This window comes from Bidens hawaiensis, unplaced genomic scaffold (genome assembly GCF_021521415.1).
Source record: "Bidens hawaiensis isolate Kalapana, Puna unplaced genomic scaffold, B.hawaiensis_p1.1 tig00039879_1, whole genome shotgun sequence".
Taxonomy (NCBI): Eukaryota; Viridiplantae; Streptophyta; class Magnoliopsida; order Asterales; family Asteraceae; genus Bidens; species Bidens hawaiensis.
Window position 1 is genome coordinate 38,495 of NW_027497014.1, and position 143,553 is coordinate 182,047.

The 143,553-nt window shown below is 34.7% G+C and overlaps 6 protein-coding genes and 4 pseudogenes across 7 annotated transcripts; 1 reads left to right on the plus strand and 9 right to left on the minus strand.

Moving 5' to 3' along the window:
* Positions 1-2,480: 2,480 nt before the first annotated feature.
* Positions 2,481-5,529, minus strand: LOC143591526 (uncharacterized protein OsI_027940-like). Its single transcript, XM_077071708.1, has 6 exons — positions 5,525-5,529; positions 4,519-4,699; positions 4,178-4,331; positions 3,408-3,445; positions 3,187-3,328; positions 2,481-2,629 (listed from the first exon to the last, which is right to left on the minus strand). The coding sequence occupies exons 1-6, from the start codon at positions 5,527-5,529 to the stop codon at positions 2,553-2,555; spliced, it is 597 nt and encodes a 198-aa protein (XP_076927823.1). The 3' UTR covers positions 2,481-2,552.
* Positions 5,530-7,296: 1,767 nt separating this feature from the next.
* On the minus strand, positions 7,297-10,446 carry LOC143591536 (putative E3 ubiquitin-protein ligase BAH1-like 1; annotated as a pseudogene).
* A 16,979-nt stretch (positions 10,447-27,425) lies between these two features.
* Positions 27,426-30,693, minus strand: LOC143591537 (membrane-anchored ubiquitin-fold protein 3-like). The gene is made up of 3 exons (XM_077071718.1): positions 30,270-30,693; positions 28,653-28,823; positions 27,426-27,828 (listed from the first exon to the last, which is right to left on the minus strand). The coding sequence occupies exons 1-3, from the start codon at positions 30,400-30,402 to the stop codon at positions 27,773-27,775; spliced, it is 360 nt and encodes a 119-aa protein (XP_076927833.1). The 5' UTR covers positions 30,403-30,693; the 3' UTR covers positions 27,426-27,772.
* A 9,794-nt stretch (positions 30,694-40,487) lies between these two features.
* LOC143591538 (glutaredoxin-C13 pseudogene) lies at positions 40,488-40,796 on the minus strand (annotated as a pseudogene).
* Positions 40,797-48,029: 7,233 nt separating this feature from the next.
* Positions 48,030-48,356, minus strand: LOC143591539 (glutaredoxin-C11-like). Its single transcript, XM_077071719.1, has one exon. It carries the CDS (start codon positions 48,327-48,329, stop codon positions 48,030-48,032), a length of 300 nt encoding a protein of 99 aa, XP_076927834.1. The 5' UTR covers positions 48,330-48,356.
* Positions 48,357-65,952: 17,596 nt separating this feature from the next.
* On the minus strand, positions 65,953-71,048 carry LOC143591531 (dihydroorotase, mitochondrial-like). 2 transcript variants are annotated; one of them, XM_077071711.1, is made up of 8 exons: positions 70,950-71,048; positions 70,622-70,773; positions 69,887-70,068; positions 69,397-69,533; positions 69,125-69,290; positions 68,145-68,261; positions 66,921-67,081; positions 65,953-66,389 (listed from the first exon to the last, which is right to left on the minus strand). In XM_077071711.1, exons 1-8 carry the CDS (start codon positions 70,977-70,979, stop codon positions 66,192-66,194), a joined length of 1,143 nt encoding a protein of 380 aa, XP_076927826.1. In that variant the 5' UTR covers positions 70,980-71,048; the 3' UTR covers positions 65,953-66,191. The 2 variants fall into 2 exon arrangements, with proteins under 2 accessions (XP_076927826.1, XP_076927827.1); XM_077071712.1 differs by having other exon boundaries at positions 70,622-70,765; positions 70,950-70,966.
* Positions 71,049-77,383: 6,335 nt separating this feature from the next.
* Positions 77,384-77,956, plus strand: LOC143591527 (nuclear transcription factor Y subunit B-1 pseudogene; annotated as a pseudogene).
* Positions 77,957-79,468: 1,512 nt separating this feature from the next.
* On the minus strand, positions 79,469-83,367 carry LOC143591530 (potassium transporter 5-like; annotated as a pseudogene).
* Positions 83,368-102,110: 18,743 nt separating this feature from the next.
* On the minus strand, positions 102,111-118,313 carry LOC143591528 (uncharacterized). Its single transcript, XM_077071709.1, has 10 exons — positions 118,103-118,313; positions 117,874-117,997; positions 117,206-117,450; positions 116,510-117,160; positions 116,235-116,382; positions 103,857-104,455; positions 103,339-103,752; positions 103,110-103,268; positions 102,712-102,919; positions 102,111-102,660 (listed from the first exon to the last, which is right to left on the minus strand). The coding sequence occupies exons 1-10, from the start codon at positions 118,311-118,313 to the stop codon at positions 102,111-102,113; spliced, it is 3,309 nt and encodes a 1,102-aa protein (XP_076927824.1).
* A 17,178-nt stretch (positions 118,314-135,491) lies between these two features.
* On the minus strand, positions 135,492-139,908 carry LOC143591529 (potassium transporter 5-like). Its single transcript, XM_077071710.1, has 7 exons — positions 139,563-139,908; positions 139,011-139,230; positions 138,447-138,695; positions 138,312-138,362; positions 137,108-137,368; positions 136,615-137,037; positions 135,492-136,401 (listed from the first exon to the last, which is right to left on the minus strand). The coding sequence occupies exons 1-7, from the start codon at positions 139,797-139,799 to the stop codon at positions 135,542-135,544; spliced, it is 2,301 nt and encodes a 766-aa protein (XP_076927825.1). The 5' UTR covers positions 139,800-139,908; the 3' UTR covers positions 135,492-135,541.
* Between the last annotated feature and the right edge of the window lie 3,645 nt (positions 139,909-143,553).

Consider the following 143,553-nt stretch of genomic DNA (forward strand, 5'->3'; position numbering starts at 1 on the left):
CTTAATTGGGAGGGCCCCGCCACGTAACCCGTCTTTCACAATCAAGTTGATGATGTGTGCCATACATCTAACTTGTGCATATCTGCCGTCGCCCAATAAATAGTCTAATCTACCCTTTACGGTCTATTGTAGTATTGTTTGCCGAAGCATTATCCGCTGTAATGGTTAAAACACGTTTAATTTCTCATTCTTTTAGACACTGAATCAGGGCCCGACCGATATCTTCTCCTTTGTGGCTTGTGATATCCTTAAAGTTTATAATCCTCTTATGCAACACCTAGTTGTCATCGATAAAGTGAGCTGTTAGACTCATATAGCTGACATTTTTTATCGAGGTCCATGTATCAGTGGTTAGACACACACTCTTGTTACTTTTTGCAAAAAAGGATTTCAGCTTTGCCTTTTCCTCTAAACACCTGTTCCCGGCATTCCTTCCTACGATGATTCGGCCAGGTACCTTATAATTCGGATTAAATGTTTCTAAAAGCCTTCTAAAACCCACACGCTCCACAAATGAAAATGAGAGTTCATCCCGTATAACCATCTCAGTTACAGCTCTATTAAAAGCTTCAACACAAAATTTCCAACTTTTAACCTCACAAGTGCCACCCTCAACATCATCGTTCTTCTTTATAAATATATACTTTGATTTTTCAAGTAGTCGGGGTGTTTCTCACATCTACTAGCATGTCTATGCAAAGATGATGTGCCGTTTAAATGCGGGTCTGTTGCCAATTCAGCTGAACAGTGCTTGCATCTTGCCTTTTTATTATTGCCCTCGTCGTCAAAATTCTCAAAATCAACCCAAACACTAGCCTTTTTATTAGATGCTCCCGTATGTTTAGAAGTCCCTGTCTTTTTAGAAGTACCCATCTTTTTAGAACCTATCGTGTTCTTGGAACTTGTCGTTTTACTTTTCTTTTTTGCAGATTCCGTTTCAACATGTGGTAATTTCCTCTTCTCTCTTTCGTGAGATTCGTCGCTTGATATATTCTCAACATTCTTTGAATCTATCTACGTTTAATTAACACAACCCCCCCCCCCCCCCACCCAAAAAAAAAACACATCAAACTATTAAACATACTAGATCGTGCAAAATAGAATATGTATATGTGGCATAAAAATAATTACACACACCATATGAATTGATGATTGCATATGCAAACTATAGAGTGTTTATAAAAAATCATTACTGAATTAATGTGTGACATAACTTAATTTGAATTTTTATATATTCATTGGTATTCATGCAGGTATAAAAGCATGTATTGAAAGCATCATGTATATATTAATCGATCATAGCAAATTAGCAGGTATTGTATTCCAAATATATGTGATTTAGTCGATCAAAACTAATCAAATAATTGTTGATAATGATTTACTCAAACCTGATGCAGCAAAGAAACAACAGTAGCAGCTTGATTTTGATATAATGGAGAGCCAAAACCCTAATGATCGAAGAGAAGACAGTCACAGAAGGTTGAATTGATATAATGCAAGTATAAGTTGAATAGAATGCGTGTTTTTTAGAGTTTTATGGCCTAGCGGCCCACGTATCTGCATACTCCTGTTTTTTGGGATTCTAAAATCGGTTATTCGGTTTGTCGGTTTTCAATGGACCCGACCTGAAACCGATTACCCATAATATTAAAGACGGGAAATATTAAGTTTGTAAATAGGTCCGGTCTGGGTTCGGGTTTTTTCGGGGCCGGGCCTAAATGTGCACACCCCTGGTTCATAGCCCAATTTCAACCGCTTTTGAGTAACCCTTTTGTAATATATATATTTTTTTAAATTATTATTAAAAACTGAAACAGACCGTAACTAAAATAACAAGTGATGATCTACAAGTTTTAATTGAACAATTACACTACTCCAAACTCACTTGCAAATGTAGTTAGAATTCTAATATGTTTTAAGAGCAAAAAGGCACTGCTTTGACACACAGTTCAACATGAACTTTATGTAATGCTAAAAACTTGGTTGGTAATCGGCTTTTGTGTAAGTTAAAACACAAATAGAAGCCAACTTGAAACTAAACCAACATCACACTACGTAGTTTATATCATTCCCATCTGCTTCTCTATCTTCAATAATACGACCGTCATATTTGACTAACTTCTTTTAATCTACCACATCGGGTTTTCTCTCTCTCAGAAACACTTCAGTTATTATCTTTTCACCTTTTAAACACTCACAAACATTTATGTAACAATGAATAGTAGATGTTTTATATTTAAGAAATCACTATTCATTAAACTCTAAATTCTAAAGATAGAGATCCTGATGAAGACGCAAAATAGATAAAAGCTCTATACTTTAGGGATAGAGAGGAAACTTGTAGCAGAGGGCAAAGAACCGCTATTGATATTACAACACTCAAAGGTTCAACAATAAAAGGGATAGTAGGATGGCTTTCCTCTCCGAAAGGAGCGGAAAATAAAGTTTTAGTCAAATATCCAAAGTCATGGGGGCACCATAAATCAGGTAAAACTTAAAACCCTAAACCCATTGACCAGGTCAATGCACCGACACCAACACATAGACAAGATTCATGTGCTAGCCGCACCTTCAGTTTTCTCCTCGGAAACCGCATCTACTGCCTTGCTGGTTGCTCCTGATTCTTGACCTACATCGAAAAATTATTTAATCAGCATGACTTATTTCTTAATTCTATGTAGTTATTTTGGCCACATATATTTGTGATCAAAATTAAAATAATTAGTAATTACTTGATTTATCTCAATAATAAGTTTCTTAACTGTATACCCATCCAGATGTAGTTATTCTGGCCCTAAGTACTTGTGATCAAAATTAAAATATTTAGTAATTATAAGATTTATCTCGATAAACAGTTTCTAACTGCATATCCATCCAAATGTAATTCATTTGGCCATGAATATTCGTGATCAAAATTAAGATAATAAGTTATTATTTGATTTACAACAATATTTCTTGATTGTATATCAATCCAAATGCAGTTACTTTGGCCAAGAAAGATTTATCTCATTAATAACTAATTATATGTTCTCAATAAAGATATTTGTGGTGAAAACTAAAATTATAAGTAATTATCTGATTTATCACAATACTCAGTTTCTTAACTGGATATCCCCATCTAAATGCTGTTATTTACTTACTTTCACCATAAAAATATTTCTAGTCAAAATTAAAATAAAAAATTACCTTCATCATCAGTGTCTTCATCATCACCGCCCATAAAATCACCCATATCTGGCATTCCGCCCATGCCACCCATTCCTGGCATGCCCATGCCGCCCATTCCTGGCATACCCATGCCGCCCATACCGCCCATGTCACCAAATTTCTGTAAAAAATCAATTAATATAATAACTAAAGCAGATTAAAGTGAAATTAAGATGATTGTTTAAAAGACAATTTATTACTGAGAAGTCCATTCCTCCCATGTCAAGATCTGCAGGACCTGAAACATTAAATCAAACAAAATCAAATTTTATTAATCTCTAACACGTCAACAAATAAAATCAAAATAACAGGTCTAAAATTGCTCGAAGTTAAATGATAGAAGCTCAAACCATTATTGATATAATATTATTTTCATGATCGTACTTGACTAATGCATACATAAAAATAAAAATAAAAAAAAAGAAAAAAAACCAGAAAAGCATTTTGACCCTTTTTTTTTGTTAAAATAAGCTTTGACCTTTAGCACTTATAAAAGTACACATATCTAAAAGACATCAATCAGGCAACGCCAAATAAAAATGACTGATTAAGAAGACGATTTATCAGCAAACTAAAAAAAACCAACTCCAAAACCGCTTAACAAGAAATAGAAAGGAAGGACAAGTTGGTTTGAGGACCCATTGGTCAAAGGCAACTTCATGTCAGCCGAAAGCTAAAAAACAAAGGCTAAATTTTAGTCGCAGCCTATACACATGTATTAATTTCATTGGTTGGTTTCATGCATCATCAGTACTTTTCAAAATCTTCTGTACCGGCTAAACTTTGCCTCAACCAACAGAGCTTATTTGGTGTTCTCTGATTAAAAGTCGATGCCTATTTTGCAAAATAAGTAGGTCAAAATGACTGATTTCATTTCCCTATAAAAAACATTTTCTAAATGATATTATTTATGCGATGGTGAATCCAGTCACTTATAACTTTTATAAAATACAATATGAACATAGCATACTGGCATCATCATCTTCATCGGCCCATTTATCCCAATCAACTTTCACATAATGTGGTGTTTTGGCATCTCCAGACAAAAGTTTACTCCACCATTTGGCCTCTGCTTTCTCCAAAATACAAAATATACTTCTCTCACCTATATTTATTTTGCTTTCCTACATATCAACACAACAAGCGAATTGTAAAATTTCACTTCCAAAACGTTAAAAGTAACATCTTCAGTTATTCTCCAGCTCCATAGCAAATAAACAAGTTGCTTATAAACATGATATTATTGTGAAACTACAAAGACAATGATATCTATGAAATTAACTTTATATTAAATAATCACTATTAACTTACCTCTACATTAACTTTGTCGAAAAGCTCAAGCTTAAGTTCATACTCATGCTGACCAGCCTTAGCAGAAAATGTAAAAACGCCTTCAGGGGCAAGATTGACTTTTGCATCTTTCGTATCAGCCAATACCACTGTGATAAAAACCTTGTCCTCTCTTTGGGCCCACTTAACCTCAGGATGGCGACTACAAATGTTACACACATGATATTAAAAATATAACAAATAACATATGATAACATATGCATATATTGTGCGTGAAGAAAAGGTTTAAAATAAGATGACCCAAAACCCTAAGAAGTGTAAGAAGTCTATGTAGGCATTGTGTTTTAAATATTAGGCATGGTTTTTGAATTCTTTTGGCATGGTAGTGCATATTGTAGGCATGATTTTTAACGCACCAGTAAATTTAAAACACTACGGTGCTCTAAAATTCATGTCTAAACTCTAAAATGAATTCTCATTATGTTTTATATATATATATATATGATGTTTTTCTATATCATACCCTGCCAAAATAATTGAAAGCATCATTCCTAATAATATCTTGGTATGTTACAAATTTACTGTATGTGTGTTTATCATCAAAGTAAACAGTCATCAATTACTGAAATCACATATTTCCTCGCAACCGCCTAATATTTCGGACGAATATATCACACACATGCTGCTAATCAAGCACCAAGCTTCAAACTTTCTCATCTCAACATACTTACAAAGAATAATGCAAAACTATTAACAATCCAACAAATTAACCATAATATCATGTCCAATTGCTACTAAAATCCCAAATGTTGATCTTTTAAGCGCTCAATAAATTTAAAGACAAATGTCAAATCAATATTGAACCTTTAAAACCTAATTTCAGAGAGCGTATCGTTACTCAAAATCGCAAATTTAAGCTAATTAAAAGGCACCCAAATTAGGGTTTCGAAATCGGGATGGATATAAGACGATACTATAGAGGTAGAAACAGTGAAGATCAAAGACTAATTAGATTAGATTGAATTACCTCATGTTTGATTGATTTGTTTGGTGAAATTGGGAATAACGAAAACCCTAGAAGCTGTTGTTGAGTTGAGTTCAGATTAACCAACCAACCAACCAACCAACCAGCTGCCTCTTATTCTTAAACCCTCCACAAATTGCGGATGTTGGGCCTAATTCTTTTAGCCCAATTGTTTTGGGCCTCTATAGATTGTTCTTCCTGTCCGTATTTTATTACTTTTGGTTGTATTTTAATATGTTATCAAGATTTGATAAAAGTAACAGGAATAATAGGATAATTAACCACTGTTTGAAGTGTTTCACTAAGGGGGTGTTTGTTTTTTCTTCAAACATCTTCAAGGGAGCTAATGTCTGCAGGCGCGCAGACATTACCCTTGAAGACTGTTTGTTTTTTTTCTTAAAACAGATCTGAAGTTATCTTCTTTCATCTTAAAAGAAAAGCAAGGAAATCTTGCTTAAAACATCTTCACAAAAAAACCTTTGCAGCCACCCTCTCATCCACTGCTCCTACCACCGTCCGCCAACACCACCACCCACCGTACGCCGCCACCACCACCCCCGTACCCCGCCGCCACCGTCCACCACCATCCACCGCCACCACCACCGTCCACCACCCACCATCCATCACCACCACCGTCCACCACCCACCATCCATCACCACCACCGTCCGCCACCACCACCACCATCCATCACCGCCACCACCACCATCCATCACCCACCACCACCACCATCCATCACCGCCACCACCACCACCATCCATCACCGCCACCACCACCGTCCACCACCCACCATCCATCACCACCACCGTCCACCACCCACCATCCATCACCACCACCGTCCGCCACCACCACCACCATCCATCACCACCACCGTCCACCACCCACCATCCATCACCACCACCATCCATCACCACCACCACCATCCATCACCGCCACCACCACCATCCATCACCCACCACCACCACCATCCATCACCACCACCGTCCACCACCAACCAAAACCATCCATCACCACCACCCATTGTCCACCACCACCATCCACCGCCACTACCCACCGTCCGCCGCCACTACCACCATCCACCACCACCACCTTCCACCACCCACCAAAACCAAATCGGCATGGCAAGCAAAGACTAAAAACTAGATGTAACTTGAATAAATGACTTCTATCTTGTGAGATAAGTTTGACAGTTATGCAGACAGTATCAGCTTATAAAAACAAACAGTCTTATATTTTCAGCTTGCAGATCTTCAGACCACATCTTCAGTTGCAGACATGAAAACAGATGAAATCAGCTTGCAGACAGTTTATGTCTGCAAAAACAAACAGCACCTAAATTAATTTAAAATTTTTGTTTTTCTGTAAAATGACTCGACTTTCGTTCAATGTTCTGATCTTGTAATTTTTTTAGATAGATGATATATTGCATTCCTCTTATATGTATGTATATTTTTAACAGCAAAAGTCCACCTTTATCTTGTATTTGTAAAGATTTGAACTAACAACCTTACATTTGTAAGGAGAGACACCATATCACTAGACCAATTGATAATTGATAGCGTATTTTAAATATGCTCTTTCATTTTGTTATATCAAAATTATGTTAAAAGATTTTTATTCGTCTTCCATACACAAAAAAGAATGTCATCGGCGCTTTTTATTAGTTAAATATGTAAAATAAAAACATGTTTTTAAGTGCGGTGTATAGTTTTACACACAGAACGAAAAATAAATATGTGAAGTACATTAAGATTACTCGGCATAATAATCTTGTGAATTAACATTTAACTGCCTATTGTCTCAATAGAAATATGTAACACCAAAAGCACATTACAATATGTCCAATCTTTCTACTTGGCTGTTAAATTGCGTTTGCTTGTTTGTCTAGATCCCTAAGAATGATCGTGACTGTGCTTCCCAATGCTCCTTTGCCTATCGAATCCTTTCTACTCTCTCGGTTTTATGTCTTTCCTCCCAATATTCGGGACAATTGCAGAACTTATTAATTTTGTCAAATTTTTGTGACTTTCTTTGTAGATCTGATAAAATGAGTGGGGAACTGGTTAATTTTTAGTGTAGATCAAGCACACCAAGTTATGTTGCACTTTATGACCTATTGGCCGATAATAATCCATATTTATAGTTGACCAATGATAATCTTAACTTTCATTTTTGTTGCCAAGAGCAATACCAGTAGCATACTTATTGTAGATTTTATACCTGATTTCGATTGTGCATTTGTCCATTTGGGTTAGAATCATCATCGTGAGAGATATCAAGTGAAACTGAAGTATAAATCTATAATGATTATGCTACTAGGATTGCTATTTGACAAAAAAAAAGTGAACGTTATAATTATTATCATTGGTCAAAGTGTAAGTATGAGTTATTATCGTCAAAAGGTCATAGTTGGTATTATTAAAATCTCATTTTCCTACAAAAAAAATTTCACAAATAGTTTAAGTTATTACATAAAACACATTAAATAAATAAATAAACAAACAAACAACTAGATGACGGGTTGACACGTACACGATTCGTTTAACTAAATGTCTTCGAGGGTTCGATTCAAAACCGACCCAAACCCATGAATATCATGTCGCATAAAAAATTCACACATCTAATTCGGGTGCCCCCTACACAACTCTTGACTCATGCATTTGAGTTAGATTTATTTATTTATTTATTATTATTATTATTATTATTATTATTATTTTTGTCAAAAAAAAGGTACCTTCTACTCAGTAAAATGTTAAGTTCATCCAAATGAAGAGATTCGTGATAAACCCGTGCCTGTATTATAAAGAAAAAAGATTAACGCAAATGTTTTTGACGATTTTTGAATAATAATAATAATAATAATAATAATAATAATAATAATAATAATAATAATAATAATAATAATAATAATAATAATAATAATAATAATAATATTTACTTCTCTACAAAGAGGACATTTTGCTGTGGATTTTGTTACCTTTAATCCATCCACAATTGTTACCGATCCAGACTTGCAAGCACACATGAAACAGAATATGTGTCCACAAGTCAAACATACAGGGTCAAACACAGTTTCCTGCCAAAACATATATTAAATAAATTCTTTCTATAAAACTTATTTATAAAGATTGACAAAATTACAAGAAAACGTTTTTTTTCCATTTATAGAACATTAAACGTGTCATCTTTTATCTTCAAAAGTCATGTTGAACATCTTTTGTGTTAACCTTTGTAACAAATTATGCCATTTACATCTTTGTGTTAACCTTTATAACAAATTATGTCACTTACACTAATTGTCATATAACTTTAGTTACTATTCAAAACATAACAATTCTGACCTTACCCCTAAATGATCAAATCTACAAGTTTCGTAGTTATTTTCTTTATTTTTTTTCCTCTCTGTTACAATTCTTTGTTTCTTTTGTTCTTTTCATCACTTTTATAAATAAGAGAAAAGACAAAAAAAATAAAAATAAAAATAAAAGTGAAAATTAAAAATTTGGTCCTTTAAGGGGCAAGGATAAAATTGTGATCGAAATTTAAAAAAATAACTAAAGTTTTTACAGACAGGTAAGTAATGTATTAGTTTTAACACAAAGAATGTTAAGTGTAATTTTTGAATATAAATACTGAAACTTGCAATTTTGTATAAACGCTTTATGTAATTTGCCCCCAAAGAGTTATAATTTTTAAAAGATTGGGTTTTGCGATTCAAAAAGGGGTAGCGGCGCAGCTTGTTGCCCGCTTGTCTTCTGTTTCGATGTAATCCAATGAACATGATTGTTTTAACATATATTAACATATATAAAATGAGTAAAAAAAAAAAAGAGTTATCAAATTGAAAAAAAAAAGAGAGAACGTAAGAAGAACTAACCAAACATATGGAGCAAGTCAAGTCGATCTCAAGTTTAACCGCATGAAAAATCTCACAAGAGAGTGACGGTTTTCCGTCATTAAATATGATACCGCAGCTTTCAAACAATTCGGAACGTTTTCCCTCTTTAGTCTTTACCCTTTGCTTCCGTTAAGTTAATATGGAAAGCAATAAGCTCATAAAGCCATGGAGATTGAAGGATTTCCATGTGCATGCTTTGGACTTGTGACCGTAATGCTTCACCTTGATTAGAGCCATGTATCTGCATCATTATAACAGAAAGTGTGTGTTTGTTCAAATGAAAAAAAAAAACATAAAAGCAGGGAGATTGGGTAACTGGTCAAGCGCGTTTGATTAAAAACGGACCGTTTTTAGTACGAGAGACCAATTTCTAGACTATATTTTTTATTTTTTTTTTTATTTTTGAAACACAACCCAAATGAACCCAGTAACTAGCTAATAAAGGGATCAAAATACATATCCACCATTAAAGACAAGACATGACATGACATGATACCTTATCATATTTCTCAAGTATTTTTCGCATAGCAATGGCATTAATAATTGCGTAGCCAACAAGATCATTGCCTTGTTGAATCAAATTAGCACTATGAGTGTGATTCCTCTGCAACTTGTGGGTACACCACACAAAGCACTTGCGAAAGCCACTTGCTAGATGAACATCAACCACCTTTTGTGCACACTCATTAAAGCATCCAACTACCATTGACATCTCCTTTGTAAGCGAAGGAAAGAAGCTTCCATCACAAACTACATACATGATAAATATTAATTATTAGAATTTTACAAAAACATAAACATAATAATAATAACAGTGATTCTTTGTTAAACATATATATATACCGGGGCAAGGATGAGTGCAGCTGTTATCAGAAGAATCATCAGGACCCAATAGATAACTCGGTGAGCGATTAGTAATGTCTGTACGACATCGTTTCAAGATTTTCTTGAGATTTTTAAAACCCACAGCGGGTAGGTTCTTTTGATGGTGGGTTTGCATGTATCTTCGTATTTCTTGCAGAACTTCATCGCTTATTTGATCATCGATCGAACTGGTTGTTATTTTGAAGGAAAAAGGAGATTAAATATATATAAAGTGCGTACGTGTGGGTTCCGTTTGTTTGATGGTGGCTGTCTTTATATTATACACAATAATTTATGTAGAAAAGAAAAGATTAATGGTAGTCTGCGCTTGACTAGAGTACCATAAACGCTCAGTTTTTCCAACTTCCGTTTACTTTACTACATGTTTAACTTAATTAAAATATCAAACAAATTGCAATAATTAAAAATTATAAGGAGTATTTAACACTAAGTTTTTTAAATATATATGTAAAGCTCTATAGAAATACTTCAAATTAACTTACGGGTCGTTATATTCAAACACCACCCTCATGAGGTGTTAACAAATGTATACGGCTCGTATAGAGGCTATACGAGTCATATAGTCCTTGCATAATTGACAAACGTACTTTATGACAGCTTTTTCAGTTTATACGAGTCGTATAGGGTCTATATGACCCGTATAGATTGAGACACACTCCGATACATTATGACATGATTCTACCCTATAGCACCTGGTGTTTGAATAACCTATGTGATGTGTGAATAACCTGTGCCTTAACTTAATTGAGTGGTTCGATATTTTGAAAAGTAAGTATGAGTTACCTTGTTATAATAAAATTAAAACATGATTATAATTTTATAATTTATCTCTTGCTTATATGCTTTATTTTTGTACTTTTTTTACCCATATACTTTTAAAAGTAAATAAGTAATCAATATAACTATATAAGGTTATTTCTGTATACATTTAATATTTAAAGTGAACTACTAGCTTCATTAAGAGTACGTGAGGAAAAAAACAATAATTTGAACATACAAGCCCATTGTACACATATGTTTTGACTACTTGTAATAGAATCTAGTAATCCACACTATAGATCAAGAATAAAGATGAAACATCTAAAGGTACCCTGGATCTTATTATTTTGTTAGGTTTGTGTTGTATAGTTGGTTGATAGGTTATGAAAGCCGGGTAGAAATTGACGAATCCCAACCCGAGCTATATATACAAAAGTTTTTAGGTATATTGGTTTTTAATGATCCTAACTATTGACTTTTGGTCACTGCTGGTCCCAACTAATGAATTGGCTACTAATGGTCCCAACTTTTAAAGTATTTGTTCATAACGGTTCGTGACACAGAATCCTAACATCGTTAGTTTCAAGTCGCCGGAAAAACGGTTTTGGCCGGAAAACTCAATTTTTTTTCCCGAAAACTCAACATTTTTGTCCCAAACATTTTGGTAACTTCGTATCGGACATTTAGGAACTTTTTTCTAGTAAAAGCCCCAATTGTTGAGGCCGCCGGAAACCCTAGAACCATCGTTGAAATCGGTTGATGATGCTCAAGTGGTGGTGGTTGGTTAGCGGTTAGTCAATTGGCGATGATTGCGGTGTTCAGGTGGTGTTTTCCGGCAACAAATTTGAATTTTCCAGCCAAAAAACGTTTTCCCGACCTGAAACTAACGACGTTAGTATTTTGTTAGTCGCGGACCATTAGGAACAAATACTTTAAAAGTTAGGACCATCAGTAGCCAATTCTAATGTTGGGACCAGCAGTAACCAAAAGGCAATAGTTGGGATCATTAAAAACCAATATTAACAAGTTTTTATTATGCTTATCTATTATTGTTTTTCCCTTTTATGCTTATGTTAGGAAAATACACAAAATGTATTTATAGAAAGAAAGGAGTAGTTCACGTGAACTTTAACCAAATTTTAGAAATTGATGCTATGCTTATCCATTAGTCCATTACGCCTTTTTAGTGGATGTCGTTTTCCATTTCAAAAGGTGAGTGAAAAATGAGATAGAAGGGAGATAAAAGATGTAATCTTGATGTTTTTCTACACAATAAAAAGTCATCATAGATCAAACAAATCAAGCATGTATGAATGCAGGTTATTTGTTTCTAGATAATATATAACGCTGTGATTGTTTTCAAATTGAATTATAGTGATGGCTTATTTGAAATCTCAATCGTATAATTATGAAGTATAACTTTGGTTGCCCTAATTCTGTCTTGGCTTATCATTTTCGGACTGAACCTAGGTCTTGGGGTGAGCAAAGAGGTCTTATCCGTAATACCTGACCCAACCTGGATAATTATGCAAGACCTGCGAGCCAACTCTATTGTAAATAAGTGGACTGATCGGTTCGGTCTCACTTGGTTTTTGGTCACCCATATAGGAGTAAACAAGCCTTACCCATCATCCGACCCGGACACGGTTCATGGTCTTCTCAGGACCCAGGAACTAACCATATTGTAATATAATCAAGTCTGACAGGTTCAGGTCTTACGTGTCTTATCTGGTTTATGTTCACCCCTACATAAGACTGTTGTACAATGGTCAACAACCTCAATTTTCATCGGATTCGCATACTCGAAATCAGTTGTCCATGGGCTTACCCGAAGGTTAACTGCGGTGTTGCTGACCAACCCGACGAACCCATTTCCTACTCGATGTTGGGTTCGAATACCCTTATAAAAGAATTGTATGAATCAAGACGTGGGAGAAGTGATTTCACCAGCCCACTTGAGTGACGGTGATAATAAATAAATATTAAAACGATTTCTGATTTATTTTTGCGAAACATAAATAACCTCTTCTTTTATAGTGATGCACTATTGTAGAAGGATTTTTCATTGGCATAAAAAAGTAAGGTTTGGATCAAATACAAATAACATTAACATATCCTTGAAAATTGGGTTCATCAATATTGTTTATTAATAATATTTATGTGTGTTTAAGGGTAAACTTGAAAATAAATTTTGAAAGTGAACATTTGTAATGGGACAACTAAAAAAGAAAATAATGACACTTTTAATGGGACGGAGGGAGTACATAATTACTCTAACTGATTCTCACAATTAGCACATTATTTTATTTGTAACGTTAACTTTCCTTCAAAAAAGTAAACATATAAATATAATAAAAAAAAATAGTGCACACCACCCTGTCTAGGGTATTTAGGGCCTACTAGCCCATTAGATATCTAGGGCTGCATTCTATTATTAAAAGTAGCGGAAGGTGATAGTCGACACAATCCACAATTTGCTCAATTGATAACGAAGCCTTATTCAATGGAAACTAGAAAATAAACGAAACAAAACATAAAATAGAGGTGGGACAGGGGGCGAGCATACAACCCTGTCTAGGGTTTGAACTTGGTGACAAAGGCTTGGGTTGCGTTTATATTTTTTTTATATACATTTTTTGAGAAAGCCGGGGGAAAGTCGTTGACTTGCAGCGCTTCAGGATCACTATGAAGAATATTGATTATTTCTTTTTGGCAAAATCAAGCAACTAATGGACTTTTTAACCGAATTTTGGATCTATAAGTCAAGAATCGAGATTGAGACTAATGTTGTTGTTGTTTCCAACCTAAGCTTCTGATTCTCTACTACTCTGATTGTAGGGGAGTATAGTATTTAGGGTTTTAGTATCGAGCTCACAGGTCTGATTTAGCTCTGTATATTGTATCCTAAAATCTAATACATTGGGCTGAGCTTCCCTCGTTAATTAGTCACAAAACAAACATAGAAATATAAATCATGTTTCCCAAAGTAAATCTAATGGCATCAGAGTTTTTGATCCTCATATCTATACAATAGTTAGTTTATATATTTATACCATTATAGTAAATATAATCATATAAAGCACCATCTATAGCCACCATATAGTTAAAACACTCATACGTGTGCAGTAAAAAAGAAACCAAACATGACAGGTTTACTCGAAATTTGAAATATCCAAAAACAGGCATTTGAGTGTGTGATTAGCTTTTAAAATTTTCACATGTATGGGGCAGACGTTTGAGTAGGTGATACCCCGGGTTACCCGAAACGTATAACCAAAAGTTTTTAGTTTTAGTTTTCATATGCTTTTACCCTTATTTGGTAATATCTCATTCTAGTAGCTTTATTATGTGCAACGATCACTTTTCTTTTGTTGTGTGCTATAATGTATGAAGTTAAGGACCTTTGGAATTTATAGCATGTAATAGCCCCGACCCCTATACCTTGGGAAGGGAAGCCGTGAACATCGAGTGGTTGCATCGGCATTTTATTAAAATGTTTGCAGCGGAATATTTCATCAGGACCGTAGTTAGGAAAAATAATCAGAGTTATAAAAACACCATGATTTTTATTTCAAAAACTGGGATTAAAACCCATTTTTATACAAACATAAGTTTTATAGGGATAAACCCTAATTTACAAAACATATTTCTTTATTCTGGTGACAAGCCACTTATTTAAGCTGAAGGCCTGCAGGCATCATTCATTTGTCTCTAACAAGTCACCTGAAACATATTTAAAAATATTTGATCAGCATGAAATACTTGTAAGTACATTCATTTGTAAATGACACATTTTACAATACAACATTAAGATATTTTTACATCGGCCTGCTTACAAATTACCGAAAGGTACTTGCCACTCGACCGTATCTGTGACTGTGGTCATATTACTTATTGGCTAACACAATAGGTAACGTGTAATAGCCCAGTAGGCAAACCTTGTTACAAAACCCTACAATACCATTAGTAACCATCCTGTAAGCCTACAGAGACTTAATCACTATAATGTAATTAAAATCATTTGAAAATATATTTAAAAACATTTGGACTATCTGTCATGAGTTTAATAGGTTTAGAAAATCATCATGACAATATTGGAAAATCAGTTGTCTCACGCAAATGTGAGTTGCATAAATCTAGAATATCTCCTTGAAAGTTTACAATTAACAAGCCTCCTGATATTAAACACCTAGGTTAAGCACAATGTAGTATATCTAAGTTAGTATAAACCCCATAATCATAAAGATAATCACGAGACTAGAAACTTTACACGATGGCACAATGTCTTACCTTGTTCAGGCAGAGCTTTCGGATTCGCGTATAAAAATTTCTTTCGATCGGAGAGGGTGTCGTTAAGACCACTCGGGTATTGTACTAATACTCCTGTATATGAGAAAATTGAGAGAGATTTGATTTTTGGGATGAGAAAATGAAGTCTGGATCCCAACCTATTTATAGTTGAAACTGGGTCAGTTCGCGTAGCGCGAACCAACTCCAATAAATACTTCGCGTCACGCGAAGTAAACATAGGGTTGCCGAGTCAACACATGGCAGACAACGCGTCACCGTTGCGTGACTATCACGTCGCGTAGCGCCGCGCGAAGGGTTACTTCGCATCGCGTGAAGGAAAAAAGAATTTCAAAAACATTAAGGCGTGCGAAGTGCAAAGTGCGCCATCAAAGCGCCACATTGCATTCATCGCATTTCGCCCGAGCCTGTGCGCGTGTGCATTGGGTGCTTTGCATCCTCTGCTAGGACCACTGGGTGTGATTTATCATATAAGAATGTTATCATATGAGCTCTCTTGCTTATAAAGAGCTTACAAGTTTTATAATCTAGCAATGTGAGACAATAACTTACAATTTTATTTATACCAAGGTGGAAGCATTTCATTTTTTTTCCTCCACCAATGTGGGATGGAATTCACTTCTTTTATTTTCTCCATTCTTCCTTTTGTTTATTTTATTTCTTTACTTTTCATTTTATTATTTTATGGTTTTTTATATATCATCATGAAAATTACAATTTTTAAAAATATTTCAAACATTTTATGGTATGCTAATATGTATGTCGTTTATCATATCTTAAAATTCAAGGGAATTCAAAGGAATTGGAATTAAAATCCCATGACATGGAGCGTTCGCTTCGTTGGAATTGAAATCTTAATTCCATTTTGGTGTGTTAGGTTGCTAAAGAGTTCTTCAAATTACTTTAAATAAAGAAATTCCAGATCCTTCCAGAATGTTGAGGAATTCAAGTAAATTCTTAGGAATCTTTGATAAGTTGTCGTTTCAAGTGTGTTCACGTTCAGTTCAACGCCCTGGGTTGGTTTGCATCTGGTACGATGGCCCGGATTGGTTCGGTCGCCCCGGATCAGTTCGTGTTTGACTCAATTGTTGAATTTTAACGAGGACAACGAATAAAACATTTTTATTTTTCTACTTTTTTTATTTTTGATTTATATTTTGAGCTATGGATTTTTTTATTATTATTTTTGAATGTTTTTTTGGAAGAGTTTTGATCTTAATAGAAAACTCCTAATAAAATTCAAAAAAGGAAAATAAAAAAAAATTATAACATAAAATATAAATAAAAAACAAAAAATTTAAAAAAACAAAAATGTTTCCTCCGTTGTCCTCGTTAAAAAAAAAAGAAATCGAAACCTGTTCTGACCCAAACCAAGACAACTATTTTTTTAATTGACTCGTTCTGACCCAAACCCATTTCGACCCAAACATGTTTCGACCCATGACCCGTTAGAGCCAACCCAACCCATTTGTCGCCCCTGCCTGAAGGTGATGGGTTGGCTGGAGAGACGATGATATTTGTGGTGATTGATTAAAATTCATTTGTCAAACGAACACATAAAAATGGAATTGGATTTTCAATTCCTTCTAATTCCGATTTCTATTGGAATGTTCAGATTTCAAATCCAATTTTTCCAATTCCAAATCCAATGTAAATTCCAATTTTGTTTCATTATGTGAAACGAACGTATCCTAAGTTTTAGTTGTCATAAAACATAAATTATTCAAAAGTTAAAATGGCAAGAGAAAAAATGTACTTGAAAATCACAACAAATATTTTTTTATCAAACTAACAAAATTTTATAATTAAGTATGAGACTGAAATTACCAATACCAACCCCAAGCGCCCTACCATCATATCTGTTCCGGCGCAAGCCTCTCTTCCTTTGATCTTTATTATTTTCTATCGGACTATTGGTTTTTATTTGTCCCAAGTATTTCATTTTTGCCGGCGCTGGTCCCAACTATCACTTTAACTGCCAACGGTCCCAACTTTCACACATGTGTCTGCCACCAGTCCACGACTAACCGAGTACTAACTCCGTTATGTTTTTGCTGACGTGTCCATCCTACGTGTTAAAAAACGTTGACGTGGCTGCCTGCGTGTATATTAATAACAAAAATCCTTCTCCTCCTGTATATTAATAACAAAAAACCCTAAACCCAAATCGATATCTCCAATCGATCGAGAACCCAATCTCACCGGAACCCTCCCGCCGGAGCTTTTTACACACCGGTCGTTGCAACAGCTAACCCTAGCGTACAACCAGTTCCAATGGGTTCAAACTCTGGCGAACTGTGTGACAATCGTCAATTTCAGGTTAACTCCGTTAACTCAACTCCGTCAATTCAAACTTAAGATCATAAAATCTTTAACGCACACTTCATTACATTTAAACTAGGGTTTAAATGACGCTTAACACTTACTACATGTGTAGTCTTTCGGGATTTGCACCGAAACGCAAACAAGTTGACGCAAACGATTGAGGAATAAACGAAAAACGTCAACATAATAATTATGTGATAATTATGTGTTAACATATGTGTTACTTGATTATATTGTGTGTAATGCTAAACAAGAAACAAGAACTAAGTTAGTTAAGTTAGAAAAACAACACTTGAAAGTAGAGGGACTTGAGTGTAACTTGTGTGTCTATAAATATAACCTTAAAAATTAAACCCTAACTATTATTATTATTAATCCCAACCCGATCGGCCCCCCCCCCCCCTTCCCTTTGCTCCTTGCTGCCTTCGACTTCCACACACACATACATCAAGAAATCAAGTGTTTAATCCAAGAACTAGGTGCTAGGAAGGTATAATTGATCATCCTTTACATTCTTGTAGCTTAATTTTGATGTTTGTTGGGTTAACCACAAACCCTAGACCTGCCGATTTTGTGTATGTAGATAGCTAACATGATTGTGGCTGATTGAATGATGATTTGATAAGTAGATTGAATCTTGTTGCATGTTGATTGTTGTGTCTTTGATTTGAGTTCAAACACAAACCCTAATCTTGTATGTAATGTGAAATTGATGTGCATGGATGATGTTTATGGAGTCTAGAGGGTTATATGGATGCATGATAGTTCATAGATTGTTATTATGTTGAGTTTGGATGCAAACAGATTCTGGACAGAATGTGTATATGATGTTTAAGTGACTGTAACGAAGTGTAAACGTGAAAGTTGGTTGAGATTGTGGGTACTGCAGTAAACTAGGTTGAGTCTAGTTTCTATAAAGTATAAGTTTGTAATTTTTGGACAAGTAGAAGTTAACTTTTATGATTTTACAAAAACGTTGTGCAAAGCTGAGCTGTTAGACCTGCTGTTAGGTTATGTTGTAAATGTTATATCTCATGAACTACGAGACCAATTGGGTTGGTTCCACTTCTGGAAGTTGACTTATTGAGTTAGGAACCTAACCCAAGTGGTCTTGCATTTATTGGATTTTTCGTTTAACGGGAATTACAAATAACATTCTGTTGTGCATGAATTTGACTGTCATGAGTTTGCTGTAATGATTTGATGATTGTGAGAAAACTATGAGGAATGAAAATGTAATAAAATATGTTCTGGAAACCTAAGACATATGTGCTTCTGTGATGATTTTTGGTAAATTAATTGAGATGCTATGATCGGTGAAATAGTACAATCTTTCTAGTAGGATTTCTGTCTCGGTGAAAATAGCTGCTGAGTTTTTGTGAAAATGCATGAAATATGATACTTGCTAATTTATTATCGTGTTATGACCAAATTGCCCTTGAGGGGAATGATTGCAAGAAAATTGTCGTGTTTTGACTAAAATGCCCTTGCGGGGAATAACTGCTAATTGATTGTCATAATTTGACCAAAATGCCCTTATGGGGAATAATGGCTAGTTAATTGTTATTTGTTGACCAAAATGCCCTTACGGGAAAAAATGCTAGTAATGTACGTTATGAATACATGACACGTATATGATTGCTTACACATGTGATGTGTCACAAAAACACTTGTTAAAGTCACACACGATTCACAAACGAAACACGAAACATGTTATATGCATAGGTATTACGTGCCGGGTCTAGAGACTCGATAATATTCCGACACTTAGAAAAATCTCTTTATTGTTTTAGAACGCTAGAGAGAGTTTTTCGGTGACGCGCATCTTGGTGATTTATTTTGGGAAATTCTTCGCAAACAGTGAGTTTCACTTTCCCCTCTTTAAACTGTTTTCAAACGTTTTTCACTTGGGGGAGATAACATACTCCACAACGCATTTAAGATTTTGTTATAAATTATATATCACTTGTAAAGGCTAAGTGGCAAACGAAATATTTGAAGTCCTACACATCGAACCGGTTAATATTTAGAATAGCGAGTCACTGTTGAGTAGTACTACTGGGTTTGACAAACCCCACCCAACGCTAAACTCGACTGGAGGTCGAGTGGGTGTAATTTTGGCTAACACGTACCATGGTCTGGAGGACCTGGTGACAAGGCACTTACTAAACGAGTCAGCTTCGGTGTCGAACACTTAGTAATACTTGTTGTATAGACTAGCTACCTATCGATATATAATTTGACATAACACTATCTGGTAACGAAAAACGCCGTAACGTGGTTACGCAAAACGCTTAACGCAAAACGCTGAACGCAAACGCTAAACGATTTATTTTTATATAACTTGTGAACTCACCAACCTTTTGTTGACACTTTTAGTATGTTATTCTCAGGTAGCCGAGGCGGGCGCGCGGTTTAGGAACATGCATTGATTGAAAACGCTTTTGTCCTGCAAACTTATTTTTAACGATTATCTTTGGTTTTAAGTCGTCCTGCGTGACGCAACTTTTGATTAAAGGTTTTTACGCTTCCGCATTTAATTACTCGTAAACGTTTTCATGGTTTTGAAACTTTAATTTTATGGTTTGATTATAACTGATGATTCCGATCCTACTAGTTCACACCCTCTGACGGTAAAACTCCGTTAGTGGATTTTGAGGGTGTGACAAACTGGGGTCGGAACAGTGAGTTAATAGCTGTTGATTTGAGTAACAATGATATCCATGGGTTCTTACCCGAGTTCATGGGTTGGATGCCGGGTCTATCGGCTTTATTTTTGGAGAATAATAAGTTTTCCGGCGTGATTCCGACGCAGTACGCGTTGAAGGTGGTGGCGGACGGTGTGGGTGACGTGGCGGCGTTTGAGAGGCTGCTGTTGGGTGGGAATTACTTGTTTGGGTTGATATCGGGTCCGTTTTTGCAGTTGAAGTCCGGGTCGGGTGTTACGATGGAGTTAGGGAAGAATTGTTTGTATGAGTGTCCGGCGAGTTTTTACTTTTGTGGAGGAGGAGTGCAGAGGAGTCTGGTGGAGTGTAAGGCTTTCGCTCCCGTGATTCCGTGAGATATGTTGGTCACGGGTTGTCTTTGTTTTTTTTTCTTTTTTGTTTATATTTTCCTAGTAAAAGAATTATGGTTTTGTTATTAATATACACGCAGGCAGCCACGTCAACGTTTTTTAACACGTAGGATGGACACGTCAGCTAAAATATAACGGAGTTAGTACTCGGTTAGTCGTGGACTGGTGGCAGACGCATGTGTGAAAGTTGGGACCGTTGGCAGTTAAAGTGATAGTTGGGACCAGCGCCGGCAAAAATGAAATACTTGGGACCAATAAAAACCAATAGTCCTTTTCTATCCAACTATTACACACATACATGTTACATAAATACCATCACACGAACACGCATTATTTATACATACGTTAGCGTCCAAGGAGATTGACCTAACGGTGTGAATAGTCTAATGGCTCCGATCTCGAATTTCCATCTAATAGATTTTTATTTTCACATGATCCAATCCCAAATAAGGTCATTGGGTATACTCTAACTCCTCTTAACTCCACCTAACTGCCACATCGTCCATCCCCCCCCCCCCTCCCAACTTATTTCAAGGAATGGCTTTTTTTTAACCATAAACTTTTGTAAACAAAACGACCAACGCCAAAAGCAACCTCCACAATCCGGAGGCTACCGCCCACCAAACAACACACTACAAGAATTCAAAGTTACACCAACTTGACCAATCTAGAACATTACATTTAGATCAGTTTTTAAGCCAAAGAAAACCAAAAGATTTGATATCTTCTATGATCTCTTCGAACTTCACTTCTTCCCTCATACAATTTCTCTTTTCTTGTTTCCAAATTCTCCAACAAGTTATAATAATTATCTCGTGAAAAACCTTTTTCTTGTGCGCCTGTAAATCCGCCACATGGGAAAGACCAAGCAGGTCTCTAACCGTAAAGCCGTAAACAGGACTAACCTTACACCATCAACTTATACTCCGCCAAATCACCGCAACAACCGCATAACCCGTAAAAATATGATCCGCTGATTCCCAACTTGACTCACAAAGGGTGCATGACTTGCAACCGGGATATTCCTTTTTTATAATTCCAACTTAGTCGGGATCATGTTCATCTCCGCCCTCCAAACATGGATGTCACACTTCGCCAGGACCCATTTACTCCACCTTAGCCTTTGAATATTACTAGTCTCTAGCCTTTGAATAAGCAACCGCTTTACCAAGTTAACCGAGAAATTCCTAGCCTTGCCCTCAGTCCATTCCCATGAGTCCGAACCCTCATACCAAGTTGCAGCGTTGACAAGTTGGAGACATCTTTCCATTCTTCCCTTTCAATCGTCGATGAGAGTTTAGCCCCCTTAACTCCACCTCACCTACATTTTTTATTTTTAAAATTAAACATTTAATTCAAATGCAAGAATAAAGAATGATATTAATATTTTGTAATTTCTCAAGTAAATAATTAGAGAACGGAATCTAGATATGATAAGCTAAGAGTGATAAACAAAGTTCTTTTAAGATCTTAAACATAAACATTGATTTCTTATTTAAAATAAACATTGATAATAATATAAATAACATAAGAAAACATAAAATATATATAAAAAACATAAGATAAATATAAGGGAGCTTGTTTGGTGTGAAGAAAATAGTAAAATGTTGAGTTATTTATGGTAGTGGTTTTTGGTTTAAAAGAAAATAATGAATTAAGAGGGTAAAAAGAGCTTTTGCAATGGCTAACACACTTTTTTACCTCGTTAGCAGCTTAACCCGTCCTAATTTTAAAGCTTCTTAACGCATTACTGGAGTGGGTTAAGACCCATTTGCAGATCCACATCAGCTTTAACGAAGCAGGTGCTAGAGCACAATGAAAGACCTAATAAAGATTGACCTAAACTGACAGCCTATCTAACGGTTCGATGTAGCAGCCAATTAATACATAAATAAATAAACATAAAATCATCACTTAGATATTTTGGTCTGCTTTATTTATGACATTGGTTATTCACACACCCTTGACCTATTCACACACCCTTTAGCATGGGGTTTCATACGATCGTATAGCCCCTATACGATCATATGTAGGGTGTGTGGATAACCAAAGGGTGTATAAATAACGTATCCCTTATTTATTTGGGCTCTAGCTTCTTGCTAGTACCTTTTGGTCAATGCATCTCATTTGGCTTTTCAAAAATCTTTTCTTTTAGATATTTTGGAATTTAGTGGAATTCCTTCTTTTATTTGTTTAAGCATAGTTGTGATTGAAGTCAAAAGTGCTAATAATTTAAGTTTTAGAAAATTCTAAGGTGGAAGCATAACTTTTGTATCGATAGATTGATGGTCGTGAAAGGCCGACCCAAAAAGTATAATATGTCACGTATATCTATCTAAATAATAACTAGTAATCGTACCCGCGCGTTGTTGCGGGCCGAGTTGTTGCCATGTTTTGTTTGTGCTAGACGACCATTCGTGCTATAAAGAAACCTAAATGTCTTTACACACGTATTTATCCATGGTTAATATATTTTTCAAAATTTTTCAAAAAGATGTCGTGTGTTGTTTCTTATTGAGATTTACAGGTTAGGCTGCTGCATTTCATAGTTGAGATGATTCTAGAAAGGGGGTTTGTTCTTCAATCCATATGGGTTAAGAGTATTGGTTTCTTGCTATGCTCTTGTGTTCAGTTTGACATGTTTACTTCATTTATCTAAACAGGTTTGACCTGTCAATGACCTTTTTACATTGCCAGATTTTGATCTCAAATCATGTGTAACAGGCAAGATGGGGTGTTTTCAGGCGTACCTAGAATTTTGTTTGGCCATGCGTTGTGGCAGAACAGATTGCCGTATAAAAAAATGTCTTCTTTGACCCGTTACACTGCCGTCATGTTTGCCTCATGTCGGTCTTTTAGATCGCAGTGTCTAAGAATCAACAGCACATGCAGAAGTACCTGCCAAAATTTTAAAAATAACTAAATAAATAAACGATGATGACAAAGTCGTTAAATGTGTTGCATTTAACGGGTCTAGCTAACAAAAAGATATGGTGAAGAATCTTGACCAGATTTGGCGAAACATAGAATGGATTCCCATATAGAATTGCACCTCCAAAGCCACCTGGATATGCAGGATACTGCTTCAAAAAAGTAGATACAAAGTTGGAAGTGACTTGGTGGCATGAAACTTATTGACGGTAAAGTTTAAAATGATTAGCATCACCAAATTGAATCATATTAGAGTGTTTTATACTAAATTTATAACTATCCAAAACTATTGACATATACTATTATTTAGTAACATTATACGAAAACATACCGATGGGCTCTTAAATGCAACATCAAGACAAATTTCTCGTCTCAATATAACATTAAGAACCCATTTAAAAAGAAGTAGATATGAATAGGAGTGTGCAACGGGTCATACCCGGGGTAGACCAATGAGAAGTTCAGTATCAAACCCGTTACATGGACCGTGAGGAATGGGTCGGGTACATGGGTTTGCGGATATGGCGGGTTCATTTCACAGGTTTGGCGGCTATGCTGCAAATTGATTAAATGATAGGCTAAAAAAGTTTTCAACTTCATATAAACGAAAACTCTGGTTGATTATATCAAAATGTAAAAGAGTTGACAAAAAATCTAACAACTTAATTCAAAAATCAACACAAAACGACGAATAACTTACATTAATTCAAACAATGTAATATGAAAAAAGCCAAACTTAAGAAACTCCAAACAGTGACAAAACTGACTATATTATATGATGAAATGAAACTGTAATTTCAAAGAACAGAGGATTGTTAGGGTTATAAATTGGATAACAACACAACCGACACACCTGAAAGTTACTGACAAACTGAGCAAGTTTTAGACTAAATCTAGGAAGCTCCTCTCATCTTTCATATACGCAGTTTCGTCAAACCCAAAATCTTGAAACCTAGCTAGCTTGTGGTTAATGCACCAAGATCTACATGTCTTTGCGTATTAATCCCCAAATCAACCAACGTATCTTCCTCATTTCAGAATGGCAGCGACAACCTTGTAATGCACAACACCACGTCGGATTAACCCAATCTATTTCCAATATCGAGAAGCTAATCAAAAGATAAAAATGAAGATGATGGTTCTAGAACAACACGCGTTTGAAAAGGAGAAATGGTGGCAGGAGATATATTGATGCTATAACAAGCTTGTACCATATGCAAGAAGACGACGGTAGCGTTTGCTATGCATGAATGATAAAGGAAATGGAATGATTTATTGCGTACGAATGAAAAAAATGGTGTTTGGTTGCTGAATGGAATGAAATGGAATCATCTATTACACATGGAATCCCATTCCATCAAAACCATTCTTTCCTACCCCCTTCTTTTTTTTCATTTCATTCCTACTTCATACTAATTTCTCAACAACACCATCACCACCTAACAACAACTACCGCTACCATTGCTATCACCGACACCTTACCGCCACCATTGCCACCACCACCGCCTCCGCCACCACCACCTTACCACCAATGCAACCATCGCCACCACCGTCGCTACCATCGTCACTGTAACCACCGAAAACATTGTCACTGCCACTGCCTGACCATCACCGCCTACCATCACCATGACTACCAATGCTACCACCACTTGACCACCACCACCCCCACCACCACCGTCGCCACTGCCACCACCATTTTTCGTCGCCGGAGCTAACACCACCACCATCGCCATTGCGGTTTTTTTTTTTTTAAAAGAGTGTTTTTATTATTTCTATTTCATCATACAATTTTTTAGGATACCAAACAAAATAAAGTAATAATTCATTTTATTCCCTTGGGTTAACCAAACAAGACAAAGAAATGAAATGATTCATTTCATTACCTTGTCCATTCCATTCCTTCTTCCATTCCATTTCCCTTTCATTCCATTACCTACAACCAAACATACCCTAATACATTTTTGCTACAGTGAAATTCTTCTCACAGTCAAGACATGCCTTTTAATATATATAAACAAAACCTCTAAAATCCTACGTGTCGCGATGTGGTCGCTCCCCCCTTTTATGGAAGCCATCAAATCGTTTGATTTTTAAATAAAGGCCTCTCATTGATTTAACCCAAATTCATAGGTATGGGTCTTATCAAACCAGATAGCTCTTAAACGGGTTATAACATCTCATTAAATTAAAAATTAATCTTACCAATTATTTGATATGAAAATCCTATAAAATAGGGATATACTAAAATTTAATATCCAATTTAAAAGGAAGAAGATATTATTTATAATTAATAAACAATTTTATAGTAAAAAATATAAACGGATCATGGGTCACCAAATCCAGATAGCTTTTAAATGGGTTATAACATATCATTTATTTATAAAACCCTTTCATCATCAAACTCTAAGTATATTATTAACTTTAGTACAATAAAGAAAATTAAAATCCAAAAAATAAATATTAAAAAACGAAAAATGTAAAACAACCATTCTCTCAAACCATCAGATTGCTTTATTTATAAATGAAGATTTCTCACGCATTTGACCCGAATTCACAGGTAAAGGTCTTACCAAACCCAGATAGCTCTTAAACGAGTTATAACATCTCATTATATTAAAAATTAATCTCATAAAATATTTGATATGAAAATCACTAAAAATTAATATCCTATTTATTTAAAAAAAGATATTATTTATAATTAAGAAACAATTTTATAATAAAGAAAATACACGGGTAATGGGTATCACCAAACCCAGATAGCTTTTAAACCGGATTGTAACATATCATTTATTTGTGAAACCATTTTATCATCAAACCTAAAGTATATTAATTATTAACTTTCTTAAATAAATAAAATTAAAATCCAAATATACATATATAAATATTAAAAACGAATAATATAAAATAACCCCCGTAATATGGGGAATAAAATTTAGTAAATTAATAAAGCCATTGTGTGTCCACAGGTTATTATTATTTCTTTTTGTTGTTGAATTACCGGTTCTATTTTCTATATTATTTTTTGTGTTATATAATAATGCCGTCCAAAAAAAATAAACATTGAAAGAAAACACAAAGCTAGTGGTTGTTTATAAGGCTGTACATCACTGTTTCTCCGGGGTAGGCATAAATTGTGTAATGTCATTATTGTTGAGTGCATTTATTAGTGGAGCTTGGCAAAAATCGGGTAAGACCCGCGAGATCCGTTGCACCCCAACCCGCCAAACTCGTTTCTAGTTAAATAGGGTCGGTTTGCGGGCTTGCTTAATCCCAACCAAATAGTACCGGGTCAGGTCAGGTCACGGGTATGCTTAATTTCAACAAAAGGGTATCGAGCTAATAAGTCAATGTTCTTGCTTGTCTTTCTTCATGTCATGAGATATTCAAGACGCAACACAAGAACATAACACGAAACTACTAGCCTCTGTTTAATCTAAACAATATAAGTCAGTTTGACAAACATGTTTATCAAAACTGGTTCAGATTTTTTTATGACAAGATTCAAAATTTAAACATAAAACTTTTTTAGTTTGAACATATTTATTTTATACGTACTTTTACTTCTCATTGCAAATTGGTGATTTTTTAGTACTAATGTGTCGTGTTCGAGTTCATGTGTTTAACCACTTTTCAAGTTCGACCCATCAACCACGGACACAGCCCGTCTCGTCTAGCACCAATTGTGAAGCTCATTATCCTTCTAACTTACGTCTAGCTATATTGCATACAAAGGATCCAATAAAGTATATTATGCAAAACAAGAATTGGCATAACGTACATTGTTGTAGTCTCTTGATTTAAGCTCAAACATTTTCATCAAAATTATACCCGATCATTTGGTTCGATATGATTTCAAGTCGGCATGTTAAAAACGATATCAATATACAAAAAACAAAAACAAATACAAGGACAAAATAGAAACAAACCTCTCGGGCTCATACACCATTTCAGAACATAAACGACACACCCGAAAGAATATCAATATCAAACAAGAAGACGTCTTTTCAAATATTTGAAGCATCGAAATGCTAACCAAGATTATATGATTGCATATATGGGCCTTTAGCATATCTATAAAATTGTGCATCCACATGTATTCAGTTTTCGCGTCTCGTCTTGCTTTTTGGCTGTATCACATAAAAGAAGGAATACAAGGGATTCAAATTTCTTGTTGTACCCGTTTAGGTTGACAGTCAAACAGGCCGAATTATTTAAAACGCTGTTTAGCATTTCCCTTATTTCTAGTGCAGTAAACTTTGGTCGGCTTTCATTTGTTAAACTCATTTGACAAGTTTCCTTTTTTAGCTATCTTTACTTAAATTACTCGTTTTCACCAATTAAAAATATAAATAACAAAGTAAACAAGCTCAAATTGATGCCATTAAGCATCATAAGTTCAGTGAACCGTTCATGAACTGTCAGCGGGAAGATCGTTTATTTAATAAACGAACGACCATGAACAAAAGTTTTTAAACGAACAGACATGAACACACGCCTCGTTCATTTATTTATGTTTGTGAACGTTTATTTACGTTTGTTCATTTTTTTTTCTTTTATCTTCGTTCATTTGCATTCATTTATGTAATTATTTTACGTTTGTTTAAGTTTGTTATTTTACGTTCATTAATGTATTCATTCTAATTTTTTAGTCTCATTACAATTTAGTCTAGTTTTAATAACTTCTAAGCCCAACACATTGGTGTTTACATTTACCTTAAACTGGTTTTAGCTCAGTCATACTTGTTCATCTATGTTCATTTGTTTACGTTCGTGAAACGTACGTTTATACTTTTATTTTCTTAACAAACAAACAAGAACAAGAAAACATGTTGGCTTGGTTTTTCATGTTCGATTGCTTGTTCAGTTAAAGTTAAACGAACGATCACGGTTCGTTTACAATCCTAATCATCACACAGAAATAAACAAGACAAAGAAATATTATTAAACTAACCTGATTTATTTTTGGCGACAGCGGGTTGAATAACAACATGCATTGTGATTACTCCACCTGCAAACGCGCCATCACGGACCCCACATTCTGATAACGTCTTATTATTTTCCAAAACTTTTCCCAGATGTATCAGTTTCATGTCGTTAATAGTTTTCGGTACTACAGATTTACCTATAAAAAGGCAAAATTTGGTTTCAGAATATATTTTAATCAAGCAAATAGAAGAATTAAGAAATGATCTGTCCACAAATAAACGAACTTTTACACTTATTTTCCTGATTTTATCAGCCAACACTGAAGTATACACGTGTCATTTTTTGCTGATTCTAAAAAAATTGCTGATGTGGCGATTTTTTTATTAAGTCATTTTTGTGTATATGCATATGCCATGTGGCATTTAGTTATTTTTATAAACAAATTTTTCAAAAAATATCATTCTAACAATCTTGTTATTTATTCATTTTTTCATATAAGCATATTATGTATGTTTTAGGACATGCAATTTCAAGGGTTACGGGTAAAATCTGTTAAAATAAGATTGGTTGCTAAAATCGGTTAATAAATTGTAAGTTAATTTTATTTGTACCTAAAAGAAAGGTGTAAAGTACAATTCAATTTCATACCACTTGCCCTAAATGTATAATAAAAGATTCATAAGATCTGTTCACCTTCGCATCCTCATGATGCGATTGCGAATGCTTATTGGAGCACATAAAAGTATATATTTCATTCAATTTTCCCTAAACGTATATATATTCAACTATAACATTCTTTTATCAAAGGAAAATGATCAAGTGAATGCATAGACAAAAATAAAATACAAAATACAACCTACTTTCATCCTTATGTCATTTTATGCGAGTAAAATGTTTCTTCCATTATATGTAAGTAACCTTCTATAGCAGGTAAGATGGTGATGTGGCAGTTGCTGATAGAGATCTTATTCTAGTTTATTACTTAATACTTAATAGTCGTTTTATAATTGTGGGAGGGGGTAAGTGTAATTTCTATTTCTATAAATAAGGATTAATAGTCATTTAGGAAAGGGGAGAGATATTAGGTAAGTTGTTAGGCTCATTGCATTAGCATGAGAGGGGCATAGCCCGGGACCACTTCGGTGGTTAGTTATCCATTGTAGATACTTTGAGATCAGCTTCTTCAATATAATATTTCAATATAATAATATAGTTTAAACATTTGATATCTTCTTATATTTCCTAATTCAATTCCATACTTAGTTCTTATCAGTTGCACACTGCCACATCACCAAAAGCTGGTGACACGCCATCACAAGGTTACATACAGCAGTAAAAAACTTGTACATATACTACATATAGGTGAAAGTAAGTTATATATTTTTTTTCTCATCGTATGTACTCAGCTTCTATAACCGATAAGATGGTGAAGTGGTACATTGCAACAGGCACCACATCACCAAAAAACGGTGACACGTCACCACTTTACCTGCTATAAAAAGTTACTTACATATAACAGTAAAAAATGCGCATATATTACAAAAGGATGCAACTTGAAAGTAAATAACATTTTGGTGTAATTACTAATCAGCCCCCGAAGTAAAAGCAATAAACATATGAGCTAAAAGTAATTATTTCAAACCTTGAGGCCACTCAGAAACAAGCTTCTGCTTAATAGCAGTTACAGTAGTTGAAGATGCATAACTGCCATGACTAATATCTGTTCCATCATATATTCTGAATTTAAGTTCCACATTCTCAATCCCTTCAGCCATTATATGCTTTTTCTTCCGAACCAAGCTTCAGGATCGGTTGTAACTTGTCAACAAAACAATCAGACACAAGAATGTGCCTTGCAATTTACCTACACAAAATTTAATGAAGTTTAATAAACATAAAATGTTATCAAGTAACACGTCATTTTCGTTTAATTCTCTCTCCTCATCCTATAATTGCTTGGATAAGATGGATTTGACAACGGGAGCATTTGGATGTGCATTTTGAAAGTGATATGCGACATTGAATGATTAGAGTCAGATAACTAGATGCAATAAAAAGGCAAATTGGATTTTAATAATCCCACCTTTATGCAGTTGGCCGATAATAATCCCACCTCAAAAAGTTCTTGCCACCAGTCCCACATTTCGCCCAATTTTTTCACATTGGACCCCCGTTAAAGAAATGAACTCCGTTAAGTTTTTTTCGAATTTTAAACTGATGTTTTAGAGGTTTTGATCGGAAGGAGGATATGAGTCGATTGATGTAAAACTTATCACGACACAGAGCTCCAAACGGCTTTATTTTTTTGTTAATTGGAAGTTTAAAAACCTGAATTGAAACATCCTTTTGAGGTGAATTTTACATCAATCGACTCGTATAGTCATTCCAATCAAAAGCTCTAAAACATCAGTTTGAAATTCAGAAAAAACTTAACGGAGTTAAGCTTCCGTTAATTTCTTTTTTTAACAGGTCCAATGAGAAAAAATAGGCCGAAAGGTGGGACTAGTGGCAAGAATTTTTTGAGGTGGGATTATTATCAGCCAACTGCAAAAAGGTGGGATTATTAAGAGCATGTTTGGGATTGAGTTTGAAACATGCTTATTTGCTTATTAGCTTTTTCAAAAAGTCATTTTGAAAAACCAGGATTTGGGGCTTTTGAAAAACTGCTTTTTAACATTTTCAGAAAGCTAAAATAAGAAAGATTTTTATGATTGCCAAACACCTTTTATCTTAGTGGCTTTTTGAAAACCCTAATAAGCCAATAAGCATTTTTCAAACTCAATCCTAAACATGCTCTAAAATCCAATTTGCCTAATAAAACACGGTGCACGAATTACAGTTTCAAGTTCTCTTAGAAGTTATTATAATGACTTTGGCGTATAAGCAATTTAACTTCACTTCATAAGCTAGAATCAAACTGATTGTAGTAACATAACAAGAACTGATGATCCTAAATTAACAAGCCAAATCACAAAATATTGATTTTCTTCTTTTTATAATTATCAAATTAATTATTTGTGTAAGTAAACAGATGAAACAAACATAATGCCAAACCTGTAATTAGTTAATTATACTAACAACACACATCACTTCTTCATCTGCTGCAACACACCAATTTGTTTCACTGCACACACAATAACCTTAAAAAAACGGATCTTGGCCAAATATTATAAAAGGGTGTCAGTTTAATCGTAATCTAATGGTTGTATGTATTAAACAGGGTGATTACTGAAATAGAAACCCAATTGAATTGAAGAATGATTGTACCTGTAAAATGTCAAAGAAAAAAGAAAGATTGACGATTTCAATTCAAGCGAGTTTAAAGAACAAAGGCTTGGCTTTCCGTTTAGATTTATTTCTTATTTGGGGATAATAATTTTATTTTATTTCTTTTCTTTTTTATTTGTCCTTTTTAACCAATTTTTCTTCATTTCTTTTTCTTTTTATAAAATTATTTTAAAGGGGTGTAAAAAATATGCATCCTATCCGTTGTATTCACCCCTCTGAATTATTGTACGACACCGATGGAAATATAAAAATTGTTTAGCAAACGTATATAAATTTAAAGGAGAAGATAATTTGTAATGTAATTTTTGGAACGACAACATGGTATATATTTATTAATAATATTGGTATGAAACCAAATGATTGTCTAACAACAAAAAATTACATTCAATTTACAATGTTTAGAAAGATAATTATAACTTGTAAATGTAAAATTCATAAACTACTAAATACTTTCTTATAAACTAATTTGTTGTTTTATTTATAACTTTACATTCCTTGTTTAATATAAGCATTTTAACACTGTCTATATTCTTCACTCTTGAGCGTGTGTAAACATCGGGTCCCACAGGTATATGCCAACTCTTGCTATAGTGATTGACCTTGACTTTTGTTAATGGTCACTGCAAAACAAATTGCAACTGGAAACTGCAATATTTTCAATTTAAATGGAAGTTTTTTATCTGAAGGGGTTAGACCACTACAAGTTATATAAGTGCGATAACCAATATTAGTACCTGAAATAACCTTTACTTCGATAAAATGCCTACCCAAGTTAATGACTTGCAATCTAGTTCCGTTACACAAACCGTTCTTCTGATCAATATTCCTTGGTAACATTATCGGCATACCAACTTTTAGAACCAATCTATGGTTAGGCATTCCAAACATTTTTTAACCATTTAGAAAATCTGGTGAGTGTAATGCTGGATGAAAGCAGGGCCAACACTATCAGGATGAAAGCAAGGCCAACACTATCAGACTGATCTATACTATTAGAACTGAGTAATTCAACTTCTTCTCAGGGAAATAACACTAAAAATCTGTCATTAATGTCTTGGACAACCTCATTTAAAGGTGCACGTATGACCCTTTCTTGAAAATATGTAATATCATTAAAATTTTCCAATAATGACGGATATACAAAATCAATCAAATCAGAAATTGTTCCAGAAGAATCACCAATCAAAAGATCATATGGTACATCTATAATGCCTTGACTGTCATTTTAACCGCCAAGTTTTCCTTCACCAAATTACAATAGCCATTCTGTAAATCATCTGGTAGCTTCCATATCTGATGATTGATATCCGACAGTTAACCTCATGTTTTTTGTAATAAAAATAATGAAAAAGTCCGGAACGCTTCCTTCCGACTCACGTTCATCAAATAAAGCTCTTTGGTGTCTAAATTGACTTGTGCTCTATTAACCATAAACTTCTTGCAATGTTCGTTTTTCAATTAAGCTGGTTATGAGTATGTTGAATCAAGTTGGTTCCATCTAGGTTTCCATATCTAACAAATCCCTTACGTCCTACATCGGGACGCATACGCTTATGCTGAGCAGTGAGCACTAGACTTGTTCTTTTGACTTCTCTTCATTAAACAGAAAACAATCTTTAATTAGTACTAGGTACAGCAAATATAATAACACATTTAATCCTACCTAAAACTTTTTGGATGAAACTGTTTTCTCGAAATCACCATAATGAGTCCAGTCAACATAATCATAATCCAAGAATGGCTCCTCATCTATATTAATAAATTCGTGTTTAAGAGCAAAACAAAAGTGTTTCATAATAGACTTCCCTTTTTTATGATCGTGGCTTTCGCAACATCATTGGGTATTTTAAACGAATCCTACATAAGGTTTTGAATAAACTGTTTCGAAACCTTTGGTTTATTCAACACGTAGGTTAGATAAACATCATGCGTGCTAGAAAATGAACTCTTTACAAACTCATTTATGGATCCATAATCAACTTTTCTAGCATAGTAGCATGCTCATTAGAAACTACTATTATTTTTTTTTGTTTATGCTTCAATCTAATGAACCATAACCAAAACCCATAAAGTTGAATCAAAGCATCAGTTTTTGTATCATGGTATTCCGATTTAATTATTGTACTCCAATAATTAAATCAGACTCATGTGCTAAATATGAATTTCCCAAAAAAAAAAAGAACCTGCAATATTTTAACAAAAAATCCGAAATAATATCATTCATCTTATCATCTTAGCACCATTTTGGACGTGACTGGCTTCGATGCAATCTTCTCACATAGAAGAACACGAACGTACTTAATAATAAGTATATTAGTAACGAATACCAATAATTATTTGTGTCAAAAGTAAGTGAAAACTTATTTTCACTAAAATTTCCAACATATATTTCTGCTTAGCCCCGTGCATACAAAATGGCAAGACGTGTCAAGCGGAAATTTCATAAATTCATAAGGTGATTCACAAGACGTGTCCCACGGATGGCGCCAATGAAGAAACATGAAATGAATCTGACCTGATCCGAGACGATGTTCCTCGGTGTTCGAGATAAACGAACCACAACTTCATCTTCTTCTCCGGTAGCTTGAGATCTGCAATGGCTTTTTTGGGGGTGTGGAGGTGACTGCTAAGAAATCTCGAGGATCTCTTGTTTACAGACACAAAAATGGTTATGGTGGTGGCTCTTATTGAGAACAACAACAACCCTTCATAAGGAGGTGGAGACCTCCTTATATAGAGAGCCTCATGGCCACCATCATGGTACCCTAATGGGCCTAGCCCAGTTAGGGTTACCTCCACAAAACCCCCTCAGCCCAATAATATTGTATTAGTCCATATAATAAAATAAGCCAAACATAATAAATTAAGGTCGTAAGCCGGGTTTAGTACCATACCCCTACAATGATTCTACAAGAACTTTGCAACTTAGAATGATGGGAACTGATTCCCAAAAAGATCAATATTCACCAATCTTTGATTCCCGGGCCAACCTTTATTGCCTTTTTGCTACTACTCAAGAAAGAATCAAGTGGCAATCATTTAGTATCTGTCTTTCTATCAACTTGGTATGTTGATCTTTGAACACAACATAAATATCGTCATTTTAGTGTGTCAAAACAATGCAACAAAAAGAATGTAACTTCATGGGGCATGCCTCTTGCATTGTTGCAACTCTATGTGCCAATCTGCGTGTTGATTTTGGTTAATTATGTTTAATGTTGGCTCAGTTATGTTATATGTTGGAAATTTTAGTGATAATTATGTTTTTTTTTATTTATTTTGGACACAAACAACTATTTATATTTTTTAGTAATATAACTATGATTAACTACATGTGTGTTTTACTATGTGAGGGGATCACAAAGAACTGAATCGTGTCTATAACAGAGCTAAAATGAATGGAATATCAATGTTCTAAATTGTAGTTGAAACATAACAGTTATAAAAATTGATCTTGTCCTACATTGGTAAAAAGATAATCCTTGGGCGGTTTTATAAGTGAAAGTTTCTTTAGGATTGAATTTCTATAAAAAACAAGAGACACCTAGTGGCAGTCGGAAACGGGAGTTGCTGTATAAGTGGGAGTTTCTACAGTTTCCTAATTAAGTTAAAAAAATTAATGACTTTTTGACGAGTGACAAGTGAGGTGGCAGAGTGATCAGGCGCATGACAACGTTTTGACACCAAGTATACTATTCCTGTTTTCATCAAGTTAGCCTAAGGATAAGCAATGCATATAAATCCCTATCAGATGCAGGATCCGGTTGCTTATTTGGGAGGTTTGGTAAGGGTGTTAGAAACCTATTAGATAAAAACATACCACACCAATCAAACAAGCCTCAAGTGATCAACACAATCATATTAAAGATTACACTCCTTTTTATAACCGAATTCATGGCGATTCATGGTTAAACTCGGTTCTCCTTAGGATTTTATTTGGGTGATTGGTTGGAGTATGAAAATCCACTATGATTCGTGGATACCAACTATCCACTTTCAAAGCTCATTATTTATTTTAATTGAAGTAAGAAAATCCATGGTGATTCATGGATGCTTTAGCTCCTCATTTTGATTGTTAATTGTTTTTAATTAATTATTTTGTTGGAACATAAAAATCCATGGTGATCCATGGACGTTTCAATTTTCAAATACAAATTTTTATTTCTCTATATTTTTTTATAATTTAACACTTTAATCCCCAACCTCAATCGCAACCTCAATTTTGATTCGTTAATGGGTTATTTAAGTTTTCAGAGTTTTTTATTAAATTGTTACATAACCTCAATATATTTACAATTTACCTTCATCTCATACAATTATACATTTTGCCCTTGCAGTATGTCTTCTCTCCATATCAACCGTCATCGTCACACCGACGACCCGGGCCACAGTATTGCTTCACACATTGCCAAAGGGATAGCCGTAGCTCTCCTGAATCTCATTACTCAAATTATTTATTATATTTTGGTGATGTCGGTTCCGAGTCCAATCTTATATCAACATTCGGACCGAACATGATCCATACACTCGCTTAAACGTGAATATTTTGTTTTTCATTTAAAACCCTCAGACTTTTAGTTAATCCTTTATCATATAATCCATATAGTATTATTCTCATTTATTTTATCAAACATGTTAGGATTTTTGCATTAGGTTGGACTTACCGGCTTGCTTATTCTCTACTTATTGTTTATTTTCTTTAAACTCGCTTAATTCAAGGTGAGTAATTCACACCCATTTTTACCTTTTATTATGGGGGTATCATGCGGACCACAACCACATTTTTATATCTTAGTGTCCTCAACCATAATTCATATATATGTGTTTACGTGTAATTGTTTGTTCAATGGTTGTATGATTAATTGATTGTGTTTAATTATTGTTATGTTGGCCTCATCCTTAGGGTGTTAAAAAAATCTGAGTCTGAATTCGTATCCTAAATGCCTGAATCTGAATCCGAATTATCCGAAAATTCAGATATTCGGATTCGGGATATATGAATTTTCGGATTCGGATAGTGATTTTGAAAATTTTTGGTTTTATTATTATTAAATAATAAATATTATTTACAAGTTTCAGATAATTTTCGAATATTTCGGATAATTTTTCGGATATTTCGGATGTTTTTCGGATATCTCGGATAATTTTTCAGATATTTTGAATAATTTTAGGATATTTCGGATGCTTCGAATGATTTTTTAGAAATTTCGGATAATTTTTCTGATATTTCAGATATTTGGATATCCGAAATGTTTTTAAAAGTAGTTCTTTAAATTTTTTTATAATAATAATTTTTTTAGACATTTCAGATATCCGAACTTCGGATAATTGAAATTTCGGATTGGGATTTAGATAGTGAAATCCACCATCCGACTTGAAAACCCCTACTCATCCTCATTAGTATGATCATGCCCTATCATAGTACTTTGACGGTTGTTATATTGAACGGACTTTAATTGTTGCATATTACTTTTAATCTATTAATCTAATATCACATCAATAAACAAGTTTTGAATCATCCGATGTTTGTGTTCAATACTCTACAGATCAATATCTCTTTCAATTTAGCCACTAATCAACATACTATATTTGAATTGTCCTCTGATCTCTGATTCCGGGTCTCTGTTCTCTAATGCTTTATTCTTTTTCACTGGTACCTAATTTATCTAATTAACTGAAATCATACTTGCACACAGTAGGATTCGAACCCAGATGTCCTATTTTGATAAGGGGAATACCCGTTACCACACGGATGTCCCCATGGAGACACTCTAATGTTAAGTTGAAGCATTAATTAACAATCGACACGCGCCTTTGTAAGAAGTTAATATGAGTTTACGAACTGAATTCATAGAATATATACTCGTTGGTCAGCCAATTGGTTTGTGCTTTCTGATCAACCTAATTGTTAATATTCGTTGATCCGCATGCTTAGACAATGTAACATTATGCCTAAACATGCTTAGTTAAAAAAGATCATGATTGCACGCTTGGAAAATCGTTTTTAGACAGATAAGCACATGGATTAGTTGTGTTGCATGCATGAAGTAGTTTATTTATCTGAAAGAGGAATATGCAGATCAGAGACGAAACAAGTTTGAGGCAGAAGCTAATTGTGCAGGCTGATATTCCAAGGCAAACTTCTTTGAAAGAGTGAATGAAAATGAAAGCTTGAAGCATTGAATTCCTTTCTTTATTAGAAAGTGGAGAATATATCTTCTATAAAACGTTCTGCAAACACATGAAGTTGTAACGTCAAGAGGTTCAATATATTCTTCACCAACATATTTTATTCATTTTTCAAATTCAAAATGTGAAACTTGAAGTAACAACAATTATGAAAATTGGCACAGGCATACATTGTTTTATTCAAACAGAGTATCTAACTATTACACCATAAAATCATTTAAGGACCACCAAACATTATAAAAAAATTGGTTGTGTGTGGGTCGGGTCAGCGCCACATGTTAAAATGATAAACCAAATTAACTTCCCTAAAGTTACATTAAAAAACAAACATTCACTATCAAGTAATTATAGCATAATATAATCTATTAATTTATCTACCAATTAACACACATAGTAAAACTTAAATAATCAAGTATTGACAAATCATCCATCAGCTAATCAATAATCTAATCTACTAAACAAATAAGCAATAATCTAGTGGCAATAGCCTAAAGATATATAAAAGAAAACAATAAACATAAAGATGAAATTTCAATCTTTTTGAGAAGATATATATACATTTAGCACCATATTTCACTTGCATATGTAGCAAAAGCCTAACGCCATATTTCGCATTTGGAATCTAGTTAAGGTGAGGGAATTTCCTGAACAGAGACAGAGGGACAAGCCGTAGTCGGCAGAGGCAGTGGCTCCTGGCTCCGGCGTGCGTTTGCTCGTTTTTGAACTGCCACTGTTTCTACTTTATTTTATTTAGGTTTAAACATTCAACTATTAGTAATGTAAATGGGCTTAAAACCTTTAAACAATTTAACTTTCAGGCAATTGGGGTTAAACCACTTAACTATTGGCATTGTAACTTGTAAGATTGTAACATGGACTTATTATTTCTTTTTTGGGTTGTGAGCTTGAAAATTTATACTAGATGTTACAGAACTATAAAAAAATTTAATAACTTTTAAAACATATAATAACCACTTATTTTCTGTTTATGCTTATAATTGATATCATTTGAAGGTATTCAGGTAGATTTATCAATTATTATATGTAACTTTGTGAATTATGATTATATGTATGTATGTATATGTAATCACAAGTTTACATATACGTAATAGTGTATAAACCAATTAAAATATATATAATCATAATACTAAATATAATAAATGACAAAACAACCATTAAGTAATATTAAATATATAAAGAAAAACAAATAAACAAAGAAACTACATATAAATATTTCATCATGAAAAACACATAACCTATTCATATGTTTCAGCATCAACAAAAAACATAGACATATAAATATCCTACACATATGTGCATTAATTATTAATAAAAATATACATGTGGTTTACACTGGTGTGTTTTTCCACTACAACACCAATTATTAGGGGCATGCATTATGCATGGAGTGTGCCATCTCCACTTTGGTGAGATGGTAAAGGCTTTGGCCTTTGGGTGAGAGGTCCAGGGTTCGATTCCTGGCAGTGGTGGTATATTGTAAATAGTAGGAGGAAAGCATTAACATTCAAAAAATAAAAAAAATTATGCATGTAGTGTACATGTTTTCCATGCAGGATGTAGTGATCCCTATAAAAACCAGATAAATTAAATATAAAACATAATCAGCATCTTGCAGGTCCATACTGCATCCTACTTTTCTCATCTTGGGATCCAAGCTAGAGTCCAACTGTCCAAGATTCATGACATTTCCCTTTTACATTTTTCTTTCAGTTTCTGTTTCAAGTTTTAATTTTTAAGTTATATTTGTCACACACATATACATACCTATATATATATATAGGATAAGGTTAAAATGAAAACCCACTTGAGTTGTGAAAACCCGCGAAAACCCTATGTAACATCGTTTTTTTTTTTTTTGTTACATATAATATATGTTGTAACATTTAATACAAAACATAAAAAAAAATATATTTTTCTATTTTTTAACTAATTTTTATATATGTTTTCAGGAGAGAGAAAAAATTATATTTATATTTACATTTTTTATTCACTTTAATTGTAGACCATAAGATTTAAATATTAATTAAAAACATATGGTTGAGAATGAGTTTCTAGAGTTTTCACAACTCAAGTGGGTTTTCATTTTATACTTAGCCTATATATATATATATATATATATATAAAGAGAGAGAGAGAGAGATTATAAATGTCACACCATGTTATACTTAAAGATCAAGCAAAAGTTAACTAATACATAAATCCCTTGGATTTTTTGTCAACATGTAAGGTTGAGTCACCTAGATATTACAAATGACAATAACAATTTATCTAATTAACGTACTTAAAGTACTGATAAAACATAAACAACCTAGTCATGGTCTTGATCCAAACTTATTCTTCAAATTATGAGTAGATAGCCTGCCTAAACCAATGACTGGTATGGCCTGATGAGTGGGATGAGGGCACCCCTAAGGTGGAGTGACATCACCTCATTGGTGGACCCAATAAGTTTGCCCCCTATGAATACAGCTGGTACAGGGGGGGAGTTGCAACCCTGGTTAATAAGGGCCTTCTCAATCTCCCAGCCTTCTGGATCATGGTCAAGCTCGTGAACCAGAGGCTCGACCCCGAGTTCTTTGAACAGGATGGTCACTGCATAACATAAGCAACATGTGCTCTTGCTGAAAACCACAATTGCATTCTCTGATGTGAATGCTTGTATCTTGTCCATCTTATGACACTACCTTAAATAATGCGGCGTGCGACCAAACACTCAGATGATCAAGTTCAATGGAGAGTTTGGGAGAGATGGGATTTGGTGTACTTTGAGGTTTCGCGGGCTACTTCTATTTATATAAATAACGGGCAAGGTTTCGTCTAGTGTTCTTCAAACAAGAAAATTCAATTGAGATGCTTTCTGCTTAGATGCTTGAAAGCTACTGAAGGTACTTTGAAAGATCGATACTTATTTTCCCTTTTCCAAATCTTAAGGAAAAGTGCAACTTAGGTTCTTAAATGCACTTGCATAAACCTTCTTCTAAACCGGTGTTGTAAAAATCGCTAGTTGGACGGTGGGGTGGGGACTAGCGATTAATCGAATTAATCAGAGCGGACTTTAATGTATAATTTTCAGTTTATATATACACGCACACATTTTTATATGTAATTTTCAGTTATATATATACACAAACATATTTTGGCCGGAAATTGGCTAGAATCTTGCTGGAAACCGCTAGTTTTTGCTGGAATCTCATTGAACACCGCTGATTTTGGTCGGAATCTCGCTGGAAACTTCTAATTTTGGTCAGAATCTCGCTGGAAACCGCCGATCTTAGCCGGATTTGACCGTTGACTGATTAATTAGTCGACTAGCACAAAATTAATCAGTGAAGTGGGAACTAGAGATTAATCGGGTATTAATCGGTGCCTAGTCGAGAGTTTTACAACACTGGTCGAAACACAATATAGTAAGTGGCAGGGTGTTGTTCAGGTATCGGTTTATTCGGGTTTTTTGTTATAAGAATCCAACCTAATTAGTAATTACCAACCCAGATGAGATCGAGGTTAATCGATTTCAGGTTTATTCTAGTCGGGTTAATTGGTAATTTGGCTTTTAAGTACAAGCTCCACTGTATACTTTACAATTTAACTTAACATGGTATTATTATTTATAATAAACACAAAATGTCAAATAAAAACACTCCTAATATGATCTTTCAAATTGTTTTAATCAAACCAAATCTTTTAAATTGCTCAAACAACCAACATCACTTTCCACCACAATAAGTAATAGCTTAAGTCAGAACTAGGCTTTTTTGTTGATAATACGAGACGAAGATAAAAGCAACATATGCATGTGTGTATGTGTATATGTATATAAGTTCGGGTTTACTGATTACTAACCTGTTTTTAACCCTATTACCGAACCAAATACTATCTTTGGTTTTCGGGTTCCATCTTAACCGGGTTTAGGTTATTTGTTTCGGGTTTAATCAAGTCAGGTTAAATGTTATTCGGGTTCGGGTAAAAACAACATCCCTAGTAAGTGATGGAAATTCTGACATTTTTGTTGGTGATTTTAGTGTTATCAAGCCAGCCTAGCTTATTGAGATTTGCTATAGGTCAATGAGAAATTAAAATAAACATTAATACGAGCAAGCAGGCGTAAAATACATGATCAACTATTTTTAAACCAGTATATGGATGGATCCTAAGGAAGTCTTAGACCAAAAAACATGCATATGCTGTATTTCTTTTTGAATTGAATTAGGGATCTTATTTTCCAATACATCAAAATATTTCAATTAAAATGTAATCTTAATTCGATTCACGGAAATATATATCCGAATCTTCAATATTACATACATACACCTTTTTTTTAATGTATGACCAACTTAGGCTATGTTTTGTCAATCTCTATAGGGTGAAATACGTAAAACAAAAGGAACAGAAGAAAATGGTAGAAACTAGAAGGTCACCCAGTCACCCACAATATATTATTTGTTGTAAAAATCACCCACGGCCTCGTAAACAATTTTATTTAAAAAAATAAATACATTACCAAGGATCTAAGTATCTAACGATTATAGTTACGCTTTTTTAAACAAAGGCTGTTAATTTTGTAGATGATTGTTTCAAGTGAACCCAAATTGCTGTACGTACAAGATATTAATAACTTTGTAGAAAAAGTGTTTGGGGAAACTCGAACCACATGTATAAAATGCTAACCGATATTGATCCTTTGCCCGACCAAAGTTCAAATTTGATCGAGGTGTACAAGCTAAAGACCATAAGTTTAGTTAGCATCAGAAGTCCACTTAGAAAACTTGAAAGATTCTAAGGCTGGTCAATTCTATTTTTTAACATATTCCATCGTCCATTTCAATTATATTCTCATGCCCAAGAGATCTAGAATGAGATTTCTTTAGGAAAGGGGTGGAGGGTTGGTTATGATTCTTGATAACATGCCCACCAACTTACATAGTGATGACGTGGACACCCCTACCCACACACAAGCTAAAGAAGCCTAACAACTAAGAAGCTATAAGCTCCAACTACTAAACTGGGAAACTTGAAGCTTCATCACCATAACTGGGCTAGTAAGGGAAGCTTCTCGCTACAGTAAACCGCAGGCTGTCACCTCTGATGTGACATAAAGCTAAAGTCTGACACCTCTAATATGACATATAGCTGAAGTCTGAGGAAAAGCAACTATGCCTGCTTGCAGGCTCAAAGCAGACTACAAGTTACATCAAAGAGGGATGGCTTGTCTAAGTAAGCTAAAAAAGGAAGAGTTGACCCATTCCTCTTATAAAAGCTTAAGCTTCCTCGGGGAAGCTTCAACAACAAAGAGACCCCCACATATTGTGTTACTATCTCATCTCTTTACTCTATCTTCATTCATGGTTGTAAAAGTCGTTAGGCGGTCCTAGGCGGTCGACTAGGGAGTCGCGAGTACTAGGGTGTAGTCGGGGATTACTCGGAAAATACCTACGGAGTACTCAGCCGAGGCGGGGACTACTCGGGAGTTTTACAACATTGTCTTCATTACAACTCTCACACTCTCTCACTGCATTCTAGAATAATACTTTCCAGAATATTATCTCTAAAATACTACTCACTAAGAGATCTCCCTCTCCAAAGAGTAATTAATTAATTGAGCTGTTAGTCCTCTGAGCTGCTGAGAGAAAACACTATCAGCTCACTCCAACCCAACGACCAGTCACCGGTTAAGCAGCCTGAAATCGCCTCGGCTGCTTTCTAACCGTCAGGTCTCAACCACTATCTCCTCTTGCATTCTCTATCTCTAGTATGCACACACACACACACATATATATACACACACAATTTATATACCTTCATAGGATAAATTACTTATGTTAGAGTGTCTGAGGGTGGTTTAGAGACCTCGGTCTCTGGTCCCCTTCTAACGAGTTCTTTCGTGTTGGAGGTACAAGCTGGAAGCTGGAAGGTGACCCCGGAAGCGTCCATATCATCACCCTACCATACCTTCATTGTTGCTATACCTGTTAAACAAGTTATACCTCGAGCCCACCTAGTTAATAGTGAACACCGAGAGCTTCTTTGATCTTAAAAAAGCTTCTCTTTATCACTTTTGATACTAAATCAACCCTTAAGTACGATTCATTTAAGATCACCACGTACTATATTATAGTAGAAATGAGGATAAATAACCTCATATACGTGTATGAGCTTATTACCAAGCACCAATTAACAAACTCTCACACTTAACATTGTTTAGAAATGTTACGAAGTTTTCACCTTCTACAAGGGCCGATAATGCATTCGTTCATCAAGCTTACTAACCTTGAATATGTTGAAGCTTCTACATAAATATAGAAGCCAAACATCACTCGCCAGAAGAAAACTATAATAGAAGCTCATTGCTACAACCAAAGAAGCTGACCTTCTAACATGAGAAGTTCACCTTCTAACAAAAAAGTTGACCTTCTAACATAAGCAGTTGAGATTCTAACAAAGAAGCTGACCTTCTAACATAAGAAGTTCACATTCTAACAAAGTAGCTGACCTTCTAACACAAGAAGTTCACCTTCTAACAAATAAGCTGAGCTTCTAACATAAGAAGTTCACATTCTAACAAAGAAGCCGAATTTCCAACATAAGAAGCTGGCATTCTTATATGAAAACATCTACTCAATTAAAAAGTAAGCTGACCTTCTAAAATAAGAAGTTCACATTCATGCCGACAAACAATACTAAACAAACTAGGAGCTACACCAATGGATTCATCCCCACCAGAATCTCCAGCAAACTTCCCATGAAAATATTCATCGAGCATGTCGGTATCATAATCCAGGTTTCGAGAAGCAGTCTCTGCACCTGTAGAAGAAGTAACATCAACTTCTCCTGAAAACAAAGGAGTAACCTCAGCCTCCTTGGCAAGGGAGGAGGTCACCTTGACGTCCTCACCACCAACATCAGAAGGTTGGACAAACAGAGAAACTATAGCCGGAGCATCACAAGAAGGCTCCTCGATAATTTCAAACATTTTAAAATATCCTACAAACCACCTTCTTTGTTCCTACCAGCTCCATCAAACATAGCTTCCCTAAACCTGCTGCTAACAATACATGCTAACACTTGCTGCGAAATCTCTTGTTTAAGATCCACCGCTCGATGCTCTAAAGAGTAGAAAAAGGTTTATCATAACATCAAGAGATAGCATCAATATAAAGGAAGGGCATTAACTCCATGTCCTTTACATAATTCACGAAATTTCCAACAACATTATGATTGTAGGAAGGAAGCCTATGTGGAGTCTGGCTAGCTTTGCTAAGTTTAACGGCAAGCATTAAACCATGGTGGTGGCCATGAGCAATACCTTTGGCATAAATATCTCCAAGGGGGCATTAAACTCACTACTGTGCAAGAGGTAAGTCACAACGTGAGGGAACCCGCGTTTAAACAACCAACACCTATCAACAAGAAGCTCATAAATACGCTCCTGAGGGTTGGAAACATCAACCTCAGAAGCCACCTTCTCATTCTCGAGCTTCTCCTTCTCAACTAATACAACTCTATCTTGACTAACCTTACGCCTATACTAATGTTAATCATTGGCCATAACTTTTAGCTTGTAGTTCTCAACGTCAATCACCGCATGTGAGATGCCAAGTTGATGGGTCAATCTCCCTACATGAGCAGATAAGGTATTCTTTTTCTCTGCTTCATCCAAAGTAGCTTCCAGCTTCTCATTATCTGCCCGCAAGCTCTTAAGTTCCCCTGGAGCACCACTCCAATGCCCCAAATCTTCAGGAACAAGAGTAGTAAGGCGGACAAAACCATGCAATATCTTCCTCATCACCTTGTCATTATTCAAATCTTCATGAACCTCCTTCTCACCCGCAGGTAAATAATGCAACAAAAAAAACATAAACGGATGCTTTCTTGAACATGGCATCATTTTGAATATTCCACTTGGATACACAAGTAACACTACTCACACTAGACGCATCACCAAATAACATCACCTTCACTAATAGCTTCCTTCAACTTTCCCTATGTCTATTGGCTTCTTAGAAGAAACAAACTTCCTTTCATTTGACTTCTCAACTTTCTCAAAATTACCTCTATCAACCTCAGTAAGAGCATGCTCCTTAGTCCTTACTAGCAGGTTTCTCAACAGTTTTTTCCGCTCCGGGCATGACCTTATGCCAGCAGCTATATGTACACTTAAAAGTAATCACTGAAACAAAAGTTTTTGTTCTAGAAAAATGGCCTACTTTTCAACACCTTGGTCGTTTATGGGTTTCATAATTTAATTGATTTAAAACCATTTTTATGGATCCCACTTAATTATATCTTAACTTCCATAAGATGAACACAAGCATTTAAAATGGAACAAGATTTGTACAATTGCAAAGAGAAATCAAGAAAGAAATAATTAAGGCACAAGCTTATGCAACAATGGGCAAACAGATCACCTTCAAAACTGTGAGAGAAAAAAAAAAAAAACACTTATCCTTCAGAAAGAAAAGAACAATTTTAAACAGAAAATAAAAAAATGTGGAACTTCTAGTTGTTAACATAGCAATTAATCCTTTTGGCGTAAGAAGACGAAAAATAGCACAGGAGGAATGACAGAGCATGAGATGAAGGGTGGCCAGGAAGGTGATTTGTTGCACCATATCGGAGCCGACCCTAAGAATTTAAATACTCCGCCCAGCCGCCGGTAGCCCTAACGAGTTATTTGATTTTTATTTCTGTTCTTTTAAGTTTTTAATTTAGTTTAGGCTCAATAGCTTAAATAGATTATCCATAAATAAAAAAAAAAGGGTTGGGCCTAATATATTCAAGATGATTAACATACATATATCTATTTTACAAAAAAATTAAATAAAAAAATTTTGGCTCTCAAAAATTACGGGCCTCGGTCAGTTGTTTGGCTTGCACTACCTAGGGCTGATCATGCGCAATATGACGCATTAGAAGGAAAATAACGGTGCATAACCTGTAGGGGTTGGCCCAAGAACATAAAGGTATTAATAATTCAAAAAACTTGAAAAGCTATTCTCATAATATTTTTGTTTTTGTCCAATACTCAATAGGTCGATGTTGGTGATTTTCCCGGGAGACTAATGGGTGAAAAGTCAAATGCCACAGTATTCACAACACCAACTCACGTGAGACATAAATTGGTTTGAAGAAAACACATCATTATGGAAACATGAAAAATCACATTTTTACATTTTTATGGTTGTTAAGGACAGAATTGTTTGTTTCATCTACAAGACCGGTTTTTTTACAAATCGAACCAGTTTGGTTTTTGCATATTCAAAATCGGTTTGGGTCAAACCGGTTCGGTTTAGAAACCGGTTTAAGCATAGAAGTAGCCAAACTGATCCAGGCCGGTTCAGGTCGTTTTAAACCGGTTTGATTGTAAAATACCCAAACCGCTATGCAAACCGGCGGTTTATTTCGGTTTGGAAACTGGTTTGGTAGAATCCGGTTTTAGACACGAACCTATTCGGTTCAGTTTCCGGTTAACCGGTTCCGAACCCATTTTTTTTCACACCACTACATCTATCTGCCAGAAACACGTTAGGGATGGCTAGGAAAGTTCAGCCCATTGGGCCTCACCTAGCCCACATCCTTTCCTTGATCAATTCCCACAACAGCTCTCTACCAATCATGGACAAAGGATTTCATCGAAGTTTCGTCACTGCTACCACTTACACTCCCTAAACTCCATATTTCGTACAAACATACATATGATTAATACATAAAGAAAGCAATAGTTTACAAAAAGCTATGTATCTTGAAGACCAGGAAGTCATGCATAAACAAATTAAGTGTGACTCCTTTATGTACAGTCAAGAGAGCATGCAAAAAACATTAGAGGCTTTTATAATTACAAGTACAATCATGTTATTCTAGCATGATGTTGTACTTAGCACATTTATTTTATTTATGAAACCACTAGCTAAAACCAGATAGCTTTTGCCTCAATAAGCTTCTGTTTCAAGGTTCCATCAACATGAAGAGAAATAACATCGCGGGCCGACCCTACATATTTACCACCTATAAACACTGCTGGAATAGCGGGATTACAACCAAGGCGTCGTAGGGCCCACTCCATATCAGCATCATGATCAACTTCATGAATGGCAGGACTAGCACCAAGTTCATAAAACAGTGTCTTAATACTATGGCACATACAACAAGAGCTCTTGGTGAAGATAACTGCAGCTTTCTTAGATGCCAAGTCAATAACTCTATCCATTTAGTAAGATTGTATTAACAATAGTAGATCAAATGTGAGATGTTGGTGTTTCATTGCCACTTATATAGGGGATGCTAAGGAAGAATATAAAAAATTATAGACTATGATAGAAGAGAATTCTTTCTGGATAAGAATAATGCTCCTCATTATTTGTTTCAAATTAATCACTTTTGCTGTAAACAAGTTGACACTTGGTACCTCTTCCTACTCACAATGCATAGGAAAAAAAAAATCTTAAGCTGAGGTATTCTCCTTTGCAACACATAATAATAATAATAATAATAATAGGTACTATTACTAATGATGATATTTTAATTAATAACAATAGTAATAAAAGAAGTAATATAATAACAAATAAGAATACTAACATTAATACAAGATGCTGGAAAACTTGATCATGAAAAAGAATATTTTTCACCAAGTATAAAAGTGTACATTTCATTAACTTTGGACACAAATATCTGTATGTAATATTGGTTAATAAAAGTGTCAAGTAATTTTTGTTATTTGTGTTGTGTGAGCGTCGTAACAACCAAACCGTGTCCAAAACAGAACTAAATGAATGAGATGTCGATGTTTTTTCTTTCAAAATAATGAACTTGCTGAAGTTGGCAAAAGTTTTAACAAAATAAATAGAATATGTAGGAACTTGTCCCAAGTTGGAGGAGAGACGAAACCTTGCAAGGTTCATAAGGAGAGGCACTCCTTACTATTTGTGTTGGAAAATTAGAAATAATGAATGGAAATTAATTATTGTAATAATAACATAAAACTCTTGGTTTGGTGAAACTCTTGAGTATAGTAGCTTGATGACACTTAATAAGTTTTTATTATAGCATTAAGTTACTAATTAAGTGAGACACTTGATTTTCTTTAAAATCTTGTATACATTAGTAGGCTTTGTGCCTTATTGGATGGTGCTTGAATTGTGTTCACTTTAAAAAAAAATCCATATGGTTAGAGAGGAGTTCTCTCTACTCAATTCCTTCACCATCTTATTCTTTAGGATTCCTTTTCAAGAACACCAATATACCCGGTGTAACCTCGGGCACGTAGCCTTTCCCGGCAGTACATACTGTTTCGGCTGTTGTACCCTGGGAGACAGACGGACTCTTTAGTAGATACCCGAAATCTGTTTTAAGGGAAGCGTGTTGAACACGCGCCTCAGCCTCAACCGTTAACATTATTTTGCTCGCAAATGATCATACAAGAAGATACACTTCAAGCTTTCATTGAAGACTACACAAAAGATCGTTCATGAATACACGATTCAAGGAGCTTAGTCGATGACCAATATGATGAAGACACAACACGAAGCTATTACATGAAGTACCTGATGAAGGCGCATTATATTATATATTTTGAATATAAAAAAATTGTATATTATATTCATTTTATTCGATTTTGTAAACAATATTGTACTCTTATATTTCTCATTACTAACGAGAGTATCGTTAGCGATTATTTTATTTTAATAAAAAGTGAACTATGTCTTACAATCTTAAAACAAATTTCGTGAAATTGTTGCTACAATCTTAAAACCTTATTTATAAGGATTTTGGGTTCACGAAAGAAACTTTAGAAATAATTTTGGGAAATATTATTTGTAGTACGATATTGGTTTGAGATATTTTAAAGATTGGAGTACAATCTTATATCTACAAAATGTTTTGTTACATAACGAAATGTTTAATTCGACTGTTTGGTTTAGAAACGATTGTAATCGTTAGTATTCTAACAACAGTGTTAGAAACGGTTTTTGGATAACCATTGAGGTTTTATGTCTAATAACTGTGTTAGCAATGGTTCATAGTAAACCGTTCATTTTAAAATGATTGTTGTAATCGTCTGTTTTCTAAAACTCGTGTTAGAAACGGTGATTAAAAAAAACATCCGTTTAAAACCAATTTTGTAATCGGTTATTTTTCTAACTTGTGGGTTAGACCGGGTGTATTGGCATACAACATATGTTTAAATATCTAGCATGCGTGTAAGATACGATTTTTTATATATATAAACATATGTGTTTGAAGCGTTTTGTATAAGCATTAATGTTCTAACGGGCGTGTTAGAAAATAATGTAGTGAGACGTACATGTGTAATTTGGTGAACGTGCACAAAAGATTTCATGTGTGTATGTTCATATTCCTCTCATTAAGTCATTAATAATTCACACATTAACTTTATGTTAATTGAGTGACTTTTGGGTTATACACAAGAAAAAACAACGGTTTAAAGTTTTTTGTCTCAAGTTTCATGTTTCATGTATAGATATTTTTTCCTATAACGTACGCATTATAATTGTTTAAGTTCTAACATGTTTGTTAGAAATTGTTTATTTTATAAGCCATATTGAAAGGAAATGTTTTGTGTAAACATTTAATTTTCTAACTTATTTGTAGAAATAAGTAGAAATGGTTTTTTTTATAGATTCTATCATTGGAAAACATTATATGTAAACGTTCAGTTTTATAACGTGCGTTATATCATATATTTTTTTTAAACATATGTGTTGGAAACCATTTTAGTACAAGGGTCTTAAACCTAAACCATATAAATTGTTTGATATTTTAAGTCTTGACTTTGGTTTTTATACACCCTTGTTATTATTAATATAATATATTGCAAAAGTAAGAAAGTGTTTCAAATGATTTTAAATAAAATTTTTGCATATTTTAGATAATTCAAAATGGTTTGCTACTCTTGCTAAAAGTGGTGTATGTTAAACTAAGATAACGTTCTCAAGGATAATCTATGGTGGAAAACAACTTCGTGTTGTGTGAACGGGATTGATTGTTCAAGCTTTACTACTTAAACTTAGTGTTGTTTTGAACATAATTTTTCAAGAGTATAGTTTCAAAATTGAAATGAGGATATAAGAATATGTATGCATGGAGTTCTATTTGAGGGAGTACCTCAATACAAAGCATAAAATGATATCATTGAAATGATTTTGGTCGGATGATGAAAGTGTTGAAGATAATAGTAACACTTTGAGATGTGATGTCTAGACGTGCCTATTTATCCATTTGAATATTTATTATTAAAAAATGTTTTATGTTGTAGTTTCGGTTGTATTATTATTTTGTGTTCAATATCTTTGGATAACACTTGCAATTTTACAACCAGACACAACAATATTTATTGTGACACAAAATTATTTTATAGATTTTTTTAACGAAAAATTAATGTTAAAAAAAGGAATAATTTTAAATGGATAGTGAAAAGGAGTTTTGCATAAGAAACAACTTGTGAGTTGTTGCATAACTAAAGTTTAAAACGAGACATCAAATATATAAATACATCATGAGGGGGTCATGGAATAAAGATGTGAGTGTATTTAGATGAAATACACAAGAATGTGATATTTAACTCCTTGGAGATTAAATAAGTGTGAATTGTAGCATATGAATTAATATATGTTGATGAGATATTTAAATCCTTGGATATTCATCATTGAAAATTCACCAAGTTGAATCGTAAAAGATTTATTATGCTATTATTGTAATTGATATTAAGTAATCTCAAGAAATTTATTATAATATGCTTACAATAGCGATAGACATATAGATGTTTCTATCATCATTCACTTTGTTTGAATTATGTGGAAGTTTTATCTTTCATTTTGGGAGAGTATCTTAATAAATAGTTTCAAGAAACAATGAAATGTATAATTCTTTCTATGCAAATATGAATTCCAAGAGTTTGAGTGTTAATCCAATGACTTTATCTCAACATAATAGTAATTATAGACGAGTGGCATTAATCTTGATGAATGTATTCATCAAAATGATTTGGATTAAGACTTATGTTAAATCCATATAAGTAAATGATGAAGTCTTTTAGTAACAAAAGGAAAATAAGTTATGTTCCTTAAATGAATGATGAAGTTATGTATGTGCTACATACAATAAATAACTCGTGAGACTTTCTTAAATACTAAGTTTTAGAGTTTGTTAACTAGTCTCATAATTTTGTCTAAAATTTTGGGTTGAATGTTTCAAAGTGAGATTATAATGGCTGTGAAGAATCAGAATAATGCATCTTCTGTTCACATGCTAAAGTATTATAGCCTAAAGCATGCTAGACTAGTACTTGTTAATTATGGTTCTTTGAGAAGACTAATTAATGTGAAACATTCACAACACAAGAATGAATTTGTGTATAGACAAATTTATAGAGGGGTTTCATTCAATCTAAGGAAATGATATAACTTATGAGGATCGTTAGAAGACCTCAACATTTTAGGTATGTTCTAGATGGTGATTTATAATCCTTCTAGACATGTGATGGTTTGTTAACAACCTTATGACAAATTTAGCTTAAACTTTATCAAGTGGTGGAAGCTAACACTAAGCATGTTTTACTTTATTAGTTAGTAAGCATTAATGAACTCATTGATACAAAGACGTGGTCTTGTTCGAATCATGAATGCCGATTTATGGTCATAAGTAAAGTTAAGCAAACTATGTCAAAATGCAAGAAATGTGGGGGAAGCCATTTAAGAAACAACCCTTTTAGGGTATATAGAAATGGTAATTGAGATGATTTCTCATACTTGGCCATATAAGAAACAACCCTTTTAAGGTATATAGAAATGGTAATTGAGATGATTTCTCATACTTGTTTAGGAAGGAAGAACCTTTCTTTACCCCATCCGAAAGTTGGATGATGTTATCCAATAAAACTTAAATGTGGAGATGTCTTGCATTTGAACTTGGAAGGTTTAGCAATGAGGATTATCGTAATTTAATCTAACAATGCAAATACATGACTAAGTGGAGGACAAAAATGTCGTAGTGCATAATGGAGATGTGTTTGCCTTAATTATAAATGTATCTTACAAAGACAAATTTTATAACCAGATTCAGGTGGCCACTGTGGTTATAGTCTTCGAAAGTTGACAATAGGCAAAATTAACTTATAAGTTAAGAACACATCATGACAATTGATCTCAACTATGCGAGTTATCTGTAGTGACTAGACAAAGTCAAATATAATGTTATGAATCCAACAACCTAAGAGTTTAGTAGAGATCAAGTTGTGGAATGAGACTAAAACCCATGAAAATGGGTATATAAAGGAAAACCTAACTTAGTTGACTGGAGATCCCAAGATCTAAGTTCAATAGGACAACCTAATTATATATCTAAAGGTAGTCACTGTGGGGGCATAACTTATGTATAAGTTGACACATAAGCTAATATATATATATCCTCCTAAATTATAAAGGGCGTCTAATTACTTCCTAGTCCATTCCTATAATAACATTGACATGTTGTGAGGCTAAGCATAATATACGGTTAATGATTTGTGTAAATCATTATAACCTTAATGCTTTTAATGATTTATGGATAATCACCTATGTGAAAGAGAAGTGGGGTCGCTTCGAATGAAATTGTGGGGTGCGCAATTCCTAGAGCTTTCACAGAACCAGGCTAGTGTTCCAGGACCATAATGGACACGACAATGAGGGGATGTGCTCGGCTAGGGAGAGTATTGTGTGAAGCGTATTGTCGTCTACACAAATGGGGGTTTGTTCAAGGACATCGCGTCTACTAACTGCTAGGAGACTAAGTATACTTCACAACGGAAGGTTCAAAGCTAACACCTACCTATCCTGCAATACTCAACTGTCGAGGTTCCATTGGATATCTTGTGTGTGTTTTGATTAATCTCCATTCATGTGGGGGATTGTTGGAAAATTAGAAATGGTGAATGGAAATTAATTATTGTAATAATAACATAAAACTCTTGGTTTGGTGAAACTCTTAAGTATAGTAGCTTGATGACACTTAATAAGTTTTTATTATAGCATTAAGTTACTAATTAAGTGAGACACTTGATTTCTTTAAAATCTTGTATACATTAGTAGGCTTTGTGCCTTATTGAATGGTGCTTGAATTGTGTTCACTTTAAAAAAAATCCATATGGTTAGAGAGGAGTACTCTCTACTCAATTCCTTCACCATCTTATTCTTTAGGATTCCTTTTCAAGAACACCAATATACCCGGTGTAACCTCGGGCACGTAGCCTTTCCCGGCAGTACATACTGTTTCGGCTGTTGTACCCTGGGAGACAGACGAACTCTTTAGTAGAGACCCAAAATCTGTTTTAAGGGAAGCGTGTTGAACACGTGCCTCAGCCACAACCGTCAACATTAGTTTGCTCGCAAATGATCATACAAGAAGATACACTTCAAGCTTTCATTGAAGACTACACAAAAGATCGTTCATGAATATGCAATTCAAGGAGCTTAGTCGATGACCAATATGATGAAGACACAACACGAAGCTATTACATGAAGTACCTGATGAAGACGCATTATATTATATATTTTGAATATAAAAAAATTGTATATTATATTCATTTTATTCGATTTTGTAAACGGTATTGTACTCTTATATTTCTCATTACTAACGAGAGTATCGTTAGCGATTATTTTATTTTAATTAAAAGTGAGCCATGTCATACAATTTGTTTCCCTTAGAAGGAGAACACACAATAACTTGATCGACCTTGAAGGGCTCACACCCTTAACTCGCACTCGTCCACACTAGTGGCGTGGGTGATTGGCGCAATGCCACTCTTTGATGGCGCACTTCACATCATCGTGAGCCTCCTGAAAGTCGCCTTTGTGTTTTTAACTTGGTACACCATGTCTGAGCACAAGATGGTGTCTCTAACCCATGCAATAGGTTGGGTTAGCACGTCGACCATACACATGGCACACCAATTGGCGAACCAGTGTTGCATAAACCTTATTGGCGCGCGGGTGCTAGACAAAATGACTGAATGTTGTGTGGCGCGTGAAGATTTTGGTAACATGGCGTATGATGTAGCGTGCACTTGACTGATACCAAACTATGTACCGTGCAGTGGCGGACTCGGGGATGTGTGGTGGGCCACATGTAAAGTGTCACGTGCAAGCAACCTACATGGTGTGTCTTAGCGTTAGCATGGCGCAAGCGTCGCGCAAACGAGGCGTGTGAGCCTATGTGGTGCGCGCGATTGTAACATACTAACATTAGATTACTTTACCTATAAATACGCTGAAACGGAATAGTCAAACAGTTTCAGTCAAATTGTTAAAACTAAATATTTTGCATTGAAGCTGTATATTGCACATTCATTTTCATTTCTAATTTTGCTGAGTCTTGAGAAATCTGTTTTCACTATATATACTATGTGCTTCCTAGTTGAAAGAAACACCTGAATACACACAATACTCTAAAATTCATTCTAGTAATCTCTTGTTCTTTCTTACTATTCATCTTCGAGGTATGCCTCTGAGCGCCGGAGTCTTCCCCGACAGTATCACTGCTCCGGGTGTTGTACCCTATAAAGCAAACGGGTTCTTTTCGTGACTTGAAATTAGTTAACGGACCCATGTCTAATATGAATCCTCAGCCAAGACACTTTCTGTTTCATCTCCTCGTATTTTCGTTTACTTGAAATTAGTTGTAATTTATTGAGTTATGTGCTTCCTGCATTGTAATTTATTTAAACGTGTTTTATTCCTTTCATGTGTTTGCTTCCTACATAATAATAATAATAATAATAATAATAATAAGTTGGTGATCACGTACGTTGCGGTGACTCAAACTTGATTCGCGAATGAACTCAAAGCCTACACCTGTCCTCGCTGGAAACCGAAAGGATCCAAACCCCACACCCCCACCGGCCTCTCTCTCTCTCTCTCGTTGCTTTAAACTGGCGCGTTGCGGCCGGAACATGGGAATTAAATAACTCGGTTGGTATCAATTAAGTTTGTTAGGGTACTATAAAAATATTTTGCGACCAAAGTTGAAACTGGAAAAGTGCCGGGAAAAAATGAAAGTTTTTTGTAACAAATTTGCAAAGGTCTTACAGCTTTGTGGCCAAAGTTTAACGGCTAAGAGTTTTGTGTAATTTGTAAAAGTGTAATAGTTTTGTGATTAAAATTGAAATGCTATAAATCTTTCACTTTTTTTTTATGAAAAAAGTTTGAAAAACATTGATTGCAAAGTCCTAACAACGAAAGTTTGAAATGCCAAAAATCTTATATTAAAACAATAATATGGTTTGGGTGATGAGATCGAGCTAGGTGGAAAAGTGGGGATATATTCTTTATGAAGTATACAAGTCTCTAATTGATGGAGGCAATATTTTCAGGAAATAATTTATTCAATGATCTTAAAGTCAATCTAGGGAATTTCTCATACCAAAACTATTGGCTGGCTACGCCAAAACAATAATAATAGAAACTCAAGCAACTCACTCTTAGCAATTACATTTTTTTCCATTCAAAAAAAAAAAAAAAACATTTACATTTATTAAATGATCTACTTAATCTACCTTTTCCACCAAACTGTGGTATTCCAGTCCGATTAATGGATATTACTATTATGTTCACCAAGAACATAGCAAGAATTAATTGGCATTAGAAACTTTAAATGCAGTCACATTCTAACAGAATCTATAGGGAATAAAAGGTTCTATTTCATTATTCTGGCCGGCCGACGACGATTAATAGCTTAAGAATCGCAGTAAGGTTATAATGCGAATTTTATAATATTCACCTCAAGAAAAGAAAGATATGCATGCATGACCAATCATAACCAGCCAACGATTCTTATAGAGAAGTCCTCATCTGTTAGTGCATCACAGGTACTGAATATTGCTCATTTTGTATACATCCATATGTAACGTCCAAATGCTTCAAGAAATTTACTTGTTTTGAAGAAGATGCAGATTAAAGATATATTATTACTAGTCAACCATAAATTTTTTCATGCTCATGTAACTCTCATATAGGTCAAGAATACAAATTCGAATATAAATGTCAATCTTGGAAAGGAGAGAAAAGTAATTTCATTCTCAAGATGAGAAATACATGATACATCTCACTATCATAGTGGATGAGAATGAGGAGTATGTATTTGAAGAATTGAAGAACTCCATTTTGGTAAAGTGGGCAAGCACTCAATTTTAGTAGTTATTATTGAATAATTTAATCATTTTTTAACTCAGGATAATTGTCTTAGGGGCTGCTTGGTTGAGTCTGAATGAGCCTCTTAATGGTTCAAGTCTGAATCAGTCAGACATAAGAGTGTTTGTTTCATCTAAAATTCACATCTTAATGGCTGAAGGGGTATCTTACCCATTCAGTAAAAAATCATCTCTAAATGAAAATGAGACCTTACTGCCCTCAGCCCTTTACTACCCTCGGCCAACTCCACCCCCACCTCTCTTTCTTACCCACCCAACCCTAGATAATTTAATGGCACGTCACCTCACCACCGTCTACCCCCGCAGAGAAGATGACGACACCTAAGATGAAAGAAGAAGATGATTCCACGTCATCCGTCGCTGGAGTCCATTCCATTGTCACCGCTACACCACTGGAAGCAATAACTAAGGCTACTATTAATGTCTCTCCCCTCCCTAGATCTAATATTGTTTCGAACAAAGGAATATTGTGCCCTTAGACGGTCTTGGCGGTTATTTCAACGTCCAGACAGATGAAATTGAGCTATTGCAAGGCTTCCTTGATTATAATAACCAGCATCCTGTCATTTAATTGAAAATATCGTATAGTTATTTTTCATAAAGTATTGTCTAGTTGCTCTACATAAAGTATGATTCTTCAATGTCTATAATTTAATTAAAAATATTGTATTGTTCTTCTTCATATAGTTTTAAGCATTCAAAGTAGTCATATTGAATATGTATTTTGTTTTTGTACTTTGGTTCAATTTGGTTAAACATATTTGATAAATTGCTTGTTCAAACTGTTTGTTTGCTAATTGTTCTGAGAGGTAAAATAGTGATTCTGCATAGTTATTCAGATGTCCAACCAAACAACACTTACTCGTTCAGCACATAATCATTCAGACACTCTTAATTATTCAGACGTCTGACTGGTTCAGCAATTAATGGCTCAGCACTTGCTAAACAATCCCTTAGTATTAGTATTTTACATTATTATAAATATGTAGCATGGGCAGAATTGTAATATTGTAATTCAACCCTGTTTAATTTGATTAATTAGGATTACGGATATGTAAACACTGTTTGATTAGTGTGTGCTTGAATCGTCATGTCGATTCATTGATACCACTTCGAATGCATGTATTATAAAACTTGGTGCATTAATACAAACTTGAAGGATCTAAATGATTAATACAGAAAGTTTAATAAGTAGTATCAGAACTGATACGTTCACGATCGCTACGAGAAGAAGATTGGAGGCCACTTGAAGATCGATTGAGAGCCATCCATAGTGCATATCCAGAAGTGAGGAAAGGCCCACATTTACCTCATCAATTTACGATTACAAACGGGAAGCTGAAAATTATACGACACGGTAAGGGGCTCGAAAATTGTCTGGCAAGAAAAGCAAGAAACAAAAAAGGAGATATGTTGCCTCGTATATAGTTTGATTAAAACCTTGTAATTACAATTTGATCTATTTCTCATTCAATTATGTTTAAAAACAATGTTTATTTTGCTTTAGTTTATGTTCGATTTGAATTTTAACTTTATAATAATGTTTTCGTTGCTTTTATGATAAAATTTGAAGTTTATGAACTACATTTACGTGTAAACCCAACCTTTGAGTCACTTTGGGTATAGAGCATTTCAAAAACCATTGCTTCACACCCTGCGATATTTTATCATTTCATTACTCATTTCACCGTAATTATCATTTTTTATTTTGGTATTTTTTAAATTTTGTAACGGGAGGTATTTTTGTCATGTGTATGTCCTTGCGCCTTTTCATGCCTGCTAAACACAATACGATAAGTTAAATTCTCAAAGTAGCTCATTTGAGGAGAGATATCCTCAAAATATTTTTGTACATTCCCATAATAGGCATACAAAAGTCGTTGGCAGAGACAAGTTTTGAACCAAATTCGTCTTTGTCGACAAGTTTTGTTTTGAGCCAATCAAAACCAGGCACTTGTTCCAAATCCGTCTTCACCGATTAGTTTTGAACGAAATTCGTCTTGGTCGACGAGTTTTGAACGAAATTCGTCTTGGTCAACAAGTTTTGAACGAAATTCCTCTTGGACGACAACTTTTGAACCAAACTTAGTTAATTCTTTTTTCAATATTTAATTATTATAATTAATTTTAATGATACTTAGTTTTTTCTTTTATAGCTTTTAAAAATAAAATTTTACAAAATTTTCAATATACCGTTGAGACATACTTATTTTTATCTATTTGCCGACATAAATTTTACTCAAAATTGAGTCAGGTCAAATTTATATCGAAACGTTCAATAACACTTGACCTGACTCGGTCACTCGGTTTTGAACAAAATTTATGTCGGAATGTAGATACAAATAAGATCTTAGTGGTATATTTGAACTCTTATAAAACTTTATATATTAAAAGTTATTAAAGAAAAACAAATTATGAGTAAAGTTAAATATAATAATATGAAAATCAGTATTTAAACTTATATAAAAGTTATCAAAATTTAGGCGGAAATAAAGGAGGAGGCAACGGGTTTGGTTTAGGCGCGGACGATGAGTTCGATTTCAAAGTTGCACCAAGAATTAGCTTCTTAATAACCAACAGTTCTCTATATTTCGTATTATTTTGTTGTTTATGTGACCACAATCAATTCAAAGATTTCTTCAAACTATTTTGTCCAATTTCAAAGTTGCATATACGTCACTAGCATGCATGCCAACGTTTTATCTATCCTCATATACTATATTGCCAATTACTAAAATTTATTAGATGCGCATTTATAAACAAAGTAGCTTTTGAACTCGTGTATTACATGCGATTTGTCAAATGATAAAAATTAATAAGATCCGTTATTTGAAATAAAGACACAAAATTAAAGTAAAAAGAAATACAATATATAATACAAACAATAAGAAGTCTAGAATCTCTATTTTACAAATTCGAAAAAATCTCTTTATATACAATATTTGTAATTTTATCACAAGTACTATTTCGTATTATAAGGACTATAAACATAATCAACATTTTTGTTTATAAATGCGTATCTAATAAACGGAGTTAGAGCTAGATGAAATAAACAAATGATAAAATTAAAATGAATATATTTAGGTTTACACTTATTAATTTATCAGATACGAATTGTTTTAAAATTTATTAGATACGCATTTCTTGTAACAAGTTTTATTAATTTATTTTATTAATTTATTTTATTAATTTAAGCATTGACAAATCTCATGTCTTAAATCAGAGTTAGAGCTAGATGAAATAAACAAATGACTAAGTGAATATATTTAGGTTTACACTTATATCCTAATTTTCCTCATAATTCTTTAAGTTATAAACCTTTGTCAAAATAGGTTTGATCCATGACCCATTGATAACTAGCTAGGATGAATGAAATAAGAGATTATAAAATTAAGAAATAAATTTAGGATATGATTAAATATTGTTAAGACATCTAAGTATCATTATTTTTTATTATTAGAATAGTAAAAAGTGATTTGAAAGCTTTGTTTTCCTTACACATAGTACACTATAAAATGATTCTTAGTATATCTTAACGTAAGGAAAATATAAAAGAAGAAAAACAAACACATTTTCTATTTTTTCTTGTAACAAGTTTGTGTAGATAAAATTATTATTTTCTCATAAAAGTCTCTTAGCAATATTTTAAACATAAAAAATAACATATGTGTTTTTTTTATTTATTTTCATAAAAGTCTCTTAGCATGTTAAAAATTGAAAAACAACTGATCTCAAAATTAGGATTTGCTTAAAACATGAAAAAACATAATAAAAGCGATAAAAATCATTTGTTTATAACTTTCAAAAGATATTATTCTTATACAAATTATTTTATATGTTCCCAGTTTTTTATTATATATTGATTTAACACTCGTATATTTTTATTAAAAATAATATTCTTTAAATATTTTAATACTTGAGCAAGGATGGCGTAACTCAAAATAAAATATAAAACTAAAACCACTACCGTCCGATCGTTATTAAAAAATGGTTTAAATAAAAATGGTTTAAAAGATAAAATATCTTAAAAAATGGTTTAAGGATTACGTGATTTTCAAATTTATCACAGAAAGTATGTTAATAGTTTACGTGTAAAATATTGTACGTAAATCACTTTTACAAGGAAAATATGTTAATAGTTTACGTGTAAAATATTGTACGTAAATCACTTTTACAAGGAAAAACAAACAGTACATTCGAAGTACTACAATATATGAAAAAATGGTTAAAGTCCAAGTGTAGTGGGGCGACAACTTGACATTTTTGGGCGATGTTCGGCGGCAACACCCCCCCCCCCAGCTTTATGTGGAGCGACAGGAGGCCGACATGGATTTATCGACTGTGTGTTGTGTGCATGTTAAAAATAATAATAATATAACAAAAAGGGGGCTACAACACCGCTACACCCCTAAAATGAAAATCGCCCATCTGCTGGCGTGGCGTCATGTGTCGAAAATCGCTCCCATTTTAAAATTCCTACAAGCGGGTACCTATTTTTGATTAAAAACTGATTGACCATTTAAAATTCCTTTAAACCACCTAAAGATGTAAAGAATTCAACAATGATGTGGGATGCCTAGATAGTAAAAGGCTACAGGAACAAAGTTAAAGGGGCACCTTCAAATATGCCTGCCCTGGCTAAGCACCCTGAGTTGAGGTACAGCCTCATTCCATATGGTCACATCAACATTCAGGAAACAGAATAACCACTTAAGCTTACTAATTATTGGTAAACTGTAAACCTCAAGATGTTGAAAGCAATATACATGCATGCATGTTCCAAGTGAAACGACAGGCTGGTAAGGCTAGCCAATAGAATTGAAAAGAGGAGGAACCATGCATGCTAGCATGTATTATTGGTGTAAGCATAATATGATGTAAATTTTATTCCTAAAATATCTTTTTTCATGAGATTTAATTCCAGCTAGTGTGCTCAAGCATAGATGCTGCATCACACCATGTGCGCAAATGGTTCCGGGCATTTTCTGGTTTGTCTCCCATGACAGCAGATATTAATCACATTAACTATAATAAGCGAGTGAGGCGAGCAAAAACAACCGATCAAATTGCCATAAATGTATATACAGAAATGGGGCCTTCACATACCGGTGGTAGCAAAAATATTCTGCTTATAGTTTTAATTTTCACGTATTATGCATCTTTGAAAGATGTGTTAAGCAGGGCCGGCCCAAATGAATTACAAGTAAAGCTAGGGCTTTTGGCCTACAAATTTTTAATACCTCTATTTAAAAAAAAAAAGTCACATGTTAGTTCAATAACTTCTTTATTTTAATATTTTAATAACCTATCATTAATTTTTCTTTGGTTAAAAATTAATTCGAAACCTAAGCAAGTGTTGTTGTAAAAACAATAATTAATAAATAACCTGAGCATATAAAGTATAGTTCCTAGTTTGCAATCAAAACTTGTTTCGAGAACTCGACCACTATCTAATTTTAATTAAGTTTTCATTTTTCCTCGAAATTAAGATAATACATGTTCACTATAAATTATAATTATAAACGTTCATGTTGAAATGACCAATGCGTTTGTTGTTATCTACAAGATGTTTTTCAAAATCATCCGATCAACTTACATTCATGACGCGTTTCAACATATTTACATTTTTTGGTGCTTTAATTATTATTATTATTATTATTCATTTATAGCCATTCAAAGAATTATAATAAAGTAGAGTATCTAAATAATATTTACATATTCGTTGGGTTTTTTTAAGAAAAAAAATCATGTATGAGTTATCTAGTTCATGTTATAAAATATAGAGTATCTAAAGAGGAGTGAAACAGTTTTGGTTTTGAATTTTACCTATTCATTTAATTAAATGTGAAGTGAGATAGAATAAAATTTTAGAAAGTACAAATGGCAATGCATATTTTTTTCTTCATTTGATCATTTGATGAGTAGGTTCTGTTGGGATGATTGTTAGTTTTGATTCACTTTTTATCTCCGGATGATGAAATGAAAACCCAAGATCCGTAACTAGGGTTGTTCATCGAAACGAATAACGAATTTTCAAGTTAATGGAATTGAATAATCCAAATAATTTATTTTTTTGCTACTATTCGTATTCGAATAAAAGTTGAATTATTCGATTCGTATTCGTATTATATGCCATATTCGAAATTCGATTCGTATTTGAAACTCGAATTCGAATCGAATACGAACTTAATTCGTATTTGTTGTATCGGACACACAAATTACATGTACTGAACTAAGTTCTCTGTGTATGTGTAAATTACCGTAACTTTGAGTTAATAGAAAGGTCAAACTCAAAGGTAGTTTTGTCAATGAAAGAGAAGTTCCAGAAGGTGGTACTATTGTAAACAGTTTTGAGGCCAAGGGTAGTTATTTCATTGAATAACACCTACATTTTCATAATACCTTTTGTGAATAAATTAGGTTCAATTTGAGGTCAAGGTAGTTTTATCATTGAAAGAAAACTTCCAATGGTATTAATGTAGATTAGATTGATTTTGAGGTCAAGAGTAGTTTTTACATTTAAGAAGCTTACACTTAGAGTTTCACAATTATACCTTTTGTGAGTAAATCAGGTTCATTTTGAGGTCAAGTTTTGTCATTGATACTTGAAAACTTTATTTGTAGCATACTTTCTGTAAGTTATTTCTTGTTTTGCACTTGTCGTTACATTTAAATTTCTAAATTAGTTAAATAGGGCGGAGCGTGTTCGGTAACTGACCCGAAACAGTTACTGTTACTCTCCAAGTTTATGGAGTTTGTTTATTATTTGGTACAACCTGTTTTTAAATTTCTTTTGCGTTCCTTATTTTGCAATACGAGTACTGAAAATTTAGTGTAATCATATGTAAAACGAACTTTTTAATTTTCAATGTTTACGTTTAAAATATGAAAAAAAAAATGCAAGGTAATATAATTATAATAAAAGGGTTATTCACTTATTTGCTGAAACCACCTAGCCAACCCTTGGCTGGTCCTACTCCTAGTGAAGGCCTAATCTGGTCTTTGCACTAGTCCGAACCTCAGAGCGCATACACCTTATACCTAAAGGACATTCCCCACCAGTGGCTAGCCACCAAAACGGCTCCTGGTTCCTATCCCTTCGTATGACCTTAATGCCCCCACATGGGTCACAGGCCCTCGTCACTGAGCCCGTCGGTATCCTTCCCCAAAATGCGTTTTAAAAATAGTACTTTGTTTCTTCTTGCCACCGATGTGGGATGGGCCAAAAACAGTAGTTTTATGAACCAAAAGTTTTTTAACACTTCAAAACAGTTTTTAACTGTAAGACTTTTATGTATGTATTGGTTGTCATGGAAAGTGATAAGCTAAATGCATAAATTAAGGGACCGAACAAACGGAAATGACTTGAGACGCATAATTCTTTTTGGTTTCAAACTTTGAATGTTTGATAATTCATATGCATTACCCTGAAATACGGGTCTTCTTAAGGAGCGAAACATATAATGCGATTTTTAATAGGTTTAGTTCATTATTTAATAAATATTAAACGGTATAAAACTTTAATATTAGTCATAGAATCTGCAATTGGTTATTACGTAAGAAGTCAATTAAAGAATGATAGTATACAACTTACTGATGCTACAAAATAAGTTTAGTTTTTCTAACATACTAAGATCGGATATAATAAGTTTAGTTTTCATATGTGTATAGAGTTTTGATTGTTTATTCCCGGTCGAAAGAGAATAAAATTGTGTGTTATTTCCGATAGATTGTTTTGATTGTTTTGATTGTTTATTCCCTGACGAATAATTTTGAAAATTGTAGGTCGGAGAATTTTGCTTAACATCGTTTTTGTTTGCGATTTTGAAAGCAATTTCACAAAGAGGTTAATAACTTCAGCATAAAAGAACATTGTTAGGTTGCTAGGAAAACTATAAAAAGTAAGTGGCCTCTTATAAGAAAAGGCCATATCGGTGACATTACTAAACAAATGAGTATCACTGACGGTCATTTTCTGTCGATAAATGGCACATTTTCCTTTCTTCGTGATTCTAATAAATCTTCTAATAGTAACAGTTGTAATGCATCCCACGTCTCGAAATATACTAAATTACCATTTCCTACACTGTTAACTCGTACCATGTTTGACGACATTTGGGGATCATTCCCGACTGCTTCTTGTTCTATGTTTCGCTACTGTATCACGATGATTTTGTTCGGTTAGCATGGCTACATTCGTGATCTAATCGCTCATAAGCTCTTGATGCATCCGATACTCTTAATTTAGTTACCATTTATGAATTAAATTTATGAAACTAAAAGCTATTTTAATGTATGGTAATACATATTTACGTTTTTAATGGTAGTGTCTACTAAAACCATCAACAATGGGTGAATCATGCGAAGTGACAAATTATATGCGGTTAACAATTTTATTTTGAACGGGTTGATATTTTTAGAGTATGTTAATTTATCGTTCGAAAAGTATGTAAACAAAATAGCAGGTGGTGAACCATTTCTTGAAAGTTGAAACTACGGTCGTCTTTCTTTACGTTATGGGTAAACAGAAGTAGCCAGTTTTTGTGACTTTGAAATTGAACAGGTCGTTTAACCAAATATTTATGGAATACGACGAAATTGAAATATACCAAAAACACAATCCAGTTACTTTTTATTCATTCTTACCTTATGTTAATCTCTAAACTTACAAAATTCAATCTTGGTTCACCTCTAGTGTACAGAAGATCAGAAACCAATACAGTAACTTATACATAGAAAGAACATAACTCGCGATCGGTCTTTAAGAAAAGAAAGGTCCTGCAGGATCGTTAACGGGCTTCGCAATAGTTGGAATAAAATGACAGCAGCTTATTATAGGCTTTTGGAAAAAGAAGGTAAATGTGACTTGAGTTAAGAAGGTAAGTATGGAAGCCAATCAAGGGATTCACCAGCAGACATTGGAACTATACTTCCAGAAGCATATGAGTATGCTTCCGGAACCTTCCATGTTGACTTTTTCAACGTGATTTTTCGTGTGTTTCTTGGAAGACCATAAAAGTCTGGCCCGTTAAAGCTCGTAAACGCCTCAAGTTTGTCCAATGCGCCAGCCTAAAACAAAATATTACAAGACAAATTTATTATTATATATCTATCAAACATGAAAAAGGAACCGCTAATAAGGTCTTGGGTTGTCATATGTAGCCCGTTTAAAAAACAAGTCCTGCTCTGGGATGACCTGTTTAGTAAAACAGGCCAACCCATTAAACCGTTTAACCCGATTTTATAGCCCACAACTCGATTAACACATACATATACACCTTGGTTATCAATCGTCAGCCTGCCAATCTGTTTAACATGTTTAGATAAACGAGTTAAACATGTCGTGTTCGGTTTGCAAGATATCAAGCATGTGCGTGCTTTTAACACACTTAAAATCTTGCAACCCAAACACGATTGACACCTCTACGTTTTATCTCTAACGGGTCAAAGGAGTAAATTAAGAAATAATTTGCTAAAAAGACAACAGGTCAAATGGACTGAGATGAAACCCACCTAAAGTACACTTTTAATACATAAACCCTCCAAAATATTTTTTGTTAAATGATTAAATAATTATTGAAATAATATAACTTTATATACCTCTTCAAAGACCTTGGCATAAACAGACAACGCAACGGGAGCGTTAAATACACCAGCACATCCACACGCACATTCTTTTCGTTGCCTGTCATGCGGTGCACTGTCTGTTCCTAGGAAAAACCTTCTATTCCCACTTGTTACTGCAGCAACAATAGCCTGCCCTGCGTTAATAATAATAACAGTAATAATAATAATAATGATACAGATAGATGACAACAATAGCAATAATGATAATACTTCGAGTTAGAATATAGAAAGGGATGTGATCCTCATACACCATCCCCATATGCCTATACGGCTCGTATAGGCCTATACGAATAGCCTACGCATGACTGACAAGGGGACCAATAAAACAGCTTTTTTCAACCTATACGAGCCGTATAGGTGTTAAATGGCTCGTATTGCTAGATGACACACCATAAAACCTATACGGTCGTATAGGGCTATACGATCGTGCAGAAAACTTTTGCTTGTTTGGGGTGCACTTTTATTTTTATGTATGTGAACCAGATGTTTATCAGTATGTTTTGGCCATATGTTTTCTTGTTTGCTTAATCATTGATTGATTATTATGTATAGACTATTATAAAATGTAACATAATATAATCTTAAACGAATGTTCTTAGGGTAAAACTACAAATTATTTAGCCGAGTATGTTATTTAAATGTTAATAGACAATTTATTCTATTCTAAAATATCATATTTAGCCAAGTACGTTATGTACTTAATACATTAAAATGTAAGATATTAACATATTAATATTTAAAATTGTGTCTAAAAAATTGTCTATACGCCCGTATAGGACTATACGGCCCGTATAGATCTATATGGTATTAATGTATTAATATTTAAAAGGGATTTTTACATATTTTCCCTTCCTAACCTTATAAAATTACATATTTCCCCAAAGTACAAGTTTTTAATGCAAAATGTACAATGCTCTTTAAGCATGGTTTGGGGAAATATGTAAATGCCCCTATTTAAAATTGTGTCTAAAAACTTGTCTATACGCCCGTATAGCCCTATACGGGCCGTGTAGGGCTATACGGCCCGTATAGGGCTATACGAGGCACTACAAACAATGACCGACAAGCTCCGACACAAACTGACATGATTCAGGTGCTATACGACCGCATAGCCCTATACGAGCCGTATTGGAAAAAAACAGGTGTGTGAAGATCCAAGGTGGTGTGGGAGGATCCTAAGCCTATAGAAATACATACTGTGAGTTTCCCTCTTGAGTACTGGAAGGCAATAATTATGTGGCTGCAATCCTCCTTGAAAAAGTGAGGTTCTATTCAAAAGAAGATGCTGTGGGGTGACCGTAGCAGCAACACAACCTAAACACCATAAATTCATGTTATAAAGGTACAACTGGCGATCATGACCTGTTCTTAAAAAAATTGGTTGATATGGGTCAGTGGTGTAAACTTGATAGAGATTGAGCTCAAGCTCGACTCATAAGTGGTTTTTCAAGCTCAAACTCGGCTCCGGCTCAGCTCGTTCATTATTAATAAATTAATTTATAAACATTTTAATTAAATTTCAAATATATTTTAACTATAATATACACACACACATTATTTAGTTAATTTTATCATAATTTAATATATAAAAATAAGTAATTATATAGATGTATATTAAACAAATAATATCTAAATAATAGGCCCGTTTAGGCTCACAACGCAGCCCGAACTCTACTTGTATTGACTATGGCGCTCTATAAGCTTGAGCTCAGCTAGTAAGTAGATTTCAAGCTCAAGCTCGGCTCATTTACTATTTATTAATTAACTTATATACATTTTAACTATTTTTTTATATATATTTCAATTATAATTTATATATAGCATAATACATATTATTTAGTTACTTTTCTCATAATTTGATATGTAATAACTATTATACAAATATATAACAAATATATAAAATAATAATTCTACAAATAATAGGCTTGCTTAGGCTCACAAGCCAGCTAGAGCTCAACAAGTAAAGCTCAGGCTCTGGCTCGTTTATTAAACAAGCTTATTTTTAGACTCAACCTCTATTAGCCTCAGCTCGATCCGAGCTTTTAGCGAGCCGATCTTGAGTAGCTCATGAGCAACTCAGCTCGTTTACACCCTACGGGTGACTCAAATTATAAAACAGGTCAAAATGGGCCATGCCCATAAAACTAACCAACTTAAAACAAATCAAAACAGAGTACCTTCCTCACAAGACTCAACAAACTTAACAGCATCCATCGTAGTAACATGCTCCATCACAACTTTCAATTTTGGCAACTTTTGAATCAACGGTTTTAGAGTCTGATCAATGAATACCCTTTCACGATCAAATATGTCGATCTCGGGATCCGTGACTTCCCCATGAACCTTGCCATACAATCAACATTACCAGAATAATTAATAATATAAGTTTTAAAAATTAATTACAAATCGCGTAATATTGGACAGTTAAAGATGTAGAAAATGAGAGTACCAAAAGGGGCATATTATGATTAACCATTTCTTCCAAAACAGGTAAACATTTCCCGAACAGATCAGTTACACCGTCTTGAGAATTTGTAGTGGCGCCTGCGGGGTACAGTTTTACACCATACACAACCCCGCTCTCTCCTGTAAACAAACCGAACATTCTGTGAATTGTTCGGCGGGAAGTTCATGAATGTTTGTTTAATTAAAACAAACAAACATGAACACATGTATTGTTCGTTAATTTATGTTTGTGAGCATTGGCTCACTTAAATTCATCCATTTACTTCTATTTGTATATGCAGTGTTCATATATTAAGAAAACCGTTTCTAATATCTAAAAGAATCTCAGTCAACACGACCCGCAAATACATGAGTCGTGTTCAGGTTCATATAAAATTTTCGGGTTCATGTCAGTTTCAACCCGCCAACACGACACGTTCAAGAGCCGAATTCACATAACTTCCAAAATCACAAATAAGAGCATAAAATCTTACTTGCTAGTTTGATTTCATGTGGACTCGTTTTATCGGTTAAATATAGCGTCATCAATGGTGTGAAATCAGTGTTGCCATGCAATGCTTTCATGATGGAGTCGCGATAGGCCACTGCAGCAGCAGTGGTTGTTACGGGTGGTCTCAAATTTGGCATGATTATTGCCCTTCCAAATTGTTTTGCACTGCATGTATGTAGTTATCAGAAAATTTTAATTATTAGTATTTAGTTACAAAAGTATTTATAGCTCACATTAGAAAATAATACATAAATAACCTGATAGAGACAATAGCAAATAATAAGGATCCGGATCATTTCAGTTTTTCAAATAAATATAGAACTTTAAGTACCCTTAAGTCGAAACAATCAATCTTTTATCAATTGATTTTATATATTTAAATTATTTGAGGGTAATTTGTCATTTGTTATATGTAACTTTATGATAATATATATTTAAATTGGTTATTACACATATATGAACTTGTGATTAGATATGTGTAATCACAAAATTACATATAATAAATAATAAAACTACCCTCAGATAATATTAATATTTAAAATAAATAAATAAACAAATATATAGAATGATTGGTTGTTAAGAGTTCTTGAAGTTCTTAAATGTTTTGGAGTTATGAAGAGATCCAAACCCAAAATAATAATTATATCAGAAAATTATAATAACAAAAATTAATAATAATAATAATAATAATAACAACAATATTAATAGAATATTTAACCTGTGAGAGACAACGGCTTCAAGAAGGTCACCATCACGAAGATGAAGATGCCAATCGTCTGGTTGAGCAATAGAAAGTTCCATCCTTGCACCGTATTTGTAGCCTTTAAATCGTTTGAAATCTCCAATATTTGAATGATATGATCTTGAGGGCTATCATAAAACATGGTTCTCTTCAAAAGACAGATATAAATATATGTTTTTCTCATAGCTATTGAAGGTGACATATTCATCTCTTGAATAAAATATAGATGTTGCATTCGCAAATAATACAAACATTGGCAAATAAATGTAATAGAATAAGTTAAAAGATTGCATTGGCTGCTTACTCTGTTAGGAAGAGCAAATGCTTTAATCATGTGCTCAACTGCAGGATGAAATGAATTACAACCTGAAAACGAAAGAGGATTAAAAATGAAACAAAATTCAAAGTTTCAAGCACACAAATCAAATATAAAATAGGGCATAATTGTTTGTGACTAAAAGGCCTGAACAAATTTTGATCAAATCACTTCAGAGTGGAAAGAATTGTTTATATCTATCTAACTAAAAGAATGAATGCATACAAGTTGAGAAATAATAATCACTAAGTATGCATAAACAGTAAAAATTGAAATAATAAGTAATTAAAACAAAAGATTCATAACTTCAACCACCGGAGACAAAAATCAGAAACTCGACTGACCGATGTTGCCGGAGGCGGTGGCGTCCGTCTCTCAAGGTCAAACTAGGGCTTATTAAATGGGCTTTTTTTTATTTTTTATTTTCTTTAAACGGGCCTTTTTTTATCGCCAAACAAACTGAGAATTATATAGGTATTTTTTACCGGTGATCCAATGGTAAAAGCCGAAAGGTCACTGTCAGCTGGCCCAACCCAATCATACGAAACTCTTAAGCGTCTCCGAGTTATCTCCAGTTGTAGAGGAAAACGGCCCAAAATGCGGGGAACACGTCCCCCGTGTGTTTTGGGAACTGTTTTGGTGGCCACATTGTGTACAAAATGGTGTGGAGGGGAAGACATGGTCAATTGATCATTGGTGAACGATTATATTTAATCCCCAATCAAAACTTACATTTTTATAAAACTCTCTACTCAAATTCTACAAACTTTATATGGATTCTCCCTCTTCTTCAGATAATACAACCGGTTTTTTGCGAATAACAACACATGGTCGATGATGAGGTGGAGGAAGAGTCGCTTACGAGTGCATGTACGCCCACGGCAAAGTATATAAAATCTCTTCGTTCTCCTACACGCTCGGTCTTGAAAAGAGATTATATTGAACGAAACCGTTTGGGCGCAAACGCTCGTTTGATGGCAGATTAATTCAATGGCCTGCTGAGATGCAAGAACCTAAAGATTTTTACGTGTCGCTTTCGGATGTTTAAACGTTTATTTTTGCGTACTACCGAAGATTTGGAGTGTCAGTTTGATTACTTTCAGCAAAAATCAAGCACGTGAGGGACACTAGGATTCACCGCTATTCAAAAGTGTCCTTCAGCGATACGTGTGCTCGCCTATAGAAACATGACCGACATAACCGACAAGTACTTAAAGCAACGCAAGACACCTTTGAGTAGTTCTGCTATGGTATAATTTAACTTTAAAAAAAATTATATCACTTGTTATTTTTTAAAATTGTTTTTTAATTAATTATTTTATATAAGAATAATAAAGTTATACGCTCCACGTTATTAGAGAAGGCATAATTTCTCACACCCCAACCTACGGCGGAATATGCCGGGGCGCGACATAATTGTATCATAACTCAAAAGACACTAAAATAAATCCACGTGTCAATATCTAAATTATTAAATTCATATTATTCAAGTACGCAAAAGCATAAACATTGTCTCATAGAAATAAACATAACAATTTAATAAAAAGAAATAAATAGTTTTTAATTCATCATGCATCTAAAGGTCCAACTACTCTTTAATCCCTTGTTTCTTCATCCAATATAGCTACCTGCGTCATGCGAGAAAATACATAGTTTGTCAACATAAAGTTGAGCAAGTAATCACGGTCTTTGAATACATATAATATAAAAATGACAATTCCTGGCAATAATATGAAATACTACAACTAGCATAACAACAATATAACAATAATATAAAAGTTTTCTTTTCACTCGAATCCCATGGATAACGAGCTACTCCGACGGCGTATGATCATACTAATGAGGATGAGATACCAACCACCAAAACATAAAGTAAACACATAGTCACATTTACACGTATAACTAATTGAGCATTACCACATAACGCAAATAGTGGAATTGTAGTGAAAAATGATTTAAGCATAACGCCCCCAAAATATAAAACGGAAAAAGGGGATGTGAATTACTTACCTTATAGGTGAATTAATGAGGATGAGATAATAATAAAAAGTGAAGAAGAACACGTTCAAGCCTTCGAGATACGTCAACAAAGATGCCCTAATTGTTAAGGGTAATGTTAATTAAATATAAGCGAAGTATTAACAAGACTTAACGAATTCGGGATTCGATTGTTTTAAGTAAAAGTTTATTATTAAACTTTATTAATTTTATGCTCAAAATTATTATTGTTGTTGTTATTATTATCATTGGTATTGGTAAACGTTAATGGTTATTAAAATATGTAACCAAGATATGATATTTATAAATTATAAATAATTAATCATTATATATTTATATATATATTTTGTCGAAAAGTAAATACTAGTTTTGATGACATGTTACGTAATAGGTGGATTCATTATCATAAACACTTTACTATTTGAATGTGAATAAGTTATTAGATCGGTGTATTTAAACGAGTGGTAAAACACTTAAACTATATTTATTATAAAAATATATATATAATCATTATATAAAGGTATATATATATATAAAAGAAAGTTGTGAAACTAGGGCCAAGATGAAGGGAAATAATCATCCTAAGGTTCGGTTTTGTTAACTTAAAGTTTATTTAATATTATATTAGGATTATAATAAAAATAAAACCAAGATTTAAGCAAAATAACATAAATATGAAAAAACTGGTCCAGGGGGTTCGAACACGCCCCTGGACCGGTTTCCGTTTCTTATCTCTCACACACCAGCCACCATGCTGGTGTGTTAGTTTGTGAGTTTTACCAGATCTGATAACATATAAACAGACTAACCCGGTTCTTGTTCTTCCCCAATTCAACCCTAGCATTATGAATTGGTTTAATTAATCAATAATAGTTACAATTGATTTAGGGTTTTCTTTAAATGACGAGAGAAGACATGAGTGAATGAATTAATTACCAGAAACACTAACGAATTGATGATAAATGATGAACTGGACGTCGCGGCCTGGACTCGGACCCAAATTGTGTCGGAACAGCTTCGTATAGGGCAATTGAGTTAAGGTTTTGGTTCGCAAGGTTGTGTGGATTGAGTGTGCAGGTTTAATTGAATTAACGTTGTGTTTATATAGCGTTTTAGGGGTCGGTTAAGCCGCAATTCGTTTAGGTCAATTAGCTGTGATTTTTTATTCGTTTTCCAAGTTTAATATGTCGGTGTGAAGCGATTTTGGTAATTAACGATTCTATGAGATCAATTTCTTGATTATGTCCGAAAATTGAGGTCCAAGAATGGTTTGATGGTTGTCGGCCGATGGTTTATGAAGAAGAAGGAAATATTATTTTATTATTATAATTTTGAATGGTAATTGCAGTTTGGTCCTTCTATTATGGCTAAGGGTACAAAGAAGATCCAACGTTTAGTTACGGGATTAGTTTGGCAATTCTTTGATAGTTAAATGCTTTTAAAAGTTAAACGATACTGACACCGAGTGTCGGAAGTGAAAATAAATAATCAATGACCGAAAAGATCAATAAGTTATTGATTTTATTAAATAAAATTATTCCTGATAATAATAAAAGTTTTAAACGGGCCGGGTTTTCGATCCGAAATTTTACGAATGTTACATAATTGGAACGACCTACAACAAATTTACGAGGTGCATGAAAGGGTATATGATTTACTCGACATGATCGGAAGTATAGATTGTATGCACTGGGATTGGTCTAATTGTCCAACCGCATAAGAGGTCAATAATATGTGGTGACCAAAAAGGACCAACAACCAGTTTTCAAACAATTGCTTCATACAACCTTTAGGTTGAATCAGCATTCTTTAGTGTCATCAGGTCCAACAATAACAAGCATTTTTTAAATAATCGCCTGTGATGGAGGATTACATTTCAAATATCATACCAGGCGCTTGGTTTTGGGCTAATGATAACTACCACCCACACAGATAGTATTTGGTTGATGGGAATATAACTGAAATATTCAACATAAAAGCCAAGTCGATTTCGTTGCATAGCCTGCCATAAACCGTAGTGAAGTGGTAAACTATCCAACATAAAAGCCAATTAGGCTTTCTATTTTAAGTCTTTAGTTCCTGAATATACGGACATTGAAAAGGCCAACAAACTCAGACATCTCCAATCTTCTTTGATAGAATCTTTCAATTTCGCTCGATTCCAAACCCACATAAACCCACAATAGCTTTTATATCCTCGATCAAGCTATGTATGAGTATTTCTTTAACAACCAACGCATTCCGGGCCTTTCACAAATACCAAAATGAAGTAAGAATAACCACGTGTACAACTTTAGCCCTCTAAAATCTAAAATCTCATTTAAAGATCACATTGTGATAAGTATGTTATTTGAAAAAGTCTCATGGTCGAGCTACATTGTTTGGTAAATGTGATATATAATCTTGAACTTAGACGTGTTGTCAAATAAGATTAGGTTAATGTTAAGTTACTTGTGCGTGTAACTGAATTTTGGAACCTCTTTGTGTCAAGATCGGTACATTAAAGAGAAAAATATTTAGGTTTCACACACATAGATGTCAAACACTAATATATAATAATAGACTTTCAGCTATGGTCACCGATGAACCTTCACCAATTAACTACTGACGACTGATCTACATTCACTGAGAGATTTATAACGGATTTATCTATTACTAAAAACCCTTTGATCTGTAGTAAAGTTATAATCTTAAATCACCATATAGTTTTATTGACTTTTTTTACCATAATCTATGTAATTTTAATTGTTAGTACAAGTGGAGATATTATCCTTTGATAAGGGTGACATAATTGTTAAACATTAGATTAATAATTAGGTAAACCTGGCAACCTAAGTTTTGCAAACGAATAGTTCAGATATGAAGTTTTGATAATTCTTTTTAGGTTTTGTTTGGTAGCACATATTACGAGGTGGACACGTGCTTCCTCAAAATAATATCAATTTAAAAATCCTTTTAGTCCAATAATTGTTGACACCATTACCACAATTACAAATTATTAAATTAATTAGTGACCTAGTTAGTAGGGACCATTAGTTACTTAGGACGTTATTGCAAGTAATTTTCTCTCTTTTAGGGTTTTATAAATTGGTCCTTCTACTTTGAATCAAGCATTTTAAAGTACCTAACGTCATTCTTATTTCTTAGAACGGCTTTAATCCAATCAGTTGCAGGAAGACTCTGAAATATTTACCATCTGCATACAAGTTCGAATCCTAAAAAAGTGGTGTTTTCCTTAATTAGTGGCAGAAACTTGTTGGAATCAAACTAGGAATTCTCAGGAGGTTCTCACAAAATTCTCGTCACATGTGTGCTTCTCGAACCGTGATACACCCCTCTGCCTCACACTTAGCCCAACTAACATTTGACAACTGTGCCAATGATTATAGACATGTGAGAGCTTAGCTGATTAGAAATGTTTTGTTTGTGGATACTTGTTAAGATGACTAGGCTATCTAATTTTACAAGACGTTGATCTTGATCGATTTGGAGATCTAAGACGAAACTAAAATGTGAAGTTTTCTTACTTCAGAATTACAATAATCGACAAGCATCAGTACATCTAGCACGATCTCCACTTAGGATTACATACCATTACTTGTTCTCCAAGTAACCCAATTGTAAGCATTAAATTGAATTATAATTCCACAATATGCTACATGTACAATTCAAGATTGAAAGAAGATATGATCTTTGTTTTTATTGTTCATTCATTATTTATAATGTTAAAAGTGACGGTAGTGAAATTGCATTAAATTTACGTCTTGTTTGCGGTACAGGCATATAATTTATATGTGTGGGTCCTTGGGTGGGCAAAAATGAAATTGCATTAATTTTGACGTTATTTTACTAATTTCGTGAAAATAGCGTTAAAAGTGGCGGAAGGTTAATCAGGCATCAAGTGGTAGCGCTGATAGCCGAAAGACAAAGGTACATGCACCAATCGGCTAGGTCCTGATGGTTGAGTGTTATGTGCCTTATATCCAAGGCTTGATGCAAAACCACTATCGAGCCGGGGGTCTCACTGAAAGCAGAATCTCTATTTCTACGGAGTAGAGGTAAGGCTGTCTACATCTTACCCTCCTCAGACCCTACCATAAATTTGCTATTGATGGGATATACTGAGTATGATGACGATTTATTCTTTATAACAATTTCTGTCACTCTCCTTTATCTAATTATAAGTTATGTTTTACGTTGAATATCAACCGTTGATTTAAGATGTCGTGAACGATCGATATTGGTGGTAATAGATTAGGTTTTAATTAGTGGTGTGGCCTGGTCCGCACTTCATAACATCATCAAATTATAGTTTTAAAGTAATGATAAAGACTCAACACTATACTATAGATGATGATATAAATATGTGTTAACTTTTGCATATAACATTGGAGACCAATTGATATAAATAAAACAGCAAAGTGTCTGTATTTTAGAGGATCAAGATTTACTTAACCAACATGGTTCACAATATAGGATCTAATCCTGAGGTGTTAAACTTCACATATGATGCTAGCACTAGTGCATCTCAACAAGATCCTGAAGTGATCAAGGAACAAGATCGATTGCTACCCATTGCGAATGTAGGTCGTATCATGAAGCAAATCCTCCCACCAAATGCAAAGATCTCGAAAGAAGCTAAAGAAACCATGCAAGAATGTGTGTCCGAGTTCATCAGCTTTGTGACAGGAGAAGCTTCGGATCATTGTCGAAAAGAAAAAAGAAAAACTGTAAACGGAGATGATGTTTGTTGGGCGATGTCCAATCTCGGGTTTGATGATTATGCCGAACCATTAAAGTTGTATTTAGACAAGATTAGGGAACTTGAAGGTGAAAGGGCAAACCAAAATGAAGAGAAACATCGTATCAATCATCTTCATCAAGAAAGTTCGGTAGATTACAGATCTGCAGCTAACCAGGTTACTAGAAAACTTCCTCTTTCTTCTTCTCCTAATCTTATAAAATTCACTGTTGATGATAAAAGAAGTAGATGTTAGGGTTCATTTTGGAGATATGTTTGGGGGTTTTTAGATGTGTCAAAGTAGAGTTATAAACTTGTATGATAGAAGATATTACACCAATTTGGTATCCATTTAGCCTCTTTTTGTCTTAATTTTTAAAGATGCTGTGTTTTTTACCCGGGCATGTTCTTTCTATGTTAGTTTTCGATCGAAGATGGGGCATTCTTTGATCTGGGTAGCTAGGCTCTTTTAGTGTTAAATTATAAAGGTATTCTGTTCTTCGATCCAGATAGGTTTTTTCGTGTTATTTTTTTGTATTTTTAAAGATATTGTGTTCTTTGATCTGGCTAGGTTTCGTTTGTGTTAGTTTTTGTTTAGGGCTAGAAAATGGAGTTTGTGTATCATATTCGAGCCTCTATCAATGCAACGTGTGACTTTTTCGATTTTTAACTTCCAAAGTCGATTTTAACAAGATTATGATCCTTTTTTTCTGAAAGAATTTCAATGAGTTATAATGTGTGCTTATTGTGAAAACACTATAAACATGGGCTTTAGATTTTGTGCCTGCAACTCAACTGAAGATTATTGATACAATGAACATCAAAATGTGCCCAAAATAAACATGGGCGAGTGATTTGATTTCTCTGTATTCCGTGGCCATCGAGCGTTGGATTAACTCAACCCGCACAACCTTTTGGTGCTTGTCACCCGACTTTATAGTCATATCTAAACCCGTGCATAAAGGGAATCATGCACGCGTAATTCTTGATGGGTAACGTGCTAACTTGAAATTACCTACCTACCTAGCTAGTTGTCAAATACGATTATTAGAAATATGTCAAATCACTCCCAACAATCTTGGAAGAAGAAGAAAAGTCCTGGCTTAGAAAACCATATAATATTAAAGCATCTAACATAGATTGGACAGTATCTAAATTGTAAGATCTAAAAGTGAATAAACTAGTAGAAGCTAGTGAAATATCACTATCACACTCAACTAAATTAGTAAGCCCACTCTAGATAAAAAAAAAATACTACTTTTTTGAAGACTCTAGAAACCATTTCACACCACTTTTATGGCATGCCACTTATAACTTATCATCCGTAATCGATCAATATATTTAGGTACATAGTATGGCAACTTAACCCAACAAAATTTGGTTCTTTTGGCAACTGCTGCTTGTGGATGTTAAGTTGTTTGGATGAGAAGAGTGTCCTGAAATGTATGTAATGTTCAAGAAGAAGCACCACATCATGTATGTACACCTCAACAACTTAACCATAAAAAATGATGTAATGCATGGGAGGAGCAAGCACATTGAATGCGTAGGCCTGTAAAGAACAAACAAACATGAGCAAGGGCGTGTTCATGTTTGTTTATTTAACTTTAAACGAACACGAATGCTTATGTGTTGAGAGTAGTTGCTTAGAGTTAAGAGAATATGATATTCTGCTTTAATTAACGCTAGTCAGTAGGAAACATTTAGTCAACATATTTTCTAGCATTCTGTTATTACTCTAGAGACTATTTAAAGCCTAATGTAGGGTTCAATAAAGGATGTGAGTTTCATCTAGTTGAAAGAACACAAGTTTTACTCTACACAAGGCCATTCATCCTCGTCAGAGCTCGTAGGTCATTCCAACCTTCAACATCCTTTTGTGAGGAATTTCAAACACGCTATAACTTTGCCGCAAGTTCTTCTTCATGAAACTATAAGCATAATCGATGATAAACTTTTTCCCAATTAAAGACCCGGCCCTTGAGACAATCTCATGCTCGCCTACCAAATGCACGATTCCTGTTTGCCAAGCTTTGTCTAGTATCACCATATCCTCATATGCTAAGCCACCTGGTTGTGGTTCGACTCCATAGTCATATTCAATGAACTCTTTCAACCTTTCGAATAAAATATTTTCAAACGACTCCTTTTCATTGCGGGCATCCTTGTACCCGTACCTCACCACACACCTAAAAACATACAATCCATTTGGCTTCACTCTTCGAAACAAGAACCTCTCTTCTGGTGCCACCCTACTAATTGGCAATGACTTGACATAAACAAACACAATAACCGAATGTAAAGCAGGAACATTGTCAATATAGTGTTTAAAGATCCGCGGAATGCCATGGGCAAGCTCCGAGTAGAAGATTGCAAGTCCTCCCATACGACTCATGTTCGTGCCCATAACAATGTCTTTTATGGCTTCTTGTGACACTTTGTGGCTGAGCTCATAACTGTATTTTGCTCGATAAACATAGTTCCAAGTGCACATAATGAACACTAGCACAACCGCCAATGAAAAGGCAAGTATCCACCTTCTCCAAATTTGTATAGAACTGCGCTCAAGTAGATGTATTCCGTGGAGCTAATCACAAGTACATATAAGATCACGAGAAGTATATTGGTTTTCCAAACAACGAGCATGATCATTAACATGAATCCAGATGTGAGCGTTTCCGCAAATATCACCGCAATACCTTCACCGAAACCACAAAATTAATCAAACTTATACTAGAGCATATATTTGGAAATAGATTAAATAATTTTACCGTAAGCATGGCCGATCTTTTCGATAGTTTTGAATGAAACAGTTACAAGAACACAACCAATCATAAGAAGATAATTCACTTCCGGAATGAAAACCTGGCCTTCATACTTAGCTGATGTATGCAATACTTGAACACGAGGAAAACACCCAAGTGAAAGAGATTGCTTAATAATGGAAAAAGTCCCAGAGATCATAGCCTGACTTGCTATAATCGCCGCCATGACCGCCACCACAAACACTGGCCAGTACAAGGCATCTGGAGCTGATTTATAAAATGTGTCTGCAACTTCATCGTGATGTTTTCTTAGCCATGATGCCTGACCACTGTATGCTATTATTAGAGCGGGATAAACCACACAACTCATGCTTATTTGTTAAGATTTCACAGTGAAGTGTCCAAGATCAGCAAACATGGCCTCGGTTCCTGTTACAATCAAACCAGATTACTAAAAGTTGTAGGAAAATTAAAACGAGTATGATCAGTGTACCTGTAATTGCAAGAACAATTCCACCAAGAGAAATCCATCCATCTTTTCCGTTTCGTTTGAAATAATCGATGATGTATTTAGGGTTTATGGCTTTGGCGACAGAAGGGTCAAACTTGATGAAATTGTACACACCGATCCCAGCAATGAGCGCGAACCAGACGCAAATGATGGGGGCAAAACTGTAGCCAACTTTATCAGTTCCAAATCTTTGAACCATGAACAAGGTTATCAAGATTAATACTGATATTATTACGTTCCTCCCTACATCAATCCGTTTCCAAGGTGTTAGCATACTCGTGCTTTCTTTTTCGCGACAGGAAATTGAACTTGATATTAGAAATTGAGGCTCTTGGTTTTGTTGTCTCACTTAGTATGTTTTCTATTTCTCACAAGTGTATTTTAAAATTGTAAATTTACAACCGTTGATAACATATATAACAATGAGTGGATACGCAAAGTGAAATATTACATCATGTCTCAACTTTAATATCAAAAGGTTGCCTTGTGCCATGGTAGACGTGTTTTATATAATTGTAATTTACAACCTAGTGTGAAAATGTTGTACAACACAAAACTACAACACAACACAACTCTAATATCAGAAACTTACATTCTGTCATGGCATTAGTTGCTTCCTTGAGTCCTGATACAGCTGATAATACTATATAGAAAACTTAACTTGTTAAGAACGACATAGTTAAAAAGAATTCAGTTTTTTTTTAGTAGATGGTTTATGATTCAACTATCTACTCACTAATTTTCGTTCTAGTACTTTTAAGGCAGTTTTCCCTACGGAATTTAGTGAAAAATTGTAAGTGACAGGTGAAATTTGGTGAAACCCCCTTGGAGTTCGCTTGTCATGACCCTAGCTACTTGCCATACAAACTGAACCAAAAAAATCATAAGAAATTGGATGAGTTCTCTTCCGGCCTTGCAGGGTAGCAAACTCAGTAGAAGTATAAGATCTTTCTAAAAATTGCCTAAAAGTACATAGTTGAATCTTAAACCGCGTATGAATCCAAAACATTCAACCATTCATAGTGAATGAAAAGGATAAAAACGGTTAATTAAAGTAATCACCCGAGATGGAAGGAGTGAGGATACCATCACCAATGACCATGGAAGTCCCAAGCATGGCAGCAAATAGGAGTGCAAACTTAGCAAAGTTTGTTCGCTCAGTATTGTTCTTGACCTTTGACGCTATTGTATTACGTTCGCTTGGCAATTCAAGTTGAAAATTCGAGACCTCTTGGTCCTCCGGTTGTTCACTTGGGATTAAGCCTACCTTTGCATATCTACACAATTTCGAGTACAACGCGAAAGTACCTCCTATTAACCAAGAAAATACATTATTAATATCATTATACACCAACTCCATATGTGTTATAGAAGTCTACCAAACCAGTTATAATCAAAGACAATAGTTTAGAAAAATAAATATATCAAAGTTTTGTCCTAGATTAGGGTAGTCAAGGAATTTTAACAAACATTTATTAAAGAAATCAAGTTATTCATATATAGAAATTATACTATTAGTATCCGGTTATCAGTTGATGATGTTTGGATTATGACTATCTCACCAAGAAGTTTTAGTTTTGACTTCTTCTATTTAAAGTGATTTTTTTGTCTACCCTAATAATAGTATTGTGCGGTACCATTATGGAGGAAGATTCAGCCAAAATATGGAATTCCACATGAATAAAAAAACAAGAATTTACTTCCTTTTGGTATTTGGTGTTTCAAAGCACTGCTGTGATTTACCCTTCCACTTTTTAATGTTCCGTTTTCAATTCATTATTAACCTGTACTATTGTATAGGTTATGTTATAATGTGTCTTACGAAAAGCAAGACATACAGAACTGTCTACACATTAAATCCAAACTCGTCTACTACAATCAAGGAGGAAATGCGTACCGTCACCATTATCGTTGGCATGTAAAACGATTGTAACGTACTTAAGAACAGGAATTATGGTGATGGTGTAAAAGATGATGGACAAAACGCCCAAAATGTCATCTTCATGTTTGATCCCATCACTAAAGGTACTTGCATACACGTACAAAGGTGATGTGCCAATGTCGCCATAAACCACTCCGTTGCTTTGAAAAGCAAGTCTAAGTATCACTCTCCAGTCCTTCAAACAATTCATTTCCAAATATCAAAAAGTCGGTAACATATGAGAAAAAACTAGTTAAAACATACGTGCTAACCTTTGTGTCATGGTGACCATGATGGCCACAAATTTTAGCAGACTCGATATCTAAGGAATCGTAACGCTTCAAGCCAGTGAGTTGGCTTTCGGCAAGTAGAATGTCTGGCTTGTGTTCGGAGTGGATTTGTTCACTGTTTTCTTCTTCTGCTTCTTCCACGTGGCCAGAGCTTCTGTGGCTACTTCCGGTTGAAGACATATGCTAGGTTCGTTTTGGGTTTGATACTGGAGATCAATGAGTCGTTGGCGAACACTTTGGATTGCAGAGAGTGAGATCGATGTGGGTGTGGATCTTATTTAGAGGAAAAAGATGTGGTGTTAAGTAGTGGTTCAGCTTGATCAACTGCTAACTTAAAGTCAGGATCTTCAAAAAAAACCATCAAATTCCTTATTCATTTTTTTAGTTCATTTATTTTGACTCACATTTATAATATGAGTGTTATACACATAGCGTTGTACTTATCTTTAATAATTTTGTTAAAGGTTAACGCATCCTTTTTTATTTAATTCGTCTACTTACATCTACATTTTATTTAATTTCTTTACGATAATTCATTTACCAAATTCTAACGGATTTGTGAATATCAAAATACTTTTGGACCATTTCTACAACCCGGCAATTGTTTTCTTGTTCTTCTTATAATTGTTATTTGAGGTTTTAAAACAAATTGTTTATTACAACTATAAAACATTTTATGATTTTTTTAATGTCAATATTTTCCTCTTATCCTCTAGATGTTATTTTATACAGGCCGGGAGGTTTTGTCTAAAGTTCATTAAAATAATTAATTAGTGCTACAATTTATGGATAGCTTATTAAAGGCCAATCGATCACATAATATATAGTACTAGCTTTAGAATCCGTGTATTATACAAGTTTTGTCAATATGCAAATTAATACAATTAATTATTTGAAATAAAAAATAAAAAATTACTAAATATTAAACATAAGAACATAATCATGTAAAAAAATTTATTACAATATATTCAAATATATATACAACAAACACTAAGAAGTTTATAATTTGCAAAAGTGAGAAAGGTAAAAAGGATTACTTGCAAGAAATTTTCATAAACATAAATGTAAAGTGTATTTTTTGTAGATACAGTTAGTCTCTTAAAAGTAAAGATTTCGTTAAAAGCCGCCTAAAAGACCAATGATCCCAACCGCAAAATGTATTTTTCTCTAACATTGGGCTTATTGTTAAGCATGCATTTTATCAATTTAGTAAAAAAGTTACAAATAAAAGAGCTCAACCGTGACCAATGCCACTGTGGCGTTAAAGTTTGTAAAAGTTTGAAAACAAAAGAACTTGATTATGAGTACAATTATTTTCGTTGGAATGCTTGATATGCAATTACATAATAAATCAAAAGAAAAGACTTGGATATGAAAACTTAAAATAATGAAGGTGTAATACGCTTGATATAATCCAGAACACATTGATCAATTGCAAAAGTAATATTCTCAATTAAAGTTGTATATTTTTATATATAAGGCGGATTAGAGAAGAGTTAATAAAAACAATTCGAATTTTGTTATATTAAATAAATGTTGGGTTGATAAGCTATTAGTGTAACAAACCCATTATATATATATATATATATATATATATATATATATATATATATATATATTTGTGATTTAAATATGGTTTGTACATATAAAAAGATATTTTTAATTGGATAATATACATGTATGTATATTTTTGTTGTTATGTTACAAAATATAGATATTTAGAAAAATTAAAGACATTAAATAAAGTGATTTTATTTTTAAATGAAAACGTAATCTAAGAAATCGTGCATTATTATTATTGTTGTTGTTGTTGTTTGTACGTTTAAATTAAAATTGAGATTGAAATTGATTAAATATTATTATGCATGAAATTATTATATATAATAAATTGAAATTGATTAAATATTTCAATTCCATTTTTGTTTTATATTTTCTCATCTAAATTGCAATAAACAATATTTATTTTATTAGGAATTGTTCAATTTTAGAATTTATAATCTTTATTTATATAAAAAGTTCCTAAAATACCCATTAAATGATATTAAGAATTTGAGCGGGAAAAATGAGCCAAGAATTATATGGGACTGTTACATCATCTTCATTATTTGCTTATATTAATATAGTTAGATTATGCATAAAGTTATGAATTCATAAACATGTTTGTGACATGCTAACTCATTGCTTAAACGGTCGGGCTTGCTTATCACATACGGGTTAAACGTGTTAATCCATTTTGGTAGTGGCGGATCTAAAGTATAAATTCAGGGATAGCACAATTTTTTTAACGTACTTAAAAAAAATACGATAATAAATAAAGATAAACGTGAACATAACATATTTCTACTCTTCGGCATTTGAAAGCCTGAAATCGAATCATTACAACGTCTTTTGTTACTTTATCATTAGGCTATGTGTTGCAGTCAATGTTGTAAAAGTAGGTCTTCAAGGCCGAGTACTCACTGAGTAATCGCTACAGGGTACGGCACCGAGGAGAGTTTCTTCAACTCTGCCTAGTTACTGAGAATCGATCAAATGTGGGTCAATCCCAGCCAGAATCACATCTAGTCGGTTAACTTTGGCCGATTTTGACTTGAAAAAGAAAACATAATTCATAGTTCTATAATATTATAAAAAAATATCACTTTTTTTAGTTAATGATTAGCAAATTTTGAAATAACTTAGTGTTTAAAAATAGACCAAATAGCAAAAGGCATCCTTTATATTTGATTGTTTTTTCAGTAGACGTCCTTTATCAAAAGAAATGGCAGAAAACATACTTCATGTTTCAAATTCCTTTCATGTTATGTCCTTTGTGCCTAACACTACTACAAAAACAGCTATTTGTTACGGCCAAATCTGTAGCAAATCCGTAGTAAACTAGGTGTTTGCTACGGATTTGGTCCGTAGTTACAAGTCTTGTAGCTAACTTATTTGATATGTATTTTTGCAACGGAATCAGAATGTTGCTACGAATTTAGCTACCAAAAGAAACGTCGTCATTTTAGCTATGTTAGCTACGGATTTTGCTACAGAATTTTTTGCTATGAATTTTTAGCCACCAATTATTAGTTACGAAATTTTGCTGCATTTTTAGCTACGGACTTTTAGCTGCAGAATTTTGCTACGATTTTATAACTATGTAATTTTGCTACGGATTTTTTAGCTACAGAGTTTGCTACCGAATTTTAGCTACAACTTTGGCTACGAATTTTTTCTAAAGATTTTGCTACCATCTAGCTACGAAAATTTGGTATGGTTTTTGCTATGAATTTAGTTACGAATTTTAACTAATTCTTTCTACAAATGTAGCTACACAAATTAATTCGTATGACTCAGCTACGGATCATATAAGGTTTTAGCTATGCATTTTATATATTGTTTTAAAATATTTTCTTTTTTTTTATATATTTATCTATTTTCTTCATGTAAACATTATATTGAGATTTTATAAAATATCGTAATAAAGATAAATATCCAAATTAATTTAGCATAAAATATTCAAACCAATTTAGCATAAAATATCCAAATGTAATACAAGACTAAATCATCCAAAATGTAATAGAATAAAAATTTTAATTTCCATATATCTTAAGTAGGTGAAAAGCTTTGTAGCTGATTTCGTGACAATAACTGAAATTTCTCATTCATTTCTGTAAACAATCTCGCGTTTTCTTCAATTTTCTCCAACATAGCCCGTTTTTCTACTTCTCCTCGTTCCGACTCTGCTACCTTTTTCCATTCCAACTTAGCTATTTTTTTCTCCAACTGTTGCACCTGTAATTATATTAAAAAGTTGCACATCATTATTAAGAACATATCAATGCTCAATGTTTTATACAAAAAAAAACACCTTGTAGATAAAATATTTACTAGTTTGTACATATGTGTGGCCAGTTGTAAGTTAGCTACTTAGTTAATATTAAACCTCATATAAATTATTTTATATAATATTCTACATTCTTGTCTAGTTTTATACAGCCTATTTCCGACATAAACTGCAAACCAAGCTGCCGGTCACTGTTTGAAGTTTAACAAACAAGTGAAACCCACAAGCTCGTCCCATTGAACTCATTTCAAACACTGGACCGACCACTATGTAACTGGTCTGTTCCAGGTTGTACAAAGTGCACACTCTATGTATTTTTTTCTAATATAGAATACAAACCTTATTACTTCTCGCCGATGGAAAGGAATCGGTACCGTCAACACGACATGCGGGTCAGTGATGTTGCTAGTCCCGTACAGCCGACGTTTTTTCGTCCCCCCCCCCCGCCTCCGCCGCGCAACACTTGACCACAATCCCATATCGAATTTTGGGTGTAAGCTAGTGTCATCTCCATACTTCTTTACAACGAGTTTCTTATATGATTACTAAGTTGGAACATAAAAATTAGTACGTTAACATTATATAATTAAGTAGTGAAAAAAAATAGATTTACAAAGTAAACAAGACTTACATAAGTTTCGTCCGCCCTTGTGTCAACCCAATCCACATTTTTATCTTGATTAGTGTCTTCCACATCATCGTCTTCCACCAAATCAGCATCTGCTAACTCGCTAGAAATTGGCAACTTATCTAGGGTCTTGACCATTTCTTTGCAAGTGTTTGTAACCAGAATTCACCAAACTTAGTGCGTCGCTTGAATATGTTGTCCTACAAAGTACATATGTATAAGTTAGCAAGAAAATAGTGTTGGTGTTTTTTTAAATAAGAGAGAGAGAGAGTGTGTGTGTGTGTGTGTGTATTTCAAATTCTAGCATGTTAAACCAAACCGTTAGTAAAGGTTTGATTTCGGTTTTTGATGTTCAAAAACCATTACTAACAGACTGTGTATTAAAGATGACATATTAATATTTCTTACCATCTCTTCTCTAACTGTAACAAAGCTTTTTGAGCCAATAGTATGTCTACCACCTGTCGCTTTCTCTCTGTTTTTGCTGTTTTGAGAAGACTTTTCCTGCCACAAACTGGTATTCCAAACCTTAACTGGTTGTTCCCCAGGAATCTTGACTAATCCATTGTGGCTTAAACGAGCCAGTGACCGACCAATCTTTCCCAACTTCTATACCCTTTTGAAGCGCACGAGTCTTGGCAAATTTTCGAGCCTTACCCAAAAGATTAGGAAACTTTCCTTTAATGCACCTCTCCCAACAAGAGTAAATTGAGCGTTTTTCCTCATTTTCCCACTGGTAGTATTTCTAAAGAGAAAAAAAAATGATTAACAGTGTTTATTTTATACTCTTTATAAAGTTATATGCATTATTATTATATGTGCAAATGTAACATAGGTATACACCTGAAAACGCTCAAACATGCGTTCGCGATGAAGTATAGGAACATCTTTCCATCCTAGCCACCCACCTGACCACATCAAATTCAAAATGCTACCAATTGTTCAGGAAACTGGATTTTGAATATTAAATCTAGAAAATGAAAACAATGCACAACAATCAATAATAATAATACTTTTGTAGTCACCTAAAAAGAGAATATATATATATATATATATATATAGACACGCACACATATAGACACAAACACACACACTTACTCATCATTTTCAACCCAAATACAAATGCGATTTTTAGGTATAGGTACTGGAGGTGGGACAACCGGTGCCCAGCCTATAGCAACTGGTTCATCCTCATCATCACTAGGCTCATGTAAAGGCTGATATGCTTCTGTAGTTGGCTGTCCACTATAGTCTTTACTCCCATTACTGTTAACTTGCTTGCTACCTTGACCACCATCTTGACCCCTGCCACCTCTGGTTGAACCGCATGCCATAATTTTTTAAAGAAAAAAAAAAGACAAGTCTGTTAATATTAAAAGAAATGTAAAGTTAATTTATAAACAAGTTTAAAGGCATTAATAAAACAATTCGTCCCTTTAATACTAACTAATCTTCACATTCACTAGTTAGATAATATTTACATTCATGAAGCAACTTCATTCTAAAACTGAGAGTTGCAACTCAGCAAGCGACTTGGCTGCTCAACATGTAAAAAGAACAATATTGTAGCTCTTGGGTTTCAAACTCAACTCTTAAAAGCTACATTGTGGAATGATCCACTAGACCATAACAAGTTGCTTGCAAATTTTTTATCAAATTACAACATAATTTGATAGAAGCTACATCATTTAACACCTACTCATAACTGTAAATAAAGGCTGATAGTTTTGAGTTGTTATCCAAACTGCCTGACCAGTGTCTGACTGACTAACGCTAAGTAAAAGCGTGAAAAATTAAAATAATTTATGCTAGAGGTGAAATGCAAACATATAACTTATATTAAGCAAACAAACTTAAGGCTATAGGTTGTTATTACCGTGACAATTACCTCGCCTGCTACCGGGATCACCACCTCTACCTCTACCACCTCCTGCATTGCGTGCTATAATTCTTACAACAAAAAAAATTATTATTGATAGGGGCTTTTATGTATAGCATGAATAAATGATATAACTTAAAATTTTAAAATATAAACATACCTTTTTCCTTGGCGGCCTATCAAGTCCCTACCGCCGTCATCACCAACATCACCACCATTATTGTCACATCATCACTATTGCCAGTTTGCCACCATCATCGAAATCCTCATTGAAATCATCATTATCATCCTCAATGATATCATTTGGCATCTCTTGTAATGTCGTAGTGATATCTAACGACCCAGCTAAATTAGTCCTCTGATCACCACCATATACACGACTATGACTGCTGGCTCCAGTTCTACGTGATGCAAGTTTTTGGAGGTCGTACAATCACATACGACCCATGTCTCTAAACAGTAGGCTTATAATGAGCACCTTTATTAGGATCAGCCTCCGGAGACTCAATACCATGATCATTGCGTCCCCGCGCAACTTGTTTTGTCTTTCCACCACGGAGACCATTACCAGCACCACGAGCACCACCACCACCAGGGTTATCTTTACTACCATTCATAATGTATACACGCTACATACAAATAAGTATATATATGTCATCTATAGGTTAAAAAACTAGAAATCAGTAATATACGAACTACATTACAATATATATATATATATGTGTGTGTGTGTGTGTGTAACATCTAAAAGATCCACATATATGTATCCAAAACTACCAGAACTCAAACATGAACAATATTTTAACATAATTCTTCACAATAACATGAAGATGAAAAACTACAACAATCTGTTATATTCTTTGTGTTTTCATTCAAAACTTTTGTACTGATTCCGAAACTCAAAACTTTTGTACCGATTCGGTACCGACGATACCAAATCGGTACCGATTTCGGTACCGGTACCGAATTTGCTCACCCCTATATAAAGTTATTTGAAGATGAAATTCTAAAAAGTATATATAAAGATACAATATAGTATACTGTTTTTTTTTTCACAAAACATTTATAAATTCATACGCAATGCATTTCAAGCAATTTCTCATTTCCCCCTTTTTCTTCTTCTTCTTCTTCCTACTTAGTTCTCCATTTTAAATCATTTGCAGATCTACTATAGAACAAAGGTTTATTAAAAAAATATAAACAACTTAATGATAAAGAATGAGAGAAATTACCTTATACTAGGAGTAGATTAGGGTTGTATTATGATAATCCGATTGAAGATAGAATGCGAGGGGAAGAATCCGATTAGTCCGACTAGGGCTGAGTTAGTGCTTCATCATCGCTGGTGGTTGTTGATTTGAGGAGAGAATGTGAGGTTAATAAAACTGTGCAGGCTTTCGGTTGATTAGGGTTTCCTGTTTATGAGAAAAGAATGAGCGGGCTCAATTGATCTTGAGTTGAGCGGGATTATTATAGTTTAGGAGAAAGGAATTACTTCAATCTTCAAAGAAATTTGGAATCTTGATTAAGATTTGGGGACATTCTAAAGAAACTGTATATTTGCACATTTACATCGTTTGATATTTTCTTTTTTTTTTTTTGCACATTTAAGCTATACTACACAATAATATATATATATATATACACACACAGGGGAAGTATAAAATGAAAACCCACTTGAGTTGTGAAAACCCTATGTAACATCGTTTTTTTTGTTACACACGTAATATGTGTTGTTACATTTAATACAAAACATCGAAAAATCAAAAAACATTTTTTTGCTATTTTTTAACATATTTTTACTAATTTTTATATATGTTTTCAGGAGAGAGAAAATGTTATATATATGTTTATATTTTTATTAACTTTAATTGTGGACCACAAGATTTAAATTTTAATTAAAAACATGTGGTTGAGAATGAGTTTCTAAAGTTTTCACAACTCAAGTGGGTTTTTATTTTAACCTTACTCTCTCTCTCTCTCTCTCTATATATATATATATATATATATATAGGATTAGGTTCATTTCAGAGGGATTCTTAGTGCGAGAAGTAATTACGATCAATCATATTTTTTCTTTTTATTTTTCCTTTAAATTATATATAAGGGTATGTTTGTAATCTAACCTAAATTTATATATGGTAACTCTTAATTGTTGGAGGTTTCAATTATTTTTTATTACTTTGTTAATTATATTCTATTTATACGACGTCAACCAAACAAAACATAAAGATATCCCAACTCACAATCCCAAATTTCTAGCACCACAATTGTTATCCAGGAGAAGATGAGTATTGAATCAAAGATATTCGATTATGCCTAATCTTATTATGCCCCAATTCGAGATCGGATTTGCCTAATTCAGTATGCCCTAATTTTATCACCATACATCAAATCAGTCTCAGCATAATCAGGCTTAATTCAATTCCTTTACATCAATTTCAAATTTGTAAACGTTCATTTTTTAGCCCAATAGGATGATTATGCTCACCTACATTACCTTTAATTTGATATTTATACTGGATTATCACTTAAAATATAACTTAAAAAAGACATTTAATGTGACTATGTTTACTTTTCCATTTGATTTCTATTGAATTTCCCATTGATTTCTATTCTGGTTTTTCAAGTCAGATAATACCCAAATCAAGATTCATAGATTTCGTTAATGTTATTACCACTTAATTCCATACAGTCACAACTTCAATTTCATGTTAATTCAAGCGAGATGCCTATTAACCATTATCGTATAATATTATGTAGTTTATTGTATTTTCTTTATTGTCAAGTTTATGTTGTATTTACACCGTTGATGTTTTCTGTAGATTATAATTGTAGACGGTTCTTTATGTTGTGTGGGATATATATATAAGGTGTGTATGTATTTCTATTATGTTATGTTAACTAGTGTAGTTAGTTGTATTGTTTAAGGGACTAAATAGCATCTTGTGTAGGGTGTTTCATAAAAATATAGGTATTAATCACAATTGTGTAGGATTTTTTTGTTTATTGTGCATGCTCTTTATATGACTTTCAACCATATTAAGTAAGAAGCTATGTAACTGTTTATTGTATTTCTTGCAGGATATGGAACATATGTTATGTTATACATAACAGTTGCATATAAAAAGAATCGTTTCTTTTTTTTATTAGCGGGTATATGTTCTGTTATTTTGTGTTTGTAGTTTCATTATTCATGAGAATAAATATTTATTTGTGTAGTCTGTTATCTACAGATTTAAGCATCAATCTAGTAAATTATGTATGTGTTTCTGTTTACTGTGTATACTGTCTAGGACTTTTGCCATGTTAACTAAGATGCAGTGTATGGGTTATTGTATATTGTGTAGGATTTGTGAAAGATCAAGGACAAAGTATATCTAAATACCCGAATGAACCGGCATATAGGAAGTAAGAAGTTATTCTAAGGTTGCGTGGTTACTCTGCAGTTGTTGGACCAGATGATGTGAAGGTTTCGGTACTTGTCGTTGCATGATTGGCCTGGCGAAAAAGCTGCAGAGAGAAGCAAGAAATCAAAAACGTGTGTCACACATGCAATCTGTATATAAACGCTCATTACTCTCGCAACTGCAATAAAAGATGGTTTTACATTTTCAAACTTATGTTACTATCATTGTTTTTGGGTTTTTTGTTTGCATGTGCTTATACCTTTTTTTGTTTCTAAAGATTTGACATTTATGACATACCATATTGCTTCTAAAGTATTGTTTCTAAAGTATTGCTTGTTTCTAAAGATTTGACATTTATGACATACCATATTCTGTAGTATTTTTTAATTTTATTTGAATTCATTGGTTACATATTGTTTAACCATATACAAATCAAATAAAAAACAGAGATAATAATGTCGAAGTATGTAACGATTGAAAATTACCCGATTGAAAATTCATTAGTTACATAATAATGTGACTATTAAGAGTAACCTGTAATGTAACCATTAAGAGTAATTTGGGTATTATTAACTTTAGGATAAAATGCAGAAGTATGTAATTCGATTGAAAATTACTCAACTGAATTGTAGCACATCTTACAAATAAAAAAAATACCCTGCACAATCGAACATAAATTGTAGGGGCAATTAGGTACTGCAAATTATTACAGTGTAGGAACAATTTTTTGTAGTGTATGAATAATTTTCTACATTGTAGGAAAATTTATTGCAGGAAAAAAACATACCACACTAGTAATGCATTTCTTTTGTTTAGAAATAAACTTTATAGTAATATTATGAATCCATCACATTAAAAAGTAATTTAAACAAAATATAGAGTGCAAACTTTTGTCTACATAGTTTAGCTTAATCACATACATAATTTAAATATAATGGGAATAAAACTAAATAAGATCAATTGTTCTTAGTTTCGTTCTGTTTTTATCGCCCTTAACAACGTGTGAAATCGTGTTTTCTAACCAGAGCATCCCCTTTGTGATTTGGCATACTTTCAAAGGCCAAATGTCTTCAAAACTGTTTTAAGTCAAAACAAAACAAATTAATTCACCACACAACTTTTGTAAAACAACTGATAAAATACCCAACACAAATGACACCAATGATACACAATTGTGTTTACCATTTTATCTATATTTTAAATAACACCAAATAAACTATATAAGCGTACTAGTTATACAAAAAAAAACTATTCCATTTCAACTATAATCCCAAACTAGTTTTTAACCCGACACGTCGCGTCGGACAAGTTCTGTTTTCTGTTATGTCACAACAAAACTCAAATCAAACAAAAGCAGTACACTAAGAGTGAAATTCAACTGGGTATCAACAGAAATTGACCAAATTAAAAACCAAAATTTTTCAAAAGCAAACATCCAGCTTCGAAAATAAAAATACCAAATCTAATTAAAATAAAAACAAAAGCCAATAAAATAAATAAGATGAAAGAATACATGTTCAACTAAATTTCCTTTCTCAATTAAAATGTATACATTATCTAAAGTAACAGAATTTTCAAAACAAATGTAACTAAAAAGTAAAAACAACAAATAAGATCTAATAATAAAATTTTATCTACTATATGTTCTAAATCAAGAATAAAAAACATATCAAACAACAAAGAAAACAGTTTGCAGAAGTTGACTAAAGAACAACTTAACATGTTAAGTAACATCAACCACACTCCTAACCAAAAATAAGAACTAAGATTAACAGCTAACCTCAAAACATTTATTGCAAAGTAAAAAAAATAGTACTAAGCACAAGAATGCATCGAACAACAAAACTGAACCCTAACATAAAGAACAACACATACATCGATTCAATCAAAATCTAAAAATAATTCGATTTCTCATACGGACAAACACAAAAAAAATACGCCAGTTAATTTAAACATAGATTAAACATAAAAACAATCATAATCGAAAATACCTAACCTGCGCGAAGGTTGTTGGCCTAAGAAAACGGTGCTATGATAACCAATACTTACACTCAAGTACACTCAAGTACTCAAAATGATGGCTTTTAAAGTTTCTATGGCACCAACACTTGCTATTTATCTGTATGTATAATAACCTACATCTTTAGAAAACCACATACACAATCCATAATGTTCCATACATAGATAACAATGACCTAAACTAAAGAAAAATAAAATTATACATAAGTTTACAGTACAGTAACCAAAGAACATATTTTCCTACACAAATCAGAAATAGGAATCTACAGATCAAGCATACAACACCTACACATAGCATCATGTATTTACACAAAGCATCATACACAAGCAACAAATTACTATACCACACAAACAATAAAATAGTAATCTACATATAAAACACCTACACATACAACTAGTACAAACCAATTGTCATCTACAAAGGTATGCAGGTAGGTATGTACCTATATACGTACGCTACTTCATGAATGTATGTAGGTACGTATGTCTATACATGCCTATGTATGTACGTACGTATGCACACAACACTGTTCGTATGTAGGTATGTATGCATGATGTATGTATGTAGGTGCGTACTCACGCATGACTGCTTGTATGTAGGTATGCCTACGTATGTACATATATACGCATGATGTTCATATGTAGGTACGTTTGCCTACGTATGTAGGTATGTCTGTCTGTACGTTCGTAGGGACGTACACACCTGGTATGTCCGTGCGAAGGGATGTACGCATGTAGGGACGTAGGTACGTACCATGTACGTAAGTATGTCTTTATCGTTAATTATTTTATGGTTTAACAAACATACACCTATGCCTAATCCTTATTTATTATTATTATAACTACACAATATAAACCTGTTTTTACACAAAAAAAAACCTACCAGATTCATAAACTTTGAAAAGGAACTAAATCTTAGCATCCTATGGATAAAGTAGCATCAACCATTCACCTTACATAACATTCATGTTCTTTAAGTAACGAAGCTTCCACCTAGTTACTTATATATTACTAACAACACAACACACACAATTTAGATGTATTAACTCTTTGTAAAAAACGTTTTACCTACTGTTGTGGTATGGAAACCTTATATTACTATTAGGTGTAGGGAACTATGATAAACTACAGCTAAATAATCTAATTGTATGCATTATTTAGTTTATATGCTACTTTGATTTAAAAAAAAACACAAATTATCCATCACACCTTTAATTTCTTGACTAGGGTTTGTCAATATAGCATATGAAAAGCTCCCAATTAAACTTCAAACCACACCGATAAACAACATAGATGAACGATTTCTTCTTATAGACACCCAAACAAAATCAACTGACCTTAAACTCATCAATTCTGTGTATCAGTTTTATGTGCTGAAATGGATTGATTTCGCGTGAGAATTTACGTTGAGCAGTTTTGGAGTGAAAGCAGGGATATACCATACGTTACTTATTCTAAGCTGCAGGATATTGACAATCGTACCCTTTTAAACATAAAACATCAGTGCAAATGTTCAAACTATTTACAAAAATGCCATTGTGTATCATGAACCATTGATTTGTGTAATGAATGGTTGAGATTTACTTCTTGCACTTCTCTCTCTAATATCACTTCTCGCAATATCCATCCCCTATATATATATATATATATGAAACGGCCTGATATGTATTTACGGTCCGGTTCAGTTTTCTGTGTTGGTTGTTAGGGATGAGCAAATTCAATACCGGTACCGAAATCGGTACTGATTTGGTACCGTCAGTACCGAATCGGTACCAAAGTTTTGAGTTTCAGGATCGGTACGGTACCGGTATTCTCCGAATTTTTACCTTTAATATCGGTACCATCCTGGTACCGGTACCGAACCGAATATTTTGGTACCGGTACCAAAAATTTGTAAATTTCAGGATCGGTATTTTCGATACCGGTACCGAGCTCATCCCTACTGGTTGTGGCCAGTGAAGGAACCAAGAATTTTTTTTTCTATGGGTCCAATTTTTTTAGTGTTCAAATTTTGCACAACAAGACGCAAATTTTTCAGACCGTTCGCAAAAGAAAACGTTAATCTTTTTTCCTTACATGAAGTTTTTCTATGGAATTTGGATTTGATGTCGAAACATGTTATATAATTTGTCCCTTTTTTATACATAAAAAGGAAGGCTACACATTTAAACAATTAGTTATAAAAAACCTATATTTTTTAAACTTGTTAAAATATCATTCGATTCTTAAGACCGGTCCAATCGATCTGAGAGTGAACTAGAACAACAGTTTAATGACCGGTTCAGTTTTAAAAACATTAAATGTAAACACAACAAATATCCAAATTATCCAAATGTAGCAAAATAAACATCTAAATTATCAAACAATAACATAGAAAATAAACAAACTAATATTCATCTTCATATTAGTCTGCATCGTCATCATCATCGATTTCTTCAAACACAGCTTGTTCACAATCATCATTTATAACCTCTTAATCATCATCACTTATGTCGTTGACTTCTTCTATTACATTTCCGTGTACATGAGTAATAGGGAGCAAATCATCAGTTGTTGTACATACTAACCTTTCATGATTTTGAAAGAAATGATCTTCGTCCTCATTATCCTCTTCGCCTACTTCACTATCATCTTTGGCTAATACACAAAACTCCCCTTGGCGTCGTCTTAAAAAACAGCCAGTCTTTTAATCCTTTATCCTTTGAAGGATATGTATAATACACTTGTTGTGCCTGTGACGCTAGGATAAATGGGTCATAAATGCATCCTACTACCTTGGGTTTAACACCAACCATATTAGTCTTCGGGTCCACTCTCACACCCTTCGTGGGATCAAACCACATACATTTAAACAAAACAACAACACAACTTCCTAGTTTGCTGTGATATTCCACCTTTAGGATTTGATCTAACAATCCATAGTAGTCACTTTCATTTTCGTCATAAGAAGCCCCTTTCACGCACACACCAGAATTTTGGGTAACCTGTCCATTGTAAGATGTTTGTGTGTGAAACTTGTAACCATTAACCAAATATCCCTTGTGTGATTGAACATAAGTGAGAGGCCCTTGTGCTATATCTCTAAAATGTTTTGGTGATCGCTGTTTCAGCCTCTCTTTATATATATATATATATATATGGCATAAAAATTATAATTTTTTTAATAAGTTTGAATTCCAAATCCAATTCTAAACCCAATGACTTTATTTTATTTATTTTTATTACAATTACTGTCGATCTTTAGAGATTCTTTTAAAGGGTCATTTTTATTACTTGTCCCGAGCACTCGACATCTCGAAGACGACCCTGAGCTTAGGATAATGGGTTCTTGGTCCATCCTTAAAGAAACAAATGGGTCAACTTCTTTTGAGATTTGTTTGTATAAGGGCCGTTTTTATTACTCGCTTTGGGCATTCGAAATTTTGGAGACGGACTTGAACATAGGATAATGGGTCGTTGGTCCATCCCTAAAGAAACAAACGGGTCAACTTCAATTGGGTACCGTGTTGATAAGAATACATATTTGTTGAGATTTTGTTAAGATTTTCTAATTTATTCTCGTTTTTCAGATTTTGCTACGAACTTTGCTACAGATTTCACAAAAGTAGTTTTAATATACTTTTTTTTTTTGCTACGCATTTTGCAACAACTTTTGTGTCGGTACTTTTATTTTCTCAAATTTGCTACAATTTTGCTACAGACTTTGCTACAAATTTTGCCAAATTAGTTTTAATTACTTTTGCTTTGATTTTGCTACGCGTTTTGCAATAAATTTTTTGTCAACGTTTTTAATTTCTCAAATTTGCTATGAATTTTGCTACGGCTTTTACTAAAATTTATTTTATAACGCTTTAAATATTTTCTTTCATGATTTTGGTATAGATTTTGCTATCAGTTTTATGAAGTCATTTTTATCATACTTATTTTGTCAAATTTGCTACAGATTTTGCTATGGATTTTTTTTCGCAACGGAATATTTGTAGCTAAGTCATAGCAAAATTTATCCATAGCTAATCCGTAGCTACTTCGTAGCAAAATTGGCGACCGATTTTTTCCGTAGCAAAAATCCGCACCAAATACCTATTTATGTAGTAGTGTAACCCAGTTAAAATTTTCCGTTAAATTTTATCACGTGCGATACACGTGAGGGCAATCTTGTAATTTTATAATTTACTCAATATTTAAAACAAAAATGATGCATTTATAATAACTTTCTCTCCCTCTCTCTCCTAAACACACACCATATCTCTCTTTCTTCCTCCCTTTCTCTCTCAGCAGTCAACGTTAAGAACCATCGGACCGTCATCACTGCACCGCCGCACCTGTAACTACCGACGACGCTGGTTCCCCAACCCCAACAACACAGGTGAAGCTAGACCCACAATCGCCGCCGCACCTGCAACCGCCAGCGACGGTGGTTCCGCCGCACCTGCAAACACCATCTTTATTTGGGAGGATAAAACTAGAGTTCCGGAAACACGTACGGATCCAAATCAATGACAAGCGCGACGGCGTGGTGAGCGAGATATACAGATCCGCCATAGTCTCCACCCGTAGCCGCCGTCGCTGTGTTCGCCCAATAATAAAACTACCATTTTTGCCCTTGTTAAATATTTAATCACCTTGTCGTTTTCGATTTGGCGATGTCGGACAGAAAGAAAGGGGTAATGGTGAGAAATTGGGTGTAGCCATGAACAGGGGTAGTTGTAAATCCTTAGTCCTCGTTATATTGGTGTTTTGGGGCAAAGTTTCTGACCTCTCTAGAACCGGAGAAACATGCTCAAGATGCCGATTTGCTGAAGCATGAAGTGGTGCATTTTTAACTCGAATGGATCTAATGGCAGAGGCGTAATATTCCCTCATGCTCCACACGTATTCATCAGATAATTGCAAGTCATGTTAGTATTCATATGATTAATATATTTTTGGTAATTGCAAGTTTAGCATTCAAAAGTCAAGGGGACAACCTTGTCTCTTTCCAAACTGGATTCACTTCAAAATAAGGGATTACAAGAGCTGCGGTCTCTAGATTCACTTTAAAATAAGGTTTCCGGCGAGGTGAAACTGAGGGGTACAGATTGGTGGTGATGGCGGTCTCTGGTCGTCCGGTAGCTAGGGGTGTTCTTCGGGTTTCGGGTTTTCCGGGTCGGGTTCTTCGGGTTTCAAAGTTTTAAATCTTAACCCGAAACCCAACCCAAATCTCTCACGGGTTTTCCGGTTTCGGGTAATTCGGGTTCGGATTTTTTCGGATTGGGTTAATTGGGTTTCAAGTATCCTAGAAAACAAACAAACAAAAGAAAAAAAAACACGAAAACAAAAAAATTTTAAAAACTACAATGCCAAAATTAAAACAACGTATTCTTCTTTGCTTATAACACAAATCATCAAATAACAAACCAACATAAGTTGATAAAACAATTCAAAAGAAGAGTAAAACTAACTCGAGCCTTAATCGTATTCAATCAGGCGTGATTTGGGTGTTCGATTTTGGTTGCTATTAGTAGTAACGAAAAAAATAAATTAATAATAAACAATCGATCCATAATGGTTAGAATGACAACAGTCGATTAGATCTAGATTATGATAACTTTAGTGGCTAAGACTTATATTTAATTTTAAAATTAGAAGTTTATTCGGGTTTTTCGGGTTGACCCGAAACTTATAGATCAAACCCGAGAACCAACCCAAATTACTTCGGTTCGGGTTAGTCTTTTCTCAGGTTCGGGTTCTTCGGTTCGGGTTAATTCGGGTTCGGGTACGAGTTTTTTCGGGTCGGGTTTCGGGTAAAAGTGGCAGCCCTACCGGTAGCTGCGGTCTCTCTATGGTCGGTGCAGCAGTGGTTGGGGACGGTCGGAGGTTAGGGCGGAGACGGTGGTGATAACAACCGACGGCCGGGGTTTAGGTGGAGACGGCGGTGGTTGAGTGAGAGGGACGGGAAGAGAAGAGAGAGGGAGTGAGGAGAGAGACGGAAAGAGAGAGAGAAGAAAGAAATTGTATATATTTTATTTTTTTTAGTTTAATTATTAAAAGATTTTTATTCTTTTTGTTTTATTTATTTAGATAATGTGTAAGATTACTATACTACCCTCATGTGCCTTGTATGTGTCCAGATTAACGAAAAAAATTAACTGGGTTAATGTCAAAAGACGTAACTTGAAAGGAATTTGAAACATGAAATACGCTTTCTGTCATTTCTTTTGCTAAAGGACGTCTGCTGAAAAAACGAGTAAACATAAAGGACGTCTTTTGCTATTTTGTCTTAAAAATATATATTCTCTTATTTATATCGATATCCACTTATTTTGTTATAAATATTAGCATACTTATGATATTTAACATATATTTAATATCCAAAAATTAATTTTCTTTATATTCACAACTAGGTTAGTGACTCGTGTGGTACACGGGTTGGAGAAAATAAATTTGAATTTGAAGAATATTTTTAAAAAAATTGATAAAATAATTAAAGCATTATATGATTAGCCATTTACCATTACTCATAACGGGTGTTATAGATCACCATGCACACACCGGAACAACATAACAATCAGAAAAACCAAAACATTCATATGCGAAAGAAAAAGAAAGATCTATGTTTTATAAGTTAATGAATAATAATAATAATAACAATAATAGGAGGGTTTAAATGGTAGGTTAAAGAAAAGAAAAGGAAGTTTGTTGTTATTTGAATGGGGATAGAGAGAAAGGATACGAGAGAGATTGGATGATCATCATTCGTAACAAACCAAAATGCATGGTGGCTAAACAATTCTTCTTCCCTTGAATGAAGAATTTGGGGTTCTGAACGTGATGATGTTGATCCTCCATAAAAGATATAAACACTACTACTTGAAATTGGTTGACCAAACAAATTAACCTTATTATACACAACGAATCTGGAAATCCAAATCAGTAAATGTATTGGAATTAACATTAAAATGAAGTATTGTTTTATCACCTACAATCCAAGGCTGACATTATTTCATTTATACAATTTGACAGATTATGTAATGAATTAAGTGTAAACAAAATATTTAACTATGTAAGTTTAAATAGGATACCAACATATGAACTACAATGTTCCATAAAATAAAATGCAAAAGAATTCAATACATAAGTCGAACTACAATCAACAAATGCAACTTCAATTTAATATAGATTTCACAACTCTCTAAATACCTCCTTGTATACCACATTTGTAGTTGTATTGGTAACATTACCGTTCTTGTCAAAGATTAGCAGTTTAAGCCCGTCTCTACTTTTTACTCGAGATAATGCTACGTATAGTTGACCATGCGAAAAAACTGGCTCCTTCAGAAACAAACCCACTCTAGATAGCGACTGTCCTTGACTCTTATTTATCGTCATTGCGAAACATACGGCTAGTGGAAATTGTCTTCGTTGAAACTTAAAAGGATTTTTTTTGTCAGTAGGTGTGAGTGACGTCCTATGTATACAAACCGGCTCCCCAATGTTACTTCCAGATATAATTTTAGCTTTTATAACACGATTTCCTAGTGACGTTACTTGAAGTCTGGTTCCATTACATAACCCTCCTTTTTGATCAAGATTTCTTAATAGCCTAACCGGAACCCCAACCTTTAGCACCAATTTATGATTCGGCAAACCAGATAATTTTAGCCCGTTTAGAATATCAGGCGAGTACAATGATTCATCAAAATTTTCATTAAGATACTCCTCCTGGCATATACTATCTGAACTTAGTTATTCCTTTTCATTACCTGGGAAAATCGATAGCAACCGATCATTGATCTCTTGAACAACTTCATTAGTAGGTGCAAGTAGTGCTCTGTCTTCAAAGAAATTTGGTTCCTTGTAATTTGATAGAATAGAAGGGTAGACAAAGTTAATAAGATCAGAAACAGGATCCAATGAAACTTTAATGAGAAGATCATCAGGAATTTCAATACTTGCTTCCCCATCATTGTTTCCACCAACTTTTCCTTCACCTAAATCCAACAACCATTAAGCAAACAACTTAGTTTGTTCCATATTAGAGGGATCACCTACTACATGCAACCTCATGTTTTAGTCTTAGGATTTTGCATTCTGACCATAAGTAAGACGAATTTAAAGAAGAATTAACTATGTCACTTCTGCTACCGTTTTGAACAACTGGTAAAATTTGCCTGAAATTACCTCCAAAAACAATTACTTTGCCACCAAACGGCAATGTATTACATTTCAGCACGTCTTTCAAAGTCCTATCTAGTGCTTCAAATGCATGTTTATAAACCATTGGTGCCTCATCCCATATTATCAATCTGGTTTCACTTACAAGTTGGGCATCATCAGTGCCTGGCTTTATAGTACATGAAGAGTCTTCATAGGTTTTTCGGAATATGAAATCTAGAGTGTGCCGTCTTACCTCCTGTCAATAACAAAGATGCAATTCCGCTAGAAGCAACATTTAACACAATCTGACATTTGGATCTTATGTTTGCAGATAATGTCTTCCATAAAAACGTTTTACCAGTTCCACCATAGCCATAAACAAAAAAAACGCCTCCTTTATTTATTTCAACTGCTTCTGTGATTTCAAGGAAAATGCATCTTTGTTCTTCAGTCAATGAAACAAAAAGATTATCGTACTCGTTTTGAAGATCTTGCGGTTCATAATTAAGCTCTCCGTTGATCAAAAGATTGTTAGAGGTAGATACAGCATGATCATCAGGGAAAGGCATGGTTTCAAAGTTTCTTAGTGTCGAACCATTCCGAAGTAATAGCTTTTCAATCTCATACAATGTCAAGTTCTTTATTTGATCTTCGGTAAGTGATAAATCTGTTGAAGAAAAACAGAAAATTACAACTTTAGTGTTACATCTATCTATATATCCTTTTATATAAAGTTCTAAAGAAATTAAATGATTAATAAACTTAAGTAACCTGTAGAATTTAAAGCACGCTGCTGATTGTAAAGAATACCATCTGACAAAATTTCCCAACTTTTTTCCCAAACAAAATCGGGTCTAGATAGACAGTGAAACGTTAACATCGTGGCAAATAAATTTCTTAAATAACCATCGGAACCATAATTACTTGCTTCTTTAATTGCTTCAATATACTCCATATCATCATCTAATAGGCCACGCTCATAGCATGCATATTTAAACGTAGGGAATACTACACCATTTACAGTGCGGATGTCCTCAAATGATGTTGGACCTTTTACTTTGTTTAGTAGAATTCTTAGAAAATACGCTTCACTAAGTGCTGGAGACACTGAATGAATTCTACCAATGGAGAACCCAACTTTTCTTCGTTCCCAACATTTTCCATGTTTTTTCCACACAAATTTAGAGGGAAATTCAATATAATTAAGATCTTTTGCCTCATCATAAATTCGATTACACTCCATCCAAGACGTGAACATTGTTGAAGCCACTAAATGGTTTTCAAGGATATCTTCAACATCATCATCCGGACCATAAAAAACTTGTTGCTTATCAGGAAGATGGAACGGAAGTCTGATAACTGAAGGGTATCTATAATGAATATCAAATGAAAAAATCCTCCAGGCAGCTTCACATGCTGAAAGATATCTACAATCATAGTACTCTTTATTTCATCCACTCCTTCATCTGAATCATCTTCTTTACTATTTTGTACAACAGAAACAGTTGTTCTGTCCGGACCCTTGTTAATATATTTAAATAAATACTTGATTGATCCACTTTGATTGCACCACTCCACGTTAATATGTCCCTGATATTTTTGTAACATCCAACTTTTGTTAAGTAATACGTAATAGAAAGTTTGTTATTAACTGTGTGTCGTTAAGTTAGTCGTGTGTTAAGTATTTGGATAATATTGGGAGTAGGAATTGGGAATGGGTGGTGGGACCCATGAAACCCCCTCTATATATACCCAACTACTTCTTCCTTTCTTTTCTTTTCTCATCCAAACACACAAACACACACACACTCAAGAAACACACACATACTCTCTCTAGGACTCGGATTTAAAATCCAAGCCAAAGAAGGGTGGAATCTTGTGTTTAACATCATCAAGCAACAAGAATCACGTCTAGTGTGACATCTGCCCTGATCCGACCCGACCCAGGTACCCGTTTCTCTGACCCGATCTCTTTCTTTTATGATTTAGTATTTATACTTTATTTTTAATGTATTTTCCTTCCCGCCTTTCGTTTCCTTCCCGCTGTCCCGTCCCTCTCCTCTCTTTCCGCCTTCTTTTCCCTCTTGTCGCCGTCCCGCCCTTACGCCTTGTTTCCCTCTTTCTTCTAACTCTTTGCTTGTCCTTTGTTCCTTCCCGCCTAAGGTTGTCTGCGCAGCTTCACGCGCCAGACTCCTTACAAGGAAGCCTGCGTGAAGACCATCTGTTCCTGCGATACGCGAGACGAACGCTTCCCGCGACGCGCTAAGGATTTGCAGTTCCCTCGACGCGCGAAGAATTATAGTTCTTCCCGCAGCGCGCTAGGAATCTTAGTTCCTCCCGCGGCGCGCTAAGAAATGTGGTTCTTCCCGCAGTGCGCATGGAAATATAGTTCTTTCCGCGACGCGTTAAGGTTGTTTTTGTCTGCCTTCGCGCTCGCGCTCTCTTGACCTTCTGTGTCTGCCTTCGCGCCTTAGCCTTCTCGCGTTAAACCCTTTGAGTTTTCTTCTGTGTCTGCCTTCGCGCTAGCCGTTGCTTTTGAGTTGTCTTATCTTTTGAGCTGTTGACCTAATCTGCTTTATGTCTGAAAAGTTACTTTCGGCGCAGCATGCGTACCAACCCCATTGGTTGACAGATAAAGTGACTGACATAATCTTTTGAGATCTGCTTTTGCCATGCTTGACCAGTACCTTTATCTGACCCGCCCATGCTTTTTACTGTTCCCTGACAGCTTTATCTTGCCTCTGCAGCTGCCATATCTTCCATATCTTTTGCTTTTTGGATTCTTATGCTTTTTGATATCTTTTGCTTGATCCTGTTAAAGATCTTTTCCCCTTTTTCTGGATTTGTGTCTCCTAGGGTTTTCCTATAAATAATAATAATATTTTCATAACACATCACACACAAACACTTAATCTCTCCTGTTCTCTTGCTCCTTGCTCTCTCTGCCGTCTTCCTCTCCTGCCTCCGTCTTCCTCCCTGTTCTTCCCTGCTTTTCCGGTAATATATATATATTATATAATAATTTACTTATTAATTATGCTAACTTATAATCAAGACTTAAAACAGATCATTAAAACAATAATCTTATTTATAGGTTAACTTGTGCTTGTTTAAAGTTGGTTCTTGCTTTATCTTACACCGCATCGTTTATCAAGTGAGTTATCTCGTATCTAATCCCTTTTTATTTTAAATGCTTTGGGATGTTCATGTGTTCATACAAAACTTGAGTCTTAAACTGTTTATGAACTTTAGTCGCGCAGTATCCCATGTGTTGAGGACGTAGACTTGGCTGTTTATTTGTATGTGTGGATCATTAACCGTATGGACGGTCTATTCCGCAGTTTTCATGGTACCATTAGATGAACACGGGAGAACATTCGTTTATGATTTTCTCTTTTGTTTACACATGCACAGTTAGTCTTGTTTGTGAGCTCAATTGTGAGCACTGGCAGTCTTGTCTCTTAGAGTTGGTCCCGATCAGATTACACCCTTGTTGAAAACCAGACATACACATGTTGCGCGCAGATTTATTGTTATCTATGTATTGTATTAAACTTGATTTCTCACCAACACGCAAGTGTTTGACGTTTATTTTAACACATGTTCAGGTTTGCAGTAGCTGTTTTGGAGCTTGTGGACACGTAGGACGTTTTTACTTTTGGACCTAGAATTAAAATGTATCAGGACGAGTTAATGATGTTTGAATGTTATAATTTATAATATATTGATTTATGTTTGAGTTATGTTCTTTATTTTCCCCGCTGCGCGTGCGCGATAAAATGTGTATTAATAAATATTGACACCAATAGTGTCACGAGTAATGAAACAATATGTGGCGCCCCGATGTATAATCCGCCTTTGGTCGGGGTGTTACAGATTGGTATCAGAGCTCGTTGACTTTAGGATAGGTGGTTAGACGTAACGGCCTAGAATACCTAAGAGTCCCTTCTCGCGCATGAGAGAAATCTCATGTTTGCGCGCTTATTGTTAATTACTCGTTATTTATGAATATGCTCGCACTTGCGCAGTATATGATTTTATGTTTTATTTCGCGATATTTCGATTTTGGTTGAATTTCGATTTTTATTGATTTTACTTACATATTCGTTTGTGGGATTTGAAAATCCGAAAAGTCATGGTGATACATGAATAGTTGATTTTCAATTTCCATTTACGATTATGTTCTGAGGTTGGAGACTTGAAAAGTCATGGTGATACATGAATTGTCAACCTCCAATACTCATTTTCTTGTATATTTTATATTGAAGATTGGAAAGTCATGGTGATACATGAATCGTCAATCTCCAATACTCGTTTACTCGTATATTTTAAATTGGGAATTCGGAAAGTCATGGTGATGCATGAATTGTCGATTTCTGATTCGAATTTGTTACCTTTATTAAGTCTGCATTTTGGGTCATTTATTTTACTTTAACTTTTGATAGCATCTAACTCCGTGAAACCAAGCTTTATAAAGTTATACTTTGCGATAAAACCAAGATATTAACTAAAATTAAAACTTTTATAGAATGCCTCCGCTATCTCGCCGATTTCAGAGAAGAGAAGCCTCGCGCATGCGTAGACAGCAACGTTCCCAGGAAATGGCCGCCGCAATAGCCCAAGCTTTGAGCCAAAACAATACCAATACCTCGAGTTATAACATTAAGTCCTTTAACGCGGGTAACCCTCCAAAGTTCACAGGTCTTGAAGGAGCCACCGTGATGCTCCAATGGCTCGAAAAGATTGAAAACACTTTCCTCCATACCCAATGCCCCTCAGACAGACGAACCCTATATGCTTCCAGTGTCCTGGAATCCAGAGCGCTTACATGGTGGAATGGAGTAGCTCATGCGCGTGGCGCAGAGGCTGCTTCTAGCATGACATGGGAGGAATTCAAGGAAATTCTTACGCGAGAATTCTGCCCTCCCAACGAAGTTAAGCGCCTGGAGGAAGAATTCTGGAACTTGAAGCAATACAGTGGCGAAGCGCGCGAGTACGCGACGCGCTTCCACGAGCTAAGCTTACTGGTCCCTCACCTTGTTACCCCTTCACGCCGAGCAATCGAGAAATTCCTTGGGGGTCTCCCCATGGAAATTCAAGATTCTGTATGGGCCAGAAACCCAGTTACCCTCTCTGACGCCATCGAGTTGGCCGCTGTGCTCAGCGACAACCATGTCAGAGCAGGAACCCTGTTCCTGCGGGGGACTGAGAAGACCAAACTCACCAAGACTGCCCCTGAACCAACAGAAACCAAACCAGAACCCTCAAACCGTAACAACCTCAAGCGCAGGCGCAAGGCCTATGCGCTTACCAACCCGCCCATTGTCCAGCAACCCGCATACCAACCCCCAGTTTACGCGCCTAACCCACTGTCAACCTACCCAGCACCTCCTGTAGTCCATAACTATGCCTTAACCAATCCAGCACTCCCTGCCCCGCCTCCTAAGAAACCTTACACAGGAAACCATCCCTTTTGCCCAACCTGTAGATTTCACCACCCAACCCAAACCCCGTGTCGACTTTGTACCCGATGTGGCCGTACTGGTCACACTGCTGAGAACTGTAGAGTCCTTCCCGCCAATCCAATTGCGCCAACACCACCAGTCTACCCGCAGAACCCACAACCAACCTACCAAAACCCACGACCCAGATCGTGCTTTAACTGCGGTGATCCCAGTCATTTCCGGAACGCGTGCCCGAGACTACAAGTGCAAATCACACAGGCGAATCCGGTGAACCAGATTTCAAACCAAGTGACGCGTGGACGAGCTTTTAATATAACCGCGCACCAAGCGCAAGCGAATAATGACGTAGTTAATGATACATTTTTGCTTAACGGATTTTATGCTTCGGTACTTTTTGATACTGGCGCCGATCGAAGTTTTATTTCTCGCGCCTTCGAGCAGAAGCTTGCGCGACCGCGCAACGATTTAAAAGAAGATTTTTCAGTTGAATTGGCTAATGGTGAAATTATTTTAATTAACTCAGTGATTAAAGATTGTACGCTTAATCTTAACGAAAACGATTTTCTGATCGACCTCATCCCTATGCCTCTTGGAAGCTTTGATGTTATCATTGGTATGGACTGGCTCTCGAAGAATCGCGCCGAAGTTATTTGCGCCAAGAAATTGATTCGAATACCTCGAGAAAATGGTGATCTTCATATTTACGGCGAAAAACCCTCCAGTGGTCTTAAACTTATGTCTTGCGCCGAAGCCCAAAGGCTCATGCGGAAGAAGTATATTGCATTCCTAGGCCATGTGGTTAAGCCTGCTGAAGAGAAGAAGCTTCGCGATATCCCTGTTGTGCGTGATTTCCCTGAAGTTTTTCCTGATGATCTTCCTGGTATCCCTCCCGCTCGTGAAGTCGAGTTCCGTATTGATCTTGTCCCTGGTGCTTCCCCCGTAGCTAAATCTCCTTATCGTCTTGCACCCGCTGAGATGCAAGAATTGGCCAGCCAACTTCAAGAGTTGACTGCTAAAGGATTCATTCGCCCTAGCTCTTCGCCCTGGGGTGCTCCGGTGTTGTTCGTTAAAAAGAAAGATGGATCGTTTCGCATGTGTATTGATTACCGCGAGTTGAACAAACTCACCATTAAAAACCGGTATCCCTTACCGCGTATTGACGACCTCTTTGATCAACTCCAAGGTGCCTCTTGTTTCTCGAAGATTGATCTCCGCTCTGGCTATCATCAGTTGCGCATCCGCGATGAAGATGTTCCGAAAACTGCTTTTCGAACTCGTTATGGCCATTTTGAATTCTTGGTCATGTCCTTCGGTTTAACCAACGCACCCGCCGTTTTCATGGATCTAATGAATCGGGTGTGTAGGCCTTTCTTGGATAAATTCGTGATCGTGTTTATCGATGATGTTCTGGTGTATTCTAAGACCAAGGCCGAGCATGAGCAACATCTTCGGTTGGTGTTGCAAAAGCTTAAAGCTGAGCAACTCTATGCTAAGCTTTCCAAGTGTGAATTCTGGTCTGATGAAGTACAGTTTCTTGGTCATGTTGTTAACAAGGTGGGTATTCATGTCGACCCATCCAAGATTGAAGCAATCAAGAACTGGATTACGCCATCCTCTCCTTCTGAGATCCGTTCCTTTCTGGGCTTAGCTGGTTATTACCGGCGCTTCATTTCGAACTTCTCGAAGATCGCTTTGCCTTTAACAGCTCTGACGCACAAAGGTAAACCGTATATTTGGGGCTCGAAGCAAGAAGAAGCCTTTCTGACGCTCAAGCGTCTGTTGTGTGAAGCTCCTGTTCTTGCGCTACCTGAGGGTAATGATGATTTTGTCGTGTATTGCGATGCATCCAACCAAGGTCTCGGTTGTGTTCTTATGCAACGAGGCAAGGTTATCGCTTACGCATCAAGGCAACTTAAGGTTCACGAAAAGAATTATACAACTCACGACCTCGAACTTGGTGCAGTTGTTTTTGCCTTGAAGATCTGGAGACACTACCTTTATGGTACTAAGTGTATCCTTTACACTGACCATAAAAGCCTTCAGCATATCTTTGATCAGAAGGAACTTAACATGAGACAACGCCGATGGAACGAACTCATCAGCGATTACGATTGTGAGATCCGGTATCATCCTGGTAAGGCTAATGTGGTAGCCGATGCGCTCAGCCGAAAACCCTGCCAACTTAACTGTATCTTGCCGCGCACCCAGCTTCACTTCGCGCCGATTCAAAGCAACCTTGAATCGCGTATTCGTGACGCGCAGCGCGCATCCATCAGTAATGGTAACCTTCGCGCCGAGTTAGCGTGTGGCGCGGAAGCGCATTTTGTCCCTAATCTGAGTGGAATTCTCTGCTATCTCAATCGCATCTGGATTCCCTTTGATGAGAATCTTCGCGCTGATATCCTGAGTGAAGCGCATAAATCTCGATATTCTATTCATCCTGGCGCTGATAAGATGTACAAGGATTTGCGCATTACTTATTGGTGGCCCGGTATGAAAAAGGATATTGCTGTGTTCGTAGCTAAATGTCTGACTTGTTCTAAAGTAAAAGCTGAACACCAACGCCCATCTGGTTTGCTCGAACAACCAGAAATTCCTACGTGGAAATGGGAATGTGTAGCGATGGACTTTATTACCAAGTTACCTTTGACAGCAAGCAAACATGATAGCATTTGGGTAATAGTGGATCGATTGACTAAGTCTGCTCACTTTCTGCCCATTCGTGAAAACTACCGTGTTGAGCAACTCGCGCAGCTTTATGTCAAGGAAATTGTCTGCCGCCATGGTACTCCTTTGAGCATCATATCCGATCGCGATGGCCGTTTTATATCTCGCTTTTGGAAATCCCTCCAATCTGCGCTAGGAACTCGCTTGGACATGAGTACGGCGTATCATCCTCAGACTGACGGTCAGTCTGAGCGAACTATTCAAACTCTTGAGGATATGCTCCGATCTTGTGTTCTTGATTTTGGAGGTAATTGGGATTCGCACCTGCCTTTGATCGAGTTCTCTTATAATAACAGCTATCATTCCAGTATCGGTATGGCCCCATTTGAAGCACTTTACGGTCGTAAGTGCCGCTCCCCGATTTGTTGGAGCGAAGTGGGTGAAGCTCAAATCACAGGACCCGAACTTGTTCAAGAGACAACCGATAAAATCGCCAAGATCCGTGATCATCTGCTGACTGCCAGAAGCCGACAGAAGAGTTACGCAGATCGTAGGCGAAAGCCTCTCGAATTTCAAGTTGGTGATCTTGTTCTCCTCAAAGTGTCGCCTTGGAAAGGTGTTGTCCGCTTTGGGAAGAAGGGTAAGCTTGCTCCTCGATATGTTGGTCCATTCAAGATTCTCGCGCGTGTGGGAAAAGTAGCCTACAGACTTGACCTGCCGCCCGCGCTCAGTAATGTGCATCCAACATTCCATGTATCCAATCTCAAGAAGTGTTTAGCTGACGAGAACCTTCACATTCCACTTGATGAAGTTCAAGTTGATGAAACTATGCATTTTATTGAGAAGCCTGTTGAGGTTATGGATCGCGAGGTTAAGCAAACCAAGCGCAGTCGTATCCCTATCGTGAAAGTTCGCTGGGAGTCCAAGCGCGGAGCCGAGTTTACATGGGAAAGGGAAGATCAAATGAAGATCAAGTACCCGCACCTGTTCTCTGCGCAACCTACTTCGAGATAAATTTCGGGACGAAATTTCTTAAAGTAGGGGAGACTGTGACATCTGCCCTGATCCGACCCGACCCAGGTACCCGTTTCTCTGACCCGATCTCTTTCTTTTATGATTTAGTATTTATACTTTATTTTTAATGTATTTTCCTTCCCGCCTTTCGTTTCCTTCCCGCTGTCCCGTCCCTCTCCTCTCTTTCCGCCTTCTTTTCCCTCTTGTCGCCGTCCCGCCCTTACGCCTTGTTTCCCTCTTTCTTCTAACTCTTTGCTTGTCCTTTGTTCCTTCCCGCCTAAGGTTGTCTGCGCAGCTTCACGCGCCAGACTCCTTACAAGGAAGCCTGCGTGAAGACCATCTGTTCCTGCGATACGCGAGACGAACGCTTCCCGCGACGCGCTAAGGATTTGCAGTTCCCTCGACGCGCGAAGAATTATAGTTCTTCCCGCAGCGCGCTAGGAATCTTAGTTCCTCCCGCGGCGCGCTAAGAAATGTGGTTCTTCCCGCAGTGCGCATGGAAATATAGTTCTTTCCGCGACGCGTTAAGGTTGTTTTTGTCTGCCTTCGCGCTCGCGCTCTCTTGACCTTCTGTGTCTGCCTTCGCGCCTTAGCCTTCTCGCGTTAAACCCTTTGAGTTTTCTTCTGTGTCTGCCTTCGCGCTAGCCGTTGCTTTTGAGTTGTCTTATCTTTTGAGCTGTTGACCTAATCTGCTTTATGTCTGAAAAGTTACTTTCGGCGCAGCATGCGTACCAACCCCATTGGTTGACAGATAAAGTGACTGACATAATCTTTTGAGATCTGCTTTTGCCATGCTTGACCAGTACCTTTATCTGACCCGCCCATGCTTTTTACTGTTCCCTGACAGCTTTATCTTGCCTCTGCAGCTGCCATATCTTCCATATCTTTTGCTTTTTGGATTCTTATGCTTTTTGATATCTTTTGCTTGATCCTGTTAAAGATCTTTTCCCCTTTTTCTGGATTTGTGTCTCCTAGGGTTTTCCTATAAATAATAATAATATTTTCATAACACATCACACACAAACACTTAATCTCTCCTGTTCTCTTGCTCCTTGCTCTCTCTGCCGTCTTCCTCTCCTGCCTCCGTCTTCCTCCCTGTTCTTCCCTGCTTTTCCGGTAATATATATATATTATATAATAATTTACTTATTAATTATGCTAACTTATAATCAAGACTTAAAACAGATCATTAAAACAATAATCTTATTTATAGGTTAACTTGTGCTTGTTTAAAGTTGGTTCTTGCTTTATCTTACACCGCATCGTTTATCAAGTGAGTTATCTCGTATCTAATCCCTTTTTATTTTAAATGCTTTGGGATGTTCATGTGTTCATACAAAACTTGAGTCTTAAACTGTTTATGAACTTTAGTCGCGCAGTATCCCATGTGTTGAGGACGTAGACTTGGCTGTTTATTTGTATGTGTGGATCATTAACCGTATGGACGGTCTATTCCGCAGTTTTCATGGTACCATTAGATGAACACGGGAGAACATTCGTTTATGATTTTCTCTTTTGTTTACACATGCACAGTTAGTCTTGTTTGTGAGCTCAATTGTGAGCACTGGCAGTCTTGTCTCTTAGAGTTGGTCCCGATCAGATTACACCCTTGTTGAAAACCAGACATACACATGTTGCGCGCAGATTTATTGTTATCTATGTATTGTATTAAACTTGATTTCTCACCAACACGCAAGTGTTTGACGTTTATTTTAACACATGTTCAGGTTTGCAGTAGCTGTTTTGGAGCTTGTGGACACGTAGGACGTTTTTACTTTTGGACCTAGAATTAAAATGTATCAGGACAAGTTAATGATGTTTGAATGTTATAATTTATAATATATTGATTTATGTTTGAGTTATGTTCTTTATTTTCCCCGCTGCGCGTGCGCGATAAAATGTGTATTAATAAATATTGACACCAATAGTGTCACGAGTAATGAAACAATATGTGGCGCCCCGATGTATAATCCGCCTTTGGTCGGGGTGTTACATCTAGATCCTCGAGTTGTCAAGATCTGAACTCGAACCCGCAAACAAAAGGTGGGTTTTAGTTTAAAAATGGTTAAGTTTTATGGTTAGAACCGACATGCAAACAGATATAATAATAGATCGGGTTGTGAAATGTAAGAAAAATATAAAGTTGGTAAGTTATAACCTCTTGGGTGCACCTTAAGATAAAAAGGTGGTGTTTGGACTTTGAGAGATGGGTTCAGGATCAGGTGCATGGGGTCAGAATGTGTCGAAAGTTGGGAAAGAGTAAAAATCAGGTCCTGAGGAGGAGCCACGAAGTAAAATGGCTTTAAAATGGAAAAAGCGAAGAAAGGAAGGCATTTCGTTTCGCTCAACCATGAGAAGCGAAATAGGTATTTCGCTTCGCTCGGCCATGAGAAGTGAAACAGGCATTTCGCTTCGCTCGGACATGAGAAGCGAAACAGGCATTTCGCTTCGCTTCGCCATGAGAAGAGAAACAGTCATTTCGCTTCGCTCAGCCATGAGAAGCAAAACAGGCATTTCACTTCGCTCAGCCATGCGAAGCAAAACAGTTTCATGCGAAGCGAAACAGTTTCAGGCGAAGCGAAATTCCATGCATGCGAAACGAAATTCGTTCGTGCGAAATTTTATAAAATTCATTTTCTGATGCATTTTTTGTTAATAAAATTTTATAAAATTCATTCCATGCATGCGAAGCTCAACCCTAGCCAGGGGCGCTGTCCCTTGGACCCTGCTAGGGGCTGCCGCCCCTAGACCCCGCTACCAAGGGCGCTGCCCCCGGACCCCCGTTAGTTGAGGGTGTCATTGACTTAGATATAAGAAGTAGTAGTAATGGATATTTGACACTCGTAATGCGTTATATAGTTAGCCGTGCACAACTAAAGAAGGGCATAACTATTAACGGTGAGAGAAACCGACTTCAGGTGAGTTTCTAGCCCCTTTATCCGTTATGTTTTTGGGGCTGTGTGCATACTCCTTTGTGATAGTTGTTAATACACTTAACTTAAATGGTAAGTGTATGATATGTGTATCTTATATGTAAGACTAAGTATTGAATGTTATTATGGAATGTTTATACGAATGAATATGTACATATACGTATATCCATGATCAGAAGATATGTAAAGTATGCATGAATGAAAATGAATGTACGAAACGAGTGACGTGACATGTATGGTTATTGGAGACAAAGGGACTAGACCCTAAAAATATCTGACACGGAAGGGACCAGACCCTGATAATATCTGAGACAGAAGGGACCAGACCCTGATAATATCTGTGATGGTAGAGATAGAATAGCCTATGGTAAATTACAAGGCTTTATGAAAGAAAATAGGTAAGCGTGTGTGCATGTATATAAAGTTTGTATGAAAGAAGTAAGAGTAAATAAGGCATGAATACGTATCTTCGGATGCGTATGAGTAAGGATATGAATGTATCGTATGTTAAATGATTAACTAGAACTCACTCAGCGTAGCTGACTTTTAGTATGCACGCAGGCAAATAGATTGAGGCAGCTGGCTTGAGGAGGGACACATGGCATGGACGAAAGAAATTGGCATCTACGAAGAAGTGTCAAGACTGTTTTAATTAATTATTTATGAAAAGACAATTTGTATGTTAAGACAAGAATGAATGTTTTGTAATGTGATGTTTAAAGTATTTAATTATTCCGCGAAGTTTTTAATTTACTCTGAGTTTAGAACTGTGTTTATGAGTAAATCCAACACCAAAGTAGGGTTATCGGAAACGGGGCCTTACAATTTTGTTAAAAGCTTATGGTTATACGGAACAACACTTCGGTTATCTAAGTGAACATCAGACTTGACAACAAAGTTTCCCGAATCTCTTCTTTTGTATTTAGGAAAACCCTTTTGTGTCAACACAAGTTTCATCAAGGAACTTCTTTGGAAATTTTTTTGAGCACTTCTTATTGACCATACAGGAACATTTCATATTATCAGCACCACATGGACCATGGATCATAAAATCGCTTACAAGTGAATACAATTCAGGGTCTTGATTCTTGTCCGGAATCTCAGCAGAAATAAGCGGGTCAATATGTTCAACCGTTGGAAACTTGTTATCGGGATGCATAAAGAAGCATATATGCGCATGAGGCAACCCTCTTTTTTGGAACTCCACCGTGTAAACAACTACATATAATTTAGGAAACGTTAATTATGCTTACTGTTAAATAAACATAATATAACATTATATATATATATATATATGTATATATTAATGGCAATAAAAATATTTTAATAAAAAACTATATCGTACCTGCTTGAACTTTTCCGAGCAATGCCTTTTCTTTCAAGTCTTTAATCAATGCATCTAACTTGATTTTAAACAATCTGCATAATATATCAGGCCTGTCTTCGGCCTTAAGCGTCGTATCTTTAAGAAACCTTTTAACTTCGGGCCAATTTGGATTACATGTAAAAGTTATGAAAAAATCAGGGTATCCAAACCACTTACATAGAGATATGGCGTCTAAATAGTTCTGCATCATGTATCGAGCCCCACCGGTAAAAGACGACGGTAATATAACACGTTGTCCAACTTTTGAAGCATCTTTATTTCCTTTGTTTTTAATATTGCTTAAATTCTCAAACCTCTCATATCTAAGAACCTTCTGCTCTTTTCGAATGTAATAGAGCCGTTCACTTTTGATCATCGTATAACCATCAACTAATTGCTGTTGAAACAACCTCCTTGAATTAAGATTCGTAGAAAACTCATTTTCTCTGTCTTGAATTCGGTAAGCAAAAAATTCTCTCATAGTTGTTTTTTTTCTTTTAGCTTCTGAATCTTGAGCAACACCTCGGTGAAGAATGTCGACTGTGTAATTATCTTCACCATATGGATATATAAATGGATATTGAAGGGCGAGGTACGAAGGATGATGTTCATTTACAGTTTGTAAACCACCTTATTGAGTTTTCACAATTATATCACGGTTATCTATACAATCACCAATGTCTCCAACAATTAAAGCAGCAACTTCCGAAGCAGTTGGTAAGTTATAAGTCCTTGCATCATTTTGCCTTCTACCAATAAGTCGTAGCTTTAAGTCAACAGCTAGATTTTCAGAAAAACAATCTCTTGCCATTCGATAGCATTTAACCAACTGATTATGCGAATCTAGCATGTGCTTTAATTGCTGTATAATTTGAAGATCAATCACATCTGAAGTTGATGATTTGCCATTATCGGATTGGCTGAAAAATTAAGAAAAATGATTATTAGTATATGTAAAATCAGAGCTGTGATAAATGACAGCGTGCTATAAATTTTCTATAAAAATTAAAAGTCATGTATGAATACATACTCAAAAATGCTTTGTCGATTAGAGACTTCATTATCAGTGTTATATATGTATAGTTGAGCGAACTTTGGTTTAGAACCTGTTGCTGGTAGAAGACTTCCAATGCTATGATAATTTTAGCCGCTAAGTCTGAAAATAAACGGAGCGTTACCTTTATTAATGGACTTGTCAATCTTACCACCCATTGATGTAAAGTTGAACATTGAATTGTAACGATGGATATTCTTCAAAAAGAATTTGCTCTTAGCATTAGATGAAGTAAAAAGACTGGTATAATCTGCTGGCGGTTCCTTTAATTTTGGAAGCTGGACCTTACCGTAGCAACATGAAATAACTGATCTTCTCACTATTTGTTCTTTGTCCCCTTTTGGCTTCGTCTTTCCATAATTTTGCATGGCACATGTCACATATAACACTTTGATCGCCATGATCCGAGTAATCTGATTAAATCATATTATGTTATTTAAAATATTTTAAATAAGTAGTGGAAAGTAATGACTAAGCTAGTTAATAAAATAAATAGAATATTTCAATTCATATATAACCTTTTGAGATTCCTTTGAAAATGTCTTTACCAAATTCTTGATCAACAAACTCTTCTTCTGTCAAATCAAAGCTAGGTATGTCACTTGTGCATATTGTATTCTGTGTTAGCTTTCGTTTTCCTGGAGGTATTTTCGTAAAAGAGCCCTTCCTAGTGAGCGTCAATGTATTTGATGATGTCCCCACATTAGACAATAATGAGAATGCTGACATTATTGGTGTTGCAGTTGTTGGTGTATTGGTGGTATGGTAAATAACTACAAGTAATATTATTAGCTGATTTAGGAATCTAATCAAGATAGTATACTATATCATTCTAATAAATTTGTGTATTATGTAAAATATAATGAGGAATTTATAGAATCTTACCATTGGTGATGTTACTCAGTGGACTTGTAATGTTTATTATTGGAGAGGATGAAGTTTAATTCTTTTGAGGATGTGTTAAAAATTCATGTGAGTTGACATTTTCTTTATCAACCGAAGCATGCCTATTTGAATTTGATGATATTAAATTGTACTGATGTGTTGTATCATCTGAAATATAAACACAAATATACAACATTAAATGTTATAAGGCATTTGCAAATATTGATTTATTAACAAAAACTTACATCTTCTTGTTTCTTGTGTTCTATGCAAAGCTGCATGAGAAGAACTTTCTGGTACAAACTTTCCCCTCTTTCTTTTGTAATTCAAAATAAGCCTTCTTTTTCTTTGTTGTTTACAATAAGTTTTGTCCATGTTGATATCTAAAGAAAAAACACATAAAAAAGATGCAAATCAATACTACTAAATTGTAAATCAATAGTACTAAGAACAAAAAACCTCATAGGTTTTAATCGACCAACATACCTATCAGGTCGGTTTAATGTAAGTAATTGTTATGTCACCCGTCACCACTGATGGAGATGTAGCAAAAATAAGCTGATACAGAGAACTCAGATCGTATGTGATAGATTCAACAAAATCGATTGGTTAATTTCCTTTGAAAGACGATCATATAATGATTAGTTTGTAAAACCTATCACAAAATTGTAAAGAATAGAAAACATGTACCTGGTTGCCAAAAGATTTGAAAACAGAGCGATGATAGAGGAATGTTTAAATAGATTGTATTTGTTTATTAAAATATTAATTAATGTGTTCAAAATTAGATTTTGAACTAAATTAAAACCAAGTCCCTGTTCTAATCTAGGACCCAATTTAAATTGTTTTATAATTAATTAATTAATTACCAGTTATTAAAAAAAATAAAAATAAGTGTTCAAAAAATAATAATAATAATAATAACATAAAATATAAAAATACTAATACCGAAAGGTACATGTCTAATGGGTAACCGGGCGCCGGTACTTGTGTAACGCGAAACCAGTTGCGGGACGCGTTCAATACGTAACTGGTCGCCGATAGTGTGCCTACCAGCGCACTATTATGCGAAATCGGGCCAAATTAAAATAAGTGTTGAAATAATAATAATATAAAATATAAAAATAGTAATACCGTAAGGTAGGCGCCAAATAGGTAGCCGGGCGCGGGTACTTGTGTAATGCATAACGGTTGCGGGACGTGTTCAATACGTAACTGGTTTCCGGGGCTGTTTTTTATTTATCAACTCAACTAACAAACAGTCACTTTTCTCTATTTTCGATGGTAGGAAGCCATTGCATTCTTTTGAGCTTAGAAGTTGCAATCCATTTTCGGATTCATTAATGAATTTGACCTGTCTGCTTTCAAACCTATGAGTATGAGTATATAAAGGCCCAACTGACATTTAACTTTTCTCGTAGGTTTGTTATGGTGTATTTTGGTTGGGTAAGTGGTCGACTTTTATCTATTTTCGATATGTTAGGAAGCCTTGCTAAATGTTTAACATTGACGGGTCCATACACATATTTAAAAAATAAAACGTTAGACAACAGAGCTAGGCAAGCAGCACCTGTAGCCATGAATTGTAAAAGAAATTGGTTTATGTCAACGCAGGTTTGACTAATACAATTAAACAACCAAATATGTAACCACAACTTAAAAGTTTAGGTGGTACAAGCAGTAAAGGAATATCTAGATTTAGACATAACATCAACACTATTATAATAATGTAACAATTAAAACATTATAGAAATTAATTCACCAACTTCAAAATAGCATCATAGTAAATTCAAAATTCTTAACGATAAATCCCGAAAAGCAAACAGATTGTTCCAAACATATTAAAAAGCATCCAAGACAAACAAATTGTTCCAAATATATTAAAAAGCATCCAAAACAAAATGACAATTCTTAAAACTTAAGCCACTGATTATTTTTCTTTTTTTGGAATTAGTAGGTTTCCAAACTTCTCATGTTCTTTATCGCCTTTCAAAGGCTTCGCCGCAGCTTTTGTTGCAGAATTACCTGGCTCTATCTCATCATCGTCGTACACATCAACCAAATTACGCTTTAGAGTACTTGAGGACACAAAAGCAGAGTTGCCACATGACAGCGGTGTTGTATTATCACCAATGAACGACATAGAATCCTTATAAAGAAAACATAAAGGAAGTAAGTTAATGAAAATTTATATATGGAATAAATATCTACATATAATGTGAAAAAAAATGAAAGGGCACCTTCATATTGACAATATCTTGAGAAATGATATCTCCGGTTGTCACATGCATGGAGTCGGACAAGTCATTCTGTTGAGAAATCAGCCATGTTTAATTTTAATTAAAAATAAAAAATATTAATATCAGTTAGTCATATGAACATTTATACATACTTGCTCTAGATTGAACTTATTCTCAAGAGTGTCAATTATCTTTGAATCATCAGAAAATTTAGAGATTCCAAAACCCGTTTCTTGTCTATCCACATTATATTTCTTGATATCAATCTTGAAAGCGTACTTCTTCTCCAATAAATTGTTCAAAACATCAGGGAATTGTTCGGATGTTTCACCCTGCAAAATATATATAGGATCAGGATCATGTGAGAACTTTTTGGGAATTGAGAACTATGAGAACTATTTTGAACCACAAAAAAACCTAAAAATAAAAAAATCATAAAACAAAAAAAAACACAAAAATAAAAAAAGTAAAAAAAACCAAAGTTCTTATTTATCATCCCGGTTTCTAAAATAAAAAAAATAAAAAAAAACTTAAAAAAAAAATTCTCGGTTTAGCTAAATTATACATATACATATATGTATAATATATACATATATGTACACACATGTTTTTTTCCTATACACATATGTATAATTTAAGGTAAATGATAATATACATATGTGTACATTATATAACTAGAGATTAAATGAAAGTATACATATGTGTATAGGTATAATACGAATTAAAAAGAAAAAAAAATCGGTTTTTTTATTATACATATATGTATAATATGTACACACATGTTTTTTCCTATACACATATGTATAATTTAAGGTAAATGATAATGTACATATGTGTATATTACGTAACTAGAAATTAAATGAAAGTATACATATGTGTATAGGTATAATACGAATTAAAAAGAAAAAAAAATTCGTTTTTTTAATGAAACCGGAATGAAATATAAGAATTTTGGTTTTTTTACTTTTTTAAAATTTTCGGTTTTGTTTGTTTTATAATTTTTTTTATATTTTTTAGAGGGTTTTTTTAGTGGTCCAAAATGGTTCTCAAAATTCTCAATTTGCCAATGGTTCTCTTAGGATCCTTACCCTATATATATATATTAAAAAGTTAAGTATAAAATACTTATTTCCATGAATTACTCATTTATCTTAGTAAAAGTATACCTTTATTACTTTCGACCAAATCACTAGCAGAAACTTTCAAAATTTTAACTGCTTCTCTATCCCATAATGTCAAATCTATGATGCCAGTAGGATCTTGTACTCGTATAAGAATTCTAAATCTTAAAAAAAAATAAATAAATTTGAAAGGTTACATTCATGACGTTGGTTACTGAATAGGGCTGCCGGGTCGGGACAGCAACCTGAATCAGTCATGGTAACAGTCCTCTTTGCATTGTAGTTTACTATGAAGTTTCTAAAAGGCATTAAAATGAAATAAATTTTGACAGTGGAGAAAGAAATCTTTTAAAGACAGTTTTAAAACAATTGAACAAAAGTGGTTTCTAGTAGTTAGGTGAATATTCACATATATTATTCATCGAAATTGGTTTAAAAAGGTTGTATAAAAATATAACCAAAACCATAATTGGATAAATGTTTATTTATATACCTATTGATTGGAGAGAACTCTTTATTTTTGCATTTATCATTGCTGCATTTTGTATTGCTCTTTCTAACATGTGCTGCAAGATAAGTAGTACCACTGGCGGTACATACTTAATGGTGCCAAGAATGACGACTAATCTAACCTGTAATAATAGACAAATGATATTGTGATATGTACTATTAGCTTTTTAAGTACAATTGAATCTGTTTAATACTAATAACTGCAAACCGTTTTCATATGGACTTCTGCAATGTTATTGAATTCAGTCTTGATAAGGAAATCATCTTCAAGAGAGCAATTGACAGATTCGCCAATAGACTTCTGAATGGAACCCGTTAGTCCACTTGTTTGCTCAATCAGCCTAAATATATAATTACAACAATTATAGTATTATAGTAATATAAAGTTATAACATGTATTGAGAACATTAAATTTAAACATAATATGCATTAACAGCATATAAAGTTATAACAAACATTTGCTTAAATGATATTATGGCTTGTTTGCTCAATCAGCCTAAATATATAATTACAACAACTATAGTATTATAGTAATATAAAGTTATAACATGTATTGAGAACATTAAATTTAAACATAATATGCATTAACAGCATATAAAGTTATAACAAACCTTTGCTTAAATGATATTATGGCTTGAATGTCTTCATCAATGAAAAGCTTTGAATAAACAAAGTTGTTTGAAGCCCATGTTTTTTCTACAAAAACGTTTAACATGTTTTTGTTATAAAATAATAAAAAAAGATTGAAAAAATTTAAAATAAACGCACTTAGTAAACAGCATTTTAAAACTTACTTCCCCAAAACTTGAATCTACCAAATTGCAAGATAATTACAACGTTTGTTTTGTCCGGATTATTTGAAATATAATCCATCATCTGATTAGCATAATCCCCAAAGAACGTGACATTAATAGCATTACGGTTGTATATCAATTCAGATGTATTTTAATATTAAAAAAATGCTAATTAAAAAAGTAACATAATTATAAAAAAAAGTAAAGCCAACTATATGAAATGGTGGAAACAGATTGTTGTTCATATCTTCAAAACTTGCAAAAGTAAAGCCATACGGTTCTCCCAAGAAATCAATAACTTCAACAATGTTAGTTTCATGATTAAAAGATACTTTGTTATGATTCCCCATAAACTTGTTGGCAGCACGATTTTCAGCAAGAGAAGCCTTAGTAATTAAGATAGTAGAGTTGAGCTCAATCAAGCTTTTAAAATTTTGCCAATGTTCGTTAATGATGCTACCCAGCATCTTGTTTCCCTATCATTTAAACATAAAAATACAAGACGTTAATATTAAAGTAGCAAGCATTAAAAATATGTGTCTAACCAATACACATTAAATTACCTCTTCATCCACTAAAACCATCTCAACAGTGTGAACTTGACCCTGTAACATATAGCTCATATTTTTCCACAACCGGATAATACGGACCTTGACATTGAAAACCTTTGTTGACACATCAAGTTTGTTGAGTATGGTAATTTGAATATCATCTTCCAAAGTGTTGCTGTGTACAAAAAACGAAAACAGTCACATATCAACAGTTAATATTTGAATATAAATAATGAATTAAAATTTACCTGGTATTGCCAAGGAGTTGCTTTTCATTGGTAGATGCTGACATGTTGGTTGATATAAACAATAACCAGAAAGTGTAGGATGACGAGGGAGCCGTCTAGTAGTCTTTGATTTATAGCTGCGTTTACATAAACAGTTCCTGAAAAATGGGAAGTGTAACTTCAAAGGAGTAAAGATAGGAATAAAATGATAAGAAATTCAAATTCGAATAGTCATTATCTTCAAAAAGATTAAATTAAAATAATTAATGACATGGAAATATCACTTTAAAAACATTCATCCACTTTACCCATAACTTAACAGTAAATAAACAAAATTAATCAACAAACATAACAACAACAATAATAAAAACACAGAATTTAAAACAATTACTAACCTGATATTGACATTAAAACTATTAATATGGTCAGATACATTCTTAGAGACCCATTTTCAGCAGCTTTCATACTCCCCAGCTATAGTAGCCAGCATATCATTAGGAATCCCAACCATAACTTCAAAATTCCAGACTTACCCAAAGCCCATAAAGTCCCATAATCAGCATCAAACAACTTCACCTTTTGTATTCCATTTTCAGTCAACAGCCTCACCACTGTTTTCGATGGCAGAGGGTGTGATGACTGTGTACCCCAGTTAGCTCCTATTCCAGCCACTGTTTCCTGGCAATGATGCCTTGTGATTTCTAGCATCGTTCCTCTGTATCAATCGAAGCGATTAGGAGATTAAAATCGAATAAAGAAAAATAGCTTACCTTATCAAAATCGAGCAATCATGAATCGTCTATTGAAGATCCTATCTGAATATTTCACATCAAAATTGACGGCGATATCAATATATCGGCTTCTAGTTTCTCATCCCATCTACCCTAATTTAGCCTTACCCTAATTCAGCCTGATATGATAACCCGTGAAAATAAAAGAAACTCTAAAGTGATGAGCGGGAAAACAAAAATATGGAGGATTGTGGAGGGGACAGCTGTCCCATAATGCTTTCCTTTATTACGTAGGGTAGATTTCAGAGTACTCCCCGAGTACTCTAAGTACACCAAACTCCCTAGTCGGTCGCATAGGGTCTGCCTAGCGAATTTTGCAACCTTGGTTGTAGTTGAAACCCATCAATTAATTCATCCTATCACATTATGCAACATGCCGCTGACTAGATCTGATCCTTCACTCCTACCCACTCGCGCCCCTGTTCACTTGAGCCTGTTGTGTTAAGTTACTCGTTAGCGTCCCCAATCCATTCGTTCCTCTCCCTTTTGCGGCTGCTAGGCGGCCCGCACTTGTCTGTTAACGCCCCCCATAGCTGGACCATGTTGTGGTGTTTGTGATCTACGTGGTAGCAGGAAGGGGCTAGCACCCCTGTTGAAATGGCCACAACGCACAATCTTAGCAATATTTGGACGTGAACCAACATCATCATTTTCTTTTTAAAAAATTGCTACTACGAACTTTTTTAGAATGTGGGTTCATCCTCCAAGTTTCAAGTTCCCTAATATTAAAACAAACAAAATATAAACCATAATTAAATAAACAATAACTATAAAATTATAAACGAAACTCTATCCTAATCCCTAAACTCCAATTTCATCCTAACTCTCTATTTTAAATTTGAAGTTCTCTATATATACAAATTTGATTATTTAAACAATCAATTGATATCCATACAATTACAATTTTGAAGCAGGGTGAGTTTCGAACCTTTGATATTGAAACTAAGGAGAACCAATTGATGTATTGCATACAATTACAATCGTTCATTGAAATTTGTTATTTGTATCAAAATTGACTATTAAATCAATTAATTCATTACCTGTGTATCCATTCCAATATCACTACAACCATAAAACAATTAATTCATTTATTGTATGATGCCTCTCCCAACACACTACAAATGTAAAATATTAATACATTAATTATGTGCTTGGATTAGGCTTGTAAACAAACCGAACGTTCGGTAAACTATCGTGAACCGTTTGGCGGAAAGTTCGTTTATTTAATAAACGAGTGAACATGACAAAAAATTTGTGTTCATTTAATTAAACGAACGTACATAAACGCATGTTCCGCTCGTTCATTTATGTTTATGAACGTTTGTTTATGTCTGTTTATTTATGCTCATTTATGTATTAATATTAATAGAAAATAACTAAATATTATCTGGATAGGTAATCTGCTTAAAGGTTTTATATTTGTTAATTTGTGTTCATTTAAGTGTTTTCATTTAAGTTCGTTTATATTTGTGTTCATTTACGTTTGTTCATACATGTTCGTTTATCTTTGTTCAGTTATGTTAGTTTAGATTTTAAACAAACAAACACAAATGTCCATTTTTAAATAAACGAACATGAACATAAATATTTGTTTGATTAAGTGTCTGTGTTCTTTTAAAGTTAAATGAACGAACACGAACATGCCCTTGTTCGTGTTCATTCGATTCATTCACAGGCTTTCATTATTCACATTGATGAATACATCGGTCTCAATCTCTAGGCTCTACCGATTTTATTTGTGTTCGTGAACCGTTCATGAACACATTAATTTCCTTAATGAACGAACAAGAACATAAAATCTCGTTCGGTAAGTGTTCACGAACCGTTTGTGAACACATTATTTACTTAACGAACGAACATGAACAAGGCCTTGTTCGTTCGGTTCGTTTACAGCCCTGGCTTGGATTGTCATTACCAGGTATAAATTCACAAATTCAAGTGTCAAACGACACACCTCAAATCTAACTTCACATTACCTTTGTTCTTAAGATGCGATAGAGGCAGACTGGTGGACAGTGGTCCGAACTCCGGCGTGGCGGCAGACAGACGATGGTCTTCAATGGTCATTGGTCGTCCATTGGTTACTAGGCAATCAACGCGTTTAATTTCTTCACCATTCAAACTTCAGAAGTCTGTATTAAAAAATTGAATTTGGGCTTCTTTTTATAACTTGGGCTTCTATTTATAACTTGGGTTTTTGTTAAATATTAGGCTTTTAAGTTTTTCATCAAACAGCGGGCTTTTAAAATTTTCAGGGGTAACGAGACACATAAAATATAAAAATAAAAAATGTACTTCGTTGGAAAAGTTTAGAGGTAGCGGGTGCTACCCCTCCCAATACACTAGATTCGCCCTTGCATTTTGGCATGTTCGCAATATAACGAGTCGATGTATTTATCATGAACTGTTCTACCGTATATCCAAATTAGTTTTGACAACTTGGTAGCTAGCTATAACCAACACAAATGCTTGCCGTTTTTAATACCACCATATATGAATCTTTCAGGCTAACAAATATTAAATACAAACAAGTTACGTTAAAGTGTACTTTGATAAAGAAAGTTTAGTATTGAACAAAAAGAATGACATCAAGCTTGATTTAAAATTTAGACTTTGTAAAAGAGCATGTACAATGGGTTTTCTATCTTTATCATTAAAATTTGAAAGCTTCCTATACTATTTCATTAAAATTTAGAAATGGAGTTTGGAGATAAAGAATGGGTTGGAGTGGTCATTTAGATAATTTTTCTAAATTTTAGAAATGGAGATAGGTATAGAGAACCCATTGGGAACATCCCTCCCCTATCATCAAATCCAAAATTACATTAAAAATCACTATTTTTTCTCTCATATTCAATTAAATAATACTTTTCTGTAATTTTTATCATTGCATTTTCTCTTTCCTCCACTCACAACCACTTTTAATAAATATTAAAAAATTAATATGAGGTGAGCATTAGCTTTTTAAATATACAGTAAAATCACTGCATTTTCTTTCTCATCTACTCACAAAACCATAAACCACTCTCTACATTATAACCCCCCCCCCCCCCCCCCCCCAAAAAAAAATAAGTCTCACTTATTTTCGTTTCATTAGTTACAGTTCATTCTTCTTAAGGGTGAGCAAGATAAGGGTCAGACCCTTAAAACCCTTTTACCCGACTCGTAAAACCCTAAATCAGACCTGAATATATAATATGGGTGTAAGGCCCCGAACCCGATGCCCTACTTTAGCGTCGGATTTACTCATAAACACAGTTCTTACAAATCAGAGTTTATTAAAACCTTTCGCGGAATATAAAACGTCAATCATTTGTCACAAAACATTAAATCTTTTCTTTGATACCATAACACAAAACTTTATATTTAAAACATCTTTACTTCTTTCTTCAGATGCCAGCCGTTCAATCCATGCCGTGTGTCATCCTCATGCTAACTCTGTAATCAGCTCACCTGCGTGCATACTAAAAGTCAGCTACGCTGAGTGAGTTCTAGTTAATCAAGCAACTTATCATACAGCCACTTCATACAATATTTACGTATCCGAAGACACATAGTCCACTGTCTAACATGCCACTGTTTAACCACTTAACTACCCCTATAGCTTAACCTCTTAATTACCCCTACCGCTTAGCCACTTGTGCCACTTTATGCCACTTATGCCACTTATGCCACTTTATGCCACTTTGCCACTTGTGCCACTTATGCCACTTGTGCCACTTTAATAACGTATAACGTTATGCCACTTTAATAACGAAAGCACGTATAGGCTTACCCTACCACGTACTGTCGTTATGCCCCTAACACTCTTACTAAACTTGCCACTTCTAACACGTTCTACCTCTACTTGTCTACAACACACTTCCTAGCATTTACATAATAAGCATGTCACATTAACAATCATACACACATAATAACGAGATATTATAAGGGTCTGGTCCCTAACATCACAGATATTATAAGGGTCTGGTCCCTAGTTTTCGAATATTAGAAGGGTTCGATTCCCTCTTCATTACTATACAACCATACATCATACCTCGAGTATTATTAGGGCTCGGTACCCTTTTCGTAACCATACAACCATACGTTATCATTTCTTTCTTTTATCATCTCTATCGTGTTCATACACATAAACATACATAACATACTTACCTTATTCTTAGCGCTGCAAACTGACAGCACGTGCAATATCCGAAGATCGTTCACGCACCATCAAGCAATCATTCATACATAACATTCCTACCTTATACATAGCTTTACAACCTGACAGCACGTGCAATATCCGTAGGTCGTTCACGTACCATCAAGCAATCATTCATACAGTTCACATTATCCATATAAGGCATACACTTATCTCTTAGGATAAGTGTATTAACTATCACATTGAGTATGCACACAGCCCCGAAAACATAACACATAAGTGGGGCTAGAAACTCACCTGGATCCTGTTACGCTCGCTGTTGATCGTAATGCCTTTCTTTAACTGGGCTCGGCTAACTTACCAACTCAGATCTATCAACAAATCTCGGGTCTCGGCTTCGAATCTTGATCGGTTAGAATGTGTGTGTTTTGAGTGTGTATGGAGTGTGTGTTGGGGAGTTGGTGAGAAATGAAGTTTGGGATTTTGGGGGTATTTATATCCCTGAAATCCCATTCTCATTTAACCCATCTCAATTAACCCAAGTCCACAACCCGCATCCATTACCCAACACTAGCCCGACCCATACCAACTCCTATTATATTATTTATTTCCCGATAACCCGAGTAAACTTTCCATCTATTAATAAGTAATATAACTAATATTACCTTAGAAATTTCGGGATGTTACAAGTCTTCCCTCCTTAAAGAGGTTTCGTCCCCGAAACCTAACTTATTCCCTATAAAAGGAAAACTTCTTACATTTACACGCTATATGCCTTCGCTTTTGAGTTATCCCTCTTACTCCTGACTTGTAGTCATCGAGCGGTGATCATGTGTTTTAGCTATTACGGTAGCTTGTCCATGAAGCCCTCGATGTACATAGTCTCGTATCGCCTTCCCGAGGAACCTTGTTTTATATAATAACGCTAACCCCTAAAGCGACGCTTTACCCTCACACAACTAATTTTCATAACTAACATGCGTTTAAGATAAATCCATAGATCGTTCATACAAAAGCACAAGAGATCACAAGTACATCATAACATAAAAGGAAATCATTCAAACTTGCTAAACGAACATAGGTTCAACTGTAACATAAAACACTCTTTAACTACTAAACATAAAACAACTGTGACATGCCATTTATTCTCCTGCAACCTCCTCAGCAGCTAATAGACCATCCCTTCACGGTTTCCTCTTCCTTCCCCCACTGCCACGGCTTCTCTACACTCTCTAGCTATGTGACCCGACTTACCACACTTGTAACACTTCTGGTCCTCGGTGCATTCACGGGAGATGTGCCCCTTCCTCCCACATCGGTAGCACTGATTCGGACCAGCCTTGCATTCCCCCAAGTGCATTTTTCCGCACACCTTGCATGCTTCCCTTCCTGCCATCTTAGGTGTCTTTCCCCCTGCACGCCCCACGACGTCTCCAGCTCTTTTAGTTCCTTTCCCCTTTTCCTCATCTTCCACTCTCACATCATCCGCCGCCAGATCATCATAGACCATCTCCGCCAACTCGACCGCAGACTCAAAGGTGACAGGTTTGCTTGTCCTGACTAACATGCGGACTCTCTGTGGTAATCCCCTCACGTAACACTTGATTCTCTTAGCCTCAGTGTTCACCATGTCAGGTACCAACCTAGACATGCGGTTGAATTCAGTAGTATACTCACGATGTGTCAAAGTCCCAGCTTTCAAGTTTAGGAACTTCATCTCCGCCCTTTCAACCTCGGCGTCAGCACAGAACTTCTTCATCACCAGGTCCTTTAGGTCATTCCATTCCATTGCCTTGATCTCTTCACGGGTCTTCCTCTGCTCCACACTCTCCCACCAATACATAGCCTCATCTTCAAATGATTGGGTGGCATAACCGACAGCTTGGTCAGACGGCACTCGCTAATGCGGATAACCTTATCCATAGTGGTTATCCATTGGAGAGTAGCGATTGCGTCTCCCAACCCAGTCAGCTTCGGCGGGTCGCATCCTTTGAAGGACTTATAGCTGCACCCACCTTGTCCTCTTCTCCTATCATCGACTTTCACAGACTTATCCTCGCTCGAGGCCCCTCTTTCTCCTTCCCCAACCTCCTTACCATCACCCCCCTGCCCCTTCAGCAGTTCGCTCTCGGCTTCCAGCAGATCCTTCGGGATTCAGGTTCTTCACTGCAGCAACTACAGCTTGAACAATGGCTGCTTGAACTGCAGGGCTAAGTTGAACTTCTTCGTTGTTGTTCTGGTCTCCTCCAGCTGCGCTTCCTTCATCATCGGTGTGGGAAGCTTCTTCTACCGAGGGTTGCCGGACAACACGAGGCCTGCCACGACGTCCAGTGCGACCCCCAGTTTCAACAAATTCTCCAGCTCCAGCCATTAGTATTCTAAAGGGGAAAACACAAACATCGTCACTCAAGGAACCGTTTAGTACAAGGATGGTAAGGCTAACAGGTAATAACAGTGGCCAGTTGTGATTAGCTGATCACGTTACTTTCCGTGTCCTATACACTTCCTTTTATGAGTCTATTCGTGCTGGTTCTACTTAAGCAGTTAGTCAAAGTAAACAATCAATTATTCCTATCCCTGCCGTTCACATATCTTTCCTTTCTCATTAACATATATCATTTAATCATACACCTTACCTTTACTGATCTTGCTTGAGCGACACATGGCATTCTTGAACTGGCATCTTCTTTCCTTTCTTACTTAAATCCCATTTTCTGTTCGAGTCTAAGCATGTAGGATGCTTAAATCTCTCGAACTTATGCTCTGATACCAACTTGTAAGGCCCCGAACCCGGTGCCCTACTTTAGCGTCGGATTTACTCATAAACACAGTTCTTACAAATCAGAGTTTATTAAAACCTTTCGCGGAATATAAAACGTCAATCATTTGTCACAAAACATTAAATCTTTTCTTTGATACCATAACACAAAACTTTATATTTAAAACATCTTTACTTCTTTCTTCAGATGCCAGCCGTTCAATCCATGCCGTGTGTCATCCTCATGCTAACTCTGTAATCAGCTCACCTGCGTGCATACTAAAAGTCAGCTACGCTGAGTGAGTTCTAGTTAATCAAGCAACTTATCATACAGCCACTTCATACAATATTTACGTATCCGAAGACACATAGTCCACTGTCTAACATGCCACTGTTTAACCACTTAACTACCCCTATAGCTTAACCTCTTAATTACCCCTACCGCTTAGCCACTTGTGCCACTTTATGCCACTTATGCCACTTATGCCACTTTATGCCACTTTGCCACTTGTGCCACTTATGCCACTTGTGCCACTTTAATAACGTATAACGTTATGCCACTTTAATAACGAAAGCACGTATAGGCTTACCCTACCACGTACTGTCGTTATGCCCCTAACACTCTTACTAAACTTGCCACTTCTAACACGTTCTACCTCTACTTGTCTACAACACACTTCCTAGCATTTACATAATAAGCATGTCACATTAACAATCATACACACATAATAACGAGATATTATAAGGGTCTGGTCCCTAACATCACAGATATTATAAGGGTCTGGTCCCTAGTTTTCGAATATTAGAAGGGTTCGATTCCCTCTTCATTACTATACAACCATACATCATACCTCGAGTATTATTAGGGCTCGGTACCCTTTTCGTAACCATACAACCATACGTTATCATTTCTTTCTTTTATCATCTCTATCGTGTTCATACACATAAACATACATAACATACTTACCTTATTCTTAGCGCTGCAAACTGACAGCACGTGCAATATCCGAAGATCGTTCACGCACCATCAAGCAATCATTCATACATAACATTCCTACCTTATACATAGCTTTACAACCTGACAGCACGTGCAATATCCGTAGGTCGTTCACGTACCATCAAGCAATCATTCATACAGTTCACATTATCCATATAAGGCATACACTTATCTCTTAGGATAAGTGTATTAACTATCACATTGAGTATGCACACAGCCCCGAAAACATAACACATAAGTGGGGCTAGAAACTCACCTGGATCCTGTTACGCTCGCCGTTGATCGTAATGCCTTTCTTTAACTGGGCTCGGCTAACTTACCAACTCAGATCTATCAACAAATCTCGGGTCTCGGCTTCGAATCTTGATCGGTTAGAATGTGTGTGTTTTGAGTGTGTATGGAGTGTGTGTTGGGGAGTTGGTGAGAAATGAAGTTTGGGATTTTGGGGGTATTTATATCCCTGAAATCCCATTCTCATTTAACCCATCTCAATTAACCCAAGTCCACAACCCGCATCCATTACCCAACACTAGCCCGACCCATACCAACTCCTATTATATTATTTATTTCCCCGATAACCCGAGTAAACTTTCCATCTATTAATAAGTAATATAACTAATATTACCTTAGAAATTTCGGGATGTTACAATGGGTCGGGCAAAGGGTATTTAACTTTCACCTTAAAGGGTAAAAGAGTTTCAAGGGTCCGACCATTTTTCAAACCCTTGACCCGTTTACTAGTTTTTAGATACATATACATCATATTCGCGATTAATCTGAAATGTAGGAGATGTTTGTATTTTATATATGATTCATCATAAATTTCATAACTACTAAGAAAAATAAAAATAAAATGTCATACTACTGATTGGAAACATATATATATATATATATATATATATATATATATATATATATATATGAAAATCACTGAACTGTTCTCTACATGTAATTTGTGAATGTGAATATTATTTGCATCGGTTCAAATGGTTGATAAACTTTCAAAGTTAGAGTTTACTGTTTTATTAAATGAAAGTATAATTGTTTTAGGATTCATATATTAAAGTCATATATGAGATATACAACTAGTAAATGCAGAAAATGAGCTGCGATTACTGCTTTAAATGGTAAAGGGTTGGACCTTGAAACCCTTATTTATACCCGACCCTTTTATTGTTTAGAGGGTAGGGTCTCGGGTCCACATGTCTTCCTAAAAGGGTAAAGGGTCCAGGTAGAGTATTAGGTAAAGGGGTAGGTCTTACCCTTTGAACAGTTCTAATTCTCCTTGATAAATTTTCGGGTCGACCGAACCCAGCCAATTTTCGGTTTTATATATAATCTATATGTACGATTTAACGAGCAAAATCATTCATTTTTGACAAACGAATCCAACATCATTTTAAAAAAATATTTGAACCATTGATTATGAAAATTTAGTTAAAATTTTTTAAGTAATGAATACTTTTTAAATAAAATATAAAAACTTTTAAAAAATTAAAAAAATTAGTAACGAACATTATAAATTGACCAATAATAACCTATTTATGATATATAGATTATAAAAAAAATCCCAAATTTGTAAATAAGTCCAACCCAATTAATATTAAACATAATGTCTATATAAAAATTAAATCAAAAAAATATCTACATATGGATTTATAATTTGCATGATAAGTTAAAATAATTTTGGCGATTTTGATATCCTTAAAGAGATCTATAGTGAAGTTGCTTGTAATATTTAATAGACTATCGTTTGGGTTGATCGTTGTTACAAGACTTCTAGCGACCAAACATGGACCTAAAGGGTTCACTGTTTCTGGTTGGATTTGCGCCATCCTTTTGTTTTTATGAACTTTTGTTACCTTATGGATATTGTTCTCAACAATTCTGGATCGATCTATTGAAGCACTCTTACTCTCTGGTTATGAGTTAGACTAGTTTAACCAATGAACTACATCGATGGTTGGATCAGATTTTCAAATTATCGCTAACTTGAGTTTTAGCGGTGACAAAAATCGCTGCTAATGACCCTAAAATTCGCCGCTAAAGGTAATATAAAAACGTCGCCGCCATTGTTCCAATGCCGCCACTAAAGGGACCACATTGATGACATGATACAAAGGCAAAATGAATGTAGGAAATTCTCATGAGTAGAAATGAGCATGCAACATCAACCCGTTAAGGATCCTTTAGGGTCCGACTAGGGACACCCAGACACCCTTATACGCCTCGTATACGTTCCGTATAGTCCTATACGAAGTGGGGCTTATAATGGGTTTTTTTTAGTAAAATGAGGTGGTGTCCCTTGAATTCCCCATCCTTTATACTGGACTTGAGAGAGGTGTAAGATCATCTTGTAATTTAAGAGTATTACATACTCTTAGTACGAAGAATATATGATCATTCATTTACCACATCACTTGTCTTGTCGACTGTTACTAACTATTCAATTACATGTGCATAACTTTTAGAACTGCACATGTTTCTTTTTTTTTTCAATAATTTTTCACATGAACTTATAATGAAATAAAATAATAACTACGTATATTCATAATCTCCACAGATTGATAATAGAGTTTTACCGTAGCACCTATTACTCATATATAGTTATATAATCACAATTCAAGTGAGAACCTATTTATAGCATATAAAAATAAGAATAAAATATAAAATGATCATATAATTTTCAACGATAATGATCATGACATACACCCATAAAAGCCAATACATAATAATAGTTCTTTCTTACATTCTGAAATTCGCAACGCAGAAACAAAAGCAAAATAAAAAATAACAATCGGTTAATAGTGACGAAACTTGGATGAAAACGTCCTTAATCGACAACACGAACGACTAAAAAGACCATATACAAAACGTTAATATTTCAGTAAGTTATTGAAACATTCTTCATTAACTTAGCACACAAGGCCCATTCATCTTCCTTAGAGCTCGTACGTCATTCCAACCTTGAGCAACTTTTCATGAGGAATTTCGAACACGTTATAGCTTTGCTTCAAGTTCCTCTTCATGAAATTGTAAGCGTAATCGATGAGAAACTTTTTCCCAATCGAAGACCCCGGCCTCGAGACAATCTCATTCTCACCCACCAAATGCACGACTCCCAATCGCCAAGCTTGGTCTAGTTTCGCCACATCCTCATCCCGTATGCGACCTTGTTGTGGTTCAGTTCCATAATCATATTCAATGAAGTTCTTCAAGTTTTCGACTAGTATCTTCTCAAATGACTCCTTTTCATTGCGCACATCCGTGTACCCGTACCTCACTACACACCTAAATACATACAAATCGTTTGGCTTCACTCTTCTAAACAAGAACCTCTCTTCGGGTGCCACCCTGCTAACCGGCAATGACTTAACAGAAACAAACACAATAACCGAATGTAAAGCAGGTACGTTGTCAACATAATGTTTAAAAATTGGTGGAATGCCATGGGCCAGTTCCGAGTAGAAGATTGCAAGTCCGCCCATACGGCTGATGTTGGTGTCTGTAACAATGCCTTTTATGGCTTCTCGTGAGACTTTGTGATCAAGCTCGTAGTTGTATTTTGCTCGGTAAACATAGTTCCAAGTGCACATTATGAACATTAGCACAACAGCAAACGAAAAAGGCAAGAATCCACCCTCACCAAACTTGTAGAGAACTGCACTTAAGTAGATGTATTCTGTGGAACTGATCACAAGCACAAATAAGATCACGAGAAGTATATTGGTTTTCCATATGACAAGCATGATCACCACCATGAATCCTGAAGTTAGCGTCTCAGCAAATATCACCGCAATACCTTCACAGATTAAGTCAAGCCGGTTATCTACTGTAATCTTTTAAGAACAAAAAAGATAAGCAGGATTTAATTTTTATCTAATTATTCTTAAAAAGAAAAACAAAAAAGAAGATTATCTACACATTCAGTCACTACCATAAAAGCCGGTATTAGTGATTAAACTTTGGGGTTGAATATTTGATTTTCATAAAAGAAATCTCGTAAAATTCTTACCATAAGCATGGCCGATGTTTTCGGTAGTTCTGAACGAAACAGTTACAAGAACACAACCAATCATAAGAAGATAATTCATTTCCGGTATGTAAACTTGCCCTTCATACTTATGTGATGTATGCAAGACTTGAACACGAGGAAAACACCCTAATGAAAGAGATTGCTTGATAATCGAAAATGTCCCAGATATCATAGCCTGACTTGCTATAATCGCCGCCATAACAGCCACCACAAACACTGGCCAGTACAATGCATCTGGAGCCGATTTGTAAAACGTATCAGCCACCAAATTCTGGTGCTTTCTTAGCCAAGATGCTTGACCGCTATACGCCGTGATTAGAGCCGGATAAACCACACAACCCATGCTTATTTGTATGGATTTCACAGTAAAATGTCCAAGATCAGCAAACATGGCCTCGGTTCCTGTCACAATTAAACAAACTGGATTAACAAAAACTGTAACAAAATCAAAGCAAGTATGACCAGTCTATACCTGTAATTGCGAGAACGACTCCACCAAGAGAAATCCATCCATCTTTTCCATTTCGTTTGAAATAATCGATGATGTATTTAGGGTTTATGGCTTTAGCAACTGAAGGGTCGAACTTGATGAAATTGTACACACCAATTCCACCAATGAGTGAGAACCAGATGCAAATGATGGGGGCAAAACTGTAGCCAACTCTATCGGTTCCAAATCTTTGAACCATGAATAAAGTTATCAAGATTATTACTGATATAATGACAATCCTCCCTGCATCAATGCATTTCCAAATTGTTAAAAAATAATTCAAATGTCCATAGCTTTTTTATATAATTTCCTTGTCCTTTCAAACATAAGCATTTAAGTCCAATAACATAAAAGAATACAAACGTATTGTTTCTTATTTATCAAAAGTGTAGTTACTGTTACAATCAAACCTTAATGTTAAATCTTTCAAGTATAATTCTAAATCATAATGAAAAACATCGTACTCAGTATATCCCACCAATAGCAATGCTATGGTAGGGTCTGAGGAGAGTAAGATGTAGACAGCCTTACCTCTATCCCATAGTGATAGAGAGGCTGCTTCCGGTGAAACCCCTGGCTCGATAGTAGTTTCATAATGAAAAACAATTTATATAAATAACGTACACGTACAATAATTAATTAGATAATTCACAATTATGAAAGAAATCAAATAGAAAGAATAATGGGTTGATTGAAAAAAAGTGAAGAATAAGACTATGTGTAGTGGGTGTTAACCTGAGCGTCAAACCTATTTTGATAGATAGTTTTTATTTTTTCATTTTTATCCATTTTGTAAAATTATATCTTAGACTCAAAGCAAGGTGTGTTATCATTTCCATGGTTTTGGATCATAAGGTTCTAAGTTTTATCATCTTATAGCTATTAGATGTAATTTAAACTTGATGTGATATAATCACGTAAATACTAATTATATATTAAGCATTTATATATATTTATCATTTCATAATAAGGATCAAATATCATGGAGAACACTAAAGTTTTAATATTATGACTTTGGCAGTAATAGGATTATCATATTTAAACACAGCCACCACTCATACCCAAAAAAAATGTATGTTCTGCTTTTTTTGTTTTGTTAGAAAACAGCTTTCGAAAGTTGAACTATATAATAATTCAAATATTCTAAAAAAAACGTAATGTTAACATGTTCAAATGTAAAGGTTACCTTCTGTCATCGCATCAGTTGCCTCCTTGAGTCCCGATACAGCAGATAATACTATATAGAAAAGTTAACATATTAAAAAAGCTATAATTCGTCAAACATGAAAATAACTGTTTTTTAAAGGATAAAAGCAATCACCGGAGATGGAAGGAGTGAGGATGCCATCACCAATGACCATGGAAGTCCCGAGCATGGCAGCAAACAGAAGAGCAAACTTGGCAAAGTTGCTATGTTCGAGAGTTTTCTTAAGCTTTGTTGATATTGTGTTTTGTTTGCCCGGCAACTCAAGTTGATAATTCGAGACCTCTCTGTCCTCTAGTTGCTCGCTTGGTATTAAACCTACCTTTGCATATCTACACAGTTTCGAGTATAATGCAAACGTACCTCCTGTTACCCAAGAAAATACACTGTATCATTATCTAGGGACTCATGACATGTATTTTAGAAATGTTACCCAATCAATTATCATGGATCAAATTATTTGTGAATTAAAATATAAAGTTGTTTCTTTTCTGTAGTTGTTTATCATCATAGATTTAGAGAATTCAACAAGTGTTTAATGAAATCAATTTATTAAAAAACCGAAATTTGCTAAAAAAAAGACATTCTTTAATGAATAACCATTCTTCCGATTTTTTTTAACGCAGCCATTCTTCCCAATTTAACAAATAAACAAGAGCAGCAAGGAGAATAAATGCTTACCATCACCATTATCATTGGCACGCAAGACAATTATAACGTACTTAAGTACCGGAATTATAGTGATAGTGTAAAAGATGAGTGACAAAACGCCCAAGATATCATCTTGGTGTTTGATCCCGTCAGTGAAGGTACTTGAATACACATACAACGGTGATGTCCCGATGTCACCATAAACCACTCCAATACTTTGAAAAGCAAGTCTGAGTATCACTCCCCAATCCTTCAAACAAAATCATTTCACGAAACAATCAGTGACTAATTCCAAAATCGTCACAAAGTTATAAATATCAATTAGGAAAACTATTAAATATTAATATATATGTAGTGCAACTACTTCATTCCTCACAATATGTTAGTATTATTAGTACCTTAATAATTGTTATTTTGTTTTCTATAGCCACGCTATATGTATGTTTTTTGTGTTGTTATATTAATCTTCTAGTATAGAGAAAGGTTTTTTCTTTCCCACAATCCTCATACCCTACCATTTGATGAGATTTTTACTTGGTATATTTGTTTGTTTGTAATTAATATAGGTGACCATGCACTAACCTTTGTGTTATGATGACCATGGTGGCCACGAATTTTAGCGGACTCAATATCTAAGGAATCGTGACGCTTCAAGCCAGCTGGGAGTTGGCTTTCGGGAAGCACATGATCAGACAATCGTTCAGAATGGATTTGTTCACTGTTTTCATCTTCTTCAATGTTGGCAACGCTTGAGTTTCGTTTGCTGCCGATAGGGGTGGAGACGTTGGAGAATCGTTTGCTACCGCTGGTGGAAGACATGGTGGCGTTAGTTAGGGTTATGGAGACACCAAAAGATGGGAAAATCCGTAGAAATGGTAGTCGTTATATAGAGATGATAGTTGACTAGTGGTACGATGGTACTTGCTTCTTGTAATAGGAAAAAAAGGTTTAAAAATAATAAATTGATTAATGTAGTTCATTTGCACAAGGTTTCGAAAGTAAACGATCATAAAATATTAGTAAACTTTAAATGTCAATATTTCCTCCAGTTCTAAAACCGATATGAAACTTATTATATTGCCTCCCATGTTCCACCACTTTCTGTCTATATGATCAACAAAGTTTAAATTAAACAAAGAAAAAAAAACGAACCTAAATCTGTGCTCGACAGATAGTTTCCATGATCTATAAGAATGTATGGATTGCCACAATATTTTATGTATCACCTCTTAATTTTGGATGCTCGAGCTGGTCTAAAAATATGGATATTTATATTTTAACACAGAAAATTCATAGATCATGATAATATTTCAGCGGTTACAATTTTGAATTCTGTTTGCACTCCTTTTATATTCGGTTGTTATTGATTCTAAAGTAACAATGTACAAACACAAAACGAGACTGGAGCTTCATTATTTTGTTAATGACTCACAACCATGGTTGTGATATGGTTTGTTGTGGTTGTGGCTTGGATCACAAATCTCCGTTGACGTCGATTCTTTGGTTGTGGATCTGTCTGTTGTTAAAAGCAGTAAAGATTTAGACAAAAACACTGTTGTAAATGAAAAGCTTGTGAAGAAACTAGGCTTTTGGGCGGGGTGACGGTGGTGGCAATTGGTTATATAGACCACATGCTATATATACAATTGGCTCAATGTTAATACTAATATAGCAATTAGTCTAATAGTTAAAGAAACAGGTGAGTTCTAGTTCCATGTCTTACATGTTTTCAGGATGGTATGCATACTTGATGAATTAAAGATTTCAGAAATAATTTTACAATAAATATTGTATTATAGTAAAGGTAACTTGTTTAATAGTCAAGTACCATATTTTAGTAAAGCTAACCTATATTATAGTAAGGTATAATGTTAATATTTGAAATCACAACAATCATTTATATAGTTATAGTTGCAAACTTGACGAAAGATAATTCAATTAAAGAATGTTATAGTGAATGTCTTATAGTTATAGTAGTAGGATATCCTCAGTACATGCCAGTTATTGATATATATTACAGTAGAGTGTTGTAAGGATATGCATGTTGATGTTTTATTTTACAAAAACATTTTGGTAGTGATAAAAGTTATGTTTTATAGAAATCCCATTGTGTTTATATAAAATAAAGTTATAACTCAATTAGCAACACTGCTTTTAGTATGCATATCAGGTAAACTTTAGAGTGTGTGTGGACACGAGGTTAGCTGTTAGGGATTAGGATTGGCTATTGATATGGGACTAGCATCTAGATGTTTTTCCACCATGTACGCTTGTTAAGTTAAAGTTCAAGTGTTGCATATGTAAATCCAACCGTTGTGACACTATGTATGGGTTCAGAGCATTACATTCAAGTTTCAATTTATCCAAATTTGATCGGTTCGTTTAGATTCATTTCTTAAATAATGCCTTTTTAAGATATCTATATTTTCTCACGGAAATCTACATCCATGAAATAAAGACCTTAAATTCAGGAATATCCATGTTCAACCAAGACATTTTTACAATACTCTATAAGAAAAAAAAAACCTAAGATACTTGAAAACTAGTGAAAATCACTTTTAAACACAAATTTTTAATTTTTGTTTTTCATACTTTTATTATGTTATTGATATTTACCAAAAATGAAAAGTAATAAAAAATATATATATGAGATTCGCAAAAATACATATATGTAACTCGTAATCTACACATATTTATCTCGTATGAGATACATATATGTACTTTTACAATCTAAATATTTTTAATTTCATACTGTTTTTGGAAAATATTAATTACACATAAAAAAATGAAAAAATAAAAATTAAAAATTAGTGTTTAAAAGTGATTTTCATGAGTTTTCAAGTTATAGGTGGCTTTCGTTGCATTATACTAAATTGTACGGCACCCCACCCCAAAACCCGTCCAGATCATGCTTGAAACCAAATTAACTTGAACCCGAAAATTCGAATGTTATTCGGATCAAATATCATGTGTATTTTAACACATAAGTGGCCAACTTGAACCTGAAGTGTCAAGATATATATGGTGGTGGTTTTGAAGGTGGATCGTTGGTGGGGGTAGACATGCTGCATGATTTGGGGTATTCCTTCGAGATTTGAAGATTCTTGAAAACCCCAAAAGTGGCCAACTTGTTTATGATCTTTTTAATTCAAATTAACGAGTTCTTGATAATCAATACTTTGTTCGGTTTTTTCTGGATTTGGAATCGGGGGCTTCTGCTGGCCTTGTAATTGGTTATTATACATTCATCTACTTCCAACCCACCCAGATGTTAAGGTATTTTGATATTGTTTGTGTTTTCTTGATTTTGATTTGGGTTATTAAAAATCTTTGATTTTGAATGTTTAAAGATTGGAACATGATAATAGATATGTGCAGGAGATCCGGAGATTATTATTATTATTATTATTATTATTATTATTATTGGGAATAACAAAATTATCGTTGTGCCTGTGCCGTCAATGAGTCAACTGGCGGCATGAGACGTACCGAGCCCGCCCAAAAACGACGATGGCTCGAAACGCGTAAATTGAGAATGGAACCGATATATAGGGTTGTTCATGAGCCGAGCCGAACCGAGCGAAGGCTTGCTCGTTGCTTGGCTTGTTTACAACCGAGACGAACGACTGAAATTCGAACAATGCGAAAATCAAAACAAGCCAAAATCGAATTGAGCATTTTTTTGATCGAACACCGAACAATTTTCGAGCATTATTTATTTACTCTAAAAATTTCAATAAAAAACAAGTTTTATGACTGTAAATAATATATTTTATAAACAAAATAGTAGTTTTTAAATAAACGTGTAATAGGTTGTAAATTTTTAGAAGAAATAAACTTGAAGTGAGATATAATGAACATATAAACAAGCTTCTAGTATTCTGAAAACTTGAATCGAACTAATGAAACTATAAAATTGACGGAATATGAACAATTTAAGAGGGTTTTAAAAATTACAGACTTATATTTTATGTGTGTTGTCTATTTATATATTTGTTCATATATATAAAATAAATAAAATTATTCAAGCTGAACCAAACCGAGAAGAGCGGCTCATTTACAATCGAGCGAAAAAATAACGAGTTCAAGCGGGTAAGTGGTTTAAAGGCCCTACTGATATAGTATCCGCCCATCCAACATAGAGGCACAAACTATAATTTTCTCTTTCAATTTCTATCCATAGAACTTACGAAAAAGACCTCGCTTACGGGCGTGCATAGACTTGTTCTTAAAGATCATATATATACATTTTTAATGCTAATCATACGTATTAGAGTTTTAAATTTAATTGATTACCCTATCATTTATCATATTGTCAACGTTTATGTCCTTGTTTCACTTCAACTACTTTTTCTTTTTCATTCATCTTTTTAATGCTATATATAAACCATAAGTTATAATAAAATATAATGTCTACATATTTTGAACTTTGTACACCATTCATATAATCATATTATCATACTCTATAACATTCTTTCACGGTTAAAACTAGTTTTAAAAAAAAAACCTATTTTTGTAAAAATCATGCATAGGCAAGAAACGACCGTACGGGTTTCTTTGGGTCAAAAGTATA

Coding starts and splice junctions, on each gene's coding strand:
- LOC143591526 (XM_077071708.1), bottom strand. Junction 4,332..4,518: donor TCGACAAAGTTAATGTAGAG/GTAAGTTAATAG, acceptor GTTGATATGTAG/GAAAGCAAAATAAATATAGG. Junction 3,446..4,177: donor CGATGAAGATGATGATGCCA/GTATGCTATGTT, acceptor TTAATGTTTCAG/GTCCTGCAGATCTTGACATG.
- LOC143591529 (XM_077071710.1), bottom strand. CDS start 139,799: ATGTCTTCCACCAGCGGTAGCAAACGATTCTCCAACGTCTCCACCCCT. Junction 138,696..139,010: donor TGCCAATGATAATGGTGATG/GTAAGCATTTAT, acceptor CTTGGGTAACAG/GAGGTACGTTTGCATTATAC. Junction 137,369..138,311: donor AACTGATGCGATGACAGAAG/GTAACCTTTACA, acceptor GCATTGATGCAG/GGAGGATTGTCATTATATCA.
- LOC143591537 (XM_077071718.1), bottom strand. CDS start 30,402: ATGGCTGAAGGGATTGAGAATGTGGAACTTAAATTCAGAATATATGAT. Junction 28,824..30,269: donor TGTTTCTGAGTGGCCTCAAG/GTTTGAAATAAT, acceptor GCCTTTTTATAG/GTAAATCTGTAGTACCGAAA. Junction 27,829..28,652: donor TGTCGCCAAAAATAAATCAG/GTTAGTTTAATA, acceptor TATGTGATACAG/CCAAAAAGCAAGACGAGACG.
- LOC143591528 (XM_077071709.1), bottom strand. CDS start 118,313: ATGTCAGCATTCTCATTATTGTCTAATGTGGGGACATCATCAAATACA. Junction 117,451..117,873: donor AGTTATTTCATGTTGCTACG/GTAAGGTCCAGC, acceptor TTAATTTTTCAG/CCAATCCGATAATGGCAAAT. Junction 116,383..116,509: donor GCTCGGAAAAGTTCAAGCAG/GTACGATATAGT, acceptor AATTATATGTAG/TTGTTTACACGGTGGAGTTC.
- LOC143591531 (XM_077071711.1), bottom strand. CDS start 70,979: ATGATTAAAGCATTTGCTCTTCCTAACAGA. Junction 68,262..69,124: donor TGTTGAGTCTTGTGAGGAAG/GTACTCTGTTTT, acceptor TATGGTGTTTAG/GTTGTGTTGCTGCTACGGTC. Junction 66,390..66,920: donor ATGCCAAGGTCTTTGAAGAG/GTATATAAAGTT, acceptor ATTTTGTTTTAG/GCTGGCGCATTGGACAAACT.
- LOC143591539 (XM_077071719.1), bottom strand. CDS start 48,329: ATGGATAGAGTTATTGACTTGGCATCTAAGAAAGCTGCAGTTATCTTC.